A 144,179-nucleotide genomic window follows, 5' to 3' on the forward strand; every position below is an offset into this window, starting at 1 on the left:
GAATGAAATCCAAGGTGGATGGGGGGGGGAAACTCAAGGCCTTTTTGTTTTCACAAATTTCTGAAAGGAAATTATATTTTACAAAACTTTTCCCACTGGGAAGAAAATACTAGAAAAGAAAAGAAAAAAAAAAGACAACAGCAACAACACTTCCAGCTACGTGTGACCCTGCCAAAACAGCTTTTGTAATTACTACCCCAGGAGAGACCTGGGCTATGACTTGGGTTTCCTAGTGTTTAATTAAAGCAATACATAGCAACATTAAACAGTTTGTTGGTTTTCCCACGGTCACTTATGGCCTGACCTGGAAGCTGTGGCCCAACTCCCAGGACTTTCTAGTGTCTGGTCCTGTGATGCTGGGTTTAAGTAACCCCATATGGACTGTACGTGCTCTCTAAACAAAGCCAAGACTGTGAGCACCCAGTGCCACTGAGCACAATCCCCCTGATGTGCCCAACAGCTCCCAGACACACATATGGCCTAATCCTTTCCCCATCCCAAGACTCATCTGTTTTAGCCGGTTACATTAAAATCAGATAAGAGATGAAATTGACTGTTTAATTTGTTTTTCTTTAGTGACAGTAATGAGGGGAAGACTGGGGAGGGGAGGGAAAAGAACTTTAAAACATCTGTTCCTGCACGGCATTCAAGATTTGAACACTGGAAGGTGACTCTTTGGCACTACACAGGCAAGTGTGCAGAGTAATCACTCTGATAGCTGGACACAATCATGTCTGCATTTCCACTTAGCAGATTAATGCTGAACCACTCTTGTGAACCTGCAAATGATCTAGAGGAGCTACACAAGGCATATGACTGAAGCCTTCACTCCAGAATGATCTGGAAGAAGACTTGGATTTCAGATTCAATATCTGGTTTTGACACATGGGAGAGATTATTTCTGTCATACAGACTTGGAGATGGTTCTGGACTATTGACAAGTCCTTGTCAATAGGGTACCAGAGGCAGGCAAATGCATTAGCCTTTCAGTCCCTGTATATGAAAGTGTGGATGAATTTCTGGGCTGTTACTGAAGCCCAAATACCAACTCAACACCATATGTGTTTGGAGCACTAGATAAATAAAGCTACCTACATCACTTCTGAATAACAGAAAACAAAGCACAACAGGGGGAGCCTCCGCAGGCCTTCAGGAGACAGTCATGGCTGAGTTAAGAGCAAACACCAGTTCCCCGACATATAGCTGAGAGCAATCCCACACTACTGAGTCATTCCCCATCACCAGGGAAGCTGAATCCATCTCTGGTGACCTCTCAGAAGACAAGCTCACCACAGCATGGGAAGCAATGGAGGAAGAGCATCCACTTTCTTAACTCATCCCTGCATAGCACTTCGCATCTGAAGCACCACAGAGCAACAGTGAGGGAGATACCAGCCTTGCACTGAAGTGGAGCATCTTCCTCAGTCCTCAGCCATGACTCTGCAGTTGGCCATGCCAGGTCTACCCATAGTCATCCACCAAAAGGGCATCATGTATACATTTATTTAAATATAGAGAGGTGATCCACTCCTCCACCACTGTGCAGCTAACTGATGCTTAGCCAATTAGATTGATCTGAGTGTCCTAAGTGCAACATAGTCAGCATTTAAGTGGATCATTGACCAAAATAGAAAATCAGAAGGACCGGGGAGCTATTTTGGTCTAGCCTTTGACTGTAAATGGTGTGGTTGATAGCTGAGATGACTGGCTCCATTACAAGTAAGAGCCCCATCTAGAGTAAACAGATGAACTGGCTCAAATAGACCAGCTTCTGTTTTTACGTCTTTATAAGTTTTTTCCTATGAGAAGTACTCTTAACAAGGTCTCCATTGCCTTAGCCAAAAGTCCCTTACAAGTGAAACAATTATGTGTGTCCAATTATTACCGTAGACAAAAGTCTTCAGACGATGTCATTGGATTTAGAACACCAATATCCATATGTGAAAATGCAGCCCGTATCTTCTAGCAATATAAAGGACTTGGCTTCCAGTAGATAAGAATGCACTAAACCATATTTTGGAATGCAATATCCAGGCCCTGATCTCTGACTGACTTAGTATTTGCCTCCTACTGTAGCATTTGAGAAATGTCGATGGTCTCTTTCTCTTTCTAGTGAACACTTGTGAGAGGGAGGGAAGTAGGACTATCTCTCTTTTACAGAGGATCACTGTTAGCAGACACAAGCTGAGGTCAAGGTTATCAGCAATGTCTACAAGCCAGCCAGAAATAGTTCTTCTGGTTCTGACTGAAGGTATTGAAAAAGGAAAGAAATCTGGTCAAAATTTTGTTGGAAGCTAAACTTCCCCTGATAGTAGAAGAATGCTTAATCCAGAAAAAATCCAATGTCACAAATCCCAGTGGGTGAAAGCTGGAATAAAGCACTGAGATTGACAGTATTCTTCCCAGCTGTGAGGATAACCTTACCATGACCTCCCCAAAACAAGGTCCTTCAGTGCTTCATTCAAGAGCGGATGCCTTTCATTTAGAAGCTATGAGCTTGATGCAAAATATTATCTTATGATCCGAATCATGTAGGAGGTCAGACTGAAAGATCATCATAATCTCTTCCAGCCTTGAAGACTGGCAGATTAGTGTCTTCCATACGGATAGTTCTTGCTCTGAGTAGATGCTGAATTATTTCAGCATTTAAAGGTTTTGCTGCTGGCTCTGATAGGATTCACTGCTCCTACCATGCTGCCTTCCAGCTCTTTATCTTCAAGAGAATGCCCTGCTGGTAAGAGCTGACACTAGCTTTGTTTTGCAGTCACTATTACGTTATAACAAGCACTGGATCCAAGAATGAACTGACAACCCAAGATAAGAGAGTGGCAGAGTATCAGTTCACAGCCCCTTTCTCAAGACAGGCACATCCCAGAAATGCAAACTGAACACATGGAGTAACTGCATGAAAACTTCCTGTTCTGTTTAGTTGTCACTGCTCCAAAATGCCAAGGATTCTCAAGAATGCCTGCCTGGACAACTTCCAAACAATACCTGGGATGCCAGAATTGTGCTTTAGTAGATGACACCTCCTAATACATCACCTTGGTCTGATGTCCCTTGAGGAGAAACCTACTATTAGAGTCCAGCCTAATTGTGAAATCATGGAATAATTTAGGTTGGAAGAGACCTCTGGAGACCCCTATTCCACCTCCTTCTCAAAATAGGGTCACCTTCGGAGGTGTCTGCTCCAGTTTTGAGTATCTTCAAGAATGGAGAGTTCCCAGACTCAAACTACTGGAAGAAGAGCAATAAATAATGAACCAAAATCTTCTTGATAGTGGTAGAGCAAAGGACAGTAATAAAGGGTAGCAAAAGAGGTTCCCAAGTTGCCGTTTGAGAGGCTCAGACTGGCAGCTTTTGGACCTGTACCTGGGGAGGGGGTAGAAATTCCACCCTTGGAGATTTACAAGAGCTGAGCAGGCAAAGACTGAGCTGGCCTTTGCAACAGCCCTCCTTTGAGGGGGGCTGGATTAGAGACCTTCGGAGGTCCCTTTCAACCAGTGTGTCTATGATTCTGTACATAGATAGATCAATGAATCAATCAATAGAAGTCATCATAGCTTTTGTAAAGGTAAGTCATCCCTCAAAAATCCATTAGATAGTTTTGAAGGATCACCAGACATGAGGGCCAGAGCAGTTTGGTTGGTTACTGCACTTGGATTTCAAAAAGCATTGACATCTGATAAAAGCTCTAAAGAAATTATTGTCATGGATTATCATAACTCAGATTAAAATATAGAAAAAGTAGGTGTAAATAACAATACATATACACACATACATATGTATGGGTACATATGTGTGCATGTAATTGTCTATAATGTCCACATTCTGACATATGGAATAAAAGAAGAGTCTCTGGAAATACCCCTAGCACCTTGTAACTTGTGCTGCAATTTCAGCTCTTTAGTGCAATCATAGCGATCTGGAAAGGGGATGAGCAATGAAATGACCAACACTAACTAAAAGTTAAGCAGGATTTAAACCTGAATGTGAGTAATTGTAAGATGATCTCATGACACTGAATAATCAGGCAATGAAACCAGAGTTAAAAGTCAGTGTCAATAAACACAGATTAACATGTGGGGGCCAAATCATCCTAGCCATACATAGAATCACAGAATGGTTTGGGTTGGAAGGGACCTTAAAGAACATTTAATTCCAGCCCCCCTGCATGGGCAGGGTCACATAGGAAAAGGACTGAAGTGAATTGTGAATGTCTGAAAATTCCATCTCAGTAGCTTTAAAAAGAGAGTGATGGGATTTGTCAGAACAGGGAAGAGAATTTAGGGGTGTCTATTGCACACCCCCAAATGCTGGAAATTTTAGGCAGTCCTGATCAATATTTCTCAATAACAAAACTACAAGAGGTAACGTGGAAGGCAGTGCTGGTCAGAGACCTGGAGTGGCATTTGTGTGCCGAGTGGCTGCACCAACTCTTCAGCTGATGGAGGGATGAGTCCCCAGATGCAATGACACCAGAAGCAGGCTGCTCAATCTGCACTTGTAATTTCCCCTAGCTCTAGCTTACGTTCCTATGCACAATTTATACCAGCACACCCAATTGCCACGCATAATGGGTGCAGAGGACATATTAGCAGCTTGAGGCCATTTAGGAACTTCATTCTGTGATGGCCAAGTTACATATATGTGACAAGGTCTACCAGAACCCCGCATTTCAGTCTTCAGAGGTAGATAGAGAAAAGGACAGAAAGCAAGAGGCAGATCTCTGATTCACAGATGCTCAGGTGAGATAAGAATAAATGGAAAATGGTTCAAGATGAGCTGCGTCTTTCACACATCAGGCCCCTTGATGGGACTGTAACAACCACATAGTCTTTGAGTGGCATCAGGAGCAGCAGGGATTCCAGTTTAGTGCCGTTATTATTTACTTATAAAGAGTATCAGTGGGTGGAAATTCTATTTGAACTCTATTTTGTTCCCTATGAAAGGGAACAAATCGCTCTACAACTCTCTGCTGTCTCCAGAAATAGCAGTGTCAGTGGATGTGACACATTCAACAGCCTAGAGGACCAGGCCTGGGAACCAAAAGGAGTGGACAGGACTTGGTTTCATGGGCCAAGCTGGGACTGGTGCACAAAATCTGAGCTGCCTGTTACTGTGTGCAGGTAATGAGTCCAGTGAAAGTCTGCCTCTTGGATCAAAAAGAGCTTCCTTCAGGTCTGGGCCACACATTGCCATAGGAGGCAGGGACCTGGACTGCCAGATATTTTCTTGACAGCTGAACAAATTAGTATTAGGTGGACAGTCCTTTCTAGAAAGACTCTCATACAAAGAGCTAAATACACTGGGAAATGTATGATGTAGGACATGAAGAGCTAGGATGCCAAAATGGTCAAGGTAGTAGCTCCTACCCATACTGAAGCCCAGCTTTCTAGACATTGTGTATGGACTCTGGAGCTTGGTATGATGAACATCATCTAAGTGGATTTGAGCTTCTCCTCCTGGTATAACCAATGTGTAAGTCACAGCTTGGAGCTTCTTGGCAGTAGATATTTTACTTCAGCATCTCACAGAGTACTAAAGGACCCTTAGAGTGCTGCAAAACCAGGCAATGGCACTTTCGAGTTTCAGTTGTGCCTGACAGGTCTCAGAAACCAAAACTCAAGCCCCCAAAGCTTTGCAAACACAGAGTGTGACAGGAAAGCTGGCCAGCACCCAAGCCCATCCTGACAGGGGAAACTGGCTCAGCTGTTTCTGAAAACACCTACTCTGTTCACCCATTCGGGGAGCAGTTTTACAAGTTAGTCATTAACCACCTCACCCCCACTGAGGCTCACACGGTGTGTAACAGCCTCATGATGTGGCTTTCTACAGCCAAGTGCCTTGTAGACGTGTCATGGATCCAAACCCTCACACATCCCTTTGGGGTCTTGGGAGCAGGGAAAGGAAGGAGTTTTGAAAGGAAGCTCCCACGATGGTTTCATGGTACCCTTGCTGCCAAAGAGGAGTCAGAAACCCCTGTGGGTACAGCCACAAGTGATGAAGATGAGTTGCAGAAAGTCAGCAGAGGCATTACACAACCTGAAAGCAGCTGCTAGAAGCTGCATTGTGTGGTACTGCTCACTGTACCCGTGACAGCTCACCTGGGACATGAGAAACAAGAGTTCCTCCTCCACCTGGAAAAGACTCAAATCACCACCATGCTTGGAAGGTGCCTTAAACACAGGGGTACAGCACTGCTGGATCAAGGCATGTCCTGTTGAAGTTGGCTTAAGAAGTAGCCACACAGGAAAGACTCATGGGGCTAGAAAGATGCCAGGTGCAGAGAAATGAGACCTGGTACCTGGGGCATTCAGCAGAGACCTGGATCCTACTTCTTGCTCCAGCTGCATCTCCTTAGCACTAGACCATGCCTCCCGTCTCCAGGATAAACTCTGCACTCATTTCCTCCTTAAATCATGTTTTCAGTGGCCCATTAAATCTTGTAAAGGCAGCAATAGATCCTGCAGAAGAGGGCCAATACTTTTTGCTTTGGTTTTGAATAGATCTGCTTTGAGGGCACTGCTTCCTGCTATGGGGCCACAGCTTATTGCCCCCTCAAAGCAGGATAAGCCTCGCTAGCACAAGGTGGGATTTCCCAGCTGCCTTCTGGCACTCAGGATGCTGCCAGCACGCATGGCAGAGGGCTGCAGTGAAAAGCTGGAGAGAATATTTGACAAACAAAAGGTTTCCCCCCCCCTTCCCAGCAGTGACATTAGGGAAGGAAACGAAACAGAAAGTGACACAGGGCTGAGATAACATCCCCTGGTCGGGCTGCCTCTGCTCTTCTGGGCTGGAAAACTTGGTAAAGAGAACATGCCCCAGCCACAGAGCCCTTTGCTAGCATCTTTAGGACCCTCTACCCTTAATTTTTACTACCATTGTGGTTAGGTCTTAAGCATCGTGGTACCACTGCTGTACCCTGAAGCTCTCTTCCAGGCAGCAGCTGTGGTTGTACCTCCTTTCCCCGTCACACACAGTAATGCTGTGTGTCTGCTGCAGGAGCGGATCAGTAGGTTGCATTTATCTCCTCAGGTGGAAGCAGGGTCTGGCCACGGCTGAGGGAGCTGTGTCCTTGCTGAGGGCTGCCACGCGCTCGGGAAGGAAGGAGCTTTCCTCCCATCTGGCAGCCCTCAGTGCAACAAGTCAAGCGACGCCTTGTTAGGTTTAAGACAAAAGAGGAGTGGAAGCACCAAAGATCAGAGCAGGGCTGATTTCTGACTTGTCGGCCTCCCCAGGGCTCTTTCCTGTTTATGAAGATCTTGCTGAGGGCTACACATGAGCCTCAAGTGCAGCTTCTGCTCCAGACAGCCCCAAGCACTGGGGAGGAGGAAATGACTCCAAACTTGGCAATGCACAGCCCGTCCCTGCCTGCACGTCCTGCCGCTCGCTGCAGAGCAGGGAGCAGAACGTCTCAGAGGAGGAGTGTGAAGCACCGCTCTCTGTCACAGCCCTCAAAGCGAAGGCAAATGCGCGCTGAACATGTGGCACTTGGAAAGAGGCAGGGAACCCCCCAGTCCAGTGGAGTCACAGAGCCAACAGCACACTTAGAAACCATAGAATCACAGAATGATTTGGGTTGGAAAGCACCTTAAGATCCTTCAGTTCCAACCCCCCTGCCATGGGCAGGGACACCTCACACTAAACCATGTCACCCAAGGCTCACCCAACCTGCCCTTGAACACCGCCAGGGATGGAGCATTCACAGCTTCCCTGGGCAACCCATTCCAGTGCCTCACCACCCTTACAGTAAAGAACTTCTTCCTTATATCTAACCTGAACTTCCCTGTTTCAGTTCAAACCCCTTGTCCTATTGTTACAATCCCTGATAAGGAGTCCCTCTACACCATCCTTGTAGGCCCCCTTCAGATCACGCAGGGTTTCTCATGAAAGCGACATAAAGGGAACTAAGATCTCACATGCTGCCAAACAGTTATGGGAAGACTTTCTCCTATCCACACTGGAAGGATGTAGCATGTGCTGGGACACCTGCAAAGCCTTTGTTCCTGCAGTAAAGACATGAGTAGGGTTCTATTTATATTTAGGGTAGTAAATGCAGTAAAGACATGAGTAGGGTTCTATATATATTTAATAGAGCCAAACCTTGGTTTGCAAACACAAGAGCCACTCTGGCCTCAGAACAAACAAATCTCCTTGTGATGGCTTGGTTTACGAACACAAGTGCAGACTTTGGAGCATGTATAGGGATATGGTGGTTCTGCACGGAGAGCTGTATGTTAACCCAATCACTCACAAGTGGTGTCTCCCCACGCTCCCCTCCACAGCTTTAACAACAACCACTGCCCATGAGAGAAGCAAAGGCTTTCCCCAGCTAAAGCTGAGGGACCCTTACCCTGCCCAGGACCCTTCTGTTCAAAATGACCAGCTGAAACATGCTCATTGTAATGCCTGGGAAAAGCCCTTCCGAGGCCCTGAGTGTAAAAGGTGAACACACAAACCACCCAAGGTTGAGCAAGCTCAAGTTCAAAGGTTCTTTATCCACCAGCAAGACAATATCTTCCTCCTGACTGCCAGCCCTGCAAACGCAAGCTGTGGTTTGAAGCCCCATCCCATGTCCAGCATCAGCATCTCAGTGCAGTGCCCCTTGGGCTGTAGCTGTGGTTCAGGGAGGCTGTAGTCCTCCAGCAGCCCATCTGCTGGCATGGAGCACCCAGCTGTCGGGAAAGAAAGGAGATGTCTCAGCTTTCTAATTCCCAGAGGAGTCTACAAGGTAGGCAGTAAACAACCCACAGCAAACAGAGCAAATGGAACCAGAGACACAGTAAAGCAACAGAGACATTTTCAGATGGCTGGAGTAGGTTGCAAGCCAGGGATGGTTCAAGTGGTTGGCCCCAGGTTTGAATGTAAGCAAGGCACAGATAGCCTTTGTTGGCCAAACCCCAGCATATCCTACAAAGCTAAGAGTGAAGCTGATCCTGCAGGGTGCAAGTGCTGTGTGTCCAAAGCATCTTGCAAAAGAAGGAGCCCCGCCTCACTGGCAACACTGGTCCATGAAGACGCTACTCAAAATGGGACAGAGTCATAACTGCACTGCACAAAAGATCTGTGACCCCTAAAGCCGTTTGATTCATCGTGTAATTGAACCTCCTCCCCTACCCTGGGAGTCCAGGGGCTGCTGCCTTGCAGGGCTTTGCCCTTCCACAGCCTCCCCATGGGGGGTCCCTCTCTGGCCAGAGGAGCATCCTCCAGAGCAGATGTGTGCAGGGGACCTCCATCACTGGACAGTAAGGTTCCCCCCAGGCACAGCTGCTTGTGCCACCCAGCCCTGTGGAGGTGAGACTATCAGCCACAGAGGGGCAGTTGTTCTCCAAGGCAGAGCCCATAAGTGTCCCCCCTGAGGGCAGGTCAGTGCCAAAGGACACTCTGGAGCTGGGGGTGACACGTTCCACATGGGCAGTGGCCTCCAGCCCTGCCAATGCACTGCAGGTGGCCACAGCAACTGCAAGCTGTCCTGAAACTGGAGCCTTTACAAGTAGTTAGATAACAGATATGGCCCATTAGTTTGGCAGGCCGAGAGGCCCCCGTGCCAAAAAGCCCATCTCTACTCAAAAGAGACACTGTTAACAGTAACTCAAGAGGATGCAACAGAAGAAAATAAACAACAGTTGAGGCAGTTGGTGTAATTGGCCAGCAGATGAAAATAAATTTATGCCAGCTTGTGAATACGGCTGCTGAGCTTGATTCAGTGGGTAAATCGTGTGGCATAGAGCACAGGGCAGGCAGGAATAACATTAAGTAACAGACAAAGGCCAGGCTGCCTCTTGGAGAATATCACCCCTCCAACCACGCAGCTTTCCCCATGTCTGCCCATTTCACCCACGTGTCCCCTCACATCATTAATGTACAGGTTTCCCAGCCATAATGTATTTCGGGGGGGACGTGTGCCTGAGCCACTGCTAAAACAAATACCCAGACCCCCCAAACCCAAGAAGAATTAAAAGAGAAAATGCTCAGCAGAAAATCCCAACCATTTCAAGTGCTCTTTGAGGACCATACATGAATAACAAAGAGGGAGCCTGCCATTTATTCTTTTGCGGATCACTTTTAAGATCAGCTTTTGTTCCCTGCCTTTTAGAGCTGCTCCAGTCCAATGGGCAAAAATTCCATTCCCAGGAGCACACAAGAAAGAGCCGGGAGCCCTGGGCTGCACGTTTCACCTTTACTTTTACTTATTCTATACTATAAATGTTCAGCGTGGTCTTAACACGCTGAGCCAGTGTCTTCCTTTATGCAGCGGGGCCAACAGCTTGGAAACTGGGATTCTGCAAGGAGGAAAGGAGGACAGAGACTATAGATGGTGCGAATTGCCTAGAGAAAAAGAGACCTCAGGCAGGGTGGAGGAGACCCTTCCAAATGTGAACATCCTTTTCAGACAGCAGAGAAAATATCTCCCCTTTCCACATCCTGACCTGGATACATATAAGGCAGGGAAGCTCCAGCTCTTGATCACATAAAGCTGATTTCAAAGGCAGCGGAGCTCCAGTGTTCCTGTTGTCTCCCATCTTCACAGAGACATCCCGGCTTGCTGCCAGCTCAAGTCCATCCATTGCAGGGAAATGGGGGTCTCCTTCCTACAGAGAAAGCACTGAACAAGCTCCTAGCAAGGATTTATTTCCTTACCTTTGCCCTCAAACTGATGGCTGCTTGTTTTCCCCCTTGAATCCCGGTTTATTCACTCTGTCCTTTCCACCACACTCAAATAAGTCACAGTGCAAAGCAGTGAGGTCACTGTCAACTCTGTAGAAGATGTTATCACTGCCACCCTGTGATTGTCTCAGTCTTTGCTTTGACTGCCTCGTTTCCCTGAGCTGTATAGGAAGATATTGCCACTCCACAAAATGCAGACATGGGAAGTCTCAAGGGCTATGCCTCGGATAGCAAAGACACCAGCATTTCCTTGACAATTATAACTCTAAGAACTAGAATTTTACCTTTTTTTAGTTGAAGGAGAAATATTTGGGCCAGATTTTCAAAGATTAGCTCAAATCCCATTTAGGCAAGGCAAATAATGGCCTGTTTTTTTTCATCCAGAATTTAGAGGGTCTTTGGAAAAAAATCAGGTCATGAAAGTGACAGCAGAGACCTTCTACCAAACCTTGCTTCAGACAGCTTTCCATGCCAACAGTCACTGCTCTTGACATCCTTCGGTGGAGCTTGGGAAGTAACATCACACTGATGGCATCAGGCAACTGGAAGAGGTGGGGACCACCAAAGTTAGTGTTGTTAGATACAGCTGGAATATTGAAGCAGGTATTGTCAGGATGCACAGATTCACTGAAACCAGGGCCAGAAGGATCCATGGCAGGCATCTAGACTGGCCTTGTATGTTCAATACAGAAATAACATCCTCCTTTGATATGACAAATGCATCCATAGCATGACCACAGCCTTCCAGGCACAAGGCATTTTAGGGTAAGGTTAACTAACTAACAACGAATTGTTTCATGCACACTTGAAACCACAATGCTCTTTTAGGAGAGCTGTTTGTGAGCACATGTGCACACACATGTGGAGGCACCCGCTGCTGCATTATCTGATAGTAAGGGGACTCTACTGCGTATCTTTGTACCTGCAAAGCCACTCATCCAGAGTCCTCCAACTGCCTTGCAAACACTAATGCACAACTCTTGTCCTGGGGATGGTGGTAAATATAAACTCCCCTGTTTTACAGACAGGTCAAATGTTGCATCACCTCAGTCGATGGCGTTCAGAAACTAAAACCAAAAGGTCATTTTCTGGTTTAAGGACAGTATCCATTTCCCTGCGTTGTGTAACATTACTACGTGTTATGCAGCCATTTTGTTCCCAGTATTTTACATGTGTGTCTATCCTAAATCCTGCTGGCTTCCATGGCTTTCTGTTCTGCAACTGCAGATAACTGTTCTACTTATTTGTTGGAGATCGCCCTTACCTGCAGGCCTTCATCACATCTTTGCATCCCCAATAGCTCCCATCACTATAGAGCATCATCAGGCCCCATCCACAGGTACTAGAGAGGACTGTTTGGACCCAAATCTAGGACAGATGTCACGGGAACAAGCTGTAAACCAGACACTCAGATGTCTGATGACTGTCCAGACACATCTGAAACCCAGAATTTCTTGGGTGGAAGGCATGTCTGTCCAAGTAACAACTGGCAAATCAAAGCTATCACTTGAGGTTCATTTTCAACATTTAGAACACAATTTCCTCCTTTATTTGGAGAAATACCATTAATCATAGAATGGTTTGGGTTGGAAAAGACCTTAAGATCATCTCATTCCAACCCCCTGCCATGGGCAGGGATGCCTCACACTAGACCACGGCACCCAAGGCTCTGTCCAACTTCTGCTCTTATTGTTGGGGCCTGCTACTGCTGCTGCTTCATTATTAAAGCATGCAGTGCCAGCCACCTTTAGAATAACCTTGTCTGCAGCAGGTGTAGCTCCAGATTTCATATCTCCAAGTTCATCTTTTGTTTGCTCTTCTCTTGCTGGCCAGACCTCTGGTGAAACTCTGCTCAGGGTGACACCAAGTTACAAAGGCTGGGTAGATGATTAGGAGCAGGAAATGAGTTTCTGTAGTGGATACAAATTCAGCATCAAGATATCAGGGTCAAGCAGAAAATTCTAGATTTATTTTCCCTCCTCCCTTTCTTTTTCCTCTGTGAGGAAACAGAAAGTTCACAGAGCGAACCAAGAGTGTGATTCTTGTCACAACTGCAACGTAGCTGGTGACAAGTGATGCTAGGGGCTATTACTTGACTCTCTTCTCCCCACTACTCCCATGTCCTGTGGTGGATGACCCAGGGAAAAGAGCTGCCTTTGACAAGACTGTGACAAAATACACAGCCCAGGAAGATCAGCACAGGAGTAGCCAGAAGCCAATTTTGGCACAAGCCCAAGGACAGCAATGGTCTGCCATAATCCGACCATCTGCCTCCTTCCTCCTCTTGTTCCTCTTGGACCTGGGACAGGGCAGGCCTCAGGTTACCCCACGTTGCACAAGGAATCCTTTAAAGTAACTAGGCAAGATACCATGGCGTCTTTACAAGCACATCTTCCCAGTGTTCACTGTGGAAGTACAATGTTCATCCCACCATAGTGGTGGAGCAGACATTTTGACCTGTATCTAACCAACCCAATGGCTATGGCGGTGGCTTGAGGCTAAGATACCATCTTCTGGGCAAGTCACCTTGAGATTCAAACTGATTCCTCTTCAAGAGGACAACACGATGTGTCTGCCCCAGATCTTACTCCTAACCCAGTGATGGTGTAAGACTTGACCTGGGAACAACCACAGCTCATCATGGGTTAGAAAGATAAGGATTTAATACCAAAGGTGCCCTCCCTGCCAACAGCAGCAGTTATACAGACAGCAAAGGGCCACTTTACTCTTAGACAGGCTCTTAAACTCTTTTTTTTTCCCTCTTCTTGCAGCACAGAAGGGGAAACTCTGGCCTTGCTGATTGAAAACTTCATTTCATGGAGTAAAAGCTGGCACTACCGAGGAGAAACATAAGCTCAAGAAGGAATCATGCTCAAACGAGTGCCCTATTGTAAGATAAGTTTTTCTTTTAGCAACGAATCAACATAATAATCCATCTGTAACACTAGCTGCGCCTGCCTGTACTACAGCAAAGGGCCATCTGCCCATCTGCATATACGTTCAAAACGGGACAACCACGATGGCCTCTTAATGAAAGGCGCTCAGCAATTAGCACTTAAGTGAAATCGTGCCCGGGTGCTTCTGAACCCTCATTTGTCCTCCCCACCCCAACGCAACAAGTGTCTGTAACTTTTTCCCTTTGTTTTCATCCCAGTGATTTCTTTCCCCAACGGGTGAACGCGTTCCTGTTCCTACAACAGCAGGAGCTGAGTTGTAATCGACATATGTCCGGTGTAAGCTGCGTGGCAGCGAATTAGAGGGGCAAACTGCTCATCGCTTCCAAAATACCCACCTGCTCGGGGGCCGGGCTGCAGCGAAGCCATCCACTGCGCGGCTCCATCTGTCTGATGAACAGGCTGCACACTGGCTGAAAGCCGAATCGTTTTGCCTCTATTTACTCCCTTTCTTCCCCTCTCTTCTCTCCCTCCCCACTTCTCCTAATTGGAGCTCGTACGAGACGTGCAGACACCCACCAAAACAATGCGGCACAATGAGGCCAGCGTTTGTTAAACAGCTTCAACCGAAATCAGTGCCTGGCTGAGGCTGAGCAGGCATAAAGGAGACAGACCCCATCAGACCTCCCAGAGCGGGAGAGCTAAAGAGCAACGAACCAGGCTGCAAAACAGCACAGAAAATCCGCTTGGGATGCACTGTGTTACAGTTACAGGATGAAGCTGCAGCCGAGGGTGCTTTAGCACATGGGTCCTGCTGGGAAAACCAGCCAAGAGAACATGCCTGGGGTTAAAAGCCCTGAGGACCAGCTCACCAGAGAGCAGAGGGGCAATGCAGGAGGGAGACCAGAGCATCTTTGTGTTGGCCCCCAGATCCACTGCAGGCTCCCTTCAGTGTTAAGGTGCAATCCCAACGCAGGACTTGAGCACAGATCCCAAAGCGTATAAGAAAGTAATGGGAATTGTGTGTATTGGCACTGTAGAGTCTAAGCAGGTGTAATCAGGACAGCACAGCTTCTCAGCACAGACCAGAAGCATCCTGGCATCCCCATAAAAATAAGGATATTTCTATCCCTGCTACAAAAAAATGGTGTCCAGGAGGCTGAATTGCCCCCAGCCTGGAAAGCACAGGCTGCTGCATCGGGTGTCTAGAACAGGACATATTATGGTCATGAATTTCCTTCATCTAATCGCTTAACCTCATTAGGGAAATGCTGATTTCTCCACTAATCAGACCTTCCATTTCACTGACAAAGGAGAGAAGTTAAAGAAGAGAAGTAATTGCGATCCTCAGTACATCTTATTAAAACATTCAACAATCTACCAGACAGTAAAGACATCCTAGGAAGGCACATTATTTTCCCAGTAGCCTGGACTATCTCCATGGGAATCGGTTACATTTTCAGATGGACTTCTTGTAAAAGGCATTAGAATTAGACAGCAAAAGCTATTTGCAAGAATTAACATCAATAGAAACACCAATATCCTGGTGAAAGAGTGAGGAATGGAGAATGAGTCAGGTTTCAAACACCTGACAAGCTATAAAGGGTCCTTCTGGGGAAAACCCATCTTTTCCCTGCAGATGACAGTGAGATACTTCTTCATGCTTTGTGCCACCTTGTTGGGTCGTTCCCCTGCAGGACATATCCAAAAGATACATCAGGTTGCTCAAGCATTCAGTATAGGAAAAGTATGGGAGAATAATGTTCACTTCACACCTACAGGTGTTGTCACACACAGCCAGCATTGCTGCCAGGTACAGTGAATTCCTCCATGGGCTGAGCTGCTCGAGCCTGGTTCAACATCTTAGAGCGCTGCTTTCTTCCATTCATTTTAGCCATGCTTTTCCTTTGGCTTTAGAAACCCATTTGCCAACCTCCCCATCCAAGACACCCTTCCTCCCTCACAAACATCTCACCATGACAAGCAGCTTCCCCTCAGCCCCCCATGAACTCCCACAGCCTGTCAGTCCCTCCCGATTCCCCCGCTCTAAGCATTCAAGAGCCCAACAGTTGACATGACTAATTGCAGTTCAAAGCTTGCAGGGGTGGATTTCAGCGCTGAAGTCCCAGCCCCGGAAACTGCTCAGCCTTCAGCCAGATGAATTGCTGATCATACTTTTCCAGCCCCACTCCCACCTCTGCCCAAAAGAAGGCTGCAGTGATTCCCTGTGACTGGTACCCTGGCTGCACCTAGGGCAGAGCATCCCTGCATCCCACCTTAGGGCCACCCATAGCACTGCACGTTGGGGTTTTGATGGCAGTGGAGACACATGGTGTGCTTTCCAGGAACAGCTTTTACAGGAGCCATATGCTTGCAAACACACAAGTGTGTTGGCAAGGTGAGAGGTGCAGCACATCCACACAGTGTGCAGCTCCCGGGAGCTTTAGCCATTGGATTCAAAGGGAAGCACTCCCAAGCACCCATGTGTGTTTGGCAAAGGATGAGGAACTCAACTGACATCTCTGCAATGAGTGACAGGGAGGCAGCAGGCCCACAGCAGAGCACAGCAGATGGGGTAAAGTGAAATCTGCAGCATCCCTGGGTTGTTGCTGCTCTTGCAGGTGCCCCTGCTCTTGCATGGTCTCCTACCACAGCACCCCTTGCTTCTCCACGTCCCCTTGTTTCATAGGGGTCACTCCTGCTGCCTTTCAGCACCGTGTGGCTGACAAAGCTCTGCAAACAGGTAGGGAAGAGGGAAAGGGCAGATGCTCTTCATAAAAGGTCTATGGGGCATCCTGACCTTGCTTCAGCTCAGCCCTGGGACCTACTACCATTCTGCACAGCTCCTACTATGCAAAATACACAAGTCTTCAGAAGTTCAAGGTCTAGATAGCTTTGTGCATGCACAAACAAGACTTGCACCCTCGGTCCTTTCCTGCTCCTGGCCTAAAATCACATTCTATTCCTGAAGAGCAATGGTTTGAGGGAACTTTGCTTCATGAAAACGTGCTGCTCTAAGGAAGTCTCAAACTTGTCTCTAGAGTTCATGCAACACATCCTTGGCTCAAATCACTCACAGCAGAGATCTCTAAGCAAAAGAAAACATGAAAGCAATATTGCCAGTGGGTCCATTAAGCTGCAGGTAGTGAAAGCCCCTTCATTCTCCCCTAGTAACAACCAATCCTCAGCATACCAGTGACTGTTTTGCTGACCAGATGGTGGTGGGAGCAGTAACTTGGATGATGTTAGTTACACACAAACTCCAAAACAACTGATGTCAAAACTCACTTTGAAAACACACCAGAATGAGCTGCTAAGCGTATGGCAGCAGTGCTCCTCGAAAACTGTATTTTGTGTGCGTTAAACAACCAACAAGCACCACCAAGGGGTCCAAGCATAAGCAGCACAGCAACAGGGTCCCAGATCCCAACTATTTCATGCTCATCCCTTTATAATGCTGAGGAAAAGGTACAGAGGTTTGATGGAAGTGGCAGCCCACAGCTCCCGGACCAGGTCGTTTGCAGGGCGAGCACACAAAACACATGCCACCAACCCAGCCAGCTCACCTCTTCTAAGGACAAGGCCTCGAATGGAACATCAAACAGCATGGTTTGAGTTGGAAGGGAAGGGACCTTAAAGCTCATCCAGTTCCAGCCCCCTGCCATAGGCAGGGACACCTTCCACTAGAGCAGGTTGCTCCAAGCCCCGTCCAACCTGGCCTTGAACACTGCCAGGGATGGGGCAGCCACAGCTTCTCTGGGCACCCTGTGCCAGCACATTCACAGGGAAGAACTTCTTCCTTATATCTAATCTCAGTCTCCCCTCTTTCAGTTTAAAGCCATTCCCCCTTGTCCTGTCCCTATGTGACCTTGTAAGATGTCCCTCTCTAGATTTCCTGTAGTCCCCTTTAGGCACTGGGAGCTGCTCTAAGGTCTGCTCAGAGTCTTCTCCAGGCTGAACAAGCCCAACTCTCATCAGCCTCTTAGGAGAGGTGCTCCAGCACTCTGAGCATCTTCATGGCCTCCTCTGGACTTGCTGAATCAGGTCCAAGTCCCTGTTGGCAGCCCCAGAGCTGGACACAGGACTGCAGCTGGGGTCTCGCAAGAGTGGAAGAATCACCTCCCTCAACCTGCAGGTCATGGTCCTTTTGATGCAGCCCAGGGAACGGCTGGCTTTCTGGGCTGCAACCTCCCATTTCCAGCCATGCTGAGCTTCACCCACGTCCCGGGTGATGTGCTGAGCAGCACTGGATGCTTTCCAGTGAGAGGATGAGCCCTGCTGCGGGAGCCCACTGCGCACGCACAGATCCATGCTCCACTACGTGCAAAAACAAACAGTGAACAGTTTGCAAAATAAACACAGTGAGCAGATTGAGAGAAAACACTCCTGCATCTGCCAACCACCACCGAGCACTTACCAACAAACCCACGTGCTTTCAGAGGCTCTGCAGAGCCGAGCCGTACACCAGTAGCTCATCAGCATCTGTACCTGCAATCTGAAAGCAAATGAAAATTCACTGGGTACCACCCCACCAGAATGGGCTTGGATGTTGACAAATGGATGTGTTATTGGGAAAGGTGATTAGCCCAAGCTTACAACATAGATGTGTAGATTCCAGCAAATATCAACTCTGAATAGGATCCATAGTTAAACAATGCACTGGAGGCTCCCACCTCTGCTCCAGAGAGCTTTCCTTGCACACTACTCTCACACGCTCTTCCTCCAGCAGTTATTTTACCTTGTATCTTTTAGGTTTGCCTAGAGATGGAAGTCACAGAGATCCAAAGGAAAATAGGATGGGAAAGGACTGTGAGCAGTCATTTTTCCTGCCTTAAAGCAAGCTGAAATGTAGCTATTGCTCCTATCTCCATTTGTGGAAGAGCTACTACCATCTCCCCACACACCTCCTCAGTCATCCCCAATCGTTATTTTGGCATTAGAAGAAACTATCACTGGTAGGTGTAATTTAAGCCATCTACCATATGATTCCAAGCTCAGTTCTTCCAGTGCATCCTCACAAGGGCACTTCCTCAGCCTGAAGTACAGCATCTCAAGTGCTGGGTGCTCCTGTAAAGCACAAGATTATCTTGAGTCTCACCAAATATATCACCATTGGTGAACCTTAGCCTGAAGCTTGCTTTCCTACCACCAGCAGGACAAGCTGCCAGGTCCCGTATCTGAAACACTGCTCACTAGCTGCCAGGACTCTGTGCAGTTGTTTAACCCTATCTAAATTTAGTGCCTTGCTGGAAAGGATCTTGTCTTGCCCCTCCATCTCCTCCCTGTCACAACCATTGCTACATGATGCCAAGACTATTTTGAATTCGAATGCTATCTTATCTGCCACATCTGTCCAGCTTCCTGTTGACTGCAAATTTAACATGTGTACTACTTTGTTAGCCAGGTTGCTAATAAAAAGGAAAGATAAAGTGACCTAGAACAACTCCCACAACCCCATGCAGCACGCTCTTCCATTCTGACACTGGGTGCAAGGCGGAAGGAAACCACTCCTGCAGCAGAGCTGCTTACAGACTAGCTCAGCCCGCTTCCAAATACAATCCAATCTCTGAAACCATGCTTTCCCTTTCTGCAAACCACCTTCTCTATCTGCCCAACAGCCACCACAGATTTTATGCTATGATCAAGTGCAACAGAAGTGCCAAATTCACCATCTGTGAATTTCTTTTGGAGTAGGAACGAGAGCTTGGGGAGGGGATGCAAACCTAAAGCCTGCTCCATCTGAAGTAAGTTTTAACCTGTAACTCCTTTCACTCCTGGCTCTCATGAGGGATCACGCTAGCATCTGTAGGCAAAGCGCACAGATTCTTTCAGTGCGTTTCTTCCTTTGCCAGTGTTACTGCACAGCTGCTCAACTACTTATTTTCCTGTCACCCACTAATAAGGGTCTAAACTAGATAATTACTAGTTCCTACTCCCATGAAACTTGTTCTTCGGTATCTAAAACCACTCCCTTTCGTTTGTTTCCATGAAAGGGCCATTTAGAGTTTGAACAGCTGGCTCACCAGGAGACCCAGTCCTGTGTTACCATAAGCAAATGTACTTGGGCCTTCACTTGGGAAACCTCTTCCCACTCTGAGCATCTGGGTAGGAAAGTGGCTTTGTGTTGACTGAAACCAGCACACCTACAAAAGGTAAGTGGAGAACCTTACCTCTGAGTCTAGGTAAGTCAGTGCGCTGAGATCACAGCCAGACTCCATTTCTGAGATAGAATAAATGTTATATGGTCTTCTACTCTTGCCTTTTGCTCTATTGCTGTCTTAATAGCTTCAGTTCTTGTTAATTTGTTTTCCTTGATGAAGTACATTTCACCTTTTTCTGTTCATGCCCTCTGATGTATTTTCTTTTTTTACTTCTCCTAGGAGCTTGTCTCCCTTGGAGGAGGAAGAGTCAAACACATTGCCACATTAGCTTTCTCACTCCATGCCATTATACTTAACTAGAGTGCTTCCAAATAGGTGAATTAGCTTTTAAGTGATCCCAGTGGCCTTTGCTACAATCCTGCATTAAAGCTGATTCAATTTTACTTACCTCTATTGCCCAATTAAGAAGAGTACACAAAGAGAAACCTAGCTCTGCAACGAGCAATTGCAGTCCAGGGGGGAGCTGCATTCTTCCATTACCCACAGTGACTGATCACTGTACTACAGCATGTTTCCCACATACCCATGAGGAAAAAAAGCTGTACATCACTTGCTACTTCTTGAAGCAGCAGCAAGAACAGGGATCCTCAGCTGCATAAGATTATTTCAAATAGCTTTGTGGATGTGTATGCCCCCAATTGGTATGCTCTGTGCTACACCAGAGCAAATACCTGTGGGATGAGATGCACACTGCTAACAGGAGCTTCTGAAGGAACCAGTCTTTGCTCCAAGAGCAACTGCTTTATTGCTAATCTAGGAAAAGGGGAATGATTTTTGTCACTTATGAGCAGCTTCACTTTCTCTCCCATAATATATATATATGAACATATCAAGACCCCAACAAACGTGGGCAGTGTTCCTGCACCTAACTACACACATATACCAGTATCACCATCACAGACCATTGCTACATGTAGTTGTACATGAAATAGAAGTCACAAAAGCAAGAGAAAAGTTTAGAGTTCCTTACTTGCTACCAAAACTTACATTTTTGGTATAGGTACTGAGTGACACAAGCTGGGTCAGTAATCAAAGGCTGACCCAAATCACAAGGTTGGAGCCTGTGTCATACCTTGCTTAGTCTTTGTCATATGCCCCATATTTATGTCTTACTTTAATCCCATTCCATTAGCTGACTTAAAATACGTGGCTGTGTTTTGGTTTTATGGCACAAGTTACAGTAAGAGTTTGCTCCTTTAAGCAGGCTAACACGATACACTGGAAAGGCATAATCTAAGCTTCCCCATTCCTATCCAATTTAAAACCATTTCAAGATTAATTTCCCCCTTGTTCAGGAAAATCCTTATTGTGGCCGAACTAACAAAGTATGTGTTGCAATAGTCTGCAATGAATGCAGTATTACATTTGAGATGACTGCAGTGCATGTAATCACTGAGACTTATGGGACCCGGCCCGAGTTTTTCCCCAGGTCTCCAGAATAACCTGATGTCACTTTCTTTTTAGATGACCAGAAATCTGCTTTCTCCCTCCACCCAATTCCACACAAATACCATAATAGAGAATCTGCCACAGATTACACATCTTCCACCACTAAAATTCATACGCAGACACAAGTGCAAAGCAAAATGTCATTTTATTTAATTCAAGGACTATTTTCCTTCTAGTATTGCTGAAGGGATCACCTCCTGGGGAATTCATCATTACAAAGTCCCTGTCTAAAAGTTCAAGTGCTCTTGTTGTACATTCTTTTGAACCACAGAAAACAAAGACCAAGTAGGTGGGCAGCTACTTGCAGTTTTATCCCACCTAAATTAGCATTGCTTCAGGCTAGAAAACAATTCAAGTAGTAAAATAATGGAAAATGTTAACCTTTAAGGTCACTACCATATTTTGATCAAAAAGTCCTGAATGTATGAAAAGAACATTTGTACACGTTATGAAGGTGGTTTTTTTAACCAGACACTGTTGAAAGATGGCAGTTAAGTATTTTGGACCAGTTGTCAACCAGATATTAAAGAGTTCTATCTGAAGGTTTATTACCAATTTCATTATGCAAGTCACTGTTCACATTAAGCTCTTTAACAAAAGCAACATATACCCGCACCAGAATCACTGTAGACAGATTTAGTTTTATAGAATGCCCTTCTGAAAATTCATTTCAAAATAGAGATGCTTTTTTCTCCAGAACTGTAAAAGCCATAAAAATGCAAAATATCTGTTAGGAAATTTTTAATCAAAATTATTCCTTAATGTTCAAAATAACGTTTAACCTCCTACTTTTTCCTTTTTTGTTGTCATCCACATATTGATCAACAGACTAAACAGGTAACAATGGTTCACGTTTTTCCCCCACCTGAAACATTTCTTCTAACACAGGCCCAAGATAGGCAATACAGAGATTCAGGGACATGGATTATGCATGGCAAAGGTAATCCTCTATCATTTTAATTTAGAACAACTCTGATTCTAGCACACAACTTCCGAGTCTCAGTTGTTTTCAATCTGCTCTAGGTCCAAGTCTCCACAGTCTAGAGGAAAGATGCCTTCTTCGGTGCTCTCACAATCACTTGTGTCTTCATCGCTTTCACATACTACGGCTGCTTTCTTATAATCCCTTGTTTTGAAGCTACCTTGGCATGACCCGTGATGCCTTACTTCATCCAGCTGTTCTTTCATCGGGCTGGAACCAGGGGTGATGATGTTCATAAGATCATTTGAGTCACATGGGGATGACACAATCGTCTTCATTTGCGTGTCATCATCATCATCTTCATAGTCAAGGGAGCAAAGACTTTTGGAATTTTTTAAAGTCTGCAATTAGAAAAAGATACACAAATATGTTAACCATGAGGAGAGCAAATTCCTTAAATTCCTGAGTGGATTGAGAGCATGTACTCAAAAGTCAGAACGCCACAAGTTTAAAGTAATCCTGGAAACATGAGAGGCACGAAGAAAAGTACTTACTTACTACATAATCTGGTTTTGCACAGGTGTTTTGCCTATGGAGCTTCCCACTAGTGAGAAAAACTACCCGTCCCCTTTTTTATGCAGAAGGGTCCAAAACCCCAGCTTTAGTCAACTGAATGAGGAATTACAGACGCCCAGTTTGATGTTATTAGCTTTTTGGCAAACCGAGAGCACAGCATTTGGTAACATCAGCATTCAAGTCAGACAGCTGCACTGCAACCCAGTCAACAATTAGTTTCCCAAAGTTCCCAAGCATGCAGACAATGAGCCCTGAGGCATCACCTCAGCCAGAGTCCACAAGGCAACAGCACATTTGGTTAACCTCCAACAGGGGAAAACCAAGCCTTCTTAGAAAGCACTGTGCTCCAGAATCAGCTTAGTTTGTCTTATATTTGGTTACTGTTTGAACCAGAGCTCAGGAATTTGAGCAATCTTGTTTAAATGAAAAGTATACAGAGAACAGAGGGGAACTCACCTTTATTTAGACAAAGTAAAAAGAAAAGAAAACCTCAGTAAAAATGCTACCTCTGTCCCTCAGATAAAGGGATAAATTGTCTAAACTCCTCACATAACTCTAAGGGATCCTTGACTAGAATCCAGAAGCAGCATTTAAGAAGAAACAGACCTACACAGACAGCAGAACTTAGATTTTAACAAGTGAGAAACTTCTAAGCTCTGCCTTACACAGTGAGAGAAGGGTGAAATGATCAGGGCTCCTCTCAGAGGTGGTAAGAGCCAGGAGAATAAAGCTCTGCTAGCTTTCATCATCTTACTGGTTAAGTGACTCCAGTTTCTCCTACACATGGCAATCATTTCATTACAAGTCGATCCACAGGGAACAAGACCAACTTTCACACCCATTTTCAGCTTCCTCTCCCCATTTGTCACTTCTTAAGTATTTTATATTTGTTGATATATTCAGATGAAATGGGAACATTGCAACACTCCCAGTGTGCTATATTCCAGATGCTCTTCTAAAGCACTGGATAATCTGTTTCAGCAATGCACATCAGCAGCCACACAAGCAGCTTAACAGTATCTTTGGGTGCTTTTTAAACAAAACTTTACAGATTTAGAACTCCCAATTAGTAAGCCTCACCTTTATATAACTGGGTAAGAGAATGAGGAAACCCCACTGAGGTGATCTGCCTGACCCTTGAAGATCAATGTTATATATGGATCATTTTGCAGACAAGCCCACTGCCACTCTGCAAGCTCATACAGTTCCTTGGGCATTCCTACATCAAATCTACATACAAAGTTTACTTGTGGAAAAGTCCGGGCAAAGGCAAAAAGCAAAAGCACTTGGGTTTTAGAGTTTAGTCACAGCACAATCAGACTGACTGAACAGCAGTTCTGGTATGGGATGGTGCTTCACCATCACTGGTGCCTCAGTATTCTCCCAGCCCACACATACCACATTGAAACTCTCACTAGTGGTCAGAAGTTAAGTTTTATGCCTGTACTGCACACAACTCTTATCATGCTCAAACAACTTTCCTATCTTGTAATAGACGGTCATAGCTTTCAGGCTAGAAGGCTCTATAAGGGCTAATTTACTTTGCTTGGACAGACACAAGCCCTAATTTAGAAGTTGATTTATGCAACTCCAAGACCTACATCCAAAGATCAACTTTCAGAAACAACAAAACAACTGTTGACCGTAGTTCCATCAGAAGGAATTCACCAAAGCCTTTGTTAGCACATCCAATTTTGCATGTGACTAGCATCAACAAAACTGGTAACACTGCATGATCAAAAAGCTTTATGTTTCCAAATTTCACTTTCCTACAAGAACAGTATTGGTATAAAATGTATTTGTTTTCAAAACACTTCTATGCAGCTCACAGCTTATTCACATACAAACATTTGAGCTCCTTTTCCTGACTAAGAACTGTGAATTTGTCATATTTCCTTAAGCAAAGCAGTGTATTTTTGATGTTGAAAGTGTTAAAAGATATTTTAATCCTAATTCTAACTCATTGCTTTGAGAAACAACACATTTCCTGTTGTGTATCTCCATATAGGGGACAATATTTTCAGTTCTTTAAATCTTATAGTAGGTACTGGGAAGGAAAGGGGTCAAAGAAAGGAAAGCTTTGAAAGTTCTGCTTTCAACCCTTTAGAAAGGAATTCCCAAGTCCCCCTTCAAAATATCTTTTATTCAATTTACTGCTAGAAATTAATCCAACCACACAGCTGTCCTTCTAGAAGGTTTGTGTACATAAATGGAAAACTGCCTGTTAGCTGTACTGTGCTGAAACCACTTCAATGGGAACTTTTAGCCGGCTTCAACACAACAGCAAGTGCATTCAACTGGTTCTTTGTTCCCCCACTTGTCACAACCTCACCGAACTACAAATAGGTGGATTTATTATCTCACAGCACAATCCCACTTCTTTCACAAAGCAAAAGGTAGAAATTGCAATGCATTCAAGCCCCCTGAACTGCAGCTTTCCATGTTACACTGGTACAGTACCACACCTTTCAAGCACAATTGTGCTCAGTGGGGAGCCTGCGAGTACTTGCTCAATGGTCCTCATTTTATAAAGGATGCTGGACTAACAAGACAAAAGAGTCCACAGTTGGCAATGGATAGAACTCAATCAGCTAAAAGTATTCTTTTGTGTGATGGAAGAAAAAAAGAAACTCAGTTTTAAAAGAAGTGAGGCGATAAAATGTCTGAATATTAAGAAAAAAAAACCCCAACTTTGTACCAAAAACAATGGCAGGGAAGGAAATAAAAGAAATCTCTCTAGACCCTTGCCATACAAAGCAAACAAGAAAGGCCCAGAGGAGCTTGAAAGGAAGCTAATGTCTGTACTCCTTACTAAACCTCCAGTTCAGAAACCCGCAATACATCACTTTCCAAATATAAAAAGCAATAAAAAGGTTGCTTTTGTTTTACTAACAAAAACTGGAGCATTTGCTACAGTAGTCAAGGGAAAAATAAGTCATTTACGTGCATGAAAACCTGGCGTATAATGGGAACAGCAGTTCTCATGCTTCTTCCCTATGCCCCCATCATACACCAAGTCCACCCATTTCCCCCCCAGTTTTGAATGGGGTGGAAGATACAGCTGCTCTGAAGAGGTGCAGCTGCAGCAGCTGGCACAGAGCAAGCAGCAGAGGAGCCTGAAACTACCAGAAGCCCTAAGCCCATCCTACTGCTTCTCGGCACTAGTCATCACAACAGGATGGGCTGCTCCCTAAAGCCACAGGCTTAGGAAGAGAGGGAATTCAGCAAACTAATTAGACTAGTTATCTGGCTGTTTCCGCTCCTTCCCATCCTGAGACTTTTGCCTATGACTACACAAGAGATGCTGCTTTAAGAGACACCAGCATACAGGGTTTCTTGACTGTTAAGGTCTTTACCATGAAAGGTGTGTGATGCATTGGTCCTAGTGATGAGGGCACCCTAGAATTTCCTGGAATATCAGCAGCCAATCCAAGCACAACACACTGAAGAGGCAGCCCAAGCATGGAGTAACATACAGCTTTTTCTGTTGCTTCCCTGCACCTAGCCAGTAGAGATGGAGCGAGTTCGATGGGTGGCATCTCTCCCTCTGAGGGCTTCACAGGTCGTTATTTCACTTCCTGGACTTATGTTTCCTACAGATAAGTCAGAGTGACTCAAACCCAAATACTCTTACTGATGGTAACTCATACCATGGCTAAGTTTTAGATCAGAAGCACCACATACAGCCTGATGCATTTATACCTCAGACACTAACCTACCCCTAAAGAGGTTACAGCCTAGCCTCAGCAATGATAAAGTCCAACAATGGTACAAATTCATTACATTGAAGAAACTTCATTTAATGAAGCTAAGAGGGAAATTTGAGGACGGCCTTTAAGTTATAAAGGCAAACTTCTACAAAAGACTGGTCCTAACATCTCACTAAATCATGATGAAAACTGCCTTTTGAACATACTATCTGACTGACATCACATCCTACCACAAACAGATGACAACTGGTCCCTCCCTGCAAACTGAATTTTCACTTCATGCATTTAATTACTTGCATTACTATCATTACCTGTGATAACTGAAGTTGGAGACATGGACGGTGTCCACTGAAAATCATTGGAAGTGTTAGTTGTATAGATTAAAAATACCCCATCACAGTCCTAATCCCTGCATCTTCTACTACTGATAAAGTGAAAAACAGCAAGAAAAATGCTGTCTTTATGTAAGAAACTATTAACCTTTCTGTGGAGTAAAGCTCTTGACATTTGACTTCTGCCTTGAGTAACACTGAGCATTTTGTGAGCACTGAAGTGCTCAGATAGCCTCAGCTTTAAGCAACTTTCATTTAGGAAGAAATACTGCTTCATCAGTACAAAGTCATGCTGACAGGAAGAAAACAATACAGTATTCTTCATAATGTGATATGCTTGAGGCTTGCTAAGGCACAGTTTAAAACTTTTTGGTGAAAAAAAAAAGTTAAGTGGAAAAGAATTTCCCCCTGCTCAAATGAGAAGTGAAAGGTGTAGGAATACAGGAAGTTTTTCAATTCAGGTGTCTAAAAAACCCCACTTCAGTTCAAAACCCACTGCAGATCTTTAAACTATGCATTTGAAATAAACCAAAGGAGAAGTTATTTTTTTCCCCTTGCATTAAGCTACAAAGCAAGTAGTTCACAAAACCATTTCTATTTATGCATTTTGTGGAAAAAGAATCATTTCTCTAAAGTATTCCTAACACCTCTGTGGGCAAAATCTAATCTCTGATCAAATTCACTCTGAGAGGCAAACATGCTGTTCAGTTTTTGCAGCTCTTCAGTTATCCCTCATTTCCCTGGAAGTTTGGTATGTATTCTTATATTCAAAAAACGCAACATTTATTTCATCATATATAACTAGAAAACAGAAAAAAACATGGAACACCAGATATGAACGGGAAAGAGCAAACAACCTCTACCATTCTGCCATGTGATTAGGCACTTCACTAAAACAACCATTCCTTACATCAGAGATAAAGTCGCTGCTGCAGTTCTTGTAGTCAAATGAGGTAAATCCTATTTGCAAAGCCAAAGACCTAGTTAAAAATCAATACAAGCTGACGTGCAGCAATATGGCTCTGACTTGAAATGAAAGTTGTTCAGTAGTTTGTCTCTTCTGTATCTTCAAAGCTTATTTTAATTTTTTAGATGGAGGTGCCCAGGAAGAGAAGTAAACCGACAACAGCTCATTTCACATCAGCAGCATGAAGTAACAGGCTTTCATCTTCCACTAGCCAGACTGTTCTAGATTTAAGCATGCAGTTCTCTGGTCTAGTCTACCATGAAAGTTGATCTATTTATTGGCCTAGATTTTTCTGCTTGTATTCTCAATGATGCCACAGTATCCTTACAAGTTTTGTTTGAGCTTGTGTTTTAATTTGGCTTTTTATTCAGTGCTATTAGTTGAAAAAGCACTCTGATTTAATGACATAGAAGTATTTAAGTGAAATGCTGAATTTGTCTAATTACACTCCAGTATGCAAGAATACAAGGCTGTTCATCATGTAAGATAACTGACAGAAACCACTGGAATAGTTAAAGGCTACAAGTGAGAAACAGAACGCACAAAGACTGGGCAGGGGGAACTGGGGGTCCAGCTCTTTGCCTGAGCACTGCTGCAGTGCATACACAGCCACCACCCACCCTGGTTGGGAGGTTTTGGGAACTCTTGTACTGCAAGTCTTCAGACCTGTACAGCAGCTTACTTCTTTAGCTAGGAAACTCTGCAGGACCCCATTAAAAGCACTGTTATCACATCAAATTCCAAACAGCCACGTGTGAAGTCACAGGCATAGCCAATTCCACATACAGCAGGGATTACAACCACCTGCTTCCCTCTTGCCCCAAATTCAGACAAAATTATTCATGACAGGCACTCCATACATGAAATTAAGTTTCACACTCAAACCAAATAGCCTCTTTTCCTTGTAGTGGTTTGCAAAGATCACCTGAATATCTGAGAAGAAAATTCAGACCCCATCACATGCTTTGCATGCACATGTGCTCAATTAAGTTCCAACATTAAGTAACATAGGAACTTAGGAATTCAAGCAGATTAAAGTTTGGCAGTCTAAAGGTGTTTAAACTGAACTTAAGCAGACAAAACACTGCTGCTATTTTTCATTCATTCCTTTCTACATTAAATTTGGGTTGAAGGGGGCAGTTAAGTGCAGGAAACTCAGGTGCTGGGGTTTAGCAGTCCAGGACCATTCATCATAGGGGTTAACTTGTTTGTTTTTAAAGACAAACTGGAAGCTGAGTTAACATAATACAGTCAAGAACATGATTTAACACCAGTACTACCATGAGGAGCGTGAACATATATAGTAATTTTCCCCTTGTATAAAATCTAGGCCAACATTAAACTGCATTTAAAAAGTTTAATGTATGGAATTTTAATTAAGATGCTGGCATCTTAGATTTTCTAATTCAGTGCATTTATGAACAGCAACCTTTCACCTTTTCTGCTGGAGTAAGTATAAATCATGCAAGTTTTTATTATGAGAACATGGAATTACATTCTACAAACATCAGGCCTACCTATTTCACCTGCATGTAATTAAGTAGAAAGTTGCAACTATTCTTAGTACCAGTCTAGCAAGCATAAATACCTACAGATGCTGTGAATTACTCCACTAACTACAACAGAAGAGGCTCACACAGTAGATGTAATTGTTCTGAAGCAGCTGATAATACAGCATCACCAGAAGTAGACCATAATGACATTTGCTTTGTTCAGCTAATAGTACAGTACAAGACTTTGGCCAGGGAGAAAGAAGATTAAAGCCAAACAAGGCAACTACTGGATACAGCAGCAGTGTTTGTCTGCAATGCACTGATGCATTAGAATAGAGGTTTTCTCAAAAGGAAAGAAGCCACACAGAAAGAAAGACCCAAAAGGGTACTGAAATAGCAGGAAGAGTGCCCTGGAAGGTGGGTTCTAGCTCTTAAACAGCAGCTGCAGTCTGTGGTCTCTTGCAGGATCAAAGCAACTGCTCTGCCTTAACAATTTGTACACCATGTAGTTATTTTCCTACTTCCTGCTTGACCCTAAGCACGTCTCTAATATGGACAGTGGATTTATCCACCTTATGGATAAACTGGAGAGCTGGACAGTGTGGAATTAGGCCTCCAATTCCAAGCACAAGCTTGAGAGGCTTCAGTCCAGCAAATTCACATCATCCAACTGCATTAATGAGTGGTGTGACGGTGTGACGAACAAACAGCTGCACCATTTGTGCTCATGCAGGGATGATGAACACATCTGGTTTTGTAGCAGAAGGGCACAGAGGGAAACAATGTAAGCACATGCTCTCCCCCAGCAGAAATGATTCATGTTTTGCCAGAGTTGTTCCATCCTTTCAGGTTCAAATCTTTTACCTTTCCTTTCAGAAACAGAAGAATCTCTGGAAACAAGAAACAAAGTGCACATTTCCACCTTCATTAAAAATATGAATCATTTTATAGAGACTTGGTTTAAAAAGATGCCCAAGTCATATAGAATTTAAGATGCATCTAGTTTTCTACATTTTAAACTGGGAAATAAAGGAAGCATGCTTATATCATTAACATGAGCTACATATACCTCCCTTCACACAGATATACACTGACACACTTCACAGTTGCTCAAAATGAGCAGTAAAAGAAAACTGCTTAACAAGAATACTATTTCTGACAATATCATCTCTCAGCATTCAAAATCCAAAAACCAAAGACCACCCTGGGTAGCCAAAGCCTTTTAACGCATTCATCCCCTGGCAGGGGAATAGAGAGACTTGCATACTACAGTCAGCTCTGAAATTACATACAACACAAAGGAGTTGCACTAAATTTCTAGCTAAATGCATTCTAACAAGAAGAGAAAAAGCTGTAGCCTGTGCTTCTACAAAACTCCTAATAATCAGTCGCACTCTGAAGTTGACTTCACCATGCCAAACCCTCTTCTCAAGTAACATGATTTAAGTTGACTGATTATGCACCAGAGTAACACAGGACAGGATTTGACCCTTGTGGCTTCAAAACATGACCATGTTGGCTTCATTTCCTGCCATTTATGTGTCATCTATTTTTATAGAGAACTTCTATTCCTGAGCAGTTTAGCCAAGGTCTTACTCCTTCATGACTTTGCTATGAGCTGCAAACAATTACTTTCACAACTGAATCACATATGTACTGATTTTTGCAGAGTACACCCATGTACCAGGTTCTCTTAAAATTCCAGCATGTTATTTTTTATTCTCAGGTCAAATATTAACTTGATATGATGGGTCAAATTTATAAGAAATTAGAGAAGTGAACTCCAAATCCTGATTCTAAAGCTACCCTCATTAGTTACTGACAGATGTCAGCCTCACCTATATTATTGGGTTATGCTGGCGCTCCATCATAACTAACATTTTAAGGGATTCTATAATTGGGCCATAAAGCTCACTTCTGCCAGGGAAGGGGGCTGGGATTGAAAGGGAAACACTTCGGTTTAGGAACAGCTTCCCCTTCTTCAGACCCATTTTTCACTACAGAAATACTTGTCCAAAACAAAGCCTTACGATCTTGTTCTACAAGTGCACACATGCATGCATAGGTGTCGACACACATGTGGACAAAGTGCAAGTGATGTCAGGAATTTTTTGTCCAACTCCATGCAAAAACCACAATAAATTCTTGTAGGAGCATTAACTCAAACTGTAGGTGGACTCTCACCACTAATTATTTCCAGAGACACATTGAACACATTTGTTTAGAAATAATAGAATTAGCACTGTTCACCTTCAATTTCCAATATGTGTACTGTATTTTTTTAGCTTAGTATCTGATTTTGGACCATTTTGAATGTTTCTGAAACAATGTGGCTCAAGAAGTGTTCTTGACATCAAGTGGCAAGCCTAACGTGTACTTTTAATACCGAGTCAACCTGTGCTAAAACTTGCTTGATAAATACAATTTGGACAAGTTTATTTGTTCAAATACCAGAGCTGACAGCACTTAAGCAGTTGATGCTCAGTGGTTTCTCAAAAGAAAAGTTAGGTCAGGAAACCACGTATGTGGTCCTTTATCCTTCAGCTGCACTGAAAAACAATACATGTTTTAAAATACATCATACCAAGTCAGAAGAGAAGCAAAGGATTCTACGATTCTATATGAAACTTGTGTAAGGCAGAGCCAACATTCAGAATCTTAAAGCATTACAGTAACACTAAAACTGAGCTCAATTTCTCACTGTATGGCCAACTTCGGTTTTGCTTTATGTTGTAACAGGATCAGTTTGCATGAAAAAGCTGTAACATCCAGAAAGCCATACATTCAAGTATTACAAACACTTTGTTTTAAAGACTCAAACTTGTTTATACTACCACAACTTGCAAGCTTCCTAGCATACCATAAATGCCTTTTATGTTTTAGTCACATGGTTGCTATTACAATGAAAACAAATTGGGAAATTAGTCAGAATTCTCATTTACTTAAAATTCAGTATTTGGTAATACTTCAGTTTTATTGCAGAAGCACATGTCATTAGCAGCATAAGAACTGAGTACTTTCAGGTATACAAACAGATCAGCTACTTGATTATCTGCAGCTAACCTTAACACTAAGCCATCACCTCCCAGATCACGTATGCAGAAAACATCTGCTTATAAAACTGTACTCCATTAAAAGTCACATCTAACAGTAAGTTTAAAAAGCCATACAAGCTTCTCTACAGTTTGAAAATACTCGAAAAAGAGCAAATAAACAAATCAATACTTCCCATCATAATGGAAGGGCAAACTGACATTACTAGTTGATGTACATAAAATGAATCAGCTCATTTTATGTGCTTCAGACATCTGTTTTGCTTTTATCACACCTACATACCAGTATACACATGCAGCAGGAACTGATCTATGCAATACAAGCCTAACAGAAGGCAAAGTGACAGTTAAACATAAGACTTTCCAAAGCCATTTCAATAAACCTCTCTGCAGAGAAAAACACTCAGGTGAATCAGTTCAGTTCAGGTCTCTTTTCAGAAGATGATGCATCAAGTCAGGAATTGACTGTCAAAAAGCAAGGCAAAGTTCACAAAAGACAATATTCAGAGTATGGAAGACCAAAGCCTAGTTTCAGAATTCAGAATCCTTCCATTCTCTTACCGTAAAGAGTCACTGATCTATGATAAGATACACTCATCTAAGATAAACTGATTTAATGTATTATTATGAGAACACTGAATATTGAAGGAACCCCCTTCTCCCCAGATTACCCCAAGTTAAAGAAATGTAACTCAGTTCCTAACAAGTTTTTTAAAGTTACACTGAGATTTCATTTTTTTTTGCCATGAGATCTGGGAAAAGTTCCTATATCAATGATGAAACACTCCTACCTCTTCTGCTAACCACCATCTCATGTGGTTCAGAGCAAGAAAAAAAACCTCAACCCTAATCCCCTGCCACCTGCCAAAACCCAAATGGTAAAACCTGAGTGAAGTGCTCTCACCTCTCTTTAAACCCTCTGGTGCAGCTTAGGAACATTAAGTAACCTATATATAACACCGAACCATGGCTCTTAACTCAATACTGCACTGTATCCCAAACAACATCACCAATAATTTTAGCATAATCCAATTTTATGACAGCAAAGTCATAATTAAGAAAGAAAATATCCACAGCTGGCTTGGACTTAATAGATGGCCCCTTCCCTCATAATGTCAAATGCAGCTGGTCTGGGACTCATTAGCTCTTTCAACAGTGAATACTTACTTGTACATACAGCAACTTGCCAGAAAAGAAAAGCAAATCTGCAGCGGATATTAAGCTGCCTCCTCCTCCTCTTAGCACATTGCTTACAGAAAAGTGCCATACACTTACAAAGCTGGTTTCAGGTATGACAAAGCAACACAGCACTGAACAGCTCTGAGGAGCTGCAGCTATTTGCAAGGCATTAGTTACAGAATGCTATTAACAAAAGAGGGGGGAAAACCTCTATCCCTAATGAGATTTCCTTTCCTTCACTATCCTCAAGGCTTTACTCCCTCACTGTCAGAGCACAGAGAACCTCCAGCACAAGGGCTCACTTCATTAAATGCCATTCTGGGCATAATTTCACATTGTGACCCACTCTGCCGATGCATAGAAAGCAAAACGCCAGATGCTCTCTGTGCCTGCTACCTCAGCAGCATTTCATTCACTACTCCAACAAACTTCCAGGCATCCATTCAAAACCAAGTACCCCCAGCCTGGTCTGTCCTGTCACCAGCACAAAGTGCTGGCTTGTCTTCAGCTCACATTTGATGCTTGCCTACCATCTCCCAGCCCAGCCTACTCCTATCTCCTTTCCTTCTTCCCAAGCCTGCTGGAATTTGAACTTTAAATGGATGCCCTCCATGGCAACAATTGATAAAAAAGGAGCCTTTGATTGTTCATGCGTTGCAGAAAAGAAAAGAGGAGATTCATCCTGGCTGCGACCTAGCAGGAACTCATCAAGCACAGCTCCCCTTCCATTGCAATGGGATGCCTTAGCCTGTAGCTACTCATTCAAGCTCCCTGCGTCTATGTTGCCATTCAAAGAGGATGAATTCTTCAGGTTTCCCCTGTTAAGGAATTAAATGTTGATCCTATGAATGAAGGGCAACACCAAGCTTGGAAAGCTGCCAGAAGGTTCTGTAACACTCAGCAGTTTGGAGATAATTCAATAGTTATTGATATCTAGCAGGATTTATAGCTGCATTATTTATAAGGAGGGGAATAAAATCAGACCCATATTTAAACCTTGGTAATAAACTATTTTTAGCACCATCTGTTTTTCTAGTTTGTTCCCTTGCTTAGGCAAGAGCATACATTACCCAGCTCCCTTTTCCTTGCCCATTTAAAAGGATCCACAGAGCCTAAACCAAAGCACAAGTAAGGATCACACTGAACATTCATCATTCAGACATCCTCACAATCATGCTTTGAAAATACAAATTGCTGACCAAGGACAGTCTTGGACTGATGCAACAGTATATCCTGTCTTCAGTTACAGAACTGAGCAGATCATTTTAATCCAAGGGGCAATGTGTTTCTCACAAGGTTACTTTCTGGATAGAAACAACTGATCATTAACTACATTAACCCATCTGAAAAATGTTCCCGCTCCTGGCAGTGCTTTTCTGGGCAACACTTGCCAAGTTTCACCCTCGTTAAACCCACAGATACTTTGTCACAAGTGCATTTTGCCAGGCCAGGCTGCTTTTACAAGGGGAGACACCAATCATAAGCAGCTGCTACAGGCACCTTGCCTCTGTGAGATGAAGTATTTGAAGCTGCAGCTGCCACCTAGTCAAAAGCACCCCTAAACCGCAAATTATCTCTTCAAGCTTACATTTATGTTCTGCTTTTAGCATGGGACACTGCACTGGTGGTCTCTGCAGCACAAGAGGGACAGACTGAAGGGGTCACCAGTCCCTTGAATTCCAATGGCTTTGGGTACGTTCCTACTAAGTTCAGACACACTTGACAGCAGCAATATATACACCTTATCCTGACTCACTAAAGTTACCTTTTCACTCAAAACAGCAGCACAAATATTGGAACATTTTACTATTAATCATGTCAGATTAAGAAATTTTGCTTTTGAGCAAGGCAGAAAACTCATCTAAAAAAAATGAGCTCATAGAGGTCTCACTCTTTGCAAAGGGCAGCAGCAGGAAGGGTTGCAAACTGGCTTACTAGGGCTTGAAGCACAAGTCAAGCATTCCTGGGACATAGAAAATACACAATAAAAACCCAACAGTAAATCCCAGCATGTAGCGCATGGGTCAAAATTCAAACACACACCCCTGAAACATACAGCCATTATAATGGGTTCTAACAGAGTCCTGAGGGCTTAAAAACATTCAAGCAATCCATGTTATTGATTATTATAACATTCATTTGGCACTGGCATTATGTGACTATTTTAGAGCACGAAGGAAATAAAACACAATAGGGCTGTCCAACCAGCAGCCTGTGGGATGCCTCCTTCCACTTCGCTCTTCTCAGTGGAAAAAAAACAGGGCACAGCACTTCTAACAGCAAGTACAACAAACTGCCAGGTAGATAGATGGAAGGGCTCCTTGGCAGCGATACAGAGCCAGGCCATTCCCAGGATGCTGAAGCCTGCTCCTGGTGAGGAGTATCTCATACACTCCAACAGCAACCACCGTGCCCCATCTGTCAAAGCTCAGTGGCTGCTACCAAGTGATGTGCCAAGTGGTCTGTCCCTCTCATGGAGGAAAAAAGGTCCAATTCTGTGCTACTTTGACAGGACACATTTCAAAGGGCAGTCTGCCTCAGCTGAGAGGAGTTCAATAAAAACTGTTCAAAGGGGAGAATCAAAGTCTGCAGCGCTTTCCGTGGCCATATAAAGCACATGGACAGCAGCCAATATATACAGTAACTGTTGCAGTAAATTTAAGAGCTATTGCCAAGTGTATTTAAGAGTAAAAACTAAGCTTGCAACTTGGTAGTTCAAGTCCCTAAGGCTGTTGCATAACCTGCAAATACATTAAAACATGAGAACAAATACTGGTGATTAGCCAGGAATGTAATCGGAGGATCTGAAAGTCTTCAAAATGCAGCTTGTTGCAAGCATTGTACCAAAACATCTTACTGTCATGTGGCTAAGGATGCTCACTTGTTCGCACTTGGTATCAGTCTTACATATAACCATGGACTTTTACACAGATTTGGAAGGTGTAATCTACCTTATTCCTTTACAAAGTTCACACTTTATTAGCTAGCACATATGTATATTTAGTATGATTATGCATTAAGACAGGACTATAGAAACGTATGAATTAGAGTCTCAGAAAGCAACTGGAGATGATGATGGCAAGAAGACCCAGGATACAGCTTGACAGGACCTGCCCGTCCACCCTTCCTTTACACACCAGACGGCCATGGAAAGACAACAGTTATCTGTCCTTAAAAACCAATGATCGCAAAGAAGGGACTTTGTGATTCACTCTCAAGCCCGTATCATTTGAGATGGCAGAATGCCAGTGAAGGGAACTGGGGTAAATCAGAGGAGCCTGTACATCCTAATCCGTACAATGATCTCTCCCCTCCACCCCAGTGCCTGAAAAGGGTCAAAGATCCACAACTCCAACACTGAAACCCTTTCCCAGCTAATATTCTTACACAGGAAGCCTGTGTTGAAGTACCCTACATCTGGTTCTAACTGTATCAAATCATGTATTGGCAAAAAACAGAGACCATTAAACATTTGCAATTAATCCTAGTTTAGTAACTTCACCTCTAGGTGAAGTCTAATCTTCAACCCATTTTTTTTTAACCAAAGTGCTGTAAAAGCACTTTCAAGGTAGTTTTAACTAAGATGATTTTAAAAAAGGGTCATACAATAGAACCATTTTAACCTCAACAAGCTTGCTGCCATTGCTTAGTGTTTTGAACAGAATTACTTCAGTCCTCATGACGATCACTATTCAGCAACATGCTGCCACGTCAAGGCATCCAAAAGCAGAGCATAGGGGAAAAGGTACAGAAAAGCCTCTTAACATTTACTTATACATGTATTAACAGAAAAATGTTGTTTTGTTTTTTTTTTTAAACAGCTACAAATAAATCACTGTCTCCTGAAGCTAGTAAGAATAAGCGTATCAAAACTAGCCTACAAGGTCACTTACATTAACTTGTTCAGTGTTTACCACTCCAGTTTAGGAGGAGTTTCAACTTTGATAAAATGCTTCTGCTAGGAACATGACATGGACACAAGCTTCCTTGACCATTTCCAGTAGTTTACCATTTTCTACAATTGCTCTGTTTTCACAAGAACATGCTGTTACATCCACTAGAAACATCTGGAGGCCATTTGAACATGTCTGTATTGTACTTTATTCAAGTCAAAGGTGGGATTCAAAGTCTTTAGTTGTTAAGACTTAAGAACTGGATGCATACTTCAGGTACTGCAAATACTCATTTACATAACAGGATTCCTCCTACCCCCATTAAACAGTCAAAAGAACCTGTGGCTTAACTGTCATGTCCTATTTTGTAGAGTTTCAAGGTTACTCGTAACTGCCAAAAGTTAAGAACAGTCATTCTTACTAGACCTCAATACACCCTGAAGTTTAACCAAATTGGTTTTGCATCAGACTGTATTACTACAAAACATAACAAAAAACATGACACTTGACATCCAGGTACCCTGTTCACTTGAGGAGTTCATTTACCTTAGAACAACTGAATTCTTTCTACTGTCCACCCTTCCAGGGATAAGACATCCCAACAGAGCTGAACCACCACAGTGAAGTGGCAAGCTAACCTGAATTGGAAACAGGTTTTTTTTCCAGGGATAAAAGTAGCAAGAAAGTAGTTTGGATCTCAAAGAATTTAATAGCTCTCCAAAAGCTAGGGATCAATTACATTCTCATCAGTATATCCTAGCCACTTAAGACCATTAATTGCTATGTAACTACCTAGAGTCTATGCTTTATGCATTTAAAGTAGCTTGGGCTCAGTAACAGAGGACAGGAAATTCTTACTTCACAGTTATTTGAACTCTCCAGGAGATGTCCCCTCTCCCTAGGAGAGAGAACAGCAGAAGGAATTCACTTACTTTAGAATACAAATAGCAGGAAAAAAAAATCACTTACTTTAGAATACAAATAGCAGAAGATTCTATTTTTCAACATAGAGTGGATATATTATTTAACTATAAATTTAAGGTGAAACTAGAAGTTGAATACACTCTATTATATTAAATCCCATTAATCCATTCCTATTCACCTGACTTAGTACACAAGCACGAAATACTTAAATTTAACAAGCTTAAGAGCCATTTGCCAACCTGACTGCACACTTGCATGCCCTGAAAACACATCTTTCTGTGCCAAGTACACCAGCTTTACAAAATCATAAAAGCAAGGTTTTTCCTCTGGGATATGCAATTTTAGCAAGCCTTGGATATCCAACTTAAAATGATTTCTGGTTCTGTAATAATACACATGTAAGTTACAAAGGCTAACCTATCCAAATACTGTTTTTACCTGCTTAACAAACTGACCACTATGAACTGAGCACTTACAGCAGGTACACAATCACTTGAAATCTTCTCAGGCAAGTATCCTTAAAACAAGCATGATGAACAACAGTCCCAAAAGACACTCCTTAGACAAGCTCTCATGCAAAAGTAAACTGCAATTAAAAGCTGAAAGGAGGGAAGGAAAAGGTGCCGTACAATAAGTTTACATTTAAAAGATTTGAAGCATATCAGGAGTCTCAGCCTCTGGACCACTTGTATTACTGTACACTAAGGAAGAATTTCCAGTGAGGCTCTATGCTGACTATGCTTCAAGTACATCCAATTTCTACCACTCAGCACATATTGTAGTAGTTACAAGTAACCTTGAAACTCTACAAAATAGGACATGACAGTTAAGCCACAAGGCACCTGTCAAACACATTTCAAGATCTTAAGATCTTTGATACTACTCATACATCATAACACTACTTCATACCACTTAATTTTTAACTTACTATTTCCATCTAAATACCCTTATAACATACATCTTTAAAAAAAAAAGCAAAAAGCAAAAAAACCAAGTTTTAACACTGGTTGAAATTGAGTTGCCCTGCATTGGCTGAAATTGAGAAGAATTTACCCCTGATAACCAATTTATACCATAGAATTCTCGTTTGAATTCTGCAAAGATCACAAAGCCTTGTTGCTTTTTACTGTTCACATACATTAGTCTAAAAGACAGCTGAAGAGCATACCTATCAGCATAAAACAGAACTGAAAGTCAAGACAGTTAAAACATAACTAGACAAAGGAAAAAAGAAGCAGCTTCATACAGTATCAACAGCCAAGCCTGAAGAATACCTGGAATCTGCAAAACCCTTTCTGCAGGGCTTAAATTGCTCGACTCTTGGTCTTAGAGGCTCTATTAAATTCTGTGTTCATAAAGCATAGATTTGGTGGCCCGAGCAATCGCATATGGAATTAGAGTTGTGAAGAACTAGTCTTCCTTGTATGAGAAAAGGGGCCCCATAGGCTACACACGTTTTAGTTTTACCTTTCAGGCTAGGCTGAGGCAAGACAGTTACTTTAGCAGGTTGGAAGCTAGAAACAAGTATTACTAGAGTGTGGCATTAGAGCCTCCTGCTACATACATCCTTCCTGGGTAAGGACAAGAAGACACTCACACCCACAACCTGTAGCAGATACCAGTTACTCTGGTGAAGTGCTAAAGCATCCAAAAGAAGAAACACACCAAGCCAGACCCCAGAACTGATGTGGACCCGAGTATCTACCGAAGTGCGAGATCTACCATTCCTTCCACACCTTACGCTGACATGTGCGGCATGTTTTTCTCCTGCTGCACTGAATCCTGTGCAAGAAGTACCCTGTTCTTTGAGAAATTAAATAAAAGCTAATCCTTTTTACTGATATGGGCAGTTACACAAAAAAGCAGTAATACACAATTCTGCATGTAAAATTTCAACACTGATGTTTCTGATTAAGGCAAACTATGCAATGATACCAGGAATGCTAAGGTATTGCAAATAGTATTGCAAATACTGAAAAGTTAAGAATTTAACAGGCCTCCAAAATGTAACTCAACATTTTATCCCATTGTATCATAGAAGCAAACAGACCCACATCTGTGCTAGAGAACGCACATTCTAACTTTCTCCTTATGTGATTAAGAGGCTCTTTTTGCAACTTCCTGAGATACTAAGACATGTTCCTTCTCCATTTTATCAAAGGTTTGCACCTGCAGAGGGAAAACTGGAAAATGGCACTCAGTGTCTGTATTCAGCTATTCTGTAACAGCCAGTCCTTCAAAACTCACATCCTTCCTCACTTGGTAACTGTGTTACATAGGCAAGCCTCACCTCCTTCCTATATAAGTGAGGCCTTGCTACAACTCATTCATTTAAAATAGAGTTGTCAGACTTACGGTATGATTAAGAGAAAAACACATTTTTAAAGATCAAGTTTGGTTGATAGTGCTAAATAATTACTGTGAAAGAATGTAAGTGCTGCCTTCAAATTAAAACCAGTGTTTCCCTACTACAGAGTAAAGATGTGTGACAGTCTAAAGATATTCTCTATACCTTGCATTACTTAAGCACAAATCAACTAAAGTTTAGGTTAGTTCCCTGGCTTTCACACAGCTGGAAGCAAAGGTCCCTAAGTCAAGAGGAAAACAAATTTGTTCAAGAAGCTCCAACAAAGTGAAATAAATTGAACCTCTCTTCTTTCCCAGTTTCTGAAGTATTTTACATTTTTGCTTCCCCATCATCCTTCTTTATAATGCCCAGAAGAAAGGATTTTGGATGAAAAATTAAAATGAACTGGCAAGGTTAGCTCAAAAAAAACCTGTGTTAGCTACATTTAACAAAACATTCATTTAAATTGTTTAGTTAAGTTTATTAGGTTTTATATGAAATTTATATTGGAATTAGACATTTGGTTGAAGTTTAGAAGCTTGCCACATTAATAATGAAGTTAACAGTACATGGAACCCTAGTGTTAGCTGCTTAGTATGCAGTTGGAACAAGCAGAAACAGTTCCACTTTAAGAACTGAGGATGCTTTTGTTTTCTCAAAGCTTTGTGAAGGCAGTTAAACTGGAAGTTCTATTAAGCAAACATCCAGATTGATGGAACAGTTAATTCAAGGAGCACTGAACAAGGTAAGTTAGTGCTTTTAATCACTGCAAGTTCAAGATTCTTAAAACAAAGGCTGTGAGGTGGATGAAGTGTGTCATACCAGTACTGCAACTTGAAACAAAGTATAAATGGAAAGCTACTGAGGCTTACGTTTCATACAGGATGATGTTGTTATAGTTGAGACTCCAAAAAGCTCAGGATAATACAAGCTCTCTGCATTTTTGCAGTTTTACTGTTAAAAGTCCAAGTACCAGTTTAGTCGTTGCGGTTATCAAAAACACAGTCGGCAAGATACATCTTTCAACCTAGCAAAACTAAGCTTAATACAGAAAGACCTATATACTAATCCTGCTGATGACTTCTACTAGAAGTTTTATTTAATCTCACACTACCTTCCTACTGCACTTCCGAGTTAAGAAGTCCTATTCAAGAGCTGCATTTTGTTCTCCATCACTTCATTATTACAACAGACCTACCCTCCTAGGTACCATCTTATTTGCTAGCTAATGCAAATATTTACTTGAACTATTTAATTGCATATTTAAACTAGACAGGTGATGCCTGATCAAAGTATTTGCCTGAAAGTCAGACACACAACACAGCAGATGTGTTCACGTGGCAAAGCAACCTCAAAATCTGTGGTGAGCTCCAATACTGGGAACAGCGCAGAGAAACTATAACCATGACAACAGCTACTCACCTAGAAAAAAGCTGCAATGCCTCCTGGTACTAAAACAAGACACAAGTCTTAATTTCATCTTGTGGGACTGGAGCACCTCCTGTATGAAGATAGGCTGAGCAAGTTGGGGCTGTTCAGCCTGGAGAAGAGAAGGCTGTGTGGAGACCTCATAGCAGCCTTCCAGTATCTGAAGGGGGGCTATAGGGATGCCGGGGAGGGACTCTTCATTAGGGACTGTAGTGACAAGGGGTAATAGGTTAAGACTTAAACACGGGAAGTTTAAATTAGATATAAGGAAGAAGTTCTTTACTGTAAGGGTGGTGAGGCACTGGAATGGGTTACCCAGGAAAGTTGTGAATGCTCCGTTCCTGGCGGTGTTCAAGGCCAGGCTGGACAGAGCCTTGGGTGAGATGGTTTAGTGTGAGGTGTCCCTGCCCATGGCATGGGGGTTGGAACTGGATGATCTTAAGGCCCTTTCCAACCCTAACTGTTCTATGATTCTTAATACAAGCAGTATTTTTCATCTTAAAGTTTTTATCTTGATCTCTGAAAAGCAAATCTGAAACCGGCTCCTTCTGCTATACACACATGAAAGGTGTATAGATGACTTACTCAAGAACTAAGAAAACAAAAGACTCCAGGACCTAAAGAAAAGCATGCTAAAGTCATTCACTTTTGGTCTTTTGTTTGCACAGAAGAGTGGACAACTCCAAACTTTTGGACAGGATAGAAAACTGGAGCCTCACCTATCCTCTTCATTTTCTTTTATATCGACTTGTGTGGAAAAAGACTACATCAACGTCTACCCTGAAGAATTTCTTAATTTTTAATTTAATAAAAATTACTGAAGCCTTTGCTTCAAAATGCGCTATAGAAACCTCATTCATCTGACCACTTGATTACTGGAAATCCCCATATGAATTCCAGAAACACTCAAAATCCTAACCCAAGGCATTGGGTATCCTTCCTGCCACTCTCTCCCACCACACCAAAAAGCCCCCAAACTTTAGAGGCCTTCTTGATACTATCTGCTGCTAAATAATTCTTCTGTTGAAGAATATTCCCCTTACTTTTTGCAATTCTCATTTTAAAATGGAAATTCCCTTCCACACATACACGAAAGTCTTCGCCCTTGTAATTTTAGCAACAAACCCTCATTCCACATCAGGACTGCAGCTGCATTTATTGTAAGCTAGTTTTGGTCTTTCACATAAAATCCATAGCAGTCAATTATACTAAAGCAGTCTTACAGATAAAAGTTTGAAGAAACTTATTTTCTCTAGTATGTTTACATATCACTGAATTCAGAAAGTCCTTCTGAACATCGAAACCCCCACAGAAGATGAGTTTTCTGCACTAATCCAGCTAAAATCTAGGACCTCCTTACCTTCTTTCTGTGTCTACTGATCTCACAGGAAGTTTCTTGGGTGGAGACTTGAAGTTTAAAAGCGTCTGAACCGTATCTGAATTACTGGTGCTGGTTTGGTTTTCTTGCATATGCCTATTTCTGCTGTCCAAAGACAGACCTAAACCAGAATACAGTTACACAGAAAAAAACTCAGCCCTTGCACATCTTCATCCCCTTGGAGCTCAAGAGATCACACACCCTGCTCAGCACAGCAATTCATTGCAATTCAACATATTCTCCTTGTCCTTCTCAACATAATCAAAACAGCTTAAAACACTTTTGCATAAGCAAGATAGTCAAGGCAGACTTCAGTCCAAGGAGGCTCGTAACAGCATGACACAACTAGCCTTGGAAGTTATGCCTTATCCCGAAAGGAAAAGGGTTAGCTCTTCAAAACCACACTATTAACACAGTGCTTGGCATAAAAATGCAATATACTCTATATTAAAAACCATAATAACAAACTTTAGCTGCCTAAAAAAATAAACTAAGCATTGCACCTCCATTGCATACTCTACAAACGCAGAAAAGCAAGTCCAATGGAGAATAATTGTTTTTTAAACACTTCCCTCAACACCCATCCAGTGGTCATAATGACCAGATAGTTTTACAGGAACTATAGGTCTTCTGGTTTCATGTATTTAACAGCACTGGCATATTCAGCTCAGTGTGGCACACAAACCTGCTCTCTTATGCTATCTCAGCTAAATTATCATACATTACTTTTGCCAGACATAGTGCAGCAACACCAAGAACCCAATACAGACTTGAGACCTAATCAGCACACATAACTGCACAGAGATGGAGGTGGCCATCTATAGACAATGCATCTGAAGACTGGTTTAAAAAGAGTGGGAAAAATGCCCAAAAAAGTACATCATGCTAATGCACTTCACTAGTTAAAAGTTGAGTGGCACCAGCCACATAAGGGAAGGCTGGAGTGTAAGAGCTTGACTGAAATGATATCATGGGCACATTTATAGAAAAGAACAAGATCATACTATCAAACTGCATCATGAGGAATTCATCACTTGGAAGGGTCAGAGTAGGACAAGAATAACAAGTGACTGCAGTTACCAACACAATACAGCCGTAAAAGGAGACAGAATAAAGCAAAAGCAGACCCAAAGCAGAAAAAAGTTGTGGTATTTGAAGAAAGGAGTCAGAGGTAGGAAAGGTTCATAGAAAGGTTACTTAAGAACCTGGTTTACTTAGAACTGGGATATGGACAATCCACACAGTAACTGGTCTCTAAATGTACATACTGTGGAGGCATCAATGAGAAATAAAGAGCTAGAGGAACCAGCTCCAGTGAACACACTCAAGGAAGGACCACTGATACAATCAGCCATTAGCAAGTTTACGCAAGCACTCTCACAACCTTATTTTTCACACCAGTTTCCTAACAGGCACACCTAACAGGCAAACCATGTTGGGAACTAGCAATAAAATCCAGTTTCAGTTAAAACCTTTGGTAGTCAGTGCTCACATGCTAATCGTAAAGATAAACAAAGCACAGAATCATAGAATAGTCAGGGTTGGAAAGGACCTTAAGATCACCCAGTTCCAACCCCCTGCCATGGGCAGGGACACCTCACACTAAACCATCTCACCCAAGGCTCTGTCCAACCTGGTCTTGAACACTGCCAGGGATGGAGCATTCACAACTTCCCTAGGCAACCCATTCCAGTGCCTCACCACCCTTACAGTAAAGAACTTCTTCCTTATATCTAATCTAAACTTCCCTTGTTTAAGTTTTAACCTATTACCCCCTTGTCCTATCACTACAGTCCCTAATGAAGGGTCCCCTCCCCAGCATCCTTATAGGCCCCCTTCAGATACTGGAAGACTCCATGCAGCCTTCTCTTCTCTAGGCTGAACAGACCCAGCTTTCTGAGCTTATCTTCATATGGGAGGTGTTCCAGTCCCCTGATCATCCTCATGGCCCTCCTCTGGACTTCTCCAACAGTTCTACATCCTTTTTATGTTGAGGACACATATCAACTTCTGCTTTATTCACTTGCCTTTTATAACAAGTTGAAGCCTGGGAACCTATAGAAACTCTTTCACCAAGGGACTTAAGCTTGGCTATACATCTGACAGCTATTACTTTCTGGGAGATTTTGATGTTTCTACAATATTTAAGACTAACCGAGAAGGATGCAGAAGAGAAACTACTTGGGTGCGGAGTGTTACACAAGAACAAGCTTACCATAAATCTGAGTATTTTTGAATAGATTGCAAATTATTTCAAGCACAAGTTGGTCAGTGAAGGGTGGAAGCAGCCTGGTACAAATTCAACTATTCTGAGAGCTGTATTTCAAATATGGAAAAATAACAAGGAGTCAATATTTAAACCGCCTATGTGAGATTAGCACTCCTAGGCAAGACTTCTTTATCTGAACAATGTTTCCATTCATATAAAAGGAAACTGTCATAAGTTTTCTGCATGGAGTAGACCAAGACAATAAAACCAAAACGAAACAACTAGTAACTAGTGGTTTTAGTTATCAATGAGCTTCCTAAAGGAGATTAAAAAAAAATTAAACCAAAACATAAAAGGGGAGAGAAAAGGCATCATGCATGCTCAACTCTGAGAAACAATCCAGAATACCTTGCTTAGTGGTTTTCAGGTTTCTAACACCTGAAATTCAAGCTTAAGTAAAACAAAACCACTACAATTTACTTTTTAATAAAACAACACTTTTTAGACAAATTGGTAATAATCAAGCCCTCTACCTTAGTTGTTAGGGAAAGGACATTCTATGCCTTACTCTATGTACACAAAGCCATTTCAGAGAGAAAAAAAGTCCCAGTAAATACTAATCACATTGAAGAATTTAAATACAACTGGTCTGGAATTGATGTGCAGAAGGGGAGTGTTCACAACAGCGTTCATAGTTCACCAACAGTTCCACTGAGGTTTCTTCTTACAGATTAGAGGTTATTACAAATATGACTTTGCTAACAACGCATTTCAACATCCTGCCATTCCTCATTGTTTTCTTCTCTATAATCCTCAGGTTTACAGTTTCCAAGCATGAACTTCAAGGATCACGTTAATTCTGCTGCAACTTAAAGGTAAAACTACTAATATGCATTACAAACCATATCATCATCATAAAACTATAGACCTGACCCCTACTCTGAATGGGTATAGATAAATGATCCCCTACGAAATGCACAATACGAGGTCTGTTTCGTAAGAAGGGAAGGACTTTACCACAAGAGAAAGAAAACACCAAGCATGACAGCAGCCAAGCAGTACTGTTTGCAGTATTTCCTGTAAGATATCAAAACAAAAAAGGTCTTATTTTTAAATAAACAGAGGAGAAATTCAAAGTGTCCCAAACCTGTCATTCATTATGCTCTGCAGACAATATGTTGTAGCACTAGTTTGAATCTCTTTCCTATTTAGGTCACAGTTCTCGCTACTCCCACAAGTTACTGTGGTACTCTGACTGGGACAGAGAAACACCTCACATTGCCACTACCAGCTGCAGTGAATATGGCAGCATATTTGCTCTGTATGACTGGCAACTGCTTTTGTCAAGACTCAGGAGAACAAGGCTCTAAAGTGAAGTTATTTCACAGGTGTACAAGGAACTCGCAAGGTAGAAGATCCTGCATGTATTAGTAGACTCATACCTGAAGAGGAAATATCATTTATGTTTAAAAAGCCATCTGAAACCAAAGGCTGGCTCAAGAGCATCAGCTTTATAAATAGGACTGCTTGGGGAAGTAATAATTGGGAGAGACAGGCATTGAGAGCTATTCATAGACCTTGAGCATAAGCTAAAAAGGCAGTAGAAGACATTCTTCCTTCCCCCCATCAAATACCAGCATCCCTTCCTGAAGTACAAAGTATGGGTTTTTTTAACCTATAGATTTAAGGCACTAACTTTGAGATTGTCAAGCTGCTGACACAGGTAAAGAAGATATTCCCAAATTCTGTCTGGGAACAGAACTTTGGGCGAGTTTTCTCCCTTTTGCCACCATCATCTGATTGCTGACTGTGCCATGCATCCTACTTGTCTCACAAACAGCAATATAAAAAGAATGACTCCTGCTTCCAACATTCAGTTCTGTTGTCCTCTCCAAAAGAAAGAGAGCTTACAGCAACAAAGTAATAGTCCACAACATCCTTATAAAACATAAGCACATGCAGGCACACACATATCCAGTGATGGGGAAAGCTGGCAACGCTTCGGAGGAAAAAGCTTTTAGGCCATGTGGAATTAGTCAGGAGACATCATGCTGGCTTGCCAATTCCCAATAAACAGACATGGGTTTTGTAATGATGCTTAACTGCCATTTGACAAAAATGTTGATTCCCAGTGGAACAGTTCCATACTTTAGATTTGTACCACGTAAGATGCACCCTAGAAGAAGGGTGATGTGCCTACAGGAACATTTGCTTTCTCAAAGCCTGTATTTGCTTTCTCAAAGCCTGTTACTGAAGGGGCATTTCAAGTTCAAGTACCTACACTTTTTGTTTAGTTCTAGAACAGAGCTGGGTAGAATAGCATCCAAATTCAACAGTGAGGGAGGCAGAGACTAAAGGCTCTCCAAACCATGGGTCAAGCCATCAGACATTCAGGAAATGTTCAAGGTAAGAACAAGTTATCTGTCTTTGAAAAAATACCTAGGTCAAGAAAATACTCTTCAGTGGTTAGAAAAAAAAAACAAAAACCCTACAAGGCCACTTCTTTAAAGCTTTTTAACCTGCACAACTCTGGTTTGGAACATGGTTATCAGCTACATTTCAGTACAGAAAACTTAGATCTGTTCTTGACAGCAAAGCTATTTAAGGAACAAGATTAGGAAAAACGTTCCCCTCTAATATTGCTCAACCTGAAGAGCTATTTCTAACAAGTTAAGGAGTTCATTAATTAGCAATTAGGATCTTTTTCCTCATAATGAAGAGGGAAATTATGCAAGATGTGGATTATCCAAGCTCCAATGCATCTGAAATGGAGCCCTGATGGACAGCAATCTCCCCTTTTGTTTTTAACTACCTAAGTAATTCATATTGTTCATGGCAGGAAAAAGTAAAAGCATTAGATCCAAGACCTACTGCATTACCTCCAGCAGCTTAGCAAAGTGAAATGCATCCTCAGGTATCTGCACTGACACCATAGTAAAACTCTCAGTTAACTGGGTCTGCTTACTACAACAGGATTAGAAAATTGAGAGTAGGTTGAAATTCAAGCCTGGTAGAGGCTGAAGACATTGGGACAGCACCTGCTGGTCCTGCCTGAAAGACCTGTCATTGGTATCAACACTTGCTCCTGAACATCTGAGACTACACAAGCCTCAAACGTGCCCTAAAGCTCTCAGGAAAGACTTTCTGGTTTTGCTCTAAGACACCTAGACATATTTTGGAAAGGTCTTTTCTTCCCAGAATGGCAATTTCTGGGAAAAGTTACCAAAAATCAACACTTCAGTGTCAAAGAGCTTGATCAGCAACAGAAGACTATCAAGGAATTTTACCAGTTTTACACCAGCTGCAGAGCATCATCAGATGCATTGAATCAGCACAGATTCAGACGACCATTTGTATTCAGCAGAGCCATTAAGTGTGCTACAGGCAGGGCTCTCCCATTTAATATAAAGTGTGAGACCTGATGATTAAGCACCCCAGGCTACTCAAAAGAAGCCCAATACTGCCAATTGGAAGCTTCTGGCTTGCTGAACTATTTGTCATACTTTTAAAGTAAGCTAAAGTAAGCTAAAATTAATATCTCAAAAATAATTAGGGGACTTTAACTACTGCAAGTTTAAAGTGATCTTTAATATATCAAGGATACTTCTAAATCAAGTATGAAGCTAGTGTTATATGCACACCAATAGATCAATAATAACAGAATACTATTAAATATTAATAGATTAAATAGATTAATATTTGCTGCCCTAGAATAAACTCACAAGAATTAAGTAGCAAAAAAACCCTCAGCAGGTCACCCCATGAAAGCACTCCACATTGATACTATACTATGATATAAAAAGTTGGCATTTTAACGCTTCATATATTAGGTCAAATTATAAGCTGGGTAGAAAACATTTCTCTAAACTGTCCCACTAAAAGACAAAATACCTGTCAAATACTAAAGCTTAGCAGAAGCAGGACATTAAGTATCCACTAGTCATTTGCTATCCTACAAACCCATTATTGCTTCCTCACATGGAAAGTTCTTCAGGACTGTCATATTCTGAAGCCTGGCAGTCAGGGAATGACTCACCTGCTTTGAGACAAAACATTCATACCAAAATAATGCCTGTTTCATACAGACACTGTAATCACCATTGTATTTGGAAGAGGAAAAGGAATTCAGCTGCCCTTCCTCTGAGTCCTCCTCATACAAAACTCAAACCACAGGGGTAGCAAGGGGAGGGGAGTGGGGAAGGAGAAAAACAAACACTGAAGTGGTTTCTATAACCAAAACCTCCATAATTTCAAAGCAGACTAAATGGCCGGACAGCACTAACATGCTGCAGGATGATCACGGGAAAGTACAGCCTCAGAGAGGATAATGCACTATCACCAATGCCTTTCACCCTAGTTAGTATTTGCTTAAGAATATCATTAAAATACCAACATAAGAATTCAAGTATTTCTAGAACCCAAGCTTAAAATTACACAAGAGTGGATGTGAAAAGGATGAAGTGTTTTACAGTTAGCACATCATCCATGCAATAAGATAAACAGAGGAAAACAAAAGCAAGTGATGAAAGAGGACCTGTAATTCAGAACAAGGAAAGATACAGTTTAACATTCCCTCTGTACAGAGCTTTTTGGAAACAAACTCAAGTTCCCAATAAGCACTTTGTTGAACAGAGGGAGTCTCAGTCTCAATTATATCCCAGATTCAAAAATAATTCAGAGGAAGTTGACAAGAAGTAGTTTCAACATGTGTTTTTTTGTTAAGGATGCCCTTTTTTTCCCAGCTGTATTCAACTGCAGAACTGGAACTGTAAAGTTTGAGAAATTAATACTGCAAACATTAACTGCTGACAGTGATGCTGCTGCTTTATGGAAAAAAATCACTCTTCTTTTTTAAGGAAAAGAGGAAATGGTGAAAGCTTGGAGAACCAGGCGTCCTTCCCAGTTTAATTTGTTGGACTTAACATGTATCATCAAGCCAACAGGATCCAAACTCATCAACCCCAGTCTGCCACTAAAGTCTCCTACATCTTGTTTTTGTAATAAGTGCACCTTTATGTTATCATTGTTCTTCCAGGAAACCCTTACAGCTTACACAATCAACTACATGTATTGCAAACATAAGGGCTCACAAACTGTCCAAAAAGAAAGTTAATTTCACAGGACAGCATCCCTGACAAATACACAGCATTTTTTCCTTTCCATTTTGAGCTGAGTTACACATTACTCTTACGCACTTGGATAAAGCCCTCAAGTTTCACATGAAAAGCTCAGACAAGTCAGCAGCTATACATCATAGTGTTTGATATCCTAAGCCTTACACGATTCAACACGAAATTAAGTTATAACCTGGCTTGACTCCTATTCAAGTTTTGGAAAGGTTTCCACAATATTTACCTACAACTTAAAGAATGGCATAATCTAACCTTACTTCGTTCTAGGAACCCAGACTCTTCTCACTGCCACAATTCATAGCACCACACTATGGAACTTAAAAGCACACTTAAGTCTCCGAACATCCCCATCAACAATAAAAGCTCCCAACAGTTGCTCCCCAACCTGCCCTTTAAAGTTAGTCATGGCACAAAAATTGCCTTTAGGCAAATTGCTACACACATTTTGGTGAATGACACAGCCCTTTGTACAAGAGTAATTCTGATTCCACCTGGTATAGTGTCTGAACTTAAAACTTAGTGTTATGTTGCTGTGTTAGTCAAGCCTAACACCCTTATTTTATAAAACCCTCAAGATTTTCAATCATTTCACATGAAAAAAAACATCTGCAAAGGGATGGGGTTAATCTTGCTTATAGAGAACTGTCGTGGTTTAAACCCAGTCAGGTAATTCGTTCACTCACCTCCCCCCCCTTTCTTGCCCTCCCCCTGCTCCCGGAGGGACGGAGAGGAGAATTGAAAAGAATGCAACTCCCACGGGTTGAGATAAGAACAGTTTAGTAACTAAGGTATAACACAAATCACTACTGCTACCACCAATTATAATAATGATAAAGGAAATAACAAGGGAATACAACACCTCACCACCAGCCGACCGATAACTCGCCCCCCCCCAGCCCGACCAAGCTCCGACCGATACCTCCTCCAACCCTGCAGTCTCCCAGCCCTTCCGGCTAACTCCCAGTTACATCCTGGGCATGACGTGCTGTGGTATGGAATACCTCTTTGGTCAGTTTGGGTCAGGTGTCCTGTCTCTGCTTCCTTCTGGCTTCCCCTCCTCCCTGGCAGGGCATGAGGCTCACAAAGCCCTTGGCCAAACCAAAACATCTCTATCAGCTCTGTTCCCGAGCCGAAAGTCAAAACACTGCACTGCACCAGCTACCAAGGAGGAGAAACATGACTGCTACTGCTGAACCCAGGACAAAAACAAATACCAGTTTTCAAACACCACAGTGTTAAGAGCTATGTAATTATAGATACGCCATCCAACTGATGTTAACAAAGTCACTCCTGAAACAGAAAAAAAATGAAAGACTTCCTACATTACTTTCACACAACAGATGAGCAGTTCATCTATTTAGGTTTAGAAGAAAGAAAGAGCAATAAAGCCATGCCTGCAATGACAAAATTCAAACTCATAACTGATTGTAAGATAGCAACATAAAGCCCAGTGGAAAACACAGATTTCTAACAAGGCTAAAAAGCTGTCTTTAAACTGAACTGAACTACTTATACCACAAATGCATGCTTCATTAAAATAGTTTAACATCTCCCTGAAAATATTATTGCTATTTAAGCAAGTTCCTAGACAAATAACAGACAGTGCAAGAAACAAGCAGTAGATGCTACATACAATTAAAAAGTTTAGAATGCTAACAAAGTACAGATATATTTAAACTCCCGATAATTCAAATATAGGAACAAATTCCTAGTTCAACAAGCCCAACATATCACACCACAAGTGGAAGCACAGAGCTAGCACTGGGAATGACTTGCTTTCCTGAAGTCAGAAATCAGCATTGACTTTTCTGTGTCAAGTTACCGCCTGTTTTGCTTGTTTGAGGAGGAGAATACCACTTGAACTAGACACCTCTTCCCTACTGATTTATAACAGCATGAAATAAAGTTGTGTTGTTGGGGTGTGTGCGAGTGTGTGTGGTGTTCAAGGCCAGTGTTTGACTGGAAAAGGAGATGGAGATACTGCTGAACGCTTTAGCTGGTCCTACTCAAGTCTTCAGGAAGCTCTGCAAGAAGCCCTTGGCTATTATTTCTCACAGCAAAAACTACTGCTGATGCGTGTCTCCTCTAACTCTCATGAAGAAGTATTCCAGGCCAAAAGCACAATCACCCCTAACATCACAAAACAGAAACGAGGAACAGGATACAGACTCCTAGTCTCTAGGCACCATGGCTTAATATCTGCTATCCCTCCTCCCACTCCTGCATAAGTGGCTTTCAAATAGAGACTAAGAGCTCGTATGTCTTCATTAGCCAGAGGACCAGTAGCTTTATTTAAAAGTTTTATTTCTATAAAATACAGTCATGACAGTAAGAAAGAGATGCAAAAGTACATGCCACTATCTTAAGCAAGTCTGAATGAACTTTACAGCTTAATTAAAACTGCTTTTGCTTCCCACAAAAGGGTCTTTATCTCTAAGAAAACCACATTCCCGAAGGCATTTAAAAGGCTACAGTGGACTAAATACTAGAAAAATATATACTGTGCAAAGTAATCATGCATCAACAGAGATTGAGACAGGATGAATTAAAAAAATCTTTACTCACCCATGATTTCCACAATTGGTTTTTATAGCTAGTAAGCCAGATGTCAATAGTCACTCATATAAACTTCAAGTCAAACTGCTGTATGTTATTTTTCATTTAGTTTGAGTACATGGAAGGCTTAATCACACTACAGAGTAGATGCACACTGCTCAACTTCAAAGCCAATTTAACCTACAATTCAAGTCAAAATACTTGGAAATTTACTAGACATCTTACACAGAGACAAGTACAAAGAGTTCAAGAACACCTGTGCTATGTCACCAATGACAGCGGTGCTGGGACTATCACTGGCCATCACTGATGTTTGCTCAAGAAGTGTTTCCTTTGTGGAAAGGCAATAGAAGAGTAGGCATCTCAAGAAGACGGAGGGGGAAAGATGAGGGGTGATGGGTACAAGCTACTCCTGGGGATATTCCAACTGCACACAAGAGAACTTTTCACAATGAGCACATTCAACAGTTAGAATAATCTCCCCAGGGAAGTGCTGGATTCCCCAGCACTGCACACTTAAGATTCAGCTGGACAGGGTGCTGGGACATCTACTCTTAGGTCATGCTTTGCCAAGAAAGGCTGGACCAGATAATCCTTGAGGTCCCCTTCCAACTGGTATTCTGTAAACTTCACACATACCTGCTCCTCTCCAAAGAGGAATTTCTCCCAATCTTAGCAGTTCTCTAGCTCCTAAAACCAACTTGAAATGTATAAATACAATAGCTTGACCAACCCCCAGCAGACTAAAGCTGACTTGCACCTCACTATTCAAAATCCTGTGGGCATAGCAGTAGTTTATTTTCACTACACTAAAACTTACAAGAAAACCTTAGAAAAGTGTTCTGCTACATTCACTTTCCATTCAGACACTTATTCTCCAAGTCATAAGGCTGCCCTGAAAGAAAGAGGCACTTACACTTTGGAAATACCAGTCTTTGGCCTCTTGCATGCAGGGGTACATTACACAGGTGAGCAGTAAAGACATTTTCCTTGAGGTCCATTGCTGACTATTTCTTTTCAGCTATAAATTAAGTTTATGCCTTGAATTACATAAAGTAGATTCAAACCACTGATTTACTCAGCTGAACAACTTTGCTACCCAGCTCCCTTCCTCTTAACAAGGCCATTGACCATTGTGCTTGAATTACTTCATGCCTTTGTGAAATACGTCTGTTATCTTCCGCTTTTTTGGTTTATGATCACTTAGAGAAATTACTACCACGGGAAATAAAAAAGAAAAAGAAAATAAAAAGGCCCCAGAACTGTGTTTCAAAGCAAAGGTAACCCAGGATTACCTCTACTTTTCAAATGTGAAGTTAAAGGTTCCCAAAGGAATAGGTATTAACTTTTCAAACAAGAATCAAAATTCCTTCCCTGGCTCAACTGCTTCATTCATAGCTGTTCTTTTTGGTTCTTAATCTTACACAAACATAAACTACTAGTAGATTGACTAGTGTTGCATATATATAGTTCTACAATTTTAATGATCCAAATCAAACCCAGTCCAATTCCTCACTACATATAGCTGATCTGCATTTTCTGCAAATCGTATTCCAGAAGCCAAGGGCATCCTGAAGCAGAAGATACCCTCACACAGTGCAAGGGCATCTATCATCTATTTTATCTGAGAAGCAACACAACACATGAATGCATCACTGAACTGCAAAGTGTCATCCACAGGTAGAAGAAAAAAAAAATAAAAATCAGACCTATATTCTGACCCAGAGATGCTGTAGTACATCTTCTTACACTCTTGCAAGAACCCTCATGTTTAATACTTACAACTGTATTAAGTATCTTCCCCCAGCCACACTACACAAGTGTAGTGTGCCAGGTAGAGGACAGCATTTGCTGACTTCAGTGTATCCACAAGCAGAAAACACATCTACCCCAAATAACCTGTTTGATCCCATTTTGCCAGGGGGCTGTAGGAGACAAGCTTCACATAAGCATCTCAAAACTATTTAAAACAACATGCTTACTATTTAGAGAACACAATCTAAATTAACTTCATGAGCCAGTACTTAACCTACTTCAGCCCATTCAGGCTTGACTCCCAGGTTACTCTGCTAGCATTCTGAATGACTCTCAATATCACTTCTTATACATGCTAAAGCAGCAGCCTGGGAGAAAGCCTAACACCAAGTGAGCAGCTTCTTCACTACACTACTCATGTATGATAGCATCTTTTCTATGTCTATACTTGATTTTTACTTAGAGCAGTGACACTGCTTGAACAGCTTGGGAACATCACTGTAGCATAATCAAGTGAATGCATCTTTAACTATGCTTAACAGGCATCCCTGGAATTTTCTATACAAGAATTCAAAGGATCAAGGAGAATGCTTTAGAGCTTATTTTGCTTAAGCTTAGTGAGGCCACAGTACGGCTAACACATCTACCTGGCTGCATACTGACCATTTCAGTGACCTCAAAGACCAATAAAACAAAAGGTAGGCCTAATAGTTCAGACAGCAACCACAAGTTGTTACACTGGTTTATTATTTAGATACTTAAATAAATCAGTACCACATCTCACCCTTGTATATATTCACCTTGGCTTCTTCCAACTAGGCTACAAAAGTAAAACTGAAGTAAGCAGAGGCAAAGATTCCACAAGATAGACCAGGAGTTACTAACAAAGTCTCTGCAGGAACGGTAGCAATCATCTGATCCAAGTTCTGTCAACAGCACTCTGATGTGTTCTGCCCTTCATAAAACACTGCCTCCTCATCACACCCTTCAGGGAAATACATCCACCTCCACCATTCCTCCATACTTTGCACACATTTTTAAATTGCTGTGGAAATCACTATCAACTTGTGCCTCTGCTCATCCTCATACTTCAGTGACACTAGTCTTGCTGGTTTGGCCAGAGCTGTCAAGTCTTTACAAATCAGTTGCTATCTTCTGTGAGAAGCCCCCCTTACCACATAGATCCACAAAGCCAGCACATCACTGTGACCCAAAACATAAAATCAACAAATCAGAGATAATTTAAGCTCAATTTACTTGAATGATCAATGTTAGTGTTTTGCTGATTCAAGACCTTAAACTCCAAGAAAGAAAAGTTAATTACTCAGAGAATGAATGTTTGAATATGACAGTGAACAGTTTACAAAAATTAAACTCTTGTGGACTACTGTGAATGTCTAAGAGAAAGGGTTTAAAAAAAACCCAGAAAAGAGATCTATCAGTAGTTGTCAAGAGTTTAAGAGTTTAAGTGCAGGGGGGTTGGAACTTGATGATCTTAAGGTCCTTTCCAACCCTAACTACTCTATGATTCTATTTTATGATTCTATTACCTGCAAAGTGCACAAGTCCAAAGAGGCTCTTGGCCATGCACAGTCATCTTGAAATACGGGGGTGATCAGATGCTACAGTGAAGGAACACCAACACTCCTCACTGGAGTCACCTTCTTACTTGGGCTATTGAGAACAAATACTAAGTAGGCATAAATACTGCATTCTGAAACTCCTACAGCTATTCTTGCACATATAACTGAACAGAGAAAGTAATTTTGAGTCCTTTGGGGCTAAAAACAGCTATCATTTTTTTGTTATCTTTTCCTACAGTCTTTTCCACTTGTTTTTACAGCTGTCTTCATGTTCTAGAAGGTCTGAAGTTTCACAGCTTGTATTTTCAGCTTCAAGTCCAGAAAAAGATCCTTCCAGATTTTAGCAGTATGCAAGAGCTAAAGTGGTGTACAGCAATCTGCCTGATCATTTCCATCTATTTCTACGTATGTGAATTACTCATTTTACTGAATATTAATGTAGTATTTTCCATGAGAATTGAAACTATGGCATATTCTTTTCCAAGAGCACATAAAATCTAAAACAGAGGGGGAGTACAGTGAAGTGAAGCATGAAGGTCTGTGGCGAAAGAACATAAAATCAAAATATATAGAAAGAAACAGTTCATGGTGTTAAGAGCTGCCCAATTTCTTTCCTTAAGTAAAGGCACAAATTAGAATATTAAAGAGGCAACAGCAGAAGGAGCAAGCCATGAACAAGAAGAGAAATTAAGGATAGATTAGTAACCTGAATTTACTCACCTATGAGCTTAAACAGTAAAAAGCAATGACAATGGGAACTTCTAATCAACAGTCATAGGAGAGAATTCCTAGCTGAGAAACCCTGAACAACTCTTGCAGGTGTTTCAATGCCAACCTTTCAGGACTCTGGAGTGTTGGCAGAAATGGCTGCAGATCCAAAACTCCCCTCTTCGCATAGTCATAGCTCCCATATGCCATAGAAGTAAGAACTCTCCCTTCTCACCAACTTCAGGTCTAACCTAACATGGGTCAACTATGACTTAAGTTCTCCACAAGCATCTAATTACTGACCTGGTTTTGAGTAACTATTTGGTAAGTTTAGCTCTTCAGGAAGATTCGAGGATATCAAAATATTTGGAGTAAAGCTCAGAAACAACCACAAAAAAATCCTCAGAAGCATTTGTTTTCAACACAGGTCTTTCATAAACTGACTAAGAAGTGAATCTGAAGTCACAGAAAAAGTATTTTTGGAAGCAATAAGGGGCCATCAAGATAAATAAAAAGAGGTCTTACTGAACTTCCCCTTAGCATAGCCCTGATCTTCACAGAGCTATATGCAGATATAGGACACATGCATGTATAACATTTCAAAACAAGTCTTCCGTAATATTAACTTACAGTATTTCATACAGCAGTAATTTTGTTTAAATTTAGAGAGAAATGTTTAAGACCACCATGTAAGTTTCAAAGCATATACATCTGCCAGGATTTGGGACATGGGGAAAAGGTAGGCTATGAAGAAATAGAGTTTTAACAATCAAAGGGGTAAGCAAGCTGTCATTCTATAGAAACCCCAATAGTTCTTGAAAACTTCATTCAGTTTTTACTTCAAATGTTTTCAGCACTGGTCTAAGTTTTAAACAGATGTTTTCACTAAAGTTTAGCATGTTTGGAAACTCATCTATTTCCAAATTATACTTTTTGCCTTCAATTAAATACTCGGTAGTATCTCTGAAAGAGGATTCTCCTGAAACAGCTAGAAAAAACCCATCACACCATGACACTGCAGAGTGAACTTTGTTGCATAAACTACTCAGCTTATAGTAAAAATATGATTTCAAAATAGATCTTAAAGGAAAAAAGTGATTGAGACAGGCTGAATATTAGTCTGTGTAGCAGCAAATCTAAGTAGCCAAAAAACTTAAGGCTATATCAGGTTTTCTCCATATACACTGTTATGTCATCTAAGTAATCCATATATCTGAGCAACTGAAACTACTCTGCCAGTTAAATACTGTATCTCACTTCTAGAGCTTGAAGAGTGTAAGCAGCAAGTATAGCCAAAAAAAGGAGCAGGTTTTAAATAAAGAAACCTGAATTAGACCACACGAGCAGCTGAAGACAAATCCGCTACTATTTCTGGAGTAGATTAGCAAACTAATCTCGGCAGTGATTAACACAGTAACAGGTAAAATCTGATTAGCTAGTAAGTAAACTTGCATCTTAACCAGAACTCGGAACACTGTCTAGGTCCTGTCTAGAGTAGCAAGCTTGGGTTACCAAGCTTGTCAATAAGCAAACAGATCATTCTGTATGGCTTACCAACTAGTGACCTATCCCACAGCTTCATCAAAAAAGCCCTATTTTTAATGAAGAATGTCCTTTAAGCAGTAAGTTGACTCATAAAGGTGTTAAAAAAGTCATACAGACTTTTACCTTGGCAAAGTGGACATAAATTAGTTAACTCTGAATATTCCACAGTGGACAGTTCAGTTCCAGTAGCTTACTAGTATCCCCCCACCCCTCCCCCCCAATTCTATGTAAAGCCTTCTACTACCAAGGTACCACAGACTGGACATTTTTGCCAGCATCTCATTCTACTCAGCTTTTCTTTTGCACAGCGCATTAAAGGAGGAACATTGGTACAAAAATTTTTCCTTTCTTCACGCTTTCATCGCTATTTCTACAAACTGCCTCTTCCTCACTATTCTTAACCAATCCACTCACACAGACCTCCTGAGTCTCCTACCTACTGAAGGCAGGAGGGTTATAGTCTCACAAGCATAATGTATTCTCTGGCCATAAAGTAAGACTCAATTTCACAACTACAGAAACTAAATTAGCATCTTCCATTTTAAATTGTAGCAGTTGCCTCTGTGGACACAAACTTTGAAAAGTGAGCTGTGCACATGTATTTGCATGACATGCAAAGCACAGGCCTGAACTGAAGTTTTTTTTTTTATATCAGCACTTTTACATGAGGAAAGAAGAATTCTGAATAGTTCAAGTTAGAACACCTCTCCACTGAGCCAGAGCATCTGCAGCTGCTGTACTGCAGTACTGCTTGGATTTCTGACTGCTTATTAGCATTTTCTTTAGTTAATTCATTTATACAGGGACTTGTTTGCTCTTATTTAACTTTACAGAACTACTCAAACTGCAATGGGAGGATTAACCAAACAGATTTACACCAAGATGACTGAGAAATCATTGCACACTGTTCTCTGGGAACAGAGTGGTATAATTTTTTTGCTGGCCTGTCTAACCCCCACTTCAAAATGAAACGAAACCATGGAGTAGTCAAGCCATTTTTCTTTGGACTCTGCTTCAAGCATTTTTTCATAGATCTTTGTACCCTGTAGCAAGCAGTTTGGACTTTAGGGTCTGGGCTTCGGGAACAAAAAGCAAGTAGCTATAGGGTATATAGCATGGGCAAGTATAAGGAGCCTGCTGAAGGTGACTATGTCAGTATAAGAACACAAGCAAGTCTGTAAACTACCGACTAGTTCAGTTTATCTAGGAACAGCCTTTCTGCAAGAGTTTCCCTTCACACACTGAGCAAAGTAAAATCTCACCCGTGTCATTTTAAAAAAGTCTAACGATGGCCTGTTCCATCGTACATCCTCCTCCCGTCTGCGCTTTAGCCGGCTCTTCTTTTCATTCAGAACACAAGGCTGAGAGCGGCATCTCAACAAGCCCTGACGCCGGCTGAGCTCCGGTGTGGAGGTGGGAGTGCTGTTGGCTGAAGGCAAGAGATTTCCTGTCTCGGTGATGTGCTCCTGGGAGAGGGAGAGGCGGCGCCTTGGGTTAAAGTCACAAGGGCCTCCAGAATTCCAGCGGGTACTCGAGCTTGTGCTGCCCTCGCTACTGTCCACAAACCCGCTGCTGGCAGAGGAAGGTCTGGGTACTGGTGATGTGTTGAAGCTGGTGATAGTGAAGACGTTATTGAGTGACAGTATGTTTTGTGGCAGACTGATACTTGTGCTTCTCTGTAAGGTTGCACTTCCATGACTGTTGCAGCGTTGCAAAGTAGCGCTACCGCCACTATTACACCGTCTCTTTGACACAGGAGTCCAAACTTTTGAATTGCCAGGCTTCCAAGGGGACCGACAGCGAGCCAGCTCATCTGGCTCAGACAGGGACCTGCAGTGGCGTTTTGTTGGTGGTGCCAAGGGTTGACCCGAGTTTTCGTTAAGGTTTAATTCACTTATCCATCCGGACACCATAGATGTACTGGAAGATTCCTGCTGCCACTGCAGACTACCATTACTGGCAGTGCTGGTGCTGAATGGGCACACTGGGAAAGGGTAAGCTGAATTCCTTGTTGTGTCAGTCTGGATTGGGTAACCGCCATTTAAAGCTTTCCAAGGACTCTCTTCTGAAAAGAAAAAGATACAAGTGAAAGATGCAAAAGAAAAAAGCCAGTTTGTTTTCAACCTAGCTTAATGCAAAACCATGAATAAAACTCAAGCTCTGAAGGATGAGCCATAGATACCTAGCTCTTAATCACACTACAGTCACATTTTAAAAAACATAGAATATTCAAAAAACATGAAGACCAAGGTATTTCAGAAGCCAATTCAGGACTGCAGTACATATGTACCTTGTTAATGCTTCTTCCTGTATATTGAAAGATTACAGCATTGTGTTTCTTTAGTTAGGAACAAGGACAGCTTCCTTACCTGCTTCCTTGTACACAGCACAATTAAAACCTGTAACAGTGAGCAACCTATGGTCCAACCAAAATGGATTAACAAGTAATGCAAGAACCCACCAGGGAATTTCTATTCTTTAATAAGAACAGGATAATCTCTCAGACTGCTGTCCTTCATTTGGCTGTTATGCTCTTCTATTAAGAATACCTTAATAAAGAAAAAGTTCGAAAGAGATGGGCGTTCACATTCTGTGGTGTGAAAAGCTTTACTTTAAATTAGAAACAGTACAAAGTTAAAAGCAAACTGCAGATCCTTTCCTTTTCTTGCTCAAAGTGTAGGGGATAAAAATCCTAATTCAATGCATAAAATAAAGTGAGTATCCCTTAAGAACCTCCTGCAAGTTTCACTGTGAATACCGGCATAACCCACAGTGCACAACGTCTCATCTGAAGTGGCAACGCTGGGTTAAAAGCGGTCTGCCAGCGAAGCCTCTCACTCTTTTGTAAAGCGTTTCTTTGAGAACATTCTGCACATTTTACAGCTGTTCCTCCACATTATACAATGAAGTGTAAGAAGAACTACAGCAGACTTTGGATTTGCAAATTGAAAACTGTTGGCCAGTTAACAGCACTTCATGCTTGGTTAGAAAATTTGCTAATTTAAACCAATTAGCCAAGTAAGTTTCACTTACCCCAGCTTTAGAGTATTTAAAACACCAGATTTTTTCCCCAATGGCTATTTTAAGAACCTAGATATAACTTTAAATACCAGTATATTCTTACCGTTGTCTAAGTTTTAGAGTAATCATCAGATAAAAGATTTGCTGAGTAGCTTCAAAAACTGTGAACGCAAATAGCTCTACATATTCCATGCCCAAAGTATGTCATGGATTATCCTGTTTATTTCAATCTTATTTAAAGAACAGCCTATTGTCTCAAAATCATTTAACTGTGCAGACAGCTGGCCTATTCAAACAACATGTTTTATTAGAATTCCTCTGTCCTTCCTCCTCCATTCTTTCAGATGGGTACAACCACATACTGTGCTTTGCCTTAAGCATGTAAGCTCTTCAAGGCAGGAACCATCCATAATTCAATGCAAGTAAAATAGCCAACACAATAGGATCCAGATAATGCTTGAAACTCCTTGTATGTACTGTAGGACAATTCGCTAGCTTGGACTGCCCTGATTTTTAAAAAGCCTTAGGAAGCTTTCTCCCAGATTGGGAAGTAGGTTTAAAGAATACTGCGAAATAAAGTCACAAGTTGCATGTGTGTTTTAATTCTTTACACGGTAAAATCCTAAAGGTCTTTTCCAACCTCAGCGATTCTAAGAACACAAGCTCCAACCTAACACTGCCATGCCCATCACTAAACCATATCCTTCAACTGCCACATCTACATATCTTCCAAATACCCCCAGGGATTGTGCCTCCACCACATCTGCTAACTTCCATTCAACTGGGACCATCCTGGTTTGCTGACAAATAACTGAAAGCAGCCTGGTGAGTCCTTCAGCCAGTTCCCTCAGTACCCTCGGGTGGATCCCATCCAGACCCATAGATTTGGATGTGTCTACATGGTATAGCAGGTCACTGACCATTTCCCCTTGGATTATAGGGGCTTTATTCTGCTCCCTGTCCTCAACTTTCAGTGCAGGGCCTGGGTACCCAGAGGATAACTGGTCTTACTATTTAAGACTGAGGAAAGGTGGCATTAAGTACATCAGCCTTTGTCACTATGATTCCTCCTGTGTCCAATAAAGGACAGATTCTCCTTAGCCTTCCTTCTGCTGCTAATGTATTTATAGAATCATTTTTAATTGTCTTTTATGGCAGTCACCAGATTAAGTTATAGCTGTGCTTCAGCCCTTCTAATTTTCTCCCTGCATAACGTCATGACATCCTTGCAGTCCCCTCCTGAGTTGCCCATCTCCTCTTCCAAGGGTCATTAACTCTCTATTACCTAAATTCCAGGCAAATCTCTCTGTTCAGCCAGGGCAGTCATCTTTCCCACTGGCTCATCCTTCAGTGCCTGGGGAAGGCCTGATCCTCCACCTTTAAGGTTTCCTTCTTGAAGGATATCTCCAGCCTTCCTAGACTCCTCTGCCCTTCAGGATTGCCTCTCAAGGGACTCTTGTCAACCAGGCTCCTAAACAGGCCAAAGTGCCCCCTGGAAGTCCAAAGCAGCAGTTTTGCTGACCCCACTCTCCTTGCTGTCATTTCAAGATTGCTATGACCAAGACAGCCTCCAACCATCAATACCACCCACAAGTCCTTCTGTTCACAAATGACAGCTCCAGTAGGCACCTTCCCTATATAGCTCACTCATCAGCTATGTCAGGAAGTTCTCTGCCACACACTACAGGAACCTCATAGACTGCTTCCTCTCTGTTACAGTATATTTCCAACAGACATCTGGTGATTTGAAGTCTTCCACAAGAACATGGACTAGCGATTGTGAGACTTCTCTCAGATGCTTACAGACTATAGACTATGGTCTACCCCTCTATCCTGTCTTGGTGGTCTATTATAGACTCCCATCATGATTATCTGCCTTGCTGATAATGGTATTTAAGATAAAAAGACCATTTCCCTTTGAAAATTTACACAAGCTAAGATGTGCATTTTACAGGGAATTCCACCGAGCAAATAAAATCCCTCCATCCTCAAACACAACAGAAGATGCAAAATTCCAAGTCCATCCCTTAAAAAAGCAGCACAAAGTCTACATTTCAATAAGTGACATTTTTATTTTTTTCTAGATACAACTTCCTCTTACTCTAATACGACCAAAGTGGGAAATGCAGGTAACACTTCTACGAAGGCACTGGACTTCAACTTAGGTTTTACATCATGCTGGATATTCTACGTGGCAAGAAGGTGTGTAAAGATTTCTGCCAGTTGAGGAACCTGAAGGGATGTTTAGCATGAAAAACAGCACTGCTGTGCTTCTGGCATAGCAGATATTGAACCAAAAAACGTGTTACAAGGGCTTTTACTATGCAAAGCAGATCACAAGTACAAAACTAACAACCAGCTATTCCCAGTATTGTTCCAAGACCAGCTTAAACCAGCAGGCTCTACAACAGCATGCTCCATCCCCCTCATCTTATTTACAAAAGAAAGGCTGCTTGCTATACCAATTACCTCAGTAAAACACAGCTAAGGTTTCTGAAGAACTTACCATTGATTTCGAAAGGGAACAAGCTGCCACTTTTGTTCAGCTTCTCAGATGAGTACTGAAATCAATCAGAAGAAAAAAAGTTTTAACTGTGGAAGCAGTCAGCATAAGATACTGCATGCAGTTTTCAGTTCCCCTATACGTGCATTTAACAACATCTTTAGAAAGGACTGGGTATCTTGAAGAAATTCCTCAACAGCTGATCTTTATAAATAAAACCCCTGGCAGCTAGATATTTGTAATGTTTTCTGATCTACTGTGAAATATCGAACTGCTTCAGGAGTTGCAACATTGGCCCACGTGAATAAACTGCAGAATTAAGAGCAATAATTCATTCTTAATGAAAAAGCTTTGATCCAATTCTCATTTCATTGGAGAGGAAATTACAGTCTAACAATTGGGTTTCCATTTTCAATCTTAAGGCTAAAAAGCAAAACACTTAATCTTCAACTACAAGACAGGAATAGCTTTCCCTAAATTCAATATACAAGCTCTTTAAGGCCACCACCATGAACATTATCTCAATCAGGCTTTACTAGCATTTTATGTTTCCTTAAAACCTATGTAGCAAAATGTCTGCTTATTTCTTAAGGGTAAAAAAATCAAAAATATTTACTAGCTAAAAACTGTCTTTTGCAGACTCACAGTCTTTGAAATCATGGCTTACTGGCAATAGATCACTACTCAGAAACAATATAAAGCCATGCTTAAAACCAGGTTTGTGTGTAAAAGGCTTCAGAATTTATTATGAAGCCTCATCAGGAGTATCTGCACAGTAGGACAATTTGTATGAAGGTTTTCCATTTTCTTAACTAATTTTACCTAGAAAATATCACTACAAAGGTATTCTTTAAGGGTCTAGGTCTCAAGAGAATAGATCTTGCTATCCAGCCTCTTATAAAGGAGTTATAAATAAGCTCAAGGCTCCATCAGAGTCCAAGGATCATTATTTATTCCTCCATCACCACCTCAGTATGAAGACTGCTTTAAGAGAACACCACATTTCATGTGAGCATTGTCTTTTGTGTATAGCCAAAGAAGATAGCATCGTACATACACTTCCTTTCCAGATAAAGTCAATTTTAAAACAAACATCCTTGGGCTACAAAGCTTTTCTTTCTTGCTGGACAGCAGCACATGGAGTGCTAGTGACAACTTTATATCCTTGAGCCCCACACACAAGACAAACACTAAGCTATGGTGATATTCTCTTGGCATTATTGTTTTAGAGGTAGGAAATAATGGAACAGATGAAAGCATAAGACAATCAGATATTTAATCTTTGGTGATGTCTGCATGAGACAAGCCATTTAATTTTTACTCTATGTTTGCATTTGTAGATGCATTCTTAACTTACATTTAAAGAAGGCTACTTTAAAGAGCAGAGCCTCAAGTTTAACTGCAAATTTGATGGAGAACCAATTAGCCCCAATCCAACCATATGAAGTCTGCAACTTGACAGCAGGAGCCATAGTCATTTTTACTAGCTTGCTTTTCATAACTGCAGTTGCCACTTATATGTATACACACATTTAAGAAGCCAATATCAACTGTTTACTCTAAACAGCTAATAAGGCACCATATAGAACACAAGAGCACATCAAGATAACAGTGATATTTACATTTCAGCTGTCCCCGAAGGGGAAACAAACAAATTGGAGACTTAAGGTTTTTAAGCAAATTCCTCCCTCTCCAGTTTTTCCCAAATGAAAGGCAATACCAACCTATTCCAACTATCGGATAGTAGCTAATGAAAACCATTTTTGTAACAGCATTGTGTCAAAATGTATTAGCTAATGTATTTTGACCTACATGGAAAATGGCAGTAAGAATGACTTAACCACAATAACAAAGGATGTCTAAAAGACCCAGGCTAAGGTCTTCAATGCTTAGAAGGAACAGAACCTCAAGGACAATCCCACATGGCAATTAGATCAATATTTAGTTTTCACAAGTAGTTTTTAGCCAAATCCATCTTTAACAAGGTTCTCTTCATGAATGCCCAAGTTATTTGATTACCTGCACTTTAACCACCTTAAAAAGCCTTGCCCATCAAACAGAGGCTAAAATATTGTCCAACAGCTGCAAAGCCCTAATAGAATTTTTCAAGAGGGCATGGAAAAAGTAGGATCACATACACAGACTATCTGTACCACAGAGAACCGCAATGTTCTCAAACCCAGACAACAACCCCATCCTCTGAGCTATTTCTGGTCAGCTCCTAGTGAAGTCAGAACACAGGTCTATGATAAAGCAGACGTATTACAACTACAACTTGTTCTCTTCAGTGATCATTTATACAGAACCTTATTAAGTTACAGAAGGTGCTAATTCTCTGGAGATTCAGACCAAAAACCCTCATTAAATGTCACATGTGACGTCATATGCAGGAAAGGGGCATTAAGCTGCGCTCAAGGCACTTCAGGGTGATGAAGGAAACAAGAAACTCATTTATGATCTAGAAAGCCAAGTTATATAACTGACACTAAAGATACCTGGAAACACTATCTGCTAGTGTATTTTAATGATGTCTGGAAGTACAAATTTGAGTAGACTAGACTATCAGGCTGTAAATTGCTTATAGGAGGGAGGATCGTTTTTATCTATACAGCACATAGAAGTCCCACTAGATATTACTGAAACAGGGCACTGAACCAGTTTATCAGCTCTCCTGGGTTGGCCATGCTCTACCCTCCCCCATTCATTCCCTTTGTGCTATGATCTATCTGAAGCTTCCAGAATGAAGAGCTCTTTTATGATTATGCTTGAGAAGTTGCAATTGCTAAAAGAACCTTGACAGGGAAGTCTGCTACCCTCTGTGTGAAAGAAATCTTCCTCAGAATAATGCCACATTATTCACAAAGTCATCTGCCTTAAGAGGAAACCCAAGAGGTCACGTATATCCATCTTCCCACTACTGCTTTTCATGTTAAACCCCCCCGAAGATCTGATGCCTCTTGAGAAGCTTTCTGGAAAAAAGAACATTTTTAGATAGAGACACAAAGCCTATGAAACAAGTTTCTAAGGTTTTAATTGTTACCTTCATGCAAGAAAGTGGAACTGAACCTCTCCTATGCATCTGGAAAGACTATCCTCAAAAGGAAAGGAATTGCATGGTATGGCATTTAAGACAGCACTGCAAATTTCAATTGGTTTACTGAGTCTTAGCAGATGTTCTTGAGTCAAAATACTCATGTTGAAAACACCTAGTCTTGAACCCAGTAAATGGAAGAGGCACACAAGTGAGACTGACAATTATAATTTACATCACCAATTTAAAAAGTGCTCTTTGCTAGTGAAAACGCAGCTGTAAAAATAAATCTGGCTGTTCTTTTACATACACTCCAATGTACTACATAAAGAGCTTCACAGCCTGCGCTATCCTGCTCATTATTCTCAGAATGACTTCTTGATATTCGTAATGTTAGTTTTTTTTATTTCAAGGCATTTTCTTCTGTTTCTAAGTATTTTTGAGTTCCTCCAATTTATCAGCATTCTTCCCAAACCACAGAAAAGCCAGCGTTTATTATTCAAGTACTAATTTAACCACCACTGTGCAGATGGGACCTTCATTGTTTGAATAGGCCATGCTAGACTTCCATCTCTCTAACAAATAGCCTCCAAATATGACTAGAGAGGAAGTAGTGAGAAGCATTTGACCTTTTCTCAGAATACAAAGTACTAATTAAGTCACATTTCAGACTCAGCCCTCAAGTCTTTCAGCTAGTGGCTTTCCATCCAAGGATGTCAGCCCCATTTTAAGTCTTTCAACACAAGTCAGCTTCATGAAAATTAAAAACAATGAAAACCCAGATGCACAGAAAGTATTAATAGTAAAGCTTCTTCCTTTCACAAATACTTTTCTGGAGATGCTCACGTTTCTTTCCTAATACCACACCTTGAAGTCTTGCACCTCACACACTGTTATGTCAGAAAACAATACTAACTTCTACATGAATACCAAAAAGTACTGGCTTAGCCAGAACATACAGAAAAGCCCTCAAGATTCTTAAGGCTCTCAAGAAATCTATGTTAAATGAAACAGTTGGTCACTATTTCCTTGAATGAAAGTCATAATATGCTTGCACAAGATCTCATTGTTGAGAAGTACAGTCAGCCAACCAGGGATATTGTTCTACCCACTTAGTTAAGAACTTGGGACAACCTTCCTGCTCCTACAGCAGGAAACACAACCATTTGGGGTACTTTCCCTGAAGGCAGGTGCAGCACAACAGTGGATATCATTGAGCATGCATGGCCAAATGACATGCTAATTTTCCAAGCTGGTGCAACTCATTTAACAGACAAGTAAAAAGCTACACCCAGTACTTTACAACATACTCAGGCAGCAGGTAAAAGTACTTATCACACAGCTTACACAAATAAAAAAGTGTATTATGTCCTGTATATGCTGTCTTTATGCCCAGCTTGGCTAGCTGGAAGGTAAACAGTCTGAAAGAGCTATTCTTTCTTTTATAACCTTCATTTACAAGCTGCATTACAGAATAGCTTTTCCCCAGCTATTTTACCTACTTGTGCCAAGACAAATACTTGTGCAGATGCACTACGAAAAGAATCATGAAACTGATAAGAGTTAACATTAAGCTTTGCAAGAAAGGTTAGATTTAAGCCTTGATCAGCTCACAATACAATTAACCACATCATCCAGCAGAACTTTGTGCCAGTAATGAAAGTAACGAAAGAATGGCTCTAAATTGCTATTGCTATTAGAAGAAACGACAGCATTAACCTGAACTTCTTGCCAAGAAGCCTAAGTGTGCTAAAGCAGATTCAAGACACCCACTGGCATTCTTTTTCCCCCTTGTTAAAATTTAGCAGTTGTCATTTTCCTACTGGAAAAAGGGTGCTTTATCTTAGGTTCATGTTTTAAGTCAAGAAGCCATCATTCGCTCCCATTAAACCTTTCTCATAGGGAACATCCTAGTTGCACACTTTTATTCACACTTGCTTCTCCATTTACACACCTTCCTTTGCGATTTCCAGACTTTTCCAAGCTGCCACTGTGTACAAACAGAACATTTTCCTGGCCTCAGAATTAATTTTCTACAAGAACTAAAGTGTTTCCAAAACCAGTTACTTAATGAAGGAGGAGAGGAGCAAGAGAAGGATAAGGACAAAGCCACTGATGAGACAATCTGCCATTTTCCACTCCTCCTTTATCCTTTATTGTAAGTACAGATAAAGACAAGAATAAAAAACAACCAACACCACATTACACCATGCTAATACAATCCTGTATAGACTCCATAAACTGTAAAAGTACATCATTCACTGCTCTTGCAAGTCTCTGATACAAAACCTACAGTAACTACCAATAGGATAGCTCAGTTTCACAAATCTATGCAAACTTTAGTGCCTCAAAAATTAGGAAATACAAGATCATAGAATCATAGAATAATTAAGGTTAGAAAGGACCTTAAGATCATCCAGTTCCAACCCCCGTCATGGGCAGGGACACCTCACACTAAACCATATCACCCAAGGCCTCATCCAGCCTGGTCTTGGAACACTGCCAGGGATGGAGCATTCACAACCTCCCTGGGCAACCCATTCCAGTGCCTCACCACCCTAACAGGAGAGAATTTCCTCCTTATATCCAATCTAAACTTCCCCTGTTTAAGTTTTAACCCATTACCCCTTCTCCTCCCCAGAAACTCTATAGGCCCCCTTCAGATACTGGAAGGCTGCTGTGAGGTCTCCACGCAGCCTTCTCTTCTCCAGGCTGAACAGCTCCAACTTCTTCAGCCTCTCTTCATACAGGAGGTGCTCCAGTCCCCTGATCATCCTCGTGGCCTCCTCTGGACTTGTTCCAACAGCTCCATGTCATTTTCATGTTGAGGACACCAGAACTGCACACAATACTCCAGGTGAGGTCTCACAAGAGCAGAGTAGAGGGGCAGAATCACCTCCTTCGACCTGCTGGTCATGCTCCTCTTGATGCAGCCCAGGATACAGTTGGCTTTCTGGGCTGTGAGTGCACACTGAAGCCGGCTCATGTTCATTTTCTCATCAACCAACACCCCCAAGTCCTTCTCCACAGGGCTGCTCTGAATCTCTTCTCTGCCCAACCTGTAGCTGTGCCTGGGATTGCTCCGACCCAGCTGTAGGACCTTGCACTTGGCATGGTTAAACTTCATGAGGCTGACATCAGCCCACCTCACAAGCGTGTCAAGGTCCCTCTGGATGGCATTCCTTCTCTCCAGGGTATCAACTGAACCACACAGCTTGGTGTCATCGGCAAACTTGCTGAGGGCGCACTCAATCCCACTGTCCATGTCAGCGACAAAGATGTTGAACAAGACCGGTCCCAACACCGATCCCTGAGGGACACCACTCGTTACTGGTCTCCCGCCGGACATTGAGCCATTGACCACAACTCTTTGTGTGCGGCCATCCAGACAGCTCTTTATCCACCGAGTGGTCCATCCATCAAATTGATGTTGCTCCAATTTAGAGACAAGGATGTCGTGTGGGACAGTGTCGAACGCTTTGCACAAGTCCAGGTAGATGACATCAACTGCTCTACCCCTGTCCATCAGTTCTGTAGCCCCACTACAGAAGGCCACCAAATTGATCAGGCAGGATTTCCCCTTAGTGAAGCCATGCTGGCTGTCACCAAGCACCTTGTTGTTTTTCATGTGCCTTCGCATCCTTCCAGGAGAATCTGCTCCAAGATTTTGCCAGGCACAGAGGTGAGACTGACTGCTCTGTAATTCCCCAGGTCATCCATTTTCCCCTTCTTGAAAATGGGGGTTATATTTCCCTTTTTCCAGTTGTTTGGAAACTTCACCTGACTGCCACGATTTCTCAAATATGATGGCCAGCGGCTTCACAACTCCATTCTCCAGCTCCTTCAGGACCCACGGATGGATCTCATCAGGACCCATGGACTTGTGCACGTTCAGATTTTTAAGATGGTCTCAAACCAGTTCCTCTCCTACAGCGGGTGCAAGGTCTTCATTCTCACAGTCCCTGCATCTGCCTTCCAAGACTTGGGTGGTTTGGTCAGAGCCTTTGCCAGTGAAGACCGAGGCAAGGAAGTCATTCAGAACCTCAGCCTTCTCCAAATCCTGTGTAGCCAGTTCTCTCGAGAGCTTCCTGAGGGGGCCTACATTCTCCCCAGTCTGTTTTTTATTTGCTATGTACCTGTAGAATCCCTTCCTGTTATCCTTAATACCTCTAGCTAAGTTTAATTCTAACTGGGCCTTAGCTTTCCTAACCTGGTCCCTAGCTTCCTGGACAACATCCCTGTACTCTTCCCATGCCACCTGTCCTTGCTTCCAAGCCTCTTTTTTCAATTGAGTTTTCCTCAGGAGCTCCTTATTCATCCAAGGAGGTCTCCTGGTCCTCCTGCTGCACTTCCTTCTAGTTGGGATGCAACACTCCTGAGCTTGTAGCAGGTGATGCTTGAATATCAACCAAGAGTCTTGGGCCCCCCTGCCCTCTAGGGCTGTATCCCATGGAACCTTACTAAGCAGGTTCCTGAAGAGGCCAAAGTCTGCTCTTTTGAAGTCCAGTGCAGCGAGCTTGCTGCATGCTCTTCTCACTGTCCTGAGGATCTCAAATTCAAGCACCTCGTGATTGCTGCATCCAAGGCTGCCCTGAAGTGTCACATTTCCAACAAGCCCTTCCCTGTTGGTGAGCATGAGGTCAAGCATGGCACCTCTCCTTGTTGGCTCCTCTATTACTTGCAGAAGGAAGTTGTCTTCCACACAATCGAGGAACCTCCTGGATTGCTTGTGCCGGACCGTACCGTCCTTCCAACAGATGTCAGGGTGATTGAAGTCACCCATGAGACCATGGGCCTGCGAGCATGAGGCTTTTCCTATCTGTCTATGGAGTGCTTCATCTGCAGGTTCTCCTTGATCAGGCAGTCTGTAACAGATCCCCACACTAATGTCTCCCATAGCTATATTCCCTTTAACCCTGACCCACAAACTCTCTGTGGACTGCTCACCTGTCCCCAGACAGAGTTCCAAGATGCCACTACAAGTTTAGTTAGAAGCATTGCTGTTGGTTATAGGTCATCACTGGCTCACACCTAGGCCCAGAATTTAGTTATAAGCAATAGGTTTGCAAGTTCAAGGATACAGGAGATTCTCCTACAAACTGTGTATCTCAAGTGCTTCAACAAGCTAGCCAAAATAAATGCAGGCTCATTAAGCATGTCTAAGAGAGTTAACATCATTCCAATGCTTTTATACCTGCCTTTCAAGAACAGCACATACTTAAGGTAAAGACAGAAAAATCAATTAAATTAATAGAAGAATTCTAAATGGACCTGTTATAGTTGTAGAAATAAAGCCATTTGATTAATGTCTACTATTAGACTATTGAACAAAGTATTGGACCAAAGGTCAGGCACTTCACACATGAAAATTGCAGGTGCTTTTGCACAACATTCAGGATTTGCTTCACCTGGTTTGGGCTTGTGAAATAAATATGGATGCAGCCCAGCTACTTAAGTACAAGTTACAATCCAGGCAAAAACATTAAAGTAATTGAATGCACTTCAGGTTCAGTGCTTGCATTATTTACTATTTGAAAAGATAACTCAAGTTGAGCAATACTTCGGCATTTAGTCAAACTGTTCTGCCATTTGTCATTGGCAAGTCTGACCTACAGGAAGGTGCCATTACAATTAATGTCAGTGAAACAAGGCTGGTGCACTACATGAAAAATACCATCTTAGTGTTCTCAGGTGGGCATCCAAAATGAAGACTATTCTGCATGAATTAGCCTGGAGTAGGTAATGTCCCATTTCACAAGTGAGATAAGAAGAGAATAGACTTCCTAGTGTCTAAATAGCAAGCTTGAACCACACCACGGACCCACATATTAAACATGCAGAAAATAGTCCAGTAAATATTACACAACTTTTCAGAGCACCAGCCGTCCGATACTCTGGTAAAGCAAGGATCTACTAGCACCAACAACAGCCTGGTAGCTAGCAACCCAATTTTCATTCAGCTGTATTTACTGGATGACCTATTCTCCTGCTCAGTGCTGACAGTTACCTACATAGTGGCCACTGATCTTTGTAAGTAAATATTATTGTCAGATATCAATCATTAGCCTATAGGAAGTGAAGAAAACTTCACCACATACCAGTATTTGTGTTTCTGTTAGGGTAAAAGGAATTCTGAGAAGTTCTGATACCTCTCAAGTCATTAGAATATCATTTTTATGAGAAAACAGGCTTTTCACTCACTATTTAAAATGAAGCTGTAAGGTTAAAAGTTCACTAAAATAAAGCAGCATTATTTCAAGAAGGACCATACCCTAAAGTTTCACTTCCCCCCACCCCGCTCCTTATAACTCTCATCCACCTTGCAAATCAGTGCTAACTTAAATAACTGAATTCTGGCTCATCTACATTCTTGAATTTGTTATGTAGTTTTGAGTTATTTTTAACCTACTTTGCATTTCACATTTATTACAATGTTATTTTGGTAGATCCTTACCAGATTAATATTGTACGTTTTACACGTCAGATCATCCAAGCTCTGGTTCTGCAGCTTTTCTGTTATTAGTGTTACCATGGTAGTTGTTCCTTTTCCACTGCTCTCACAGAAGTGTTGGAGGCTTTTCGGTCTCTTCTTTCAATACTCATGAGCCATTTCTGGTTTGGTTTTAAGTCTTGAGATTTATGCTTCCATTTTATTGCCAAAGTTTATTTCCAGATGCTGTCAGTGTATCATGTCTGATTTTCTGTAAAATTGAGGCAAAAAAAGAGAAAAGTCAGAACAATTCTTGTGTACATCATAATTAGTGTTGTAATTACAGGACTCGTGTTTGGACCATTTGTTCATACAAGTACAGCACTCTGTGACCAACACTATTACCTGGCATTTCACATTATATGTCTATTCATGAAGGAATATGCCTACTGAGATTCCACTGAAGACAACTTCAGAAGGGAGATGAGAATCACACATAGTAAAGACTAGGATATTATTTGGCAGTTTCCTATATTAAACTGATTCTACCTAGGATTTTTATCTGAGGCAGAAGGAAAGACTTAAACTTTTCCTCCTTTAAACTACTACTGAAGTCTTAGTTAGGTATATGAGAACAGTGTGTGAAAGATGCAGATACCTACCATACTGTTCTGTATGTTTAACACTATATGCTATTTTTAGACATTCTACCATATTTCATCACTAAATCTTTCTTTAAAAAAAAGCTGGAGCAGTGGGTACCTCAAATGCTACATCCACTTTCCAAACCCTCAGCTACTTTCAATATATTCCCTGCGTTTTCTCTTTTGTAAAGGTTATGTAATTGCTACCTGTCAGCAAACACAAGATTTTAAACTTGTAAGCACGACAGATTACCATACACATAAAAGCATCACTGACAAAAGCTTAGATACCTTTATTCTGTGAGCAGTCAGCTAAATCAAAAGCATTGGGTTCACTGGCTGCCTCTTTCTATCCCAAACATTCTCTACATAAATTATCCTCCCTTCTCTTCCCTTAGTATCAGTAACCCTTAACTCCTGCAATATCATTCCTCACTGTCTTCTAAAAGTCTTTATTAGCTGATGGCTTTTACCACAGCAAGTGGACCTCTGTACCGTCTTCAACTCCACCTCATTCTTCCAACTCTCAAGAACCACCCACCAACAAAACCACAGTACTTCAGCTTCTTCATTTTCCTTCTCCTATCACAGCATCTTTCAGGCTCACACAGTTCTCAAATTCACTTCCAGTTTCCAAAAGCAAGTCTACATTAGTATTATTCATAATTTCTTCACAATACGTTCAAGCAAACTCCTATTCCCATGACTCCACACACAGGTACTTCCAAATTTAAACAAAGCAACATGAGTTTGAAGGATGGAACACTGATGCCACTAGGCCCAGAAGTTTACTTCTGTTTGCTAGGTTTCGAAGTCTACAATAAATAGCAGATAATAACCCTAAATGAATGTTTCCATAAAATATCGTCTCTTCTACACTGCTACTTATCAGCTGTTTAAATAACCAGTAGCTGCAAGAAAAAAAAAGGTGCGAGTCCATGACCCAAGTTAAACCCATTTAAAACTAAGATATTAATAGCATTAATGGTAACATTAGATTATCTTTTAAACCTGTTGCCTTTGAGAACATCCTCAAATATGATTTTAACATGCTAACCATGCGCTATTTCACCTTCACAGGTGTCTGATACATAAAAGCCTGCCCCTGAGCCTGAGAGCTGTTTCACAGCCATAGACTATGCCCATCTTTCAGCCTCATTCTTGTATCTACTTTTACGTGCTAAACAGGATGCTTATAAGTGCTCTTCAACCACAAATAATGCTACCCAGATGCCTGGAGATTTCACTGGTCTGTTTTTACAGACTATGTCCTGTCTTTCAGGAAAGAACCCAACAACTTGAAATACCAACCACATCTTGTTCTGAAATTACATCAAGTCAAGAATCAAAAGCGCTCAAATTCAATCACCTCCTGGCTGCATATACCCTTTTCAATGTAAGCATCTGCCAAAGAAAAGTGGGGATCATGCAAGTTAAGGGCAAGTGTGTGAATGGAGCAGTATTTCACAAAAACAAACCTTGTAATGTCACAGAATCATAGAATAGTTAGGGTTGGAAAGGACCTCAAGATCATCCAGTTCCAAGCCCTCTGCCATGGGCAGAGACACCTCACACTAAACCATGCCACCCAAGGCTTCATCCAACCTGGCCTTGAACACCACCAGGGATGGAGCATTCACAACCTCCCTGGGCAACCCATTCCAGTGCCTCACCACCCTTACAGTAAAGAATTTTTCCTTATATCCAATCTAAACTTCCCCTGTTTAAGTTTTAACCCATTACCCCTTGTCCTGTTCGAAACTTGGTGAAATTAAAACTAGACCCAGAAATCCAGAACAAAAGTCAAAACAAAGGCTGTGTCAGAGACAGTCCATACGCAGACTGAAAACATACTGAAGAGCTTAGTAACAGGCACAAAGACTTCCAGAGTCATTGTAAGGATTAGTATTTCCACACCTAAGAGGCTACTACCAAGAACCAGCTGAGAAGTTCAGCAGGTATTTAATTACTTTTCTGTTTGGAAGAGCCATGGATGAATTTGTTCCTTATGGGAAAAAGCAATACCAACAAAGCTACCAAAACCAAGGGAGGAACAACATTTGGTCTCTAATTAGTTAACTATAATGCAGTTATGTTTTGCTTAGCTCTTATTTTCAATGTTTAACTGAAATTTTAAGTCAGCATGATACAAGCTAGAATAAGGAGAGAACAGAAGGACATCACTCTTTAGTTAATGAACCAATAAATTCAGTTGCCTGAAAGGATAAAGGGGAGGCAAATGAAATCACAGAGGCATGGCACTTTCAGAATCAAGCCGAATAGGACAGTTATCCACATGCTGTTAGGAGACAAGACATTCTCAAGAGCCACTCTAGCTTCACTATGCTGTTGTCATTTTAAAGCTTCATTAATATATGGCCCTCATTACCACTTAGGAGGAAGTTCCTTACACTATAGAAAACTCCTCATGATATTTTCACATTTTGGGGATTTCCGTGTTTCAAGATCCTCTGCTGTGGCATATATTTAATGTACCCTGAGACTGTAAGCTGCTTATTTTATGTACTTTTTCCACCACACTCTCTTTCCAGAGATGAATAAAGGCACCCACCTTTTTTCAGGCTCTCCTTATCATGCCCTTTATGCTTAACAGGCTGAATCCCTCTGAAACTGCTCAGCACTTCAAACAAATTAGGTTTTCAGTAACAGAAACCATTTAACCATCCTTGTTACAGCAACATGGATTCCACTGAATTTGCATTTCTTCAGCTGCCTCACAGCACAGATCTTAGAACAATCAAGTTCTGCCTACCATTGCAAGTACATGCCCTGCCTTCTATACAACCTGTAAGTATACCCCAAAGACATACACCTCTGCTGTCACCAAGTCTCTACAGGTAGCAGGCTAAGCAAGGCATGCAAGTTCAAACACCAAGATACTCTGAAGCCTTAAGGTAATAATAACATCCCTTGGAGCTCCAAGTTGGATGAAGTCTTACAAGATTATGGCCATCTTTCTCTTAGCACACCATCCTTTACAGAGCCTGATTAGGGAGACGAGTGAGAAAGCTGAGCCATCCAAGAGAAACACACCTAACAAAAGACTTTGGTCGGTCTCCATCCTGGGAGAGATTTAATCTTACTAGGATCTCCTTAAGCTGGGGGTTGTAGAGGTGAGAGGAAGAGAAGCTATTTTATTGCTCAAAGGTAGACTAATGAAAAGGAACAAAATAAATGGACTAGAAAAAAAGTCAAACTCCAAACCCAAGCCAAAACTAACATTCTTCACAGCTGGAGAACGCGCTGTGATGGAATCAGTATCACCATTATCCCTGATTTAAAGTTCTGCTCTATGACACATCCTGAAGCCTGGGAAAAGCAAAGATCTATTATTCCATCTCTACAGTTCTATTAAAGAGAGGTTTCACTTCTTTAAAAGTTAAGCCACAAGTAGTAATGACTTGTAAAATCTGTGCCAAATTTAAGGGTGGAGATAGAAGAAAAGAAGTGCTTGTGTCACAAATTTTCTATCTTCTCAATGACGCCACTGGGGTTTTTTTTGGGAAGACTACTAAAAATACGGATTACCCAACCTCCCAGTCAATTAAAGGATGTCAGAGGCTCATCCAATTTGACAACCTACTTTCAAAGAGCTGAAGAGTCCTGATGAAGAACATAAAACCAATTCAAAAATCTCTTCTTGGCTCTAAGAAAGAAAGGCAGCCAGACTCATTTCCAACCCACTCCTCCTCCTCTGCATGCTGCAGGACAAAATGTTCCAGCAACAGCTCATCTCACTGGGAAAATTTACATTTGTTTGAATCACTGCTAACAATTTCTCCTCTGTTTCTGGAAGTTCCATCTTGGATAAAGACAAGATCACAAGATTTTAGATTATTTCCCCATAACACAAATGGAGGTGTTTCTTAACTATCAGAATTCCATTTATTCTACATATGGGACTAAAATGACCCAGGGAGAACACAGAAGGTTGCTCCCTCTTATCTGTTCTTTCACATCATTTCCTAGTCTTTGCTTAGAGAGTAACATGGAACCCTTATTACCAACAATCCCATAATGATGTACTTAGTCAGCTCCCAGCAGAAGAAAAGGATTAGCTAGAGTCAAAATTCCAACTCGGATAAGTAGGCCCTTTAAAATATTATCTCTGCTTCAGCAAGCCAAAGCAGCTAATAACCCCAGCAGTACTAACTCTACATCTAGATGATTTTGCTACTAGACTCTAGATGAAATACGTGTTTTCCCCTCCTGGCACTTTCAGTAGCATTTCAGAATTGAAACATCACACCAAACTGATTAAGTTTTAACAGAGCATTGTCTGGCCCGTCCTAGTTATGCTTGAAGCAAGACTAAGTTGGAAGACCAGCTTTTTAGAAACTGCTAAAGTAATATTTAGTGCCATCTGAAAAAAAGCTACATAACATCTAGTTCCTTGCAATGCAAAACTCTAGTTTCCAAGTGGAAAGAGAACATTCTACTCCTAGAACGACACGTTAGGTACCACAGTGCTAAGAAGTTCACAGGGAGGCTAAGCATTCCTTGTAACATAAGGCTATTATTAATAACTTTTAGCCCAGAAGGGTTTTCGATAGCTGGCATTTAGAAAGAATTATTTGGACTCTATCCTTTTCAGCACTAATCTGCAGAGTGGTTATTCTGCAGCCTTCCAAAATTCCACATCAAGTCTTAAAAATAAGAGATTTAATTAGAAAGTTTCCTGCAGCTAAAGAATTATCCATCAATGTTTTAGGGTATAGGTACAAGAACAGGACAGCTGTGTTTCCAGAATGTTATACTTTAGGGATCTTCTCGTAATGCACCATTAACACCTTTATTTTCTGAGGTTCTCTACAAGAAGTTTAAAACCAGTGTATTAGAACAACAGTTTCTAACCAAAAGGGACAAAGTTTCTAAGCCTCATTTGTATTCTGTTGAAATTGTTTCACAATCATCTAGCAAATCCTATTTAAATAATAGCTCCTCTCCCTGAAGAGTTCAGATGTGCCAAAATAAGGTAACTCAAGGTCACTCTCTACACATGCTAAAACTCAAAATGAAGCCAAAGTTAGTTCCAACATTTGCAATTCAGAGTTTCTTTCAAAGAGTAAAAAGAAATTTTGGGAGCTACAGAATCTCTTCACCTTCTCCATGCAGTGCTTTCATAAGCCAGTTTTTATTAGAAGAAGCCTCAATATTAGGAGGCCTTCAAGCCTAGGTTAAGGTTGCCAAAGCTCCAGCACAAAACTGCAGAAAAGGACAATACACTAGAAGGCATCCTTTATATTAACTGATTGTCACTGGAGTCAAGTTTCTTCAGATACTTCACAAGCTCCAGGAGGGACAAGCAATATCAAGAGCTCAAAACTCTTCTGAAGAACATACCTCACTTACCATGCAACAGGACTATATTTCACCATTATAAGGCTGAAAAATTACAGTTAACCTTGCTATTGCCTCCAGAGACAGACAAGAATATTAGGTCCACCTGCCTCAAATACTGGAAATTATGGAGCCCAGAATTACGCTGTTTTGAACCTAAAGCATCATCACTGTAACACCAACTGGTCACTGAGACATCTGTGACAAAGTACAAACCATTACTAAAACAAGGCTGCATCCTACACTCTTGTTTCTACTCCATCTCCCACACTTTAGATGCAGGAGCTCCTATAAGAAGGAAGCAAAACCTCAACCATCACACACAGCCTTTAGACTCCATTTTGCTTAAGATTCAACACATTTTGGCAAATTCCTTGAACAAAAGGGGAACAAACAGTACTCTGATTTTTCTGATTGAAGAAACAGACCTTGTGAGATGGATAAAAAACTGCAAGCAGAAGCACCGGAAGTCAACTAAAGAGACTTTCCTGGCTTAAGATGGTGGTTTCGTTTGCAAAACAGCCAGATGATGTGCTGGAAAGAGACTAAAGGTAATACTCTGGTGCACAGATTTCTCACTCCTCAGATGCAGAACTCATCCAGCTTGGCTGAAAAACAGACAAAATAAAGAGCTAATATTGTTTCCTAAAATTTTAATTAGAAAATGGAAGATTTTACTCCATTACATGCTGAACTGTTATCTGTAATAAATACACTGTGCTCTATTTCTCAAAGTTATTTATCAGGTGGTTTGAGTTTGTTTGGTGGAAAGTCACCTTCCAGAAAGGTGAAGGAAGGGTTGAGACAGGGGATGTTAAGCCTTTTGTCACATTTTACAAAGTATATTTCTCAAAGCAACAGAAGTGCTGGAGATATAAGCTTAAGAGACTTTTTCCAGGCCATACCTAATTAAAGCAGGGAACGTATCACCACAGAAAACTAGGGCTAGGAACTCAACCCAGCCAGAGGTTAAAGCATTTACTACTGCTAGCTCATATCAGTAAGAAGTCTCACCAGTCTCCCAGGTTTAAACCTGTCTTTTACACTTGAGAAAGACTTAACATTCACATGGCAGACCAATCATCCTGCATGTTTCAAAGGATCCTTTTGTCAGACAGGACAATAGATGAGCTGTGCCTTGTGGATTATCCTGTACAAAGATGCTTTTCCAAGATGCTTTGTTACTCAAGTTCTGTTTCCTAAAATAATCTATCACTACTTAAATGAGAGCCAAGGATTTAATTCATTCTGCTGAAGGATATTCCCATTTATGCTTGGAGTTCCATTTGAGTTAGCCATCAGCATTGGCCTGTGACCAGCCATCTCCCTGCAATGTGCCATTTGGACTCTTTTTCCTCCTTCTCAGCAATCTTGCAGAAAGCACAAGACTACAACATAGTGTTGAGGAACAAGAAGCCTGGTCTACTGAGGCTTTTATATATGAACTCCAAACGCCTTGCCTCTGCGTAATTATGAACTAAATGTGCTAACCACCATCACTTAAAGAACATGGCAGCTGAAACTAAGAATTACTGCCTGTTTGAGTAGCTCAGAACAAAACCTAGTGGGCAATCACCAGTTTTACAGTATTACTGCAACATTCAGCCTGTGATATTACTGAAAGCTCACAGCTCAGGTCCTACATGAATTATTTCCACCTCCACATACTGTTTTTATAAATGTTCTATTTAAAAATCAATGGAAGTGTTTATTTAGTACAAAAAGCCTCCAACAAGATACAAAACTTAGACTCATAAATAGTAATTTATACCGAGAATATCAGTGTTTGAAGAAATACACATACCACCAACTTAAGCCCACCACGCTCCCACTAAAGCAAGTGATACAGATTATACAAGACCCACAAGATCTTATTTTACTCTAAGGCTTGTGAAGAAAAGATCCAGATGAAGATTAACAGGCCCTACAACAAAGATATTTGCTTCACTCCATTATAGAAGAAAAGCCAGTGGAAAAAAGCAGTATCACCTACTTTCTCTTAAGTGTTTGCCTTTAAAAATGAGCAGAGTCAAACAAGCACATATGTGCTTTAAAAGTACTCAGACCTGAACAAACATGTAGCACTGCCCTTAACTTGTATGGCAGTGTCAATGATGATTACTCCACACATCCTGCTCCCCCCCCATGACAGACTGAAATAATATCAGTATTAACGTACCGTTCGATTACCAAACCCTACGTGCTTGGAGCTGAGGTATTACACAAATCTCTTCCATACATCCTGCTCCCAAAACACACACAGCTAATAAACCTCCTCCTATTTGCCTTCAGGTTCATTCTGAAGGGTTTCAGACATCTGGTTGGCTTGTTTAAAATAAAAAGCCCAAGGAGTAGGTTTGTTTTTATGATCCCAAGTGTGAAATGTTCTTGCTGGAGGCCTCAGGCTGGGTGAAAAACACTTGTGTTAAGATGCTACTTCATGGCATTTCAGGGATCTAATGAGCTATATAATCTGCACGCAGGGAAGTCTCCCTCACATTAGCTTGCATACAGCTATGGAAATTAAAAACAAGAAACCTATAGTCCAAATATTTCTCAGTAAATAGTACAGCTGGTGAACTGCAGAGCCTGCTAAATTTAGAACTCAAGTGCTTAGCAGTACTCTGTAAATATCTATACAGCTCAATGCTTACAGTAACATGAAATGCACTTATCCCTGAGCCTTGCCATCCTAATTCATACTACGAGTAGTATTTCCCCTCTCATGACAAAGTCCTATGCCCAATTTAGCAGCACAAGAGATGTTTCAGTCTCTGAAAACTGAACTCTCCCAGATATCATCGTGCAACTGTAATGAATGAACAAAGGTAAGTGCACATCCTTATTTTATCAGTTTATGACAAATAAACTGCTTACATATTTTCATATAAACCCCAGAAGTCTAAGAAAGCAAATTGCAGGAAGAACTACACAAGAATAAAGCTCCACGCAGGCTTGCATCCAGTAGTTCAAGCTGTCTGCTATATTACCCATCTTGAAAGAACATGGAAATGCACTAAACAGATATGAGGTATGGTGCGTAACAGACAACCAAGTTCCCTCTCAAATTTGCTCCCAATCATGGCTGACCATCTGTAATTTATTACTCAAGAAGCTCAAATTCATCTGGCAGAAACACCACCTCAAGCAGACTGAAAGACCAAGTTTTACAGCCACCGTCTAGTTACACAATCCATTATAATTAAGAGGGGGAAGAGCCTAAATATCACACAGCTTTCAAGTAGCAAGAATGTTCTCTAACTTTGAGGTCTCAGATCACACTAGAAATACCAAAACTGAGTGACAGCTTCAAGAATTTGCTGCTGCTCCTTGCTTTGCAGTAAACTACGGTTCATACCAACTTTGTTGTTATCCAACTTCTGTTTTGCACATCACATGAGTTTTTGAAGTCTCTAAAGATCTGCACTATGTATATATGCTCTACTACACATGAACCCTCAGGACAGCCCACAAGCACTACAAGTATGAGCAGACCACAAATTGAAGTCCATTAAAATAATGGAATGAACCACAAAGACAAAAGCAGTATGTGTCAATATTGTGTGCTTTCAGCATTCGATTCAGATATTACTTCAAGTGTCACCAGGGACATCCCTCTTGCCAGACTGATTAAGGTACTTCAATAAAAATTACTTCAGTTGAGCCATGCAGCTCTTACTAGTTCACTAGACCATTCCAAAAGCAAGACAATGACTTTGTCTGTGCATTCAGCCTTCCACAGCACAGTGAACAGCTGGATTCAGGAAACACTGCACTAGAGGTCAAGACAAATCAAGGGGTACAACTGCAGTAGGTATTTAGTAAAAGCATTTATAACTACATGTACTAAAAGAAATCTCAGGAGACAAAGTTACACTATGTAAGAGCTGACTACATAAAGCAGAAAAAAAAAACCCAACAGTGAACTTAACTATATCAGTGTGATCGGTTTTCTTTGAATACTGAAAGATCACCCTCTGCCTGATGGAAAAGCTCAGTATTTTCACTGTGTACTACCTCAACACTATCAGATATTTAATGAAAAGTCATTAATTCTGCAAGCATGTTCTATGGAAGGATTCACAGAAGTCACTAGGAGTTCAAATTGTGAGGTTTATGCAGAAGCCTTAAAGCAAAACCATGCCTCTGTATGTGATGGAAATAGGCACAAGGTGCCTATCAGTACAAAAGTATTACAGACCACACTTCAGTCGGTATAGGGTAGAACAACTCACTTTCATTTAAGCACAAAAACGCCAGGAGAAAAATCAAAGCTGAGGAGGAAGAAGAGCTCCTGGTTTTGATCTTCATTGATTGGGTCAGAAATTTAGCAGCTTTAAATGGTGGCAGGTAAGTCACTTGACCAGCAAGTCAAGCACATAACATCTGCAGACAACAGTGTAAGAGATGACACAACCATGAGGACCAGGAATGGAAATGTTTCCTCCCACTTGGGCAGTTACCTTTACAGATGACTGCATTCTAACAAGATCAACTTCTGCTAACCAAGCTGAAGGACAGAACAGTAAAGATTTACCTGATAAAGTCAACAATAAAAGAGGCAACCGTGTCCTTTCAGATCTTCACCTGAAAACTCTTAATCTTTCAAATGATCGTTTGATACTGTTTAAAAGTGTGCTTTTATCTAACATACTTGAAAATAAGCCTCTGAAATTACATCTGGGTTTCTGGCATCTTCACTCATGCAAAGGTTAAGCATACTACAGTCTGCATAAAGCAGCAACACCTTTTCTGCTGAATATTTGGAACATCAAACCACTGAACTGGGGGAAGTGTCCGGCTAAGCACCTGGACCCAAGGAGATCTGGAGTAATAAACAAGCTTTTGATAGCTGCAAACTTTTCTGCAGGTGCAAGAGGCTACAGCTTGGCTCAGTTTTTGCAATTAGTTCAATAACTGGTTCAGAATTTATAAATAGGTTTGGTTTTATTTGATTCCCTGAGATCTTGAGTTCAGCTAAAGAAGGGTTAAGGGAAAGGAAGGTCCCCCCAAACCACTTACAAAGTTCAAGACTATGTATTTTAACAAGACTATAAAGTTCAGTCTAAAAATACACAGTATATTGGAATTGGTTACTAAAATTTGAGCACTCAATACAGACAAGCCTCTCAAAATTAAGTATTAACCCACTTTCAAAGAGCCCTTCTGAACACACTTGCCCCATTGTAGTTTCCACAGCCAAGCTTGCCTAGCAGCACCACTGATAGCAGGATGTATCCAACTAGACAAGCCTTTAAAAAGCATCCTACCAATAAAATCCCCATTTCTGTTAATTATTATGAGCTTGGAACAGCCCAAATATCTAACCTGAGGGCAGGGATGGGGATATGCCTTGCTGTAAAAGTGAGTACTCAAACACTGCACGCAACAAGCATGGCATTAATCCCCACTTTACCCACACCCTCAGTCCATGCCAGCCACCACCTCTGCAAGGTTACTATAAGGGATACTTCTAGTCATACTATTCCACAGCAAAAATCAAAGGGTTTGGGTAGCATTATGAAGCTACCTATATCTTATGCAAATATAATTTGAAAAGCCCTTTTACTTCTTTATAACATTAAAAAGAAGCAACCATGCTTTATCTTGTGTATCAAAAACCAAACAAGTATTAACATTCTAAAGAGCACTCAATACACATTTCACCATCCACATTGCCTTTAACTTCTCAGCACAAGGAGATGCTGCCTTAGTTTTAACCCACCATATGATGCCAAAAATGTGATTACTGAAGTAACCTCAGCTAACAAACATTCAAAATCTTTGGAGAAGGATTACTGGACTTTCTAAACCTCTGCTCAAAAGATGGCAGTATGATTTTAAAGGACAGATGTCTCCTTAGAGCACACAGTGGAAATAATGGTTAGAAGATAAATTATTCCAACTCATGGCCAACTGCATCAAAACTTTAACTACACTCAAATATATCTGTGTGATGAGAATAAACTGCTACACATGCAGGGACTACAAACAGGGCAATGATTAGAGAAAGAGTAAGGAAATTACTGTCAGGGGAAGATGCAAAGTGGTTTGAAAGTTCATAGGGAGAGATGCTGGAGAAGCGATAATGAAGAGTATTTACAGAACTGCAAACACCACCAGAGACAGGGCTCAGAGTAACCCATTTCCGTAAGTGCAAGATTCATCATGTGAATCAAGTTCACCAGGGGAAGATACCATGAGAACTAACATTTCAAAGGCAAAGCGTTGCACCCATAGAGATGTCAATACTTCAAACACAAATCCAAGAGAAGTACCCTAAAGAAAAGTTAGGTCCAAACAGCAGGGCTTATACAATGCTTAGCTTGCCACATTAAGAGAAGTTTTGTCTCAAGAATGGAGAACTTCACTCCAACTACTGGTGACTTCAGAGTCACTCTTAACACCTACAGTTATTTGCAAGGTACCAGAGTTAGGCTGTCATGAGGTGAACAGGCCAGGTTTCGGACATCAGTTCCTGAACCTAGGCCTGCCTTCATTCCATGTCCGTCCTCAGAAAAAGGTCAAAATTCATATGACTGGTTTCCAACTCTTCACATTCCAGTAGAATCCCAGGGGAAGAACAGGGACCCTTTGTGAGAGCACTAAAAGACAACAAGCAGGTGAGCAGCACCCATCAGGGTCAGCTTTACCGCAGTGCAAGAGGGTTTCAGAGAGAATCTACTGAGGTCCTACACCTTGATTTAAAGGTTTCTGCTGCAGGAACGCAAGCAAAGGCTTTATAGTGAATAACCATACCCAGAGAGCACTTAACAGTGGTACGTAGAAGAACACACTAAACTGGAACCCAGCTCAGTTCACCAATGTGTTTCTCATCATCTGTTGCTGGCAGAGCAGGCTTGTTACAAGTAAGAGAAAGGCAAGAACTGCAGGACAGCATTACAACTCTGCATAACTTGACAAATTCAAGAGCTGTACTGCAAGAAATAAGATATAATTTGGTTCCAAATTCACTCCAGCAGGATTTATCAAGGAAACAGGAAGGTGAGTTCTTTACAAGAAAGCTGTGGGCTAGGCTGGATCAAGCAGCTGACCTTGAAACAAGTGTTAAGCTGTTGTAAGAAAGTCAAATGTATGGGGATGCATAAACACGAATATCAGCTCCAAAGCACACAAAACAGTCTTTTTCACTCCCCTCAGCACAGGAAAGCCTCAGCTGTAGGACAAAGTTGGGCTTTAAGCACCACACTCAAAGACCAATGTGAACTAACTTAAGAATGATTAGAGCTGAAAAAACATGACCTCTTGGGAAGAACTGAGTACACTAGTTTTATTTAGGCCAGAAGTATTAGAAGGCTGCAGGGTACAGGGCAAGACACAAGGAAACAGGAACGTGACAAAGACCACTTTAAGCATTTGTAAGAGATTACTACAGGGGAAAGAACAGCTACATATCATGTACAGGGAATTAGGCAATAGGCTTGACCTGCAGTAAGGAAGATGTCTAGTTCCATATTCAGAACTAGTTTTAATGCCGAGTACAACAAAGCACTGGACTGAGGATGAAATAGAGCTACTCAAGCTCCTTTTACGAATCACAGATATGCCACACTGGTACGGGGCAGAGGACTCTCACAACCAGCCTACACCTTTTCCAGCCTTTTTTTAAAGCAACTCCCTCAATTTCAAGCCACTGTAATGTCTTTGCTTACCCTCCTATGGTGTATATTTAGTTTCAGTGAGCTAGAAGTTACTGTTCTGATTTTTCAAATTATAACTTCAGGATTTGCACATTCAGGTTATTTGCTATACACCAAAAGGCAACTTGCACCCGCCTCATGCTTTCTTCACACAGAAATAAACCAACTCCAACCATCTCCCATGGCAGCATGCAAACCTCAGCAGTATTGCAGTAACCTGCTGCATCTTTTTCCTGACCAACAGAAACCAGAAGCCGATTATTTCGGAAGGACATGCAAGCTTGGCCTTCTATCAACCTAGAACAGTGATGAAATAGCTTTCATTGATGTGGTGTCACTAAGCACCATCACACAAACATTTGCACCTCACCTTTTACAACTGTAGCCTTAGGCTTGGTTAGGCTTCTTGAGGATGGAAAATGTTGCAGCAAACCAAATACTCTAAAGTAAAAACTAAGATATGCAGGATTTTACAGATAGGGAATTGAAGCAGACAGTGTTAGTCACAGTCAGAGGATGCCTGTGCCTGAGATAAGCTACATGTTTAAATGTAAACTTCAAATTCTAAAGTCACCAAAGAGACAGAATTAACTCACGAGAGCTCAAGCAGAGACAGAACATTTAAGAGGCATAAACCAAAGACAAAATACTATCTTTTTTCATCCTCTGTAATAGTGTTGATACTACAAGTATTCGTCTGCTTTGTTCAAATGACATCCTTCCAATTTGTGAAACATGAAAATGAGAGCAGCAGCAGTCCTCCAGAAGCTCAGCAATTCCTTATCCAAATACTGAACTGGACAGGTCTGGTCAGAATGGAGTCCTACAGTGGAAGGGGATGAGGTGAGCAAGCACATACATAGCCAGGCTTAAGTAGACTGCCATACATACTGACAAGTGAATAGGCCAAGCTCCACATGTGCTCCAGAGCCAGCGGTATCTTCTTAACCAGCACCTCTGTTATTCTGTCTTAAACTTCTCTCAGCCCCTTACAGCAGGCAACAGCATTTCAGCATAGCCTCCAAGTTACTCATGCTTCTCAATTCTTCATTTCAACTTTGTTAATCCGTTTCATCACTTGTAAAACGTGAAAAGACAACGTACTAGGTACCTACTCCTCTCCCTTTACCCACTAGAATATACAGATACACCATATTTTATTCAAGTAAGCAGTTATTGAATGCTGTTTTCATTACTCCTCCTCACTTACTAAATACTGCATCAGGAGCACAGCAGTAGTCTTGAGGCATGCTTACACACCACCTACACTCCATTACAAATAGGACATAATGACTGAATTATTTGCCACTACTATCAGTATGGGATAATTGAGCAAAAAGGTTCCTTTTTTTAAAACTAGGACTGTAATTGTCACTTCATCAAAAAAACATGCAGCCATACAAATAGATGCTAGGTACCTAAATAGAGACCATCACTTATAAAATAAGTCACAGTCTGTAGAACAGAAGTATGTTATGAAAACAAAGTTGGTTCATATGACAACACAAAAACCACCCACAACCTCAGTGGCCATCTACATGTCAACTAAGAAATGCTGTTCTGCAAGAGACAGAATCCAGCAGATCCAGACCCATCCAGCCTCAAGCATGTTTCCACAACTCTGTTGATTCATAATCCACATCACACCTGAAGCTCCAAACTTCAACCTTCCATATTCCACATGCTACTTTTGGACTGTGGAAGTTGATAAAGCAACAGGGCTTGAGAGACCCAAGTGACACACAACTTTTGTCACTTGTATACTTCCTCATATATGAAGAATTTCCATCCATCTAAAGCCAAAAGAGGTCAAGTCACCAGAAATCCCTGGAGAAGGACAGAAAAATGCATTTTTCAGTGTGAAAGCACGGAGACTTAAAGGAAGCAGTACCTTTAAAACAAGAATTTTCCCTTTAAACTAGGAAGGGTAGGATAAAGGACACATTACACTGTATCCAGTAGTAACTGCATGAAATGGAGGAATACTTTACTAGGACAAAATCTAAAGCCACAATTAAGAAAGTGAAACATAATACATATGCGTAGCACTGAAGGAATGATTTAGTGCCACTGACAACACCACTAACTGCGCAGAGCAAAAGCTAAACATGCTGCAATAATAATCTGATTCCCAATTAGGTTAAAAAACACATTTACCCTACAAATTAAAAAACCTCCCAAACCCCTCAAAGGCATTAATGCTGTTCACAATGTTATTTGAGATGCAAATTGGAGACCTAAAGTTAACATAACATCAGCAGAAGTTCCTATTATTCCCATTCATGGCTCAAGGGAAGGTGACAGTAGAAATGAAACCTCAGCCTTGTTGTATGGGGTCTTATTAGGACAGCAAAGGTTCTTTTCCTTCATTTTTAAAGTTAACCCACTTTAACTTTGGCGTGGAAATTACCATATTATAAACATGATCTTTCATAAACCCAGAAAGACTTAAGTGCATTAACAAATAAACAACAAGCCAGCAGCCAAAGCTGTTTGGATGAGGGGGGTGTTAAGGAGAAAAGGATTCTTCAGAATAAAGGAATTCAGATCCCATCTTTCAGCATCACAGATCTCAGCGTAAAGTACAAAAGTAAAGGTAAAGTGGTGCAGCAGTTATTTCTTTGGCTACCTCCTGTACCAGCTCAGTTCAAATTCTAAAGCTCAGCAAGTGCAGAAATGGGTTTCTTCCATCTCAAATACCTTTCCCACACTGACATTTAGGTCTTAGTATACTGAGTCAGCTTTGTAAATAACATTTCTCATGACAGCTCCAGGCAAAATTTTGTTCGATTTCACACTCTTAGCTCTATCTGTACAGACTTACACACACTGAAGAACTGCCATCACTGGCACTGTATGTCCAAAGCTCCAGGCCTGCAATTCGACATATCATTGACGGTAGTCTTCCCTGTACTTTACTAGTTTAATTTTCCTAGGAACTTAAAACAATGTTGTCATACCAAATTCAGAGCAACGATGCTAACATTAGGCAACTGGAACCTTTGATCTTGCTGTTAACAGCAAAACATAACTGATGGCCTGCATTTCACTAAAATATAATCAAGTTCAAACAGGGGAAAGACAATTATATTAGTTTTGATTTTATTACTAAGTTTCCTAATTGAAACATTTCATATTTTCTAAAGCATGACATTCAACTCCCTGCTTAAAAAACAGTGCTGTCAGTAACCCGAGAGCCATAACCCAGATAATGTGTTTAGTAACAACTCTGCCTACTTCCTCCCTGCAACCTGAAAATCAGCAGAAACATGGCCTTCAGAAGTTATTTGCGCCCACTACAAAGCATCAGAAGTTAGCTGAGGAGTTTCCTGCCAGCTTGTGGATGTCATTACTTCCCAAGCAGATCAGGCAAAACAGCACAAAATGTAGAAACGGCGATATAAAAGAGTTAACATAGGTTTTTCTATACTTAACAGTACTGCAATATCCAGCTGGTTCATCACAGGAAAATTTGTATAACAGCTTAGAAAGGAGTTAAAAATATCCTTCCTTCCCCCCCCCTCCTTTTTTTTAGGCCTCCTTTTGTTAGGGAAAGAAAATCCTTAAAGAAACCTATGTTCTGAAAATGTCTCTATCCCCAAACCAAGTTTATGGTTAAAAGAAACCAACAATGCACAGTTGTTTCTTTTTTATAGAGACTCTCATCACTGGATTGCAATACTTCACTGTTAAGATCTTGTTAACCACACAACCTTTATGACAAAAAAACAGGTTGTCAACATAAATGGCTACCTCTTAGGTATACAAAGTCGACAGATTAAAACCTACCCACCAAGAAAGTCTGAGCCACTATACCGAGTTTAAGTAGCTATTTTTCTAGCCATGAATTTCTTCCCTAGAATTAATGAACCTTCTGCTCATTAACCCTTCCTTAGGAACACTCATAAAGCCCTTCACAGGTTGATGTGTGTAGTTTCACAACCACCACCACCCCCTGGAAGCTTACGTTACTTAGCATATCTAGAATAAAAGTTACAACTACCACCTCAACAGGCAAGAACCTCTTACATTTTGAAACATTATGGTAGAACATGTAAGTTTATATGTAAATTAAGACTAACTATGAACATTCATCTGCAAGATTATTCTTGCATGAATATCAGATGTCAAGAATGCAGTCATCTAAAAATAGCCCAAGAAGTTTATTTTATAAAAGTAAAAATTCAAGTTTAAAGCAAGCAAACTTTTATCTAAAAAAGAAAGAACAATACTCATGGTCTTGCAAGGGAAAGGGAAATTCACTGTTGCCAAAAGGCAACAGTTCTGTTTATATTATGACCATCAAAATGCACAAAAAAAGAAATGTAAAGTATAATATAAATACTGAAATTCTCCACTAAAGGTTCAACAAGACTTTTCACTAGCATTTAAGAAAACTCAAATCTGAACCACAAAGGATAAATTCTTAGAAGAAAACTCAAAACCAGCATCAATAAAGTGCAGGAACAAGGAAAGAAAGAATTGTGTTTGTAAAGTTTTAAGTACACCATGTTTCTAAAAGGAATAATCTATCAAACCACAGGAGGTGACTAGAACTGCCATCATCACTGCTCACACAAAGGAATGTGGATTGGGGGAGGCAACAGGGGAAGGGGGAGAAAAAAACGGGAAGGGAAAAGGAGAAGGAACTGAAAAAGGGAGCTACAGTAATGGCTACCAGACCCTCAAGGAATTCCTATAGGAAAGAATAAATCCTTCATGCTTGTTTTAAATAAAGCAATCCCTGCAATAAGTTGCAGTCATCTTTGTGAGGTTAAGCTTTCAGTTTATCTGCACACCATATTCTCATAAAATAGTTTTATGCCTATACTAAACTTCCAAAGCTTAACATGATGGTTGCAAATACAAGTAATATTTCTCCTTTCAGCCTCCTCACTCTTCCATATCATAGTACCCTGCAGGAAAAAAAAACAGCTTTTTATGAGGAAGTCGGGCAGTTTAACTACAGCAAACTTAAAATATACACCTCTGCAATTATTTAATCAACTTTAATTCTCTAGTTAAGGAGATAATAACTGTGGGTTACACACTGGCAGGTAAAGGCCACTAGAGGACAGCCAGATTTCCACAGCATGGAACATCCTGAAAGGATATCATTAGTGGGATGATCCTGCAGATAAGTATTTTAAGTCTGCGTGGAATAGGCAGCATGTACTTCCGTATGATAACGACTAGCATCTTATTACTGCCAAAAAACCACCTCAGGATGATTAAAAATAACGGACAGATTAATATGAATAGTATTTTCCATAAATTCAAAGGGAACAAATCGTAAGCCCATTTTCTAGTTAGGAGCTCCACCAGCTTATGCATAAGCTGAACTACTTCAAATGTATGTTTTAGCTCCCTACACACGGTAGTCGCTAAGTGCAATTCTTCCAGGGATTTTTCGGAAGCATGATAATTGTAAAGATACAAGCTCTTTGGGCTTAATCATGTACCTTGCATCTCCAATAAAACACAGATAAAGTCACATGCTTTGTTAGGAAAGTTCCTGCAGTTCAGCAAACGTACTCCACATTTCATAAGCCCGACTTGAGGCAAACAGACAATTCACAATTAAAACACATCCAGAAACATTTCAGCTTGCCACAAGAACACACAAACTTACTCGTTCTCGCCAAAAATGGCTTTGACAAAAATATTTCCTAGCAGCCAGGCATATGAATGGGAGGCAATGTAACCGTAAAGGCTGTAATAACTGTTCTCAGGAGCTAATTTTAATGTAAGCACAGTGAACCAGAAAATAGATTTGACCAGCTGGCTCAACTCATCCCGAGGCCTAGAACTCGGCATGCACGTTAAGAGCCAGTGTCTTATCTGGTCTTAATCACAGAGCCACCCTCAACCTGAAAGTTACAAAGCACTAATTGCTGCTTTCTGAAGGACTCTGACTCGATAGATCTTTTACCTAAAGAGAAAACGTCTCAACTTTCAGATCCCTGCCAGGAGAGTTCAGATAACGGATGCAATGCTAAAGCAGAGGATCATCTGCGGCGGGCAGCCTCTGTCTCACAAGACCTAAAGCAACCTCCTTAAACAGCTTCCGAATTTCAAGTACACGTTTCTCTTCAGCCTTCACACAGACAAGTAGACATTTAATAAGCCAAATGATCAGAACAAAGCCATGTTACTGCCCTCAGAAAAGCCAGAATAACACAAAGAGCCTATTCACTTGCCGATCTCGGACTTTTGAGCCCAGTCGGTCGTTACATTTACAAGCCATAAATTAGAAATCAACTTTCCTATTGCCGAGGGAGGGGAAGGAAGAGAATAATCGCCGTTTTCACGCAGGAATCATTGTGGAAGGCAGCTATTGTGGAGAAACATGCACCTATTCTGAAGTAACTCTATCCTTGAGCAACAGCGGGGGGGAGAATCGCCTCAAAACCCCCGGGGTACGTGCCTACAGGCATGTGTCTCGCAAGGCAGCGGCACAAAGGAATGCCCGAGCCCGGCCGGGCCCGGGCTCCTTCCCTTCTCCTTCCCTCCCGCTGAGGCAGGCCGGGGCCCTCACCCAGAGCAGCCCCGCCGCCCGTTGGGAAGGAGGCACGGCCTCCCCGCCACCCTCATTCACACCCGGAGACCAGTAATTAATACTAATAAGTTGGTTTTCGGAGGGCTTGAGTGTCTCTTTCTCCTGCCAGGGCTGCAGGCAGCCGCCGTTTAGCTTCCCCACGAAGCGTTCAGCTAACAGCACGGCGAAACGCAGCCAGCCTTTACCCCCTGCAGCGACGGAGAAGCGCGGCCCCCGGCTTCAGCACCGACCATAGCCATTATGAATATAAAGCTGATGCCTATGTATCTACCTATGCAATTACGGAGATGAGCAGCCTGCAGCTCTGCGGCAGCACCAGGCTGCCGCCGCGGGGAAGGGCTCCACCGGCGCCTCACCCCCACCCCGCAGGGACCCCCCCGGAGCAGCAGCCCCCCGGTAGCGGTCACTCCGCCACCCGCAGAGAGCTGTCTGGTTCCCGCAGCCACACGGGCTCGGGGAAGGGGTCCGGGCCTGGCCGGCCGCGCTCCGCCCGGCACTGCCTCGAGGCCGCCGGTCACATCAACAGCGGTTACCTGTCGGCTGCGCTCGCCCTGCACCGGCGGGCGCTGACCCCACGGCCTCCCCCGTCCCTCCCGCAGCGCCGGCCGCAGGTACCTGCACCCGCCCGTGCCGCCTCCCCTGCGCGTATGGACTGCGGTGCTCCACGGCAATTGAACAAAACACAGCCGGCTCCGCCCCCTCGGGCGTACTGCCTGCTCTCATTGGCTGGGCAACCCGCCCGCCGAACTTTAACCCGCTCTACCATAGGGCAGCGGTGCAAATCGGCCCCGCCCACAAGGGGCGGGGGGCGGGTCCGTTACCGGTAGGAACGCGCAGCTGTGACGCCGGGTGGAGCAGAGGGAGGGGGCATGGGACTACAGCTCCCAGGAGGCATTGCGGCAGGGAGGTGGGCCTGCTCTCATTGGCCAGCCAGAGCCAATTCGCTTCTCCCCCAGCGGGGCGATTACGTCATCGCGTCCCCGGATGGAGCCGCAAGAGGGACGCGGGTGCGCGGGTGGTGCAGCGAGAGGGGTCCGGCTGGGTGTGCTGCGCATGCGTGTGCGCGCTACCGCCCGCTCCCATCTGCGCATGCGCACTGGGGTTTAGGGGGGTCACCTCAGGAGGGGGGAAGGTGGCAGGTCTTGTCCTCCTCGTTTCATTCGCCTTAGGGTGGTGGGGCTCGGGCCTTGGGGGTGTCCCTAGGCTGGGGCGACCCCGAGCATGTTAGTTTGGGCTTTGTCAGGCTGCAGGAGACCTCCATCAGGCCCTAGCTTGGCGCTGTAGGTTGCACCCCGCTTGGCAACGCTGGCAGAGCCTCTATGAAGGCTGAGGTACGGGGTTGTGTCAGTCCCAGAGGGAGCAGGAATGGCGCCTTGGGCTTCCCCCTGACCCCCTGGCCATGGCTTGTACTAGCCAACTCATGTTGCTTTCCCCATAGCTGGTTCTTCCCAGGTTCCTGCGCTGATAGGCGGCTCTGTGTAACGGTGTGGTTACACTGCCCTCTGCTTGCCTGCTCCGTGCTTCCCTCAGCTGGCAGCTTCCAGGGCGACTTGCTGCAAATACCTCAGCTTTCTCATCCCGAAGGGGTCCCACATGGAACCGAACTGGTGCGGTTTCTCTTGTCTCTTAAAATGGAGGCAACAAAGAAAACCCGACATCTGCTTCTTTCTGTGCAACGAATGTTCCTATGGGAGTTTTTCAGAAGCAGTTATGAGTCAGCCGTAGTGAGGAAGTGGGATGTGTTTGGACAACAATTACATTGTACACTTGTCAGGGCAGAGGCTGCTTTATGTGGGTGCATAATCCTTAACATCATGAGAAACCAAACCCTGATTTACTGTTGCCTACGGGCCTAACATTACTGAGGTACAGGTATTTTTTATTAATGGCAACTATTAGTGAGCTCTTCTCATCCCTTCAGCTAGCATCTTTCAGCTTTCTGCAACCTGTTCCTCAGAGTTTGCAAATGGAGTTGTAGTTCACTCCCTCACCTTTCCTTTGACCCAGACGTTTTTCAGCTGAATTTAACTTACTATCCTGCAAGATTTTACTGAACTACAAGGCGATGGTGCAACAGATACCCCAGGTATCGTTGCAGTGTAGAGCCCAATCCAAAACTGTGTTCCTGGGAAATCTTTACTTGGGCTTGTTTACTTTCTGAGCTATTGAATTTTAACTGTAAGAAACCAGTAAGTTAAACCCAATACTTCAAAGGGCATTACAAGGTTTTACTGCTTGCTTTTTATCACTCCTATCTTCTACGCTCTGTCCATCCCTACATTACCCACTTTCTTGAAAGGTTTGGGTGTTTATTATATTTTGATAAACCTTGTCTGAAATCTTCAAATCGCTTTCCAAGATACCTTTCCCAAATTATACAATGAGTATTTAAATGAGTGTGCTAGTTCTCTGTGAGATCAACACCTACTTCTCTTTAGATCTTGCAAGCGATTATAGGTACACAGAGGAACGCACACAACTTTCTCCCATAGCTCAACCCTGGCTCTTGAAATACTTTCCTGTTGTGCTCATTTTGCTCCTGGCCTTTACTGCGAATTCTAGTGCATGGGAAATTGTAGTTCATCTGCTTTCATGATCCTGCCCGTATCTTTGGCAGGGATTTGGCTTCATTCTTTAATCAGTTTTGTACACAGAATTCCCCACTGAAAACAAGTTATCCCTGAAGCATTTCATTGCTAAATCCCTCTGCAAACTTAGAGCTAACAATTTAGTTTTTTTACAAAAATGAAGTCATGATATAATTTCATCTTTCACAACCATTATATGTAAGTATTCTGCTGGAGTTTAGCAGCTCAGGCATGGGAGTTTTGATGTGAAACTGGTTTTCCCTCACCTACAAGCTCAACCATTTTCATAGTTTTGAAACATTAATGTTTCTCTTACTTAAGCCACAGTACTTCCCCCAGCGTCCTGCACTATTTCTGCTGCAAGTAAAGGTAAAACCAGAGGGAACTTTGTGTTTCTGAAACTGCACTCTGTGATTCCAAATGTTTACTCACAGCATGGCTGCAGTGATGAGGGAGGCATGTGGAAGGAGCAGTTAGTGCTCTGCTCTCAACTTCCACAGGCTGGATATTTCCAACCAGGGCAAAACCCATGCAGTAATTAAATTACCTTATGGATTAGATAACTCTTAAATCTTCTTTCTTTTCTATATGTTCCCCTGTAATTTCTCCCCTGAATTCTTTTATTGCTTTCATTCTTTTCTCTAACTTTTAAGTGGTTGCCCTAAGAAGTGGTAAATGCTCCATCCCTGGCAGTGTTAAAGGCCAGGTTGGACAGAGCCATGGGGAACATGGTCTAGGGTGAGGCATCCCTGCCTATGGTAGCAGGGTTGGAAATGGATGATCTTAAGGTCCTCTCCAACCCAAACCATTCTATAATTCTATGATTTATTAGCTTTTTTTTTCTGATTGAGACAATGGCTGAGACTGTCTTCTTCTGGCATGGAGATACTTTTACCAGCCTGTAGTCCAAAACTGGGTGGGAAGCTGCTCCCTAAACTAGTGATGTTCCAGAGGTGGTTACCTCCTATGATCAGCTGGTTGCATCCCAAAACTTATCACATGGGCAAATCCCATACAACAGTCAACAAAAGCTAGGGGACTGGGGTGGGAGGCAGGAGTAAGTGATCATATAAGAGACAGGTGGTGGCTTTAATCAGTGTCATTCTGTATTCAACCATAGTCTTCTTTTATACCCAAGAGTAAAGCTCTGGCAGGGATCCAGTTTATAATTCAGACTTCGGTAAACACAGACCTAAATTTCCCTCATGACAAGGTTCGATAGTAATTGTCTAGCACTTTAAATATCTAATTACAAACATGCTACCACATGTTGAAGTGGTTGGTGTCTGTTCACTCAACTGTGTGTCTCCAGGAAGGACCATCTGTTTCCAACGGAACAGCGAGACATAAATGTAGGCAGGTTTCTAAATTAAAAATAGAGAGAAAATAATAAAGAGAGACACAAAGCTGTCTGTGCAATAGAGTACAGGCTGAAACAGGTACTATCAGAATGAACCTCAGGAGAAGGTTTTCACCTCAGGGAACTGATGCCTGGCGTGATTGCTCTAAGATACCCTTCTGGGGATTATTTTACTTGCTATTGGAGTGAGCATATAGAAGTTTCCACTACATATACAGACTGTATATTCAGTTTGGTCCATCTTGACCCCTATTTTCTGTAAAGGAATTTCACAAGTTCCTCTTATACCCTATGTAAACACCTAGATCTGATTATTCAAGAAAGGGAATGTTTCCCCCTCCTTAACAAGAACATGGTGGATAGGTTTAGTGACATGCTGGCTTTGCCTCTTGCACAAAAACAACAGGTAGGCCTTAACGCCACGTGTGTGATACTACAAAGCTGCCACTGTAGGCAAATCACCACCTTAGATCAGGAAGGGAAACAGAGGAGACTATGCAACTCAGTTCTTTTTTTTTGTTATTATTTTCATACTGTTTACAGACAAGGAGCCCAGCAGCTACTTGACATAGTTAAAGAAATGAAGTGCAGAAATAGTTTAGACACATCTGTTTGTGAGGTTCAGATGAGCATTTCCAACACAATTTCAAATTGGTCGAATGGTACTTGCTGTGTGCACTGATCACTTTTTACTGAGCACAGCATGAGTAAGCCAATAGTTAGTGTGTTTACTACATATAGCAATCCTCTTGCAGTGTGTTATAGAAGCAAGACAAGTGAGTTGTATAGCAAGTCTCAGGGAGATTTACCCCAAATCATGGTATTTCTCTTCTTGTAGCAATCACTGTTAATCATTCATTTGTTCCCCCCCCCCACACACAAAAAAAAAAAAAATACGTGTAATGGTAAAGGGGTCTCTGTTTTAAAAGACAAATTTATCAGGGTCTGTCAGAAAAATTCCAGATCCAATCAAATTCTTCATGTTTCCCTCAGAGTCACTTTGTATTCACCCTCCGGAGCAAGGGGGCAATGTGGATTCCATCTCCCTGCCCGGGGAGTCCCCTCATAAGGGAGTGAAGAAAGAAACTGGACTGACTTTGGAGGCTGACGCAGAGCAGATACTGGAGACACTGCTTAGGTATTGAGGGGTCCTGTGATACCCTGCATGTTTTGGGAGGGTGGTTGAGCATGGCTGAGCCTGATGAAAGATGCTTTTCACACTTCTCCATTCTCTGTGTTCAGCAGTTTCACAGCTGAGCATACAGGTTCTGGGCACAAGAGGAAGTTCTGCCACTAATTATATGTATCAGTTGATGGTTTTAATGTAAACCTTTTAATGTAAACTTCAGACTGCTCAAACAGATGAGTTTTCTGTATAATGTACTTTTCCTTAAAGTTCAAGGGCTTGTTATAAATGAGATAAAGCAGTAAGAATGCTGAATAAATAAGTTGGAACGGAGAAGCAAAGCAGTGTTCAGCATCAAAACCTGAAACAAGCAGAGGGCTGACATCCTGGGATATTAGAGTCAGGGGTCTCTCGTATACCACTACAAGTTGACTGGACATTATGTTCTTTGTGAGCTCTTAAAAGGGTTTTGAAAATGTTGAGTTAATCATGACCAGATCAGGTTTTATTGGATTTCATGGAAGGGTGACTCCATCCCGTGCCCCCTGTACACAGCTGACTTTTCCTACACCCAGCCTTTCACCTCCATTGCCTGCTATTCCAGCTACACAGTTGCCTACTTCTTAAATTGAGCCATCTGGCCGGGATATACTTCATTTTTCAGGGTATGAATTAGCCACAGGATTTCAAAAAGGGCAAGTCAAGTTCCAAGTGCTGAGCCAATACAGCATTGTTCTGTTTTTCACTGCAGTCCCCTAGGAACAGCCCCACTCATGAGAACTCTAAATTGCTAAGAGTTCAGCCAAAGCATCTTCTCCCTACTCAAGTTTCTAGTCTTTCCTACATACATTTCCAAGTGCCTTTTTCTTTTTGCAATATACAGCACTTCCTTCCTAGATGTTCCCTGCTTGACCGAATGGCTTATTCACCTCCTGAGTGAGCCTTTTCTCAGCCCACAACCTTTCCTCAACTTGTCTCTCCTTGAAAAAAGCCAGGGACAGTGAAAGCACCTCAGTTACCTGCATCTTGCTGCAGCCAGGACTGCCTGAGTTCTCAGGCTTGCATTTTTTTCTGTCAGGACAGGGCTTAAAGAGCTCTTGCAGACTCCCCGAGTGATTTCCAAGGCAAGACATAGGGAAGATCAGGCCACTAACAAATAAATTTGATTAATAAGCACTGCTACTTAAACCCTGCTCTGCAGAACATAGCACGCTTGTTCCTTTTCACCATTCTCAATACAGAATTTCTGCGTGAGCCATTTCATCTGTTTCAAATTTTTTATGAGTTGTTTTTTAGGGGGATTTTTCAGTTTTGGGTTTGGTTGGTTTTGTTTCATTTTTGGTTTTTTGCTTTGCTTATTCTAAGGAGATAGTAGTTAGCACTGGTCTGATACTTTTATTACCTACCCAAAAATCTGAGGGAGCAAGAAGCAAACTCATTTTCCTGTGGAAACACACCAGATAAGTACCTTCCTAGTGTAAGAATTGTTTATACTTGCGTCGATACTGTTTTCCTTTATTCTGTCTCAATATCTGCTCAGAAGTGGTGGAAGATGTGCAAAGTTGTGTCAGGCCTTAATATCTTTTACCAGTTTCCAGAAAACAAAGATCTTTCAAATAGGAAACTTTACTGGAAAACAAAGTGGTTGCAAAACAGTAATACCTGTGTTTCACTTCATCTCATTCCTGAATTGACTGTGGTTAGATAAATAAGGAACTATTTTAATCATAAAATCAAACCAGGGATTTAAGGATGAATTTCCATTTGCATTTCAGCTGAGCACAGTGATATATGTGCAAGATTTTAAACATGAATTCTTCCTAATTCATGTAGGTTTGTGCATACTAATGATCAGGTATATTCAAGTATTGAAGGCTTTACTTTTACATTTTATATTTCTAGATAATTTCACCTGCAGAAGGCAATTCAAATGCCATGTGTCTACTCGTGCTCCCAGACCTGCCTCCTCTGCTCAAGCTAAAATTGCAGCCTGTCTCTCAGAAATCCCATCTCAGGTATGTAACTGACGGAACCCATTGTGACTCAAATAGATCTTCTAATTTTCTCACACTTTCCTCGTCAGCTAATGCAATCTCATCTCATTCATACCCATTCAAACTGCTGTTGCAGTGGTTGCCTAGCCATGTCCTTTAGCTACAGTCTTTCTCCTTCTAATTCTCCATGGACTTTATTTTTGTTGTATCAACCACACACTCCCTGTCTTTCCATCCAAAGCCCTTCATAGCTTGTTCAGCTTCTGCCTTTCACTAAAGCAAAGGCAGCTTCTGCTTCTTGAGCCCCCCCAGACACTGTGAACTGCACCGTAAGATCACCTCGTGTGGCCCCTGCTTACCTCAGGCCTTACATTTAGCAAAGACACTCATATGTTAAACCCAAAGGGTTCAATTAAACTAAAGGATTGTAATTCTCAGGAGACTAACCTGTGTTTCACAAGCAGAAAACAAGAGTAATCACCAATGCCTGAGGGTTTTATGGTGGCACGAATGATTCCAGAGGTCAACCAGGCCACTGACTGTAGAGGAAGGGGATAAAACAAGGCAAATGAACTTTCATGTCCCTACTCCCCTGACTGGTAGGGAAATGTCTTCTTGACCCCAAATCAACCCTGTGAGAAGGAGCAAGAGACATTCATCAGTCCTGTAGAAAGAAGGTTTCCTTATCACTTCAAAGCATCCATTTAAACTGTTCTGTGTTTTGAGCTATGAGGCATCTAGGATGTCTCTGAAGAAGGGAGGAGATAATACTGAAGCTAATAAATTTTAAAATTCTGTTTTAGTGAAAGCTGGTGTCTTTTGGATGTGTTTCAGGGCTGACTGACAAAGATGCAAGTCTGGACTGAATCTTTTCCTGCAGTTGGGGTGGGTGAAAGCCTCACAAGTTGGGTTTTTCTCTGTGTTCTCTGTTCTTTAAGAAGTGTATTCTCTGTGTTCTCTAAGACTGCAAGAGCTGATTAAGTGGTTTTGTCTTCAGTGGGAACACTTGTAGGGTGTCTTCTATTCAGCTGGCTACTTCCATAAATTGTGTGCAACTTCCAGAAGGCCTCTAAAGCATTATCAAATTCAGTTGAAGTTGTCCAACTGGTTTTCAATATGTTGTGTCATATACAGATATGTGTGGATAGGCACAGATAACATGCACTGGTGGCTATGTGTTGGGCAAAGGAAAGTGGGTGAGCATTGATTTCTCCCTCATCTCTGATACTGTTGGCTAAAGACAGGAGACTGGATTATAACCATTACTTTAATACTGAACTGGGATTGTTACAACTATGTCAAAGGCAGTGCACAAAGCCTTAGTCCCAAGAAGAAGGAACTGAATAGGAAGACTATGATAAAAGTACTGAGGTCAGGAAGAACTGGTGAGACCCTCCGGTCCCAAACCTAGCACCTGCACAAGCTCCATAGTTTCTTCTTAACCTAATAAAACATCTCATGGTTTAGTTTTAATGGCAAGTGCAGTGCATTGTGAAGTAAGTGGCAATGCATATTTATGGTCACAAACTGCAATATATCTAACACAATGAGGGCCACCAGGATCCATAACAAAGATCATCCATGCAACTTCTGTCTTACTAAACTGCCAACGGACACTTCTTGTCTTTCTCCTGTGCCAGTCTTAGGCTTTGGAGAAATTCCCTCTGGGTATCTGCAAGGTTGTTTTGATATCTCTTCTCGTATCCCCTCACAAGCTGGGACTTTGCTCTCAGATTTACAGAACCTTGGCAAAGCCTGCTAGTGGTGTGCTGAAGATGCTTCTAACCAGGTTGATCTCTATGCACATACTCTTTATCCTTAACTTGGGTGGCTGCCTGCTTCTCTCCTCTTGCCTCAGTCTTACTTTGGCAATTCTTCAGGCAAGGACTGCATACTGATTCTGTGTTGGTGCACTGCCCAGCATAACAGGGACCTGCCCCACCACCAGAGCTCATGGGTACTTTTGGTAGATACATAATAATGGTAATCTGCAAGAGAGAAATTGCTTTGAGGGTTTGGGGCAGGGGGATGTAGTGTTTTTCATGAACCAAAAACTGTAGCTTGCCCCTCCAAAAGATCAGTTAAAATGTTCCACATACTGATCTGTAGATCCCTCTCCCAGAAGAGAGGCCACTGTAAACAGCTAAAAGAATTTCCCTCTCCCCCAGAGAGCTAGCATCAAATATGTTTTTGTGAAGAAGCAGCACAATATCTGAGTGTATGTTTCCTGTTTCAGTTCTTCTTTAATGTTCTAAAGCCAGTGGGTACTTAGTTTACAATAAGCATCTTAAACATTGTCATTAAAATAGCTGTTCTAATTTCTTTACAAGTGGTGTATTTTTAAGGTCATTATATTTATGTGCCCTGTATGCCAGGGCCTTATGTGAAAGAAATGAAAAGCAAACTTCACAACAGCTATGTAAGGCTCTGCCTGTTTTTCTCCTGGTTACCAATCTTGTGCAAATTAAAAGCACATTAGCTGCTTTGAAAGTAAATCTGACTGCAGTTCAGTGTCTTCTCTTTGGAGTTTCAGTTTGAAGATAGCAGTGGCATTCCACTGGCTAAGCCACTTGAGTGAATTTCCTGATTTTGCTTGGTTGCTTAATTTCCTGTTGGGCTCACATTTTGCCTAATTCAAGGCATAAAGACCCCTATAAATGGGATGAATGATTGAAATTGCAGAGCTGGACATTGTAATTTGATTGCTGTTCAGCATGTGCCTCTCAACAGAGGTAGAATTTCTGAGACGTGCATATAAGTAACTCTCAAAATATCTTTAATTCAGAATTTTCTCCCCTTATTGAATTACCCATCTATGTATCCAAATATCTGTTATCAAAGGTCTTTTCCTTGTGTTCAGGTTTTAATGTGTGTCCATGACAAATTTCCCCCTGTTATGACATCACTTGTCAGTCTCTAAACCAGGACAAAATGTAAAACAATAGGAAGTGCTTTGGTCTGTTTTTCATAAACGCTTTTCAGCAGTACTTAGGAGTACATTCAAAGCAGATCTCCTTTTCTGCATCATTTTTCCAGTCACAGGCTTTACATTCAACTTTTAAAAACTCAGGATAGTGAATGGGACTAAATAATGTTTTAGCGAAAGCCTATAAATAATGCATACATAATGCATACAATTGAAATCTCTAACCTGATTGTTCCACACATCTTTCCTTTATATATTGCATGTCATGCTGTACAAAATTACTAGGCTATAAAAAAAGGAAAACTGTTGGCTTTTTTTCTCATGTTCCTTCCTCAGTGAAGAATACAACCTCTCTGGATTTATTTATCAGTTAGATCAGCAGAAGACTCTATGAATTAAAAGACGGACTTCATAGTTTTACCTGAACACCATCAACCTGAGCTTTTCTGGGAAGGATTTCCAGGACAGCCCTGTCTGAGTGCAGTCCTTTCACAGCACTAGCTGTGGTCTGGAAGCTACCCAGCATATCACAGAATCATATAATCATAGAAGGGTTTGTGTTGGAAGGGACCTTAAAGCTCATCCAGTTCCAATCCCCTGCCATGGGCAGGGACACCTTCCACTAGACCAGGCTGCTCCAAACTCTGTTCAAAATGGCCTTGAGCACTGCCAGGGACGGGGCAGCCACTGCTCTGGGCAACTTGTGGCAGTGTCTCACCACCATCAGAGTGAATAATTTCTTCCTCAAATCTAACCTTAATCTACCTTCTTTCATCTTAAAGCCATCCCCCCCTTGTCCTGCCACTACATGTCCGTGTAAAAGATCCCTCTCCGTATTTCTTGTAGCCTTTTTAGGCACTGGGAGCTGCTCTAAGGTCTTTTCAGAGCCTTCTCTTCTCCAGGCTGAACCAGCCCAGCTCTCTCAGGCTGTCTTCATAGGAGACATGCTCCAGCCGTTTAAGCATCTCCGTGGCCTCCTGTGGGGCTGGAAGATTTAAGAGTTCAAACTCTGCATAAAGGAAGGCTAAACTAAAATCATAGAATCATAGAATAGTTAGGGTTGGAAAGGACTTTAAGATCATCAATTTCCAACCCCCCCTGCCACGGGCAGGGACACCTCACACTAAACTGTATCACCCAAGGCTTCGTCCAACCTGGTCTTGAACACTGCCAGGGATGGAGCATTCACAACCTCCCTGGGCAACCCATTCCAGTGCCTCACCACCCTAACAGGAAAGAATTTCCTCTTTATATCCAATCTAAACTTCCCCTGTTTAAGTTTTAACCCCTTCCCCCTTGTCCTATCACTGCAGTCCCTAATGAAGAGTCCCTCCCCAGCATCCTTATAGGCCCCTTTCAGATACTGGAAGGCTGCTATGAGGTCTCCATGCAGCCTTCTTTTCTCCAGGCTGAACAGCCCCAACTTTCTCAGCCTCTCTTCATACGGGAGGTGTTCCAGTCCCCTGATCATCCTCGTGGCCCTCCTCTGGACTTGTTCCAACAGTTCCATGTCCTTTTTATGTTGAGGACACCAGAACTACACACAATACTCCAGGTGAGGTCTCATGAGAGCAGAGTAGAGGGGCAGGATCACCTCCTTCGAGCTGCTGGTCACGCTCTTCTTGATGCAACACCCTGAGGTCAATTTCTGTAATGTCTGTTATTTGGGCATCTTTCTGTCAAGAACTGGTGGAATGGGTATCAAATTATTATTATAGGTGAACTGAACCCCTGTGTTTGTTAAAGTGAATCATTAGCTTGGCTTTTGATGCTGGGGTCTGATGACTCTGAAAGGGCTGTTGTGAGCCGCATTTCCAGCAGCCTGACCTGCTTCAGACATGACATGGCAGATCCTGCAGGAAATGAAAATGCTGTGTCTTCTTTCCTGAAAAAAAAAAAAAAAATTATTATTAAGCATTACTCTTGCATGTTTTTTTTTTTTTCAGATGGTCTGTTAGTGGCAGGGACCTTGCTATGTTGTACATCTGGTTAATGGCCTAGAACTTCATCACTGTTTACAGTTATTTCTAACAGGAACTGAGATCAAAGATCAAGTTAATGGAAGAATGAACAATGACAGATGAGAGCCAGTCCTCTGTTAGGAGGGACTATAATCTACCCTTGCAGAGCTTTATCCAAGTATTTTTCCATCTCCGACAACTATAGGCCAGATCCTGTGATCCTTATGTTGACTAGTTTTGTATTTAAAAGCACATCAATAAGACCACATTTAATTCGGGCACATTCTTAAGCCACTGCCCCTTCACTTCTTGAAAAATCCATTTTACGTAGCTAGAGCTATGTAATACTGCCTCTAAAAATACTGGGCCTGGGCATCCTTATGGCTGTGAGCCAAGTGTACCAGCTTTTAAATGATTATACACTTAATCTGAAGGTTGCATCGTCATCTGCCTTCTTGCAAATAGAATACAGGTTGAGACAGGGAAAATAACTCTTCAGAAGAGCCAGGTATACATGGACCCAAAAGCTTCCTAAAGTTCCCTAACTAGGTAGCTCTGATAGCAGGCTTCAGGTTGCCATCTGTATAGCAGCAAATCTAAAACTGTGTATGTAACATAAACATGGCCAAGATACTACGACTGATTTGGGTGGTTCTATTTTTATGTTCTTTTATTTTAAGTGAGCTAGGAGCAGCCACAGTTTAAATTAAACCCGTCACTTCCACATAATTGAAGAGGGATTTACAGACGCTTTTCATGCCAAATGTAGTGCATGTACAGAATGAGAACCGATTACAATTATTTTCTGAGCCCATAATCCATACCCAGGAAGCAGCAATGGGTCTCCAGCACCACAAAAAAAAAAAAAAAAGGGATTTTATAGGGGGTTTATGTATTTTTTTGCAATGCTATCAGTTGTGAAATGCCTCGGATTCCTTCTTCACGCATCTGCCCAGGCCAGCAGGAAGATGCTTCTGCTTAGCAAGGTCTGCAGGCTGGGACAGCAAATGGTCTGGCTGCATTTGAGAGCTTTAACTGGAAGTTACAGTAGACAAAAGAACGGTTGCATTCCACCTGTTATCTCTGGGAGTCAGCAGCTCTGCCTTCCCCCTCCAGCTTCCCTGCAAGTCCTGGCAGCGCCCAGATAACATTTCATTCAAGATCTGCTCACGCCAAGGTTATCGATGAAGCTGGAAATACCTGAGAGAGCAAGGCTGGATTTGCAGCTTTCTTCACTGAGGGTTCAAGTCTCGCCTGGTACAATGGAAGTCCAGCTGTCAGTATTCTTTGTCACCCAGCTAATAGAGGATGTCATTTTGCTATGGCAGGACATGAAAGGGGGTTTGAAGAACACTTTGCAGGGATAGTGGCTGACTACTGCATTTCTGGTTACAATTAACAGCACATTCTCACCAACTCTCTCCAATTCTGCTTGTTCACAGGCCCGGGGCAACCGGAATGTCTTTCTTTTGTCCCACACTCCTTTATCGCCATGGCAACAAATGGGCAAATATTATAATTTTTCTTTTTTTTTTAATGTAGATTGATGATTTTTCAAGACCACACACACAGGGTACAGGTATTCAAACTCAGGGATTAGCATATAAAAACCTTGTGTTTAACCAGTAACTTGGTCTGTGGCCCTGCTCCACGCCAGTGCCCACTGGAAAAGTCACGCAGCACATTGGTGACTGTACAAGCATGTGGGCAATGCCCAACACCAGCCTGTGGCTGTCATCACCAGCAGTTACAGGGAGGTTGATGTCTTCTCCAGGACCACCCTGAGCTCATCCTAATTGTGCCACTGGTGTAAATAAAAGTCAGCTCTTATGCGGGGTGGTGGGGGGGAGTGGTGGTGGTTGAAAGTTGACTTTTCACTCCCAATAGGATGCTATAGTCCAGAGCCCTTGGGGACACTGCAGTCACTACTCACTTTGGCCTGGGATGTAAAGTCACCATCCACTTTAATAAACACTGGCCCTAAATAGAAGGGCAAAAGGAGCAACATCAGTAGCTCATTGTGTGCTGAGAATTGAGGGGTATTCACCTCTGCCTTTGTGGAAGTCAAAGCCCTTGCATCACCAAGAACCCCACCAGGCAATACTCTGCCATGCAGCAGTAATTACAGCATCAGGGCTATAGGCAAACATGGTTTGGAGTCTGAGGAGAGACCCTTGCCAGCTGCAGCTGCTGGGAGGCACAGTGTCTTGGCATGGTCATTAGACTGATGGATCATCTGGCAGCAGACCCAAGGAAGCAAGAGGGCCTTAATCTGCAGCCTCTGGATCCAGCACCTAGCCAGAGGTTTTGAGTCTTTCCCTAACCTGCGGTTCATTAAGCACCCTGCAACATCTGTAGCACTAAGGTATTTCATGGGAAAGTTTTCTTTTTGCCTGTTGCGTGTTGCTGCTTGCACAAGTTTTTTTTCCCCCTGTATCTAGACCATCTATTCTTTTCAAGTGACAGATACTAAAAGTAGTAAGCTGTAAAAACATGTACCACCAGAGCTATAAAGAAAATCTCTTGGGAGATGGTAAAACAAACCCAGTCGCAAACACCCTCCCCTTGCCCACATTGCCAAACCACCTCCTTTTCTTCTGCCCTGCCAACAACTCAATTCTTCCACAATACCTACAGGGAGGGAGGGGGTAACAGATTAAAAAGCCAGGTTCCTCCCTCTCTGAGGTTTCCCAGCACGTATTGCCGGTCTGGGGAATACAGGGGAAGGGGAGAGGAAAGGCTCTGCCCTGCAAAGGGCCAAGTAAGTTTTCAGCCGCATAAAATAGATGTAGTTCCAATCTCTCTGGAGCCAGTGTTGAAAGATTTCAGCAAGGCCAGCACTTGACCTTTAGCAGACAATAGCCCTGGCCCTAATTGGCAACTGCTCATTGTGCGTTTCCATGTGTTTTGAACAGGCTGGTTTCATGCTCGTTCCTCTGTAGGCTCAGATCTGGGGCTGCGAGCGGGAAGCAGTGGAGGTTCGGTGATTTCTGATTGTTCTATAATGCCACCTGCTGACTCAAGGGCGACGGTAGCCGGTGTATCAAAAGTCCTTTCACAGAGCCTTGCTTTTAACTTTAGTTCTATTTATATTAATGGGATCATTCAATGCATCTCACTCATATTCTGATTTAGAGGCCAAGGACAGACCCAAGTTACAAATCCTGAGTGAAACACGGTAAGATGTATTGGACACTAACTACACTTGCTTATTGTTCTTCAGTTGGGTTGCAACTACTAAATATAATAAGGGGATGATTGAAAAGGTACTGATACTCAAAATGTTAAAATGTGGTGTTTATAGCACACTATGCTTTGTCCATGACTGATGCAAGCTGCAAGCATTTGTGTGCTGGCATTACAATTCGTCTTCACTAAGTGACCAAGATGATGGGAGGAGGGAAAACATATGTGGCTGCTTTACTTCCAAGGGAGGCCCAGATCTTACTCCTTCTACAAGCAAGGATGCTTTCTTCATCCTTCTTCATCTTGCTTTTTTCATAGTGATTCATACAAAGGTGGACAGAATAGTAAGGAGGCCGCCACCCAGAAAAAGGCTCCAAATCACCAACTTTGCAAAGCCTGAGGAAGTTCAAACACACCTCTAGAGTATAATGCTGTATCACTAGCTTAATCTTTTAAAAAGCTGAAAAAATCATCACACTCTTACCTAACAAAATTCTCACTTCCCAGACTCATCCCATTACACCATTTGGCCCTTGTTCTTCACCATTTCCATGTCTTCACCAACACCCTGTTTTCACCCCTATCTCTGGCTGAACCCTTTTGCTGAGGTATCATCTCCCTTGCAGGGTATATGGGCTCCCAACAAGCCTTAGCTGTTCCTAGTGCTCTGCCCATGCTCTTCTGGTCCCTTCATGTCCTCTCAGGTTCTCTTTCCTTTAGCTCCAGTTCTGCTCTTGCTCCTGGCCCCAACCTTATGTGTGAGCTCCATAAATAACTACTCATTCCAGTCTCTACCAGTGCCCACAGCAAATCTTTGTGTCTTGCTTATGAGTTCCAGGTTGATGCTCAGGGTCCATTTTTCAGAGGGCTTCTGACATGGGGTAGCAGCTTGACGCTCTGCAGTGCAGTAGAGACAGGCCCTGCAGAGCCTTTGCACCGCTTTCCTCCTTCTTGCACCTTAATGGCATCTAACTTTTGTGCTGGTCTCCCACACCCTTACTAAAAGATGCACATTCAAGCAGGCTTTGTGCCCAGAGCGCAATTAAGCATCCAAGTGTCCAATCTGTGTGGCCAAATCCTCGGCATTCCCGGGGGGTTCTCAGGTGCAGGTTCACACTGGTTCATCAGGTTTCCATAGGGGGAGGAAATGTAATTTAGCTCTTTCAGTCTTAGTCACTGAAAATAAAAGGGGAGTAAAGTGAAGCTTGTCTTTGGCTGTAGGAATGGCAAACAAACCAGGCATGATTCTTTATCTTCAAGTGAAATTTGCAAGTGAACAAGGCATTATAATTGATGCAGATTTAAAGATACAAGGTGAGGCTATTCTGTGTTTGGGTTTAAATGACAAACCTTATCTTGCTTTTCCCATCCCCTCCCTTTTTCTTCCCTTGCACAGCAGAATGCTTAACAACCATTTCTTCAGCCCCAGTCCTCAGGACTGTCATTCCCCACAACTTCAGCAATTTCTTAGAGCAGCTGGAGATATTTAGCAACCCTGGAAAAATCCACCCTGCTTTGTATCAGCTCGACAGCCTATTTCAGCTCATGGGGCTCTTGAAAAGACAAATCGTGTTTCCTCTGCTCTTGGGGTCTGAGCAGTCCCACTGCTTAGTTCTGTCTCTTCAGGTGCAAGACTGGCCCAGCCTTTGTTAATCTAAGAGGGCTACCTCAATAGATGAGTTCGTCAACCTAACTAGGTTACACACTCTAAGAGCAAGAAGAACCTGAGTCAGATTGGGATAACAAGATTTAAAACAAGGTATCTAAGAAAAGTGCTTATTTTTGGTCAGTGCCTTCAGTGGAAAAACAGTTCCTGTTACACAAAAGCAGGAGGAGGTGGAACAAAAGGTAGTCATTGAAAGGAGTGTTTCAGTATTGCACAGAAGTGCTCACTAGATCAGCATTTCTCTGTAGCCACCTCTGGATCCATTCTTAATATTGCTAGCTTGGTGCAGGAAAATAAGGATGTTGCCCTCATCAAGCTCTCATAATGACAGAGGGAAGGGATTTTTGGAAGGCACTATATGCTGCTGAGATACAGCAGCACGGCTTCTCTGCGGGAGTCACCAGACTGGACAGCAGTGACAGGGAAGGCTCCTTGGTCTTTTCCTGGACACAGTTATAAATCACAGTTCTCTTCCAAGAGAAGATGAAGTGTTTGGTAAAAGGGGAACCACCACTATTACCCCACGTTTTTTAAGGTTGGCAGCCTCTGCAAAGACATGCAGGAGCTACATCCAGCACCACACTGATTCTCCAGCTTGCAGTTTTCCAAATGACTGTCACCTTCCTACTTGCCCTTGTCATTGCTGTTGGAAGCCCACTCAGCCTCATTTTTCTACCCTCACAAATATCTCTGCTTCCCTGCCCTTTCATTTTAGCCTGAAATGTCATTAACAGACCTTTTGTTTCTGGGTTGGAAAGGACCTTAACATCATTCGGTTCCAACCCCCTGGCATGAGCGGGGATGCGTCACACTAAACCATGTCACCCAAGACCTCGTCCAACCTGGCCTTGAACACTGCCAGGGATGGAGCATTCACTTCTCTGGGCAACCCATTCCAGTGCCTCACCACCCTCACAGTAAAGAACTTCTTGCTTAAATCTAGCCTGAAATTCCCCTGTTTAAGCTTGAACCCATCACCCTTTTGTCCTGTCGCTACAGTCCTTGATGAAGAGCCCCTCCCCAGCATCCCTATAGGCCCCCTTCAGATACTGGAAGGCTGCTATGAGGTCTCCACGCAGCCTTCTCTTCTCCAGGCTGAACAGCCCCAACTTTCTCAGCCTCTCTTCATACGGGAGGTGCTCCAGTCCCCTGATCATCCTCATGGCCCTCCTCTGGACTTGTTCCAACAGTTCCATGTCCTTTTCATGTTGAGGACACCAGAACTGCACACAATACTCCAGGTGAGGTCTCACAAGAGCAGAGTAGAGGGGCAGAATCACCTCCTTCGACCTGCTGGTCATGCTCCTCTTAATGCAGCCCAGGATACAGTTGGCTTTCTGGGCTGTGAGTGCACACTGAAGCCTGCTCATGTTCATTTTCTCATCAACCAACACCCCCAAGTCCTTCTCTGCAGGGCTGCTCTGAATCTCTTCTCTGCCCAACCTGTAGCTGTGCCTGGGATTGCTCTGACCCAGGTGTAGGACCTTGCACTTGGCATGGTTAAACTTCATAAGGCTGACATCAGCCCACCTCACAAGCGTGTCAAGGTCCCTCTGGATGGCATTCCTTCCCTCCAGCATATCAACCGAGCCACACAGCTTGGTGTCATCGGCAAACTTGCTGAGGGCTCACTCAATCCCACTGTCCGTGTCACCAACAAAGATGTTGAACAAGACCGGTCCCAACACCGATCCCTGAGGGACACCACTCATTACTGGCCTTACTTATTAGTTAACTTATTGGTTATATAATAATTATGTTTTCAGTGCTTGAAACTACTCATTGTTCATGTTCATGTTCTCATGAGAAAGAACATGAGAAAAAATTGTTCTGGGTGTTTACTCTGTAAAGAACCAGAAGTCTGACAACACACTTTGAATTAACAATTGCGGAAGTCCTGCCCAGTCTTTTTGCTGTTACGATTATTGGCACAAATTAAAGCAATGCTGGTATTTTCATTCCAGTTTGGAAATAAAGGCTGGAGGAATGACATTCGAGACCATATGAGACTATTTGCAGCAAATACTAGATGGGCTATTTTTCAGAGAGAAGGGGAAGCACCAATAAAGGGGTGGCCTGCCTGTTTGTCTGGTTTAGAGCAATCTTAAGCCTTTGTGTATTGGTAATCTTCCCAACCCAAGTCCAGATGTTAAGTCTGGCTGGCTGAAGGAAGGAAGGGAAGATATGCAGAAGAAAATGCACCAGGTATCCAAGATGAGAAGTTATGCAGTCATAGGCATTTGTAAAAGATGGGAGCTTGCCATTTCTTCCACATACTAGATGCAGGTTTGGAAGTGGAAACCAACTTCTGTTGTCCTGTGCTACCTCCCAAGCCATGGAGGTTATGCCACTGGCCTGCCACAGCTAGAAATGGTGAAGGATCAGGGAAACCCAGCTTGCTCGTGGAGTCAGAGGTGACATAGGACAATCTCATCATCTCATCACTGACTACCTACCAGACTACAGCTGATCCATGGTAATGACAGCTGGGCTTCATCGTTCACCTGGGGCAAAGAGCAAGTAATGTCATTAGAAACTATGGGAAATAGCATCGAAAACGTAGTCACAGTGATGGACAGGGCATTATTGTGACTTACACTGGGGAGAGCACACAAGGCTTGCACAACAAACTGAAAGGAGAGCAGCTCATAAGGTTGTACAAGGTATGTGAAATGATAGGATCTCCTGTCTTTGAACCCACCAGATAGTCTGTTCAGTTGCCATGGACATCACCATACCTTGGCATGAATATTGGCTTGCAGACTGAAGAGCTGTGCTGCATTTGTCTCATGGATATCTGGAAGCATTAGGTGCTTCAGAACAAAGAAACCAGGGAGGATCAGCATAACCCAACCACAGGAGATGTTCGTTCATTTACAAACATGAGATTTATATCTGCTTTAAATTAAGGATATGAGCCACTGAGAGCAACAAAATGAGGCAGCATTAACCTCCCCAGAGTGTCTATAACCAGCCTCGCTTGATTTCCCTTTTTTAATAGCAGTTTCATTGCAGTACTGGCTAGAGCTCATGAGAACTCTAACAAAAGAAACCCCTTCTATCCTGATATTACTTAACAGAGCTGTGGCCAACTGATGCTTCATCTTCATTTTCTTCAACTGTCTTTAAAAGAAATGTTACCTGAAATGCTTCCCAGATGACTGGATTCATGAAAACATGTATTAGGAAGAGTCATTAGAAATGCCCCATTGCAACATGAGCAGCAAGAAAAACAACCAGTGCTCCAGCCACCCCTGAACCACACTGCTTACACCTGGCAAAAAAAATCCCCTTGGTCTGTGGTGCAAGGTAAAATTATTCCTTTGTATTGTGATATATCTATACATCTATATCTATCTATAGATATCTAATCATAGAATCATAGAATCAGCTAGGTTAGAAGAAGACCTTTAAGATCATCAAGTCCAACCATTACCCCAGCATTGCCAAGGCCACCACTAACCCATACCACTATATGAGGTATCTATCTAATCTATATATCTAATCTATCTAATATATATCTAATATATTAGATATTTACTGCCTAAAGCAGGTAATTTTTGTCTTCTAGATAAAGTACAAGGCAGAGGTGCATCAAGGGAAGCAGCCCTTTCCATGCCTCTAACCTCCTAAGTGACACTGGACAAGTAGTTTCTCATCTATGCCTCAGCTTCCTCATCCCTAATTGCGGCTGATGTAAACCACCTCCTTGGGGAAGCACTGCTATGTAAAGCCCATGTATGACAGTCATGTGCACTTTCTCTGTACATTAAAGGTTTCCTGGATCACACCAAACATCTTTCAAAGGACCGTGAGCCTTTGTCCGCCTGCAGTCCCATATCCCAGCTCATCTCACAGGCAGCTCAGGCTGCTGCTGTCTGCTACCCTGGGATGCTGAAATCTCGCACCACACACTGCACTTTGATGTGGCATTGGCACAAAGAGGGTGCTCCCCTGCAGCAATGCACAGACTGAATCCATGCAGTGAAACGCCGAGTCCAGGCAGGAGCAGAACAGATTCCACTGTTCTTGTGCTGCTGATGCTGCCTCCTCTTCCCTTTTCCCTTCTTGCAGCAATTATTGCTCATCAGCACAGATTAACAATTGCACAAGCAAACCTTCAGAACAAATGAATTCAGGGCCAAGGGCCAACCTAGTCAATGGAGCTTTGCCACTGACTTTCAATGAGATTGGGATTTAGCCCTGCAGCCTTCCCCTGTATTTCCTCTTTTCACCCATTCATGTGCTACACGTGTAGCTTGCTGGCGGCTCCACTGGCTTTGGAATGAGGCACTCCCAGGTCTGAGCTCAAAAGTTGCATCCGTAACCTCCTGTAGTTCTTCTCCACCCACTGCCTGGCCCTGTCTTTCTGCTAAAAGTCGTTCCAGCCATTTAATGGTTTCTTTTAAAAGGTAAAAGAATAAAGACAAAATTAGATCTCAATTCATTTGTGCAGACTTCTGTTGGGCTGTGAAGAATTTAAAGGTCTTCTCACCTCATCTCTTGTTTATCTCATAGCCTCAGGCCTCATCTACATGAAAGAGTTGCACCCATCCAACTAGATATTAATTTAAACCAATTCATTAAACTAATAGGAACCCCGGAGCAAGCAGAGGGATGGACGCTCCTGCACCATATTAAAACCAGACTCCTATCAGCTTGCTTTAATCTGGTGAGAAACTAAACCAAAGTAAGGAGGGCCCATGGACAGGTTTGCTCTGGTTTTGCAGAACACATGGAAAAGAGCAATGCAAATCACACCAGGGAGTTCTCATTCAGCAGAGCTCAATCGCCTGCAGGGACCAAGTCATGACTTGAAATGAATGCCTTCCACTTCAACCCAGCTGTGTCTGGTGCAAGACTTGAGCTTCGTTTCTTGAAGAAGAGAGGCAATCTGTCTCCATCTTAATGCTTTAGAGAGGATTCGGATAAACCCACTTCAGCAGACAAGCTCCGGCAGATCTGGATGCACTGCTGGAAGTGCTGTTGCTTCCCACAGCTGCCAGAGACCGGGGAGGGAGAACACATCTCAGGCTGGTCATGGCCCAGCACCTTCATCCAAACTGCTGAGGACAGGGTGGGAATGGAGGCAGCAGGCTTTGCAGGTTGGTTGGGAAATTGGCACACAACCATTGCTGGACATGCCGTGAACTCCCACACAACATGGAGACAAGCAGGGAGGAGAAGCTTCTTGTCCCACACCAGCAAAGCTCACCAGAGCTGATCTGTTCATGCCCTGGATCCTGGGCTCAAGCTCAGCCATTCAACAGAGAGCTGGAATAATGGCCAGGAGCCCTCAACACACCTCTCTTGCACTGGAGTGTGATCTGGAGGTCTGGTACCTCTTAGCCAACCCAGGGGCTCTGTTTCAGGTCCCTACTTCATGGCCGGTGTCCCTGCAAGTGGTGATAATGTCATAGCAGTGTTTCCATACCATGGCAACAGGGCCTAAGTAAGCAGCCAGTTAGTGTAGCTCACCTGGAAAGACTGTGATGTGAGCGGGAGCCAAAAGAAGGAAGGAAGTGCAAGGAATACTCCAAAGTCCCAAGGTATTCAATGAAAACAATCCCAAAAAGGAAAGAGGGGAGGGATGGGACTGGAGCATTTCTTCTTCACAGCTCTTCCCTCCTTTCAGTGGCTGGAAAGGACTAAGTCACTTGTCAGTATCTAATGAGGCTTATGGAGAACATGAACTCTTCTCACAGGTACGTAATGAGAGCATGAGAGGCAGTAGATCCAAGCTGCATAAATGAAATTCCAGTGGTTATTAAGGAAAATGCTTCATGATGAGAGTGGTTAAACATGGGGTCATAGAGATGGTAGTATCTCCATCTGTGGAAATACTCAGAAATAAACCAGACAAGAGCAACCGGATCTAGTGTTGAAGCTATCTCCTTTTGAACGAGGAGGTTTGACCTGATGGTTTTCTTAGGTCCCTACCAACCTAAATTACTCTTTTTTATTCAAGGGAAATAAGGCAGAAATTTCTTATCTGAAGCCAGCTCCTCTCATGTTCCAAAGCCCAGAGCTGCCACACAGCTAGTAAATTCACCTGGCTGTTACCCTGAAGACATAAGGCAGAAAGAAGATTAAAAGACCTGTGTGTCAGGTCACTGCAACGCAGTTCCACAGAGTAACACACATTTCCCATGAGGAAGGTGTAAGTGAGAAAGCGGAAGCCTGAAGTGAAAGGTTCTTGGCAGGTACCTACGTGCTGTGTGGGCCACACAGAGATGTCTTGGCTTCAGGGGCCCCATCCAGGATGGGGAAGTTGCTGAGATGTTTGCTGGTGTTGATAGCATCAGTTGGCTTTGCCCTGTCTTGGTAAGCACTGGGAGTCGGGGTGTAGGTGGCTGCTAGCTGATTCCGGCACTTCAAAGGTGCGTCAGTGAGATGTGCTCTGAGCAGCACTACTGCAGTGTGTAAACCTGTAGTAGCAGCCATGACTCCTAAATGTTGGAACTAGATGATCTTAAGGTCCTTTCCAACAATAACTATTCTATGATTCTATTTCCATCACTGCAAGTATTCAAGGCAGGAGGAGAAAGTCACTGTCAATATGGGTAAAACCCTTTAGGCCATGTAGGGACAGTATAAATCATAGAATCCTAGAATGGTTTGGGTTGGAAAGGACCTTAAGATCTAGCAGGGACACCTCCCGCTAGAGCAGGTTGCTTCAAGCCCCATCCAACCTGGCCTTGAACACTGCCAGGGATGAAGCATTTACCACTTCTTTGGGCACCCTGTGCCAGTGCCTCACCACCCTCACAGTAAAGAACTTCTTCCTTATATCTAACCTGAACTTCCCCTCTTTCAATGTGAACCCGTTACCCCTTGTCCTATCACTAAATAAAAGATCTAACAACATTCTAATTATTTAAGGGAGAGGAAATCCAGAGGTATGGTTTTGCAAAAACTACACCGATTTTATCAATATTTCAATATTTTGGGGGTTGTTCTGATTTATATATATACATATTCCAGGAGAAACATCTGAAACTGCTGTTTACATAATTTTTGCATCATAGTGCAGAAATCTCAATGTTTTCTGCTAGGTCTGTTTTCACATTACTGTGGTTCTTTTCATCCAAGATCTAAACTTATGATCCCAAAGTTTTCATGGATTCAAAGACACAATTAAATGAGATTTCAGGAGGGAGGCATGCCAAGGGCTGTGCAACACCCAAGCATGATCTCTAACTCCAGAAGCCTTTAAGCCACAGATAGCTGGAAGCTAGGAAAGCGTTCTGGAGAAATCTCATAATGTACTTCCATCCTTACCTTCTTTTCCAGCATCCAACAAAGACAGGATACTGGCTATGTGCTATCTTCATGTTCTTACCCGGTTCCTTATGGCCAGAGGGAAGCGATGCTGGATGCTGCCTTAATTTCACTCATCCGCTCACCCTAGGGATAGACTCCTGTGTTTTGTCCATACTGCAGCACCTTCAGCTGACATGCACTGAGGTACAACCTCCTCCTTTCTGCCTCACACTGACCCTTCACTGCATTGATTCCGATCCCTTCAAGATGCAGACTCTGGTGTTTTATTCCCCGTGTGGTTTTCTACCTGCTTAACAAGTCGATTCAACGTGTGCCAGAGCTGGCCCAAGGGAAAGGAAGGGAAAGCACAGCTGGAAGCAGAAGGAAGAAGAGCAAGATGTTCCCCTCACCGTGGCAAGCTGTTAGATTTGCTTTTGCCATAACAGAACTTCTGCCTTTGGGCACATCTCCACTCAACCTGAGGATCTTTGGTGCATCCCCAGAGCACTCTCTCAGCCTCCTTTTTCTTCCCCATTTTTACACTGTCTCTGGCTCTTTTTGCAGCCATCACTGAGCTAAATCAACTGACTAAATAAACTACCAGTTGTTTGGCTTACAAAGGGGTCTGACAGCTACAAGAGATGGTACAGAATAAGTAGCAGGAGCATGTGGTTGGCTGGAGATAAAAGGAGAGGGGGAAGAGTAGGAGGAAACAAGTTCCTTCCTTACAGCAGCTGCTAATTGTTAAACTGCTCATACATAACTTCATCTCCACCCAGCTTTTGAGCATTTTCCCCTTTGCAAGGACCTGGCTCTTAGCACAACATCCCCCAAATTACTTGCTATTAACAATGCAGCATCAATCTTCATGCAAATCTGCATCAGGCTTGAAAAGTTCTTACACAAGCTGGAGAATAAAAGCAACATGGCTGGTTTAAGTACCATTAAAGTACCATCTTTAAGTACTTAAGAACCCCGGGGCATCTGGCTGGTGTAAGTACCATTTAACACTTTCTCCTTTGGTCAGGATGAGGAAAGCTGTCCCATAAAAGAGATGAGATGCACCAGGGAGGGCCTGGTGCCTCAAATGGACATTAAATCATACCGGGATTTTTGCCAACCTCAATACCCTTGAGCTGCTGCACTTGCAAGAACGTAAGCCATGGCTCTGGCAAAGAAAAGAAGGAAAGTATTCCCTTGTATAGTATTTATTACACAGAGATTCCAAGAGGCAAAGCACCCCAAGTAGGCTAATGGATAGGCTGCAGACATAAAGTTTGGTGCATCTGTTAGATGAGTTCATGTTCTTGGTGCAGCTCCCACATGAGAAGGTGCTTAGTGTTTGCCAGTGTTCCATGTCCATGGATTGAAGGAGAAGTCATTGGTTTGAAGTACCAATTTTTAGGGAAGGTTTTCTTAATAGTAAAGCTACTGAAGCACTGGAAATGATGCCTAGAAGAGGTTTTGGAACCTCAGTGAGGCATCTGAGGTTAAGAAGAGGTCTGGCATTGTGATAGGTGAAGCTGATCCTACCTTAGGCAAGGTTGGATTGTCTCAAGGTCTCCAGTCTTAGATGATGTTGGGTATTACCTAGGCCTCATTTCAGCTCTCAATTTGACTCACCTCTTCCACCCCACTCCACAAATCAGATGTGGTTATAAATAATAGCCAGATTAGTGAAGAGTGTAAGAGTGCAAGAGCAATTAACAGATTTCAGACTCCATTGGGTTGTGATTTATGTAGATGGTTTTCAAGTGTCTGTGACCTTCAGCACAACACAGTCCTCAGTGGTTGTGCAGCATGAACAGAATATGAGTTCATGCATTTATCTGACAGCACAATATAACTGTGAAGGATGGAGGAGCAAGTTCCCAGAGATCTCATAGGGCTTTCCAAAAGTCTTTTGGTACATGCTGTAAGCTGCCTCACAGACACGCTCCCTCATCTTGCCCCTGGCTGTTCATGGAAGATGCTAAAGGCAGTCAAAGTACAATGGGAGATGCAAGAATGCAATTCTGACCACCCAGGTGGGCCAGTGGGTGCATGGTAAAGGTCTGTGCCCAGAAACCACATTCGGCAAGTCCACGGGAAAATAATTAACACACAGCTGTAACCTGGAATGCAAACTCAGAGAGAGGCAGAAAACCTGATATAACACAACATGAATTACTTCTGATATAATACAACTTGAATTACTTCTCCATCACAGGCAGTGCTTGTGGCCTTCCCAAACACCTGAGCTGGGAGCCATTTGAAGTTAGTGGGAGGTTTCCATTTACTGCAGCAGATCTTATATCAGACCAGTTATCTATAAAGCATTTAGCTATGAGCATCTTTTAGTCCTCAAAATCTGCTGAACTGGCTGCCTGATCAAATCCACACAAGGGCTGAAGTTAATTTCTAGTATGATGAGGTCAAGGCATAGCTGAGAGAAAAGGGTGCTCAGAGAAGGGATTTTAATGAAATTATATGTAAAAGTATAAATTAAAAAATATAAAAGTAGAAATCCCTCCTATTGCCAGGGAAACATGATGATTTTTCATACTTTGTTGGTCTGAAGTTTCTGTGGGCTCAGAAAGTGTTGACAGAGGCTGTAAGACATTGCACTGGAACAGGTAGCACAGTTGTCACTGGGCTTGTCTTTTGTTTGGTTAAAGAGATTAGAACTCAGGCAGTGGTAGTGAAGAGACACACAAGAGACCTCTCAGTGTTTTATGTCTGCTTCATTACATATACCCACCCCAATATGAAAGATTAAATCCTTGGACATGGAAGATGAAGTATATTTTAATTGCATTTGACAGACAGTGCGGTTTCTGCATACTCACAGCTGTAAGATAAAGAAAATAAGAGGAGATATAAACAGCTTCTTCCAGTCAACCTGTGCGTGCTGACAGAAGAAACAAGAACCTGTGTGTCATCTTGTTTTCACAGCACGGGAAAGATGGAGGGGACAACGAGAGCAGCTGCACATAACTACGTGTGTTTCAAGTTCAGAACGAATCATCCTCTTGCTGTAATTCCTGATAAATCATTTTCTTGGCCAACAATGTTGAGTTTGATCCCGTAGGACTGCTGGAATAATCATCCTGATGCTGCAGATAACAGGATTGTGACCATAAATCTCAAGATTCAAGTACATTCACCATGGTTGAGTGGCATTTTAAGAGAAGAAGTATATTTTTCCCCTGAAAAGATGGCAGCACGAAGGGCACATGCACAAAGTGAAGCCTCGGAATTACAGAACAAAGCATCATCTTTGTTTCCAATTCACCATGTGCTCCTTATCATTTCACCCACATTCTGCCCACTAATCAAGGGAAGAAGGCTTGGCTGGTGCAACCGGTTCGGGGTAGATATATTTGTGGATGTTGCTATTGCAGCAACAGCAAAAATGCCTTTATTATAGAAGAATCCAGGCTCTGTCCCAGAATATAAGTGACTTATTCTGAGAACAATTATTTTTATCTGCACAGTGAAAGAACCTTTGCTCCAGACAAGTCTTGTCTGGAGCTATTCCAGTTCATGTACGTGTAACTGTTGGAGGGAAGCACGCCCGCTCTCATTATCTGGCCCTGGTGGGTACAGTTCTGCCTTTTCCCCATGGAAGAAGAGAAATCAGGTATTTCAGCAATATTAGTATTACAGAACTAGGAAGCTGTTGTTCCCTTTAGACACAGTGGATTTTGCCTTTTGGAACTGGTTTGACTTCTGCAAGCAAAGTGAGAAGAAATACAGAACAGCACCCAGTTATTTATCAATATGAAACACTCGGTTGATGAGATGCACCAATCCACAGCCAAACCCTGGTTAACAGCACATCTAAAAGACACTACCTTACTTATGAGTCTTATATGTGAATGCACCTAAATCCTTGGCAATACCTACAATTTGAGCCAATGTGACAGTTAAGCACAGTCCTCCATATCCATGGCTATTGGAAAAATGATCACCTTCCAAAACGTGAGGAATTTGACATTAATAAAGGCATGCTGCTCCCTGCTAGGCAATTCACTGACCTAGCAGACTGGTATCACTTGCAAACGAGCAGTGGCAGAGGGCAAGTGTGTTAACTGAGATACCTTTGTGCAAAGGAGAAGGGTGGAAGTCTGGGTTTACTTTCTTCCCCAAGGACCTCTCCAGCAACCAGCATCTTCTGAAGTAGTTGCCACGTATTTGGAACTAGATGACCTTAAGGTCCTTTCTAACCCTAACTGTTCTATTCTATTGTAATTCTTTTACTAGGAGTGCCTGGTAGCTCTTGTGGTTTCTGTCCCTTCTGCACTCCCTGTTCTCACATCCCTGTCATGCTCGGGCCACACAAGATACCCACTTTAAAAGAACACAAAGAGCAGCAAAGCTAAAACCCAGAAGAGGTGAAAGTAAATGACTCCATAAAACAGAACAAGGCTATATGATGGACTGCAGTCTTAGCCAAGGGGGTCTAACTAGGGGTCCCTGTTTTCCCTGCACCACAGGCAGCCTGGTAAAGCAAATAGACCTCTACAAACAAAGCACCACTGCTACATGGGATGGCCAAGCTTGACAGGAAGAAGTTGGTTAAGTCAATGAGTAAACAGTTTTGTGCAGGTTGCAATGAGAGTGACTCAGAGTACAGTGAAAGCTGCTTACCTTCCTTTGCAATTGCAAAGCTCACGCAACAGGACCTTGCTGTGGGGTTTATACATTCCGTGTGCATGGGGGTGAGTGCTCAGGGATTTGGGAAGGGAGGGAAAAGAGTCCAAACAAAACATTTAAAAGCAGTTCCTTTGATGGTGCAGCTGTGAGAAGGCACCCAGCTGAGACTGTTTGCTCTGATATTTTGGAAGCTGCCTGGTTTTACTGTCCTTTATTAAGTATGCTTCAAAAGCAGCACAGAAAACATGTCTCCATGGCCAGCCTCTCCTCAAGTCATCTTTCCAGACCTCTGTTCTACAGTCATACACGTAGAATAGTTAGGGTTGGAAAGGACCTTAAGATCATCCAGTTCCAATCCCCCTGCCATGGATGTACCAATTGGTGCTTCATTTCCCCCCTTTCTTGTGACCCCATCTGCTTCCCACCTTCTCTCCCAAACATCCCATACAAGAGGTGTTTCCTCAAACAGGAAGACTGAGCCCTGTCTGCTTTGTGAGAAAACTGCACAGCAGCCCCTGCATGAGAAAGAGGAGCCAGGGCAACCTGCTTCCTGGTTCATTCCCAATCCCTTTATGTGCTTGTACACTCCTTTACATTGCACCACTTAATCCTGGTCTCCACAACACGGGGAGCACAGAGCAGAGAAGTCTCAGGTAAGGGCGATCCAACAGCATCAGGAATCATGGTGATAACCACAGCCGGATAACGCAGCCACACTGCTTCAGATCCAAGCAATTCTTTCCCATTGTCCAAGGGTGCAGATCACTGTGAACTTCAACATGTCAACACCACACTTCTGCACAGAGTAACCCTACGTGCTCTATCAAATAGGATAAAATACCTACCCTGTCAGATACGAATGATGACACCAAGTGACTTTACAGGGATGGCTTCAGAAGAAAACACGCTGCAAGGCAGTTCTCTGTGCTTCAGTGTTCACTTCTGCAACCCTGCAAGCCCTAACTCGCAACCTATTCAACCCTTTCCTTCTAATGCTGGTTAACTCAGTAGCTAAGGTGACAAATGTAGACCTGTTACAGCATCAGGCTGTTGTCAGCAGCTGCAGTTTCTCAGATGAATTACCACAGGCCAGGTAAGGGATCAGCTACCTGCAGCGCTACACTGGTTAACTGCAATGGATGTGGAGGGGAGGCAGGGGAGGTTTTGTAGCTCTCTTTTCAGTTTTACCCTCTGTATTTAATAACATACATGAAGGTTTCTCAAGCTGGTGTGCAGAAATCACTCTTGTAGAATGAATACAATAGTCGAGCCTTTCCTGATAGGGCTAAACCATTCAGAACATTAGCAAAGAAGCAATGAGAGCACAAAAGTGCCTCCTCAACTGCTGGCGTTTTTAACAAGCAGTGGTGTGACAATGCCTGGTGCGATTAGAGTGAAATTTAAATGCCATCTCTCCCAAACCATTCATCCTCCTTCCTGGCCTAGCACCCGATCCCTAGCTAAGCTCCCCACTTGGCCATCGGGTTTGTGACAAGGAACTTGTACCACACTCGGAGCTGCCTCTAAGAGCATCTCGAAACGGGGAGGCGCAGGGAGGGAAGTGTTACCGAGGAGCTTCAGGGTTTTCTCCAACAGACTCAGTTCATTTTCTCTGAAGCTTCTGTGCTTTCTCTTTCCTCCCCTTTCACCCCTCTCCTCTCAGTGGTCTGGTGCTCTCGGAGGGTCCAGGAGCAGACACCAGCTGGCCTCAGCAAAGGCCACATCCCCCACTGCCTGCGTTGTTCTCCCCAGCTCGACTATAGGCATCCCTTAATTGCATGCATGTCTTTCAGGCTATTCTCCATGCATGAGCTGTCACAGCAAAATCTTGCTGGAAACACTGGAATTTCACATTTTCCATGGAGATTTTCCATAGCAAATGGGCAGTTTTACATTTTTCCATGAAATTCCTAATGACTACTAAAAAAATATAATACAAGCGCAGTGTTTGGAAGCACTTGCTCAGCTTGCCTTCAGGCCCCATTCGGGTGCTAAATGCATGTGTGTGAATTTACTTAGCATATCATTTCAGGGATAGGATTGGGATATTTTTTTGTTGTTGTTGGAGATGACAGGAGAGAAGCATGCATTCATCCATCCATTCATGAACCCAACTTGTGGCACCTCACACTGGGGAAGGGATCTTTCGCATCATTTTTAAGACACAGAGAGAGTGCAAAGCCCTGTCAAGTGACAATATCCATCCAAGCTGTCATTGCCAATCACTTGAATGGACTGCAGCAGAGAGTATTTTCCACAATGAGATACCAATGGGGGTGACCATTAGGTCAGGAATCTTATTTTCTCAGCTCACCAACCCCTGCAAATAAATTCTCACCAAAAGGAGAGAAAAGCCTCATTGATTTGACAAGCGATCAGACACTGCAGTTGTCATTTTCCCAGCAGTTGCTAGCATGGGGTTTTTTTGCCTGGTGTGAGAGATATGAATTTCCCAACTTAACCTATCAGGCTCTTAAAGGCATCCTCCCTTTTCCATCTGCATCCTTCTGAAAAATAGAGCTCACAGCAATAGGACCCTGAAAGCCAAGCACCGTTCTCAGCTTTAATATATTGATTTACACCAAAGTTCAGGCAGGGGGTCTACATTGTCGTTCATAGTCAGACGCACTTATTCAACCAGCAAGAATGTGGTTTTTTCCCCCATCAATACTCATTTTAATTTGTAAAACACATCTTTACCAAGTTTATCACTTTTTCTTTATGAATGCATCAAAACCAAACCAAGAGAGGCTGTGAAAGCAAGAAAAACTGCATCTTCAATGCAAGAAGTTCGATGCAAGAAGTCACATTTTCAGGTCTCTGTGCTCTTAGACACATACACTGAGTTTTCATAACCTTCTAAAATAATGGGATAAAATAGAATTCTTGTGCTGGATTCCAGCAAAGGGCCTAAATTCTGCTTTCGGTTCTAGTGAAAACGGGTTGGTGGTGAAAGACAAAGTGTATTTACTCCATGCTACCCAAATCCACTTAATCTCTAAGAATTACAGCTTGAAAATTCATGTTCCATTTACTTAGGAGTTGTTTTTGGAGGGAATATCTTAGCATCATCCAAAATGAGTTTATTTACTGTTTAAAAACGTAGAATTCAGGATAGTTTTACATTTGGGAATGTTTTCTGAGCACAAGGAGAGCCTGGTCCCTACCTCAAGAAGTTATGAGCCTGAATGGATGTGAGCTCTTGGTCTAACTGCCCTTCGCATGGGGATGAATCTGAGTTTCCCAGAGCAACATCTTCACTTTCTGCATTAAAACAAAAGATTTGGTACATAGAAATTGTTCCCATCACAAGAACCTTGTCCCTGCCCAGTTCTGGACACTGAAGAGCTCACTGCCTGCTGGAATAGAGCAGCTTCAGCCAGCCCAGATAATGATTTGCAAAAGCTTCAATTCCATCCAGCCACCCTTTATTTAGTTCCCAGTAATAAAACTGCATTAAGTCTCCCCTTATGTATGGAATGATTATTATTCAGAGAAATAATGTAATACTGGAAGCACTTATGTCAACATTTCAGTAGCTCTTTTAAAATGCTATATATGTAAAAGTATTTTCATCCCAATAATTAATGTTTTTCTATTTACTATTGGGACACAAAAGTGCCCAAGTCAAGATGCTGCTTTACACATATTCTAAAGAATGGTCAGAATGCCATTGAAAACAGATTAAGAATGAGGGAAAGCCTCACCTCTGTGTTTTATGTGTTTTACCCTTCATGCTATACTTGGTCTAGCATAAAGATTCCTCCTGCCAATTTAGTTTGTCAATAGGAATGAGGGGAAGGAGTTTTATGGTCAAATGTTAAGAAAATTGCAATGGATTATTCTGGTAAATTGACAGTTTTCTCGACTTTGTGTCAAATGCTTTTGAGCATCTTCAGACCCTTCTTTGGTAGTAAGTACTGTGTATTTCCTTATTAGTCTTATCTTTGGAGTACATTGTGTTCCAAACATTATAGCAGCAAACTGAGGCATGAGTCTGCTTTGAGATAAGCCTGGCTGCCTTAAACTTTCTTCTTTGTTCATTCTGGATAAGTGCTCAAGTGCAGGGGACCTGCTCAAGTGCAGGAATGTCATTTTATTCCTTATACATCTATTCATTCTATATTTGCCATGTCCTTGGTTATGATGTTCAGCTACTCAGGCTGGAAGCAGCCTCTAGATCAGACCAACTCTCAGTTCCTTATTCTAGCATTTTTCCCTGTGTGCACCATATGCCATAATCTTACCAACACACTCTTTCCAGTTGCTGCTAATTCCCTGCTTCGATTTCACATCCAACACTCCAACTAGAGTGTGTCACTTCAATCCAGTCAGCGATGCTCTTAAAGCACTGATGATTTAGTAGCTGTAAGAGACAAACACATTCTAACTACTATCAAAGAACATTAATCCAATGACCAGGAATATTCTGAAACGAGCTAGATATGGATAAAATCCCCAAATTAATTTTCCCTGGGAAATTTCAAAGTTTCAAGAAAAAACATTGAATTAATTTTCCCTATTCTTTGCAAAAGTAAAATGAAAATGTCTCCATCAAGCAATTTAAATGAGTATTTTCAGATACTGCCACCGTATAGCACTAGGGATTTTAAATGCAAGCAGGATAGTACTGTCTGTCAGGAGGACTTTTCCCCCCCTTACAAAGTCCATTTTTCCTCTGTCTGCTGTGAAGTCACTATTATCTTCCATTCCCTGTAATAATGGGCTTAAGATCAAGTGAAACTGGAAATGGAAAGAACAGTGAAAGATGACAGACTTGAAGGGGGTTTATTGGAACTATGGGTTGCTCCTGAGGTCAGAATCAGTAAGTATAATTAGATTCCTGGCCTTTACAACAAATGTAAGGCAACTCAGAGATGTCTTTTGTGTGCATGTAATTAAACATGCACTTTTACTGCCCTCTGCAGTGCTGCAGTTACTTTGATTCTAGCACATGAAAGCTGATGGGAAGAGCAGGCGCAGATCTTCATCCCTTATATTGCACTCATATTTCTGAAAACAAAGCGTTTTTCACAAGGAATGGAATAGCCCCTTTCTAAAGGGACACAAAAGGGAACGTTTGCTTTGGTAATAGTTAGAGCCATTCCAGCACCTCCCAGGAGCTTTCTTAACAGAAACTCGAATAGACAGCGCCCAGACAGCATATCCCAGCGTAACCCATGAAGCTTCAGCTTTCCTCTTAAAACCAAGTTATTCTCAAGTGCGTGAATCAGCACTTTGAGGAGAAATAAGTTTGTTCTCATGCTTAGACACAATCTAAGAGAGGTAAATGGTAAGCTCAAAGAATGAACAGCACTGGTAATCCAGAAATACAATGGGGCCAGAAGTGACAGATGTTAGATCTTCATTCCTTGCATGGTTTGTGCTTCAGTACTACCCAGATGCCACAAAATTAACTACTACTTGTATAGAATACATTCTGCTCAGCAGTACTTTCTCTCCTACCCAATTTCAGTGTATACACTACATCCACAGCACACTGTTTTCTTTGAAAGTAAGATGGATTTTTGCCTCTTCCCTAAGTGACTTCAATCTCTTAACTATTTATATAACGTTTTGCCAAAATTATCCCTGTGTGTAAGGCAGTACTCCAAAAGTCATTCTATAACAGTTAGTAACCAATCTTCTCCCATTTTGAAAACCACATAGAAGAAAACACAGAAGAGTAAGAACTTAGGTTCAAAATCCTGTCAAAAGAGCTCTTTTAGACATCCAGTGTTGATAAAGAAAGGCCTGGTCCCCCAGCAGACTTCTCCAGATACCCATAGAGCAGCACGCAGAGCTGCTGTAGGGACACTTTGCCTCTGTACCGGGGGGTTATCTGCGTTAGGAGCACAACAAAGCCCAAAAAGAACTGTAGTAAATACACACATGAACAAAGTGTTGTTTGAGTGGTGTTTTTGACTTTCAAATGGATTAATGGAGTAAAGATGGTTTCAGTTTGGATTCCTTAAAGAGGCTTAAGTCATACTATCAAATCTTCAAAACATCTGTCCTGCCCCTGATTTTTGAACAAGCTTCCCAGGTATTTAACAAAAAGGCAGGTATGTTCCTTAAAGCTTTATGTGACAACAGCCAAGTAATGAAGGAAGAACTAGTAATACCTAAGTGAAGGACAAGTTGGGGCTCCTTAGCTCCTGAACATCCTGCTTGCCATCCGATCAACACACATACATCAGCTACCCAGTCAAAACAGATGGAGCTTTAAATTAGCCATGGCTAAGACTGCTGTTAGTCGGCCAGGCATGGCATGAAGGATGCTGAAATAGGACAAGACTTGGCATGAAGAGAGTAAGAGAAACATAAACCAGAAGGCACAGATCTATAAAAAGCCATGTTGACAGGGCTCTGCTGCCCACATAACAACCTGCTCACTCTTATTTTTAATGGAATTTAACTTAATAAGTTTAATGTTTGACAGCGGCACTTGCCAGTTCTCCACGTGAAGCAAATGCCATTGTATACAACTACACACAACTGAACATATGGGTGTTGTTTTTCCGAAAGAGTAGTAATCTATCACCACACGTTAACCTAAATAAATGTCATCCCACATTTAACCGCAAGAGGGCTTTATTCTATTGCGAAAGAAAGCTGTTTCTCCATTCAGTGTTCAGCACGTCTGAAAAAGCATCCAAACTCAGACAAAATGAGTGCTCCTTTTAAATGCAATCCATAAAAACTAAGTTCTACAAGTAGCTGAAGCAAAGGGGAATCATTTGTAGGATTAAAGACATGGATGCCCAACTGCTTCAGGATAAACCCAAATATCTGAGCCTCTTTCACGAACAGCTACTGAACGCTGCTCCAGCTGCATTTCTGGGCTGAAGTGTTTTACCAACATACAGATAGTTCCTGGGTAAGCTTCCTCGCTGAACAGCACAGACCTCAAGAGCTTAACAGCACCTAGGGTTTGCTCCTAGTGAAGCCAGCAGCATTAAGATACCTGTAAGCTAGCTGGAGCACAGTAGATGGAAAGAAAATGAGGAGTAAATTAGATAAATTAGCGTTAAAAAAGGCACAGTAACATAGCAGGTTACACTGTGAAGCCAAAATGACACAACATAGCTCCAAAAGATGAAAAGGTGGAACAGAGATGGAGCTGAGCGGCCTCCTCTGGACTTGCTGCAACAGGTCCGTGTTTTCCCGTGCTGAGGGCCCCAGAGCTTCTTTTGCTGGTCACACTCATTTTGATGCAGCCAAGAACAGGGTTGGTTTCTGAAACTCAGGTTCAGTTCAACACACCACCAACTCATGCCTGCCCTTAGAAATGTAATCTAATGGTTTTTCTTCTAGCACAGGGACTCCAGTACTGCCTCATTCTAGTTTTCCACATAAAGGATTAAAAAAAATCCCAGAGTAAATCAGTCACTTTAGGTGGTATTTTATGGCCTGTGTCACTCAGGAGAGCAGGTTACATGTATCTGTTAGTAACTGAGGACTTAAGTGCATTTAAGTTAACCTGAACAGCCTGAGTGCACCCTTGAGAAGTTCTGCTATTTAATTTGTTCAGACTTTAGGTACAGCCTGAGCTTAAGAACAGCATGAACAGAAACCAGTCCAGTGGTCACCTAATTCACTGCACCACTATTCCAGTGTAACACCACAAACTAGACAGCTTGAGTATTCCTACTCACTGCAGCAAGTGTATAAGCAGCACAAGCACCTGGTGTCTCCTGATAACCTTCAGCCTGTGACACCTGTAAGTGTCAGCTACTAACCTGCACCTTAAAGTTATGAAGGCAGAATGAAGTTGACACAAAATACTGGTTCCAGGTATGCAATATGTAGCTTTCTACATAAATCTTGCATTTCTCATTTCACACTGGGTAGAAGCACATCATTTAACATTAATACTTTATTCTAGACCAGTGTTCAGCTGCATGAATGGTTTGGTTCTTTGGTTACTCATTACTAATTTTTAAAACATTCAGAAGTAACAGCCATATCCTCAAAAATCACTTGTATTAAAGTAGTTTAGTACTATCAATAACTAACACTCAAGCAGCGCAGACAGAGCTTGTTCAGCTTTGAGTGGCATACTCGAATGCATTCTCTGTTAAACAGTAACAGCAAGTAGTCATGATTTGAAATAGAATTCCCAGGTAGTTTTGTATACAACTGTCTGTCATGCCTGTCATCTTGGTTGAAAACCAAGACATCTGGAAGTTGCTGTGGTATTTGGGAACGACCAAGGTCACTGGCCAGAAAGTGTGCCATGAAGAAAGCGAGGAAGAGGGCCTACTCCAGGTAGTAAGCAAGACAAGCTATCACTTTGCTGCCTTCTCTGGAAATAGATGCTAGGAAGGCTGTCCCCTTAACACCAGGGGGTAGCTCCAACCTTCTCCCAGTGCCACTGCTTCCTCTTGGAAGTTTCCCCATCAGATCAAGGTATCAGATTTTGAGTGCCTAACAGATAGCTAATAGTATTGCTTTCAGCTAGGATACTTGAGTTGAAAAGTGTGTGTCTTCACTGAGCCTGACAAGTGTTCTAACACCATAAATTCCATTTAAGAGATAAAACCATGTGAGGTGACTTTAACAAAAGGTCCTGTATAGTGAACAGGACTGAAGTGCTCACACACACATCCGAGCCTTGAATCAGTCCCAGATCCGTGACTTCCAGCATTTTCCTGCATTTTGTTATCCACTAGTAGGAAATGAAGAGTCATGAGTAAATTCAGTTCCATTTATTTTCCAGCAACATCCCATACAAAAAAGTGATAGAAACATTCACTGCTTTCAGCAGAAAATCTGTACAGTGTGATCATTTACAACAGGTTTACATTTAAAATCCAAAAATTAAGAGAATCGAGCACTTCCCCAGGCACTGTTGCCTTGCCTGTATTAATAAATGACTCCTGACTATTTACAAGTTCCAAATTCAGGCTACTGTTTCTTAAAGCATTATTGCCCCAGCTTTAGCACCTTGACCTCCAATTTCTTGAGAGTATTTAGTTTTCGATTGTTTTTGAAGCATTTTTGCAAATAAGGGATCTTTTCTGTTGTTGTTAAAGGCAAGGCACACAATCTTCCAGCACATAACTGCAGGAGATGAGTTCAGGGGTACTAATCTGCAGTATGGTTCAAGTACCGCTTGTATTACTTCAAGTCAGATCGTTGTAGAAGAGTTAGATGGAAAGGAAGGCAGCATACAGATGCTCAAAAATACCTCCCTACTTTGCTCTTGATCAGGTAATGGACACAACTCGGGGGAATCAGTAAGATCTTGCTGAACTATTTAGAATTACTTGAGGGAAGCACTGCCTTTGGCTAGTTTTCTACTGACAGGTTTGATAAAAAACAAATCTGATATACATAAATAGGACATTAAAAACCCCACACAGATAACTATTTTTTCATAAGCTTGGCCCAGAGAACATGTCAACCAACCACAACTTCAGAGAACCATCTTCAACTTTGCTTAAGCTTTCTTATTATCAACAGCTTCTGAACCACGCAAACCCCTCAAATGTCTAAGAAACTTCCTCTAAAACACTTTTTGCATGGGACTGTTTAACTCACAGTATCGAAATCTTTAAGTGGTTCACTCAAACACACTTCCAAGTCAAATTCACCTTCGGCTTGATAGTCAATGTGTCTAACTTTGGTGGGAGTGCCAGAACAGGTATCCTGGAATACAAAGTCAGTTAATAATAATTAGCAGTTAAATACCAGTTTAGTTATGCAGCAGTTTGTTTCACTTCTGTAATTCATTTAGACCACCCCATAACAGGCTAACAAACACTTTAAAGGCCATACAAAACCCCAAGGCTAGTCTTAAGATTAAGGAGATTTAAACGAAGGCTTCTGCCCATTCGACCACATTCTAAGATTCCTTGCATGTTTTAAGGCTCTAATACGCATACATTAAAACATTACAGATTCAAAGAAACAAGTCCAATAAGAAAAACATTACTAGATCTTTACTGAAGGTTACTGCTCAGCTGTACTAAATGCTTTGTTATAAAAGGAACCTACTTCAAAAAGCCTGAATGTGCCAAGAAAATGACATTCTACTTGAACATCAGACATTGCAACGTAAAGTAGTATTTCCACTGTACATTACATTCATAACTGACATGCTTTGAACACATAAACGTTGCTTTTGCACTCTATGAAAAATGAGAGATTTGTCATTTGAGATGGTCACTTCAGTTCTAACTCTCTGAACTCAGACTACAGACACAGTGGCTACGGCTCGGAAAATGTCTGAATCAGATCACAGAATCACAGACTGTTCTGGGTTGGAAGGGACCTTAAAACTCATCCAGCTCCAATCCCCTGCCGTGGGCAAGGACACCGTCCACTAGAGCAGGTCGCTCCAAGCCCCTGTGTCCAACCTGGCCTTGAACACTGCCAGGGATGGGGCAGCCACAGCTCCTCGGGGCACCCTGTGCCAGTGCCTCACCACCCTCACAAGGATGAATTTCTTCCTTGTATCCAATCTAAATCTACCCTCTTTCAGTTTAGAACCATTCTTCCTTGTCCTGTTCACTACATGCCCTCATCAGAGGTCCCTCTTCAACTTTCTTGTAGGGCCCGTAATGTACCAGAAGGCTTCTTTAGGGTCTGATCTCCCAGCTTTATAGAAAGTCCTTAAACACAGCGTATTATGGAATTTCTCATGTATTCAGGCTACTCCAAGACAGAACTCTAAGTACCAGACCAAATATTTATGCAAATGACAGCTATGCTTACATCATTATCTTGACAGCTCGTTTGAGATTCAGAAGTGCTTCCAACAGATTCTGTCTCCATCTCACCAAGGTCAACAGGACGACTGTAAAATAATTAAAATGAATACAGCTTAAAACAAATTCATTTTTTTCAATAGGAAGTTGCACTTGGTAGGTGCAGTTCTAAAAAGGATGGAATCATGGCCAAACAAGAGCAGAGACCCCTACAGAGATTACAGGGACAGTGGTGGCAAACTGCAGAGGCCAAACAGAATAACAGGTCAACTCAATGCAGCCCAAGTGACTGTCTTGAGATCAGCATCAGTGTTACGGAAAAACAGTAGTTTATTACCATAAAAACACTGCCTGAGGAATTAGTTACATCTGTGTCCCCTTCGTTATGTCCCATAGTTGTATTTTGGATGTTACCTGATCAGCTTTATTGCTTTCTATAGAGAATAGTAACTAGGTGTATCATTGTACATCTTCTAGACTAGAATACTGCAGAAGCTTGGACTGCGAACACTTTGTGGCCATGCTTTTAGTTTAGTGGTACCTTAAGATGATTTTACTAGTACTTCTTTCCTCCTCTCTGTTCAAGAAACAAGAATTTAGACCACTGTTCTTGAACTAGCAAGTGAGAAGGCTTGGAGGCAGGTTCTCATACACTGCACTGGTCCAAGCTCAATATTCATGAGATCTGTCAGTTCGTAAGAGCTAGCCAGCACTGCTTCTACCACAGATTAATCTGCTGACTGCTCTGAAAGAGTCAGCCTGCCCTGATGGTGCAGCATTTCCTTTTATACAGCACTGCAGAACAAGCTCAAATTTCACCCAGTGGGCATACATGAAAGAAGTGACGGGTATATATGAACTCTTGCAAGGACGCTAGGTAAGTCTAGTCCCACCAGGTAGGTCCAGAAGATATTTTGTCTGGGAAGGAACCAAATAGCACTAAATGGGGACAAGTAACTAATGAAAGCTTTCAGCAATCACTGGTTTGTCTCAAAAAGGGCTATGCTGGGTGAAACGTGTGTTTCTGCTTTCCTTTTTTTTTTACCATGAGATTTTATCTATTAATTTCTATAAAGGTATCTTGAATATTGTGTGCATACATGTCTTGCAGGTCGCATCCCTCTTCAGTAGGTGGATCCCAGGAATGCAGCGCAACTTTCCATAGCTTAATTTGCTGGTCCCATGACCTGCGGCTGTACTTCTTAAACTTATTTGGAGTTCTGGGATGGACTCCTGGTATACGATGGCATCTATTCAGGTTAGACATGAGAAAGTCATTAGTGTTCTGCACACACCTACATAACATGTAGCTTTAAGCATTAAGGCTGAAGCCTGCTCCACAAACTCATGACAATGCAGCAAATTCCAGCATGATCAATGAGAAAAGATTAGGCAATTTCAGCACTGAAATTGTCAGCTCCATACAAACTTTCTTGAAGTCAAACAGAAAAGTCATAGGCCTGAAAACCTCATTCTGAAACTAAGAGCAACCATAGTCCAGTTTTTCTTTTAGCTTACTAACAAGATAACTGACTGCAAAAAGCAGTTTCGTTTCCTCTAGTTGACGAGCACAACAAAAGAACTTTCACTTCCATTTCTGAAGCACAAGAAAGTTTGAGGGGACATTCCTCATGTACTGAGCAGTAAAAATATCCGCATCTCATCTGATTATTAGTGCGACTTAATGGTTAGTAGAAAAGTTAATTTGTAGATGCCTTCTATTTCGATGTGTCTCAGATACCAAATTCAGTGCATTAATGTGCTTACAAAGAACAGGTATGACTTACAATTGAATGGCTAGTATTCCAGCAACTCCAGCAGCTTACCTAGGAACTTCTTTAATGTATCTATCATATGCAATTGTGTTTTTTCCGTAGTTTATCTGTTTTTGTCTTCTCATCAAAACCACTTCATCTGTTTCAAGTTCTACTGTCACAGTGGACTCCTTTGAATCAGAACTAAAGAAAAAACATTGTTGATTTGGGACTAGTAGAAAACAAGCAACACTCAAACCAACCCACGTGTAGATTATACAGAAACACGTTAAAGCTTCTCAGAAGAGTACTTGAGATGTTACTGAACTATGATGTTACAGCAGCCTGAAGACAGAATCATAGAATGGTTTGGGTTGGAAAGGACCTTAAGATCATTCAGTTCCAACCTCCCTGCCATGGGCAGGGACACCTCACACCAGACCATGTCGCCCAAGGCTCTGTCCAACCTGGTCTTGAACACTGCCAGGGATGGAGCATTTACCACTGCTTTGGGCACCCTGTGCCAGCGCCTCACCACCCTCACAGGGAAGAGCTTCCTCCTTATATCTAACCTGAACTTCCCCTGTTTAAGTTTAAACCCATTACTCCTTGTCCTATTGCTACAGTCCCTGATGAAGAGTCCATTTCAAACTCAGCATTTTAAGAAGCAACATGTTACACATGAAAGTTCAGGCCTATTGTCAGGATTCCCCTCAGCTAAGCTACAGATTTAACCTACCTTCCTGAGGAGGACTTCCTTTCTCTTGCAAATTCATTTATCAGGAGTTTTCTTCTGTATCTGTAACAGTTCAAAGCAGTATTAAGAACATACATACACAAAGTGAGCATGTAAAGCTGCACTGTCACAGCTCACAGGTGATTTTACTTCTCAGCTAAGCGGCAGTTTTGAAGTCAACCCAGACACTGTAAACATCTTTCTACTGTGGAATGGATGTTTCAGTTTTTCCTAAAAAAAGAATTCTGCAGACTTCCTTTTTCTAAGTCTTTTCACTAAGAATTGTTTTACAGCATTGACTTAAACCCCCTCCAGTAATTACAGAAAGGACACTCAAAGTAGTCCAATCTAAGAGATTCAGGACAGGGGAGATATTTAAGTGATACACACCAAACCTACAGACAGCTGCTCTGTAATTCCTGCAGGACTTAAGCCAAAGCTGACCTCAAAGCAGCAGATGAGAAGCTGAGGTTGGTCTGATTTTATTACAATAGACAAGTTAAAAATAAAAGTCAACACAGATTCTACATGACAACTGTCATTCCCCTCCCTTTCCTCACTTCACCTTAAGCATCCATAGGTACCTTGCAATTTCTTTATTAACATTGGTCCTCATTTCATCTTCTTCCACTGCAGTTCCCCAATCTGAGCACCGGGAAAGGGGTCCAGGGCCTTCTGGTGTTGTAAAACTAGAAAGAGGAGGAAAAAAAGGAGAAAGCTTCTACATTAAAATTCTATTTTATTGTATTGTATTTCCCAGCCTAGCATCTCCCTCATTCACAGCTTGATCATTGTTTAAAGTATTCATTTACAGGACTCAGTGGCTGTGAAAACCTTGTATTGTTCTGTTAAAACATCATCACTTCAAATTAAGCAGTTTTATAGGAGACAAAAGTTATCATACAATTAAATTGTACAACTAATTAAAACTACATGATAGCACCAGGAGTTTCTCTACTTGAAAGTACGTAACTCTATATATAATAGAGAACGCAAAGGCACAAAAAAGGGCAATTTTTAGCTAGTAAACCGAGATTTGCTATAACTTTGCAAACTGGTATTTAACAGCTTCATTGTAGCCCATTAGCATGACAAGCAGATTCAGGCTGTTGCAGGGGAATAAGTTTATATCCCTTCCCAGCCATCAACAATTGCCCAAATCCAGATTATTTCATGTGTTTTCCAGTTTCTGTCCTTTTGATAACCACTTCTCCTAAAATACCAACCCCAAACCAGTAGATCTGGAAAGGCTTTGCAGGCTTACCAGGATTCTGTGCAAAGATGTCCCTTGAAGTCAGGGAATTAGATTAATCTGTGCTAAAACTAGTTCCAATACCCTGCTTCCAGCTCAGAAATCAGCTTACACTACTTACAAGTTTCTGTTAAATTCAAACTAAGAGTTCTTTTTAGATGAAACCCAATTACCAACTCAGAAAAAAAAAGAAGTCCAGAGCAAATCAGAGAATGGTTAGGGTTGGAAAGAACCTTAAGATCATCCAGTTTCAATCCCCTGCCATAGGCAGGAACACCTTCTACTACAGCAGGTTGCTCCAAGCCCTGTCCCAACCTGGACTCAAACACTGCCAGGGATGGAGCATTTACCGCTTCTTTGGCCAATCTGTTCCAGGTCCCTCTGCAAGCATCTGGTCAGCCTCCAAGGATGTTTAGCATTTCCTGATATTGATGTCCAACTGCAGAAAATGCAGGCCACATTCAATTATTGCTCTCCCATGGCGATGGGATAACCCAGAAGTGATGGGTCAGTCCCACCACCTCAGCTTTTTCCTCAACACTGTATCACCCCTTTCTATACTTGTTTGACTCTTAACTAGGGACTGTAGTGATAGGACAAGGGGTAACGGGTTAAAACTTAAACAAGGGAAGTTTACATTGGATATAAGGAAGAAGTTCTTTACTGTGAGGGTGGTCCCTGCCCATGGCAGGGGTGTTGGAACTGGATAATTTTAAGGTCCTTTCCAACCCTAACTATTCTATGATTCTGTACCTGTGCTGTGCATGCACAGAACTAGGGAGCACATGAGAGGGTCTACAGCTTTTTCTCTTGACTAAATTTGCTCTGGTGCCAGACATACTGACGTCAGCTGTCTTTCTCAAGATTCTCATCCCCATGTGCCATTTAACACTTGGTGAGAAGCTCTGGTGCTGTGCTGGGACTGCAAAGGGTTCTCAAACCCTGCCAAGCAGGCAGAAAAGCAAGGCTATAAGCACCAGCAGTCTGTTGTATGATCCAGCCTCCAAACCTGACCCTCTTTCCATTTTAAAAACCTTATTTTGGCAATGTTGAATTGCCATAAGCAATGAGTAGCTTCAGCACAGGAAGAGAACAACTTAAATCAGAAGTGAATCCAAACTAAACCAGGGAGTACACCTGATCAGTTCAATACTGGGAGACACACAGAAGCATTGCTTATTTAGGTTGAATCCGGTGAAGTAGCCTGTAAAGTTTCTTCCTTGTATTTCTATTCAAACACACTTCCTGAAATTGATTCCATTTATGCTGGATATCATCATTTGAGCTATTGGCCAATGTCTTCCCTGCTTATTATCAGCACAGAAAAATTGGTAGTTGTAGTTCAACATCTTACTTGAGACTAGAAATCTAGATGCAATCAACTGGATGGCAGCCTCAGCTCCAATCCACTGATAAAAGGGACTAAGGGGACTGTGGCAGGAATAGCTCAGATGCAGACAGTGATATGAAGTAGGATCCTTTCCCTAAACTGAAGCTTATCTGTGCTGGAAAACAAAGAAGCAGGGAGCAGCACTATGAGCAGAGTGAGTGACCCCAGAGGCAGAGCACACCACACACAGGCTTCAGACACTTTAAACACAACTACCCAAGGCAGTCTGTGCCCTATTCGGAAACATGAAAAGATGACTTTAATACTTGAATCTTTAATTTGCCATCTCCTTTGATTTTGCCACAACAGTATGCACAGTCTATATCCACAAACACACATAACGGGCTCTTGCAGTTACTGCTTCATAAATGGCTATAAGCAAGCATGAAATAGGACAGAAAATAATAAAGAATGTAACTCAGGACCCAAGAATGAAAAACGTTTAAGCAGCTCCAAGGTAAGAACACTGCACTGGATTGCTTTCCCTCCTTGCAGACCACCTATTTACTGTCGGCAAGTGATTTATAGAGAGGCAGGGCCTGCAAACCCCAGTACAACGGTCAGCTCAGCAGCCCTCGATGCACAAAGGCGCGCAGGGTGGCTCCTATGCCCTACCTGTCCAGCCTGCCGTCAGAACCCGCGCACTTGCTTTCATCGAAGACGGATGGTTCGGGCTCGTGCTGCTTTCTCCGCTTCCCATCGGCGCCACGTTTCCTTCCCTGGGACCAGCGAGGCGGGGGCTGCGGGCTGGAGGCGTACAAGCCAAGGGGTGAGCACACCAGGTCGCCTTTACTTCCACGAACACCAGCGGCTGCGGCCCGCAGCGGTCCCCCAGGGAAGGAGCCCTCGCTGTTAACGCCACCCTCCGTTACAGACAAGGGAACCTCACCCCGCTCCCCTCAGGCGGGCCCGCACCTCCCCAAGGGGCACAACATGGCGGACACCGCGCAACGCCCGCGCAGGCCTCGGCTCCCCCGTCCCCACCGCCTGAGGCACCACCGGTACCGCCGCTCCCGGGGCACCGCGGTCCTACCTGCTCGTGCTGCTGCCGTGCGGGCTCCTCTGGCGGAAGGACATGGCGCGCGGTGTGTCCGGGATGGCGGCAGCGGGCTGCACGGGAGCGGTGCGGTTCGGCGGCTCTCCTTCCCGCTCAGCCCCTTCGCATCTCCCGCCGGCGCTGACTGACGCCCCTCGCCGCGCCTCCCGCAGAGGAGCTTGCGCCGGACTACTCCATGAGGACAGGTATGGGGGGGGGGTGAAGAAGGGGAAAGCGCAGCCTCCAGCTGGAATCCTCCCCCCTCCTAACCCCGCCGAGCAGAGCCGCTGCCGGGCATGAAGCGAACACGCTGTCAGCCGCGGCGCTCCCTCACAGGCAGCCCCAAAGACACCTACCATACCATACCCCCCCCCCCCCCCGGGTGCAATGGTTTAGCCCGCTCCCCCCGGCCCCGCCCCTTCACGGGGCGTGCTGGCGGGAGAATCAAGCGCGCGGTTTTGGCGCGCTGTGGGGGGGAGCGGGAAGGCGGCGGTGCTTTAATTAGCGGGGTTTGTTACCGCACACGCGTGGTGCTTGCGCAGAGAGAGCCTGTCCGTGTGAGGGATGCGGTGTGCGCAGGGGTTTTACATCGGTCATTTGGGAGCAGCCCAACTCCTGCCGGAGAGCGCACACCTGTGCCAGCGGGACACTCGAGACATGTACAGTGCTCCTTCCGGACTCAGAGCCACAGAATCATTCAGGTTGAAAAAGGCCTTGAAAACCACAGAATCCAACCGTTAACCCAGCACTGCACGTCCACCACTAAACTGTATCCCTCAGTGTCACATCTACCTGTCTTTTAAGAACCTCCGGGGGCAGTGATGCTTCCCTGGGCTTGACAACCAATGCTTCCAATGCTTGACAACCTTTTCAGTAGATAAATTTTTCCTGCTATACAGTCTAAATCTTCCCTGGCAAAACTTGGTCATTTCCTCTTGTCTTACCACTTGTTATGTGGGAGAAAAGACTGACGCAGACCTCACAGAAGCCTCTCTTGACTTCTTGTAACTTCATCACTGCCTCCCTGAAAAATCAATAATGGATGGTAATCTGAGGGATGTACAAGGGGTAGGAAACTTTCTCCTCACATCTTATCTTTAACCTAGGCTCCAAGGGAGGCAGCAGACTTCCTAGGAAGTGAGTTCTGTCTGCTGCGTATTGGGCCTTCTCTTCCCTGCAGGTGGGATTCTCCTATGACCATGACCCCATCTTCTTTTACCCTGTGGAAGCAGTTTTGACACAAACCTGGGTGAAGTGAAGCCAACTGTCATTACTCTGACAGGCTCTATTTGAGTAACGCAAGATCGGCAATGAAATGTATTGAATGAATGGCAGAAGTAGCAAACAAAAGTGGTGTTGGGTATTTTCTGAGCAGCTTAAGACAAAAGCAACTACCAAAGCCCCCCAGTGAGAAGTACCATTTACAGGTGGCATTTGTTTTCATTTGATTTTATGAAGATAATTCATGCATAGCAAGGTTGAAGTGGATGTTGAAAAGGAGAATTTGCATCTCTACTGGTGGAGCATGGTTTCACAACTGTCACGTAATCAGTTATAGAAATGAAAGATGCCTCCTACTTTGGCTTGTTTCTGGTCATAATTTACACAGATTCGGAGCTCCCGTTGTCCACAAGCTGCATAGAAAGAACAGAGGCACCAGGCAGGGTGGGCAGCAGTACAAACCTTTGAGCACTAGGAAGAATGAATTGCCTGTACAGCATAACTGTAGCTGAAACAAGTGTTGCTTTGGATCCATATTAAGCAGTCCTCAGACGAACTGCACACCTGCAGTATGCAATACCTTTTAGTATTTCTGCCTCTTCTTCACCACGTGCTCCCATGAATTCCAGGTCTCTAGACTGAAATCTTGAGTAGTTCCAGGAACTTCTTCCCACTTCCTGATTCATCTTGAGCATTGAACAGAACAGCCGATAGGAACATCTCAGCTGAAATGTGGCAAATAACTAGTCCTTCTTAATCCCCTTTTCAGTTTGCAGATATAGAAGGGGGCTTTAACCACAGCAGTTCAAAGCCATACAGCACAATATCTACAGCTGTGTTTAACTCTAGGTGTGAAAGCAAGGATAAGAAGGCAGATGAGGGTGCCAGATCAGCATCAGTAAAACCTGCTGAGTTTTCTCCTACCAGAGATCACTGCATTACATGTGAGATCTTGAAGGCCAAGAGGAAGCACCTGCTGCTCAGTGAGGCTCAGGATCACTCAGATGTGTCAGAGATCCTCTTCACGGTGAATTCACAAAGCTCATTGCACATTGTCTTGTTAAAAGTGAGAGACATTCACACTTTGTTCTGAAAAGGCAAAAGCTAAAGAAGCCATTATCAGACTGCTCCCTGCCAGCCTGCCTTGGGAAACGTTCAGACAATCGTTTGCCATGGTTTTGGCATTTGAGCACTCTGAGGTCTCACCAGCTGGTTTACTCTCTATTGTTTTTCTTTTCATTACTTTTTCCTCAACTTTTTAATGGTTTTACACTTTTTTTTCCCCCCACTGAAATGTTTCACTTCTACAAATTGGATCTGCATTCGCATTATGTATGTGCATCTCAAAGACTCCTGGTAAATATGTTTGGAAATGGTGTTTTCCTGCAGTTTTTGCCCCAGAGACCTCTGTAGTAGGGTGTCTTCAAAACCCCTGCCTCTGGGTGGTAACAGTCACTGGCTCTATGCACAGTGAAACACTGAGACCTGAAAGTAGTAGTGTAAGGAATTATCTTGGGCATTTGATTCCCTTTGCCTATAATTGTACAAACTCTCACATCTTCTGTGTGGCATCTGCATAAACATCCACGCTCCAGCAGGGATGTTTGCTATGCTAGCACCAATCCTTTCCCACACACTGCTACGGAAAACAGAACTGTGTTGCTGCACCAAGGACATGCTGGAAGGACAACATAGGTTCAAAACACGTAAGAACTCCCTTTCCTCCAGCCTTGCTTGCAGATAAGCTGACTTAACAGCATGTTTACCTGAACACATCCAAGGAAGCCAGAGAAAGGACAACTCCAGCATGGACACCACACAGTACTCTGAGCATAATGCTACTTACAAGTAAAATTCAGTTCATCCAGAACTATCTGCTGTAAACACACCCTAGGGATTACAGCTGCCTTCCATCTTGCCATCCTTGTCAGCAAAGAAAATCCTTCGAAAGCACTTCACCACAGTGGGAATTTTAAGGGGAGGAGGGAGATATCCTCATCACTGTGACCTGCAAAGAGCAGCTTTAAAACCGAAACAAAGTACACATCACAAATGGCATTCCAGAATTGCTAGGGAACAACTGTTCCTACAAGCACAGATAACATATCACCCACGAGGAGATTCTCCCAGCACAAGCATGCCAACAGAAGATACATGGAAGAAATTTCAAGCTGGCTGATGAAGTTCAGAGCACATTTCAGCTTAATTACAAACTGAGCACAGATTTATGCAAAGTGGGTTTAATTAAAATGGGTGTCGTGGTTTAAGCCCAGGCGGTAAATCAGAACCACGCAGTCTACTCCAGCCCTTTCTTCCCCACTACCCTCTCCCGGAGGGACAGGGAGGAAAATCAAAAGAATGTCACTCCCATGGGCTGAGATAAGAGCAGTCCAGCAACTAAGGTATAACACAAATCACTGCTGCTACCACCAATAATAATGATAAGGGAAATAACAAGGGAAGAGAATACAATACCACCCATCGAAACCCAGCCCAACCGAGCAGAGAACTAGCCGATCCGGGTAACTGTCCCCAGTTCTATATCCTGGGCATGACGTGCTGTGGTATGGAATACCTCTTTGGTCAGTTTGGGTCAGGTGTCCTGTCTCTGCTTCCCCCCAGCTTCCCCTCCTCCCTGGCAGAGCATGAGATTCAGAAAGTCCTTGGTCAGACCAAACATTTGAGCAGTAACTAAAAAGATCGGTGCTATCAGCGCTGCTCCCAGGCCAAAAGTCAAAAACACAGGGCTGCAACAGGAGAAAAAATGACTGCTACTGCTGAACCCAGGACAACAGGTAACACTGATGTAAGGCTATCAAAACCAAAGTGGGGGCAGAGTGACAGACTTCAGCTTTGCTTACCTGTTGTAAGATCATCTCAAATCGACTTGGATAGATAAGCAAGTGGAAGGACTACATTCCAGTTTTAACTGCTCTGTTCAGACTGATGTGGTTACTGCTACAAATTAGATGTTGTGATGGCTCTACATCTTCCAGTGGCAGCATGAAATGATTTCAGCAGACCTCAAACCTCATCTGCCCAGTTTCACTCTTCTGCTTTTGCTACCATAGGTTGTCCAAGTGTACAGAACCTAGATTAAGGAGTAAATCTGCCACAGTTTAACTGCCACAGGCAGATTGGTTATCCTGTTTCTAGTCTAAGTATCTTTAACCAAAAACTGTAAGATCTTTTAAGGACTGCTGAACAAATCCTATGGATCCACTTCAGGCTCCATCCACCATAGGCAAAAGCTTAAGGGCTCTTATATTTATACTGAGCTTAACTATTTCAT

General features: G+C 42.5%; 2 protein-coding genes across 3 annotated transcripts; both read right to left on the reverse strand.

The window, feature by feature from the left end:
* Positions 1–21,301: 21,301 nt before the first annotated feature.
* Positions 21,302–94,838, reverse strand: FAM53A (family with sequence similarity 53 member A). 2 transcript variants are annotated; one of them, XM_061467061.1, is made up of 5 exons: positions 94,691–94,838; positions 73,875–74,121; positions 64,393–64,447; positions 60,128–60,930; positions 21,302–22,498 (listed from the first exon to the last, which is right to left on the reverse strand). In XM_061467061.1, the coding sequence occupies exons 2-5, from the start codon at positions 73,950–73,952 to the stop codon at positions 22,175–22,177; spliced, it is 1,260 nt and encodes a 419-aa protein (XP_061323045.1). In that variant the 5' UTR covers positions 73,953–74,121; positions 94,691–94,838; the 3' UTR covers positions 21,302–22,174. The 2 variants fall into 2 exon arrangements, with proteins under 2 accessions (XP_061323045.1, XP_061323052.1); XM_061467068.1 differs by lacking the exon at positions 94,691–94,838 and adding an exon at positions 94,347–94,614.
* Positions 94,839–131,479: 36,641 nt separating this feature from the next.
* On the reverse strand, positions 131,480–139,967 carry LOC133276344 (histone RNA hairpin-binding protein-like). Its single transcript, XM_061467078.1, has 8 exons — positions 139,664–139,967; positions 139,246–139,377; positions 136,573–136,677; positions 135,992–136,051; positions 135,325–135,456; positions 134,599–134,748; positions 133,506–133,587; positions 131,480–132,437 (listed from the first exon to the last, which is right to left on the reverse strand). Exons 1-8 carry the CDS (start codon positions 139,705–139,707, stop codon positions 132,321–132,323), a joined length of 822 nt encoding a protein of 273 aa, XP_061323062.1. The 5' UTR covers positions 139,708–139,967; the 3' UTR covers positions 131,480–132,320.
* Between the last annotated feature and the right edge of the window lie 4,212 nt (positions 139,968–144,179).

Source organism: Pezoporus flaviventris, unplaced genomic scaffold, assembly GCF_033815535.1.
Source record: "Pezoporus flaviventris isolate CSIRO_AGI_PZ_B2104156 unplaced genomic scaffold, CSIRO_AGI_Pfla_v1 ptg000002l, whole genome shotgun sequence".
Classification (NCBI taxonomy): Eukaryota; Metazoa; Chordata; class Aves; order Psittaciformes; family Psittacidae; genus Pezoporus; species Pezoporus flaviventris.

Bases quoted from the DNA above. Each gene is read 5' to 3' on its own strand.
- FAM53A (XM_061467061.1), bottom strand. From the start codon at position 73,952: ATGGTAACACTAATAACAGAAAAGCTGCAGAACCAGAGCTTGGATGAT. The intron at 64,448-73,874 runs GTAAGGATCTAC...GATTGATTTCAG, and splicing joins AAACGTACAATATTAATCTG to TACTCATCTGAGAAGCTGAA. The intron at 60,931-64,392 runs GTAAGTTCTTCA...TTTTCTTTTCAG, and splicing joins GTTCCCTTTCGAAATCAATG to AAGAGAGTCCTTGGAAAGCT.
- LOC133276344 (XM_061467078.1), bottom strand. From the start codon at position 139,707: ATGTCCTTCCGCCAGAGGAGCCCGCACGGCAGCAGCACGAGCAG. The intron at 139,378-139,663 runs GTAGGACCGCGG...GTACGCCTCCAG, and splicing joins CACGGCAGCAGCACGAGCAG to CCCGCAGCCCCCGCCTCGCT. The intron at 132,438-133,505 runs GTAAGCATAGCT...TTTGTATTCCAG, and splicing joins CGAGCTGTCAAGATAATGAT to GATACCTGTTCTGGCACTCC.